General features: G+C 35.3%; 3 protein-coding genes and 2 long non-coding RNA genes across 8 annotated transcripts; 3 read left to right on the top strand and 2 right to left on the bottom strand.

Moving 5' to 3' along the window:
- Window positions 1-5,232: 5,232 nt before the first annotated feature.
- LOC134260868 (uncharacterized) lies at window positions 5,233-9,383 on the bottom strand. The gene is made up of 3 exons (XM_062743395.1): window positions 9,281-9,383; window positions 6,401-6,622; window positions 5,233-5,513 (listed from the first exon to the last, which is right to left on the bottom strand). The coding sequence occupies exons 1-3, from the start codon at window positions 9,339-9,341 to the stop codon at window positions 5,248-5,250; spliced, it is 549 nt and encodes a 182-aa protein (XP_062599379.1). The 5' UTR covers window positions 9,342-9,383; the 3' UTR covers window positions 5,233-5,247.
- Window positions 9,384-29,450: 20,067 nt separating this feature from the next.
- Window positions 29,451-32,318, bottom strand: LOC134260873 (uncharacterized). Its single transcript, XM_062743397.1, has 4 exons — window positions 31,747-32,318; window positions 30,691-30,881; window positions 30,143-30,247; window positions 29,451-29,708 (listed from the first exon to the last, which is right to left on the bottom strand). Exons 1-4 carry the CDS (start codon window positions 32,032-32,034, stop codon window positions 29,621-29,623), a joined length of 672 nt encoding a protein of 223 aa, XP_062599381.1. The 5' UTR covers window positions 32,035-32,318; the 3' UTR covers window positions 29,451-29,620.
- Window positions 32,319-33,409: 1,091 nt separating this feature from the next.
- LOC134260872 (uncharacterized) lies at window positions 33,410-37,373 on the top strand. The gene is made up of 4 exons (XM_062743396.1): window positions 33,410-35,092; window positions 35,373-35,570; window positions 35,765-35,926; window positions 36,292-37,373. Exons 1-4 carry the CDS (start codon window positions 33,617-33,619, stop codon window positions 36,895-36,897), a joined length of 2,442 nt encoding a protein of 813 aa, XP_062599380.1. The 5' UTR covers window positions 33,410-33,616; the 3' UTR covers window positions 36,898-37,373.
- A 9,045-nt stretch (window positions 37,374-46,418) lies between these two features.
- Window positions 46,419-60,337, top strand: LOC134260870 (uncharacterized). Of its 4 annotated transcripts, none has more exons than XR_009990658.1 (3): window positions 46,419-46,676; window positions 56,242-59,090; window positions 60,075-60,337. It is a non-coding gene; the product is annotated as an uncharacterized LOC134260870 (long non-coding RNA). The 4 variants fall into 4 exon arrangements; XR_009990657.1 differs by lacking the exon at window positions 46,419-46,676 and having other exon boundaries at window positions 55,730-56,472; window positions 57,009-59,090; XR_009990655.1 differs by lacking the exon at window positions 46,419-46,676 and having other exon boundaries at window positions 55,730-57,127; window positions 58,327-59,090.
- Window positions 60,338-60,540: 203 nt separating this feature from the next.
- Window positions 60,541-78,665, top strand: LOC134260869 (uncharacterized). Its single transcript, XR_009990654.1, has 4 exons — window positions 60,541-60,932; window positions 61,235-61,294; window positions 73,316-73,462; window positions 78,221-78,665. It is a non-coding gene; the product is annotated as an uncharacterized LOC134260869 (long non-coding RNA).
- The last annotated feature ends 24,068 nt before the right edge of the window (window positions 78,666-102,733 follow it).

Raw genomic sequence — 102,733 nt, 5'->3', positions numbered from 1 at the left:
CTAATTTTTTACCCTTTGACCTTGAAGTTTGACCTGCTTTTCAAAAACATTAACAATACTCATACCTTTTGACTGAGAAGAGATAGGGCTTTTATTTTATCCCTATGAATTACCTATGACAACTCTTTTCTAAATACACTGACTTTTGACAACTTGACCTTGAGGCTTGATCATAACTTCTTAATGAGGAGAGATAGGGCTTTCATATTACACAAACATCACAATGTCATGTACGTAACCTGTGAAAAAATCATATCAAATACTAGTATATCATGAACTTTGACCTTGAAGTTTATCCGGCTTTTCCAAAATTTAAACATTGCTTAAAATTGACCATAACTTTTTACACATGTATATTAGCTGTGACAAGGCCTATCTAAACAAGAATAGATATGGGTTACCCCATATCCAAAGATATTCGACTTTTAGATTTAATATGTTTAACAGTGTTTATAATGACGTTAATAAAAAAAAACTGCACTGTCTAATTATGGAACTGTTGTAAATTTTGTGAGTCCATAGCATTACGGTCACCCAGTCTCCTAACAAACAGTACACAGAGGCCTACATGTACCTGTGTCCGCAAGACCAACATTAGCCTTGGTCTACACACATGCGATGGAGCTGTCAAACGCATCCAGCGAGCTCGGAGAAACACGTTTTGTTTTGCCGAGAAGTTACGATGGCAGACAAAATTTTTCTTTTCTTAATTAGATCATATGAATACGAATTCTGATTAATAAAAATTATACAATCCCTGTTGAACTAAATATAGTTTGTTCTAACATTTGCATCTGCAACAACTTGTGTTTAATATGGCCGGGTTAGGAAAATCAGGACCGGGTCGGAAAATTCTAAACTGAAAACCTTTTTTGTTTTGAAAATTACTGAAATATACTAATGTATTCGTCGCAGAAATTACTTATATTATTCAAGTTCTATATAAAATGGTATGCTGAACTTCAACACGAACCCGAATCTCCGACCCAGTTCTCGTTTTGCCACACATACGCTACAGTTTACAAAGTGTACACACGAGCAGAATCCGGCCAGGGATTGAAAATTCCGTCATTTAATAAAACACACACACAGAATGATTATTTTTTTCTTTAAGAAGAAATTGTATGATAATTAACGGACTATAAACATGTACTTAATACAATTGTTGATATAGTATTATCAATTCATCGGTGAAAAGATATGAATCGAAGAATGACCTAAATATTCTCTGATATCAAACATGTAAAAAAAAAAAGGCTGAGGAGGGAGCGAGCGTAGGAATATTGATATTTTTTATTTGCATTTCGGGGGGAAAGTGATTTTCTAATAATATTTTGAAGTTATTTTTGATTTCTTTAACGTATGACATACACAAATTTACTCTTATCATGAACAATAATGTTGTATCTACTTATCATGATGGAACTATTTTGGTCGGACCAATTTGTGTGAGCTGCCGCTGAATACAGTAATATATCTTGCATTAATAGTATGCACTGATCGAATATATTAAAAAAAGGTATGGCTTAAATCATGGAGAGTGTGTTATGGCCTTGAATCAAGGTCATTTAAGATAAGATATTTTGACTGGATGCATTGTTTGAAAAAAACATGTGTGAATTTGTCAATACAGTAGCACACAAATGGGGAATGCTCATCACCATCTTGTGTCATGGTGTGACCCAAGGTCATTTTGACAAGGTCAAGGTCGCAAACATTCCTTTACTATCACTTTTTTAATAGTAAAACATAATAAGATGATATCTACCCTTAAAAGATTGCTTTATCATTAGAACGTGGCATGACCTTGACTCAAGGTCATTTCTCTCGTCCGTAGCTCCGACGGAAGACCTACTCGTTGCTTTGCAACAAGCTCGGCTCTAGTTAGATTTATATTTGTGCATCTTTTGGTATATTGTTTTTGATAATATGACGCCAAATATAAAAGATATCGACACTGTGACATTACTTTTGGATCAACCCTCTTTTGTAGAATGGTTTGTATATACCAATTATTTGCCTATGACTGCGGGATCAATGGTTCACCGCGGTGTGTCGCTTTAGAATTTCTCGGCCGCGTGTAATCGAAAGATAGATTACGTAATGGTAAACACACTTCTAGAATCTAGGTTCCAGGTGAATGTGAGAATCGCGCAGTAAATAATTGTGTATTATTTGACTCTTAAAAGTTTTTTTTATGAAATCCGGGCGTATATTGTTTCCGTTCAAATTGTTTGTGTTTATATTTAAAACGAATAAAAGATACTCGTACTTTTTTTCTATAACTCTTTCTCTTGGAAAGATCTTTATTAATAAAAGGAAAATGATACCATCGAATACTCTGAACGGGAAACAAAGAACACGTTTGAAACCTAATTTAAAAAAGAGATATGATACAGCGTGGTAAAATATTTATTACTAATGGCAAGTTTATTTCAATTATTCTTCAATATCAAAATGAGAACGGAGCCTTGTTTACGGTGAATACGGATCTAGCTTTCTTTCCTACCATACGTAAGACTCGAACAAAATAATATTTTCATGGGACAGAGATAGTATAAGAAGGAACAATTTTATCAAGAATTATTTTAACCATTCTGTGGTGTTTTTTTTGTGTATGACTGTAGGTCGCTGGATCACACGCCGATTGATTCCCGGTGACCGACTTTGCCCCGCCGCTATCGAGGGAGGCGCGTTATATAATAAAAATTATTGTAAACAAACAAGGTGAATGTTAAAGCCGTGTACTTAATGGCTGTGAATAGTATATGTGCTTTTTAGTTATGTTTTATTTTCTCACTATATTGTTTGCTTTTATGTGATAAGAAGAAAAGATTATATTTTCTTCCCTTTTTAGTAGACTTGGTTTATACGATTTTTAAAAAATGAAATAAAAGAGAAAGTTGTCAGTGAATAAACATGATAATTTGTAAGAAAAAAGCACAAACACTTCGAGAACTTTATTCTGAAGAATATTTTCATCCAATGTAGCCATATTTATTATTTATAGTAAGCTTGCTTTAATTACACGCATGAGAAGCTCTCGTTTACCTGCTGAGAGAAAAGAATTACCTGTGCATATATAGGTCATGTACCAGCTCATTTAAAAGAAGACTCGAACACAATAACAATTTCATGAGATCAGTAAGATGTTAAAGCACAACTTTATAATCAATAGTCATTTCGAAATATTTACCGTTTTTGAGTTATAAAGCAAAAACTTTCAAGGTCCCTTGATCCCTAATTATAGGGGCCAGCCCCTTTTGAATATTATCATATGAAAGCCCTTGCAATTATACACAACTTTTGTTCATTATGTCTTAACAAAATATTTTTAGTTTTCAAGATAAAAAGGAAAATATGTGTAAATTTTCGCTCTTTTAGGCGTTCTAATTTTTGACCCCTATATAGCGCCATTGTGAATACAGAAATCGAAAAACAAAAACCGATGTGCACAACTTCAATCCTTCTGTTACCTAAAATCAGTAAAAATTCTGCTCCAGATTTTGTGGTCTCTGAGCCTTTATCCGGAAACGAAAGCCTATAAATTTTCGTTTAAAGGGGAATAACTCAAAAGCGGAAGTGAATTTTTGAAATGTTGGATACCACTCTGATAGAGTTTAATAATGTCTATAAAGTCTGAAAATTTGAGCGAAATCCGTTGATAAATGAGTGAGATATGAGGCCTCAAAGTTGGCGTCTAGGAAGTAGAAGAAAAAAAAAGAATAATAATCTTTACCAACAGAATCAGTAGAAGGTCTTCCGTTGGAAACGGAAGACCTTAATGACTCAGAAGACGCTTCAAGTGTAAAGATTTTGTACTGGTAAGTCGCTCGACACGGTCTTATGTGATGTTTTTCTTTCAATGTTAGACGGTTTTTACTTAATATTTATACTGGTCATTTAGTAAACAATGCTAAAGAAAACGATGATAACAGCTTTACTACCAAAACATATTTATATTTTATTAAGATTTTAATTGTGTTATATACATAAAAATCATTCTGAGCAAAACACTTTGATTAAAAGTTAATACACATGTAGCATTTTCACCCTGGACAGTGCGCACTTTCGGTGACCTTTAATATAATGACCGTGATTTTACAAAAGTATTTTAGTTCAAACAATATAAACTAAATTATTTCTTACTTGAATTTTCACAGCTAAAGTTATGGTATAAAATAAAGAAATCTTGGACCATTCCTTTTTACAAAAAAAAAAAACCCTCATTGTCCTTGAGCTCATTGAACAACCCTCGTATAATTCCAATGATTTGTAAAATAATTTCAAATCAATATAATAAAAATCATAATTTCTTTTCATGATAGCAAAACAGAAAATATTTTTTTAGCTGCACTTGGCAATAAATTCTTTATTATGCTTGCTCCCTGGCTTAAAGGTCGTTTGTTCGAATCTTGGTCAAGACAAACCTAAGGCGACAATAAAATAGGAAGAAACTGTTATTGCTCAAAGCAATTGGCATTTTGTTAAAGTTGCGGGTCCTTCGAATGAGGCCTTGAAAACCGATTTTCCGTGTGATGGTAGGCGTTAGCACGAAGCAATCTCGCTGCTCATTGAGCTGAATAAAGGTCTACATTCTAGGCCCTTCACTGGTTAATGGTGACTATTCAATATTAGTAAAACTAGAAGTACTGTGAGCAATGAGCTCACTAAATGATACCCCCCCGCCTCCCTTATGAATAAAATGGCAGTGTCAATGTTTTGCTCTGGAAAATCCAAAATATATGTCAGATCAAAAAGTAAAATAGGAGGTGCACAATGGCAATATGTAAACAAGGTTCTGTGAAAGTTTCATTAAATTTCCTTCATTGGTATGAGAGGAGTTGCGGATAAGAGAAGGCTACCCCAAAGCGTAACAGACGGACGGACGGACGGACGGAAATACCGATTACTATATACCCTCCCGCTTTTCAAGCGGGGGGTATAAAAAATCCTGAAAGGTACGTTTAACAATATATAATTATTTTTGTGACAGAGCGCATTTCGATATGTTTCCCAGAAACAATAATGAAATGCTGATATCTTTTTGATTAAAACCGATTAGTGTGGGGTAAAATATTTTTTAAGCGAAATGTACAGTCATAAATGTAATAATAATTCTACAGATTAAATCACATCTAGCTTCAGTATATCCTTATTTGAAACGTCATACATTACCAGGATGATACAGACAAGTGATGATATAACCGATTTTAAACTTTGCTAGCATAATGTTATGTTGATTTGTTATGGGTCGTAAACTATAAATTTACCTTTTACTATTACTTCACAAAGGAAATTAAAGGACTGTGTTTCGTATCCATCTGGATAGGTTTCATCATCGATTCTTTCATTGTAGTAGATGACATAACGGCCATGTCCAATACAGTTTGTACTGAAGTTTAATGGCGGTAACTCTGGTCCGTCTTTGTAACACATCCATCCGTTTTCTTTACTCGTAGAGTTTGACAGAAAAAGTGAAAATCCAGCAACTCGTCCCCTTTGCCTTTTTTCTAGAGATATTTGATGTGAAAATTAAGTAATTCAGAAACTAACATTTTCAAATGTCTTTGTAATCTAAAAGTTTTGTAGAGAAAATGTATCCGTACAATGTAACCTTTTGATCAATAAGATTATAATTTATGCTAAGTTTAAAAACACTAGATTCCTCTGAAAGTGAAGGAACAGTTGAAAAATTCCAAAACATTAAAACAGTTAGCTTTCCAAGACCTGCTGTAATTCAAATTTGCAAAAAAAAAAAAAAATTAAATAATTGAAAATTAATTTTAATTGTCGAAGAGCACATACGTTACATACCATAATAAGATTGTGCTACTTAGATGATACATTGAAGTTTAACTAATATGATACAATGATAAAGTGTAAAAATGAGATGAAGTTTTAAAATGTACATGTAACAAATAGACATAAACTGAAAAGAACATTTAGCTTTTGTTGCCCTTTTATCTATTCTTTTCGGCTTTTACCTTACAGACAAAAGTGATATGTTATTTCACCTCAGAAAACCAAATTTTGCATTTTTTTTTTCTAAAATTAAAAATGCAACTTGTTTTAAAAAGATCGCTATCTGCATAGTGAGAGATTTGCCAGAAATTTAAGTTACATGTAGCAAAACATGAAATTTAACACGTCTAGTATACTTACCCTGTGTAATAACTGACGTACATGTACATGTAGCTAGTCTGCAATTTTCTTAGAATTTTTTTCATGTTTTTCATTTAATTGACTCCACGCAGATGGCTTTATACTAGTGAATGTTGAAGTTCGGGATAACAGCAAGATGTTTCAATGAATCACAATCAGGACAAAGACCTAGTTTCTTGTTCATTTATTTAAATGTAATAATAAAAAGAATAAATAGATTAATAATGATGATTACCTCGCCCATCAACTGATTTAAACGCAATGCTGATGCTGTAAATACTGTAGATATCGCCAAGGTCAACGTGCCACCACATGGTTTTGTATATCATAGTTCTTCCAATGTCCATTGTTTCCATGCAAGTTGATACATTTCTATCAACTGCAACACCAGCTGAACAGTCATAAGGACATGGTCGATTTGTACTTTGTTGTGCTGTTTTCTCTCTTGATAAATCATCTGAAGAAATTTCGAGAAATGTTAGAATTAAAAACGCAGTTGGCATAAAATTTGATCGCTGAAAAATGCGAGGATTTGAACTATTTTTAAATTTCATTGTAAATTGAGGTTAATATTAATGTAGTATTATGCATTTTTTATATGTACATGTAAAAAGGGGTGGAGGGGGGGGGGGTGTCGCGAGTTTTCATTAAAGACATCTCTGCCAGAAAAGATGACACTTATATGGAAGCATTCTCAGTTCAAATCATGAGCCGCCTGGGGTAGGGTGGGGCCATAATAAACAATCAAAGTTTTACGAAAACATACATAGCAAAATTCTTTAAAAAATTCTTTTCACAAGAACAGCAAAGCCATAATTGGTCATATTTATAGTGTAGTTAGTGTATATGTTATAGGTAGTGTAGATTCATGTTTCTTCAAATTATGAATCGCCCCCCTCTTGGGAAAGAGTGTAGCCACAATGGACGATTAAAGTTTTACATAAGAATATTCAGCACAATTCTTAAAAAAATCTTCTTCTCAAGAACAGCAAAAGCCAAAATTGGTCATATTTATATAGAAACATTCTCAGGTAGTGTAGATTCAAGTTTGTTCAGATTACTGCCCCCCGGGGATAAGGTGGAGCCACAACGGGAAATAAATATTAACATAGAAATATATAGGAAAATATGGTTAAAATATTCTTTTAAAGAACAGCTAAGCCATGCTTAGTCATGTTTATATGGAAGCAACCTCAGTTGGTCTAAACAAACTTTGTTCACATCATGCATGGTGGGGCCACAATGAACAATTTGTTTTACAAAGGAATACATTGGGAAATTCTTTAATTTGTTCTTTCTGAGATCAGCAAAACCATGATTGGTCATATTTGAATGGACACATCCTCAGATGATTGTTCAAATCATGACCCTGGGTTAGTGTGTGACCAAAATTGAGGTCAAAGTCTTCCATAAACATATATAGGAAATATCATTTAAAATCTTTAATTTTTTTAAACATAGAAAAGGCACTATTGGTCATATATATTAATATGTGACAACAGTTGTTGTAGATTGAGGTTTGTTAAAATCATGACCCTTGGGGGTGGATTTGGATCACAAGTGGTGATCTATGATAAAGGAAAACAAAGGAAATATTTTTTAATCTCTCATTTCTAAGAACAGCAAAACCATGATTGGTCATATCATAATGGAAGCATTTTTAGATTAAGTTAACTCAAGTTTGTTCAAGTCATAATTCTGGGGACACAATCACGACTTAACGTTTTACATAGGAATATATAAGGAACAGAAAAGCTATGATTAGTCATAATAATATGAAGGCATCCTAAGGTAGTACAAAATCAAATGTGTTCAAATTAGGGCAAATGAATACATAGGAAAAATGCTCAAGAACAGCAAAGTCATCTGTTACATGTATATTGATATAAATAAATAAATAAATAAATACATCAATTGAACTTCCCTCGTCCGTCGGAAGACCTGCTCATAGCTTTGCGTCGAGCTTTGGTCCAGTTTCACCTAATATTGTTCTTTTAAAGTACAAGTGATACTTTCTTGAAATAAAAACACGAGCACATATAATTGTTACTTTTTATTTATTCAAAGCCTTGGTATATTATTTATGATGTTTTGTTCCATGATAATTTATATAACAAGTATTTAACAATCAAATACAGAATGCAGTCTTCCGAAAAAGTATTATTATACAAATCAAAGTGCTAGCAAATTAAACTTCTGTTAAGTTTTAATAATATTAGAGAACTAATAATAATATTAGAAAATAAAATTGATGCATAGTAATTTTATGTATAGTTTTTTTAACATACACTCTCTCTGTATGTTTTTTGTTCTTCTTATTATCATATATAACTACTTCGATGTGCAAGTTGGCATGGAAAAATAAAGAAACTTTAAACTTGAAAATAAAATACCTACACTTTCACCTCTAATTTCCTTATGATTTTTATTTTCAATAAAACACAATTCTGTTTAATTCATATTACGGTACAGCTGTAGTTGTTAGCGGTCATGGGAAGATTCTTACTCATCCTATATACCTGATCTTATCTTTGTTGAGTCCTGAATCTCCAAGGGTCTCTTATTATGACCTGTTTAGAGTCTTGTTTTAATTATATTTTCTTTTCCTTTCCTTTTTTTTAATTGAAGATTTTATAGTCATATTTCATTAAACAATATACTGAACAGAATTTCGTGAAGTCTTTGAATAGGCGAACATAATGCCTACATGTAGTGCGAAAAAGTCGTTAATATTGTTCAAAATCTGAATTAACTAATTATATTAAAGTAATAATGAGATGCCCTTGTTAAAGACAGCTTGATGCCCTTCCACGTGCTCTAGATAAAATTTAACTTTTAATTAAAAATAACTTGTATTGAAAAAAAATGAGGAATGAGAAGTAAAATAGGCAACAGCATTATTATAATTTTCTTTTATCTTATTCCATTAAGAGATATATGTGCCGATTTAAAATGATTTTTACAGTGTTGGTATTTCGTAACATTACTTACGAAATTAATACATATGCAGATAACTGTAAGCCCTAAAAAGAGAGAAAGGACAACTATTTAAATAGATGTAGGTTTGCTAAAAATGATGTTAGATTTTGACAAATTGACAAATTGATGTACATACCGTATCCAGATGAGAGAGTAATCCCTATCAATAGCATGGAATGCAACACAAGGGACAACATTCCTTTATATATAAACACCTAGTTTTCTAACAAGGAGGTTCAAAACATCTCATGAATATATTTGACTATTGTTGCTCATTCAATCAATGCGAACCACCGTCAAAATACAAAGATATTGTATAAGTGCATTTTGTATGCATATCATATATTATATAACATAAATGAAAGCAATGTATCTAACATCATAAGGATTGACTTGCGTATTTTGATTCACAATCGTTGTTTATATCTTCTACAAAAATAAGTTGAATTCGAATCTCGGGAACAGTCACTTCCTTGTGAAGAAGAACATTCACTTATAGTGTCCCCATGAACCATCTTCCGTAACGGTTAGAGTGTGTACTTTTAATGTATAAATGAAAAAACCGTACTTCCTCTGGCTTCTTTTTAAATAAAAAAAAAATATTTGTACTTATTTTAAGAATATTTTTCATCTACATTTCCGTTGACATCAGATCTTTTCTATTCATTTTTTTTAAATATTTTTTTTTTACATTGAAAATAAACAGCTTCCTTTTCTTTTTTCTAGTAAAACTCTTTGAAAGCGAGTCTGATAAAATGTTTTTGATAAAGACTTCAAGGACGATTTTGATGATATACTGTGGATCATCAACATTTGCTAAAGCATCTTTTCGTGGACTGTTTAAATTTAGCAGGTTAATGGTGTGCAATTTCGTATATACACTTATACCTACAAAAGGAACATGATTTAAATACCCTGTAGATATCAAGTTAAGGAGGATAGATTTTTGTGGATAAGAGGTACCAACAAAAATTGAGCCACAAAAAATATAAATATAAATAAAAAATATAAACCAGCACAGTTAAGGTTAAAGTAAGGAGGCGAGGCCTAATTTAAATACGGGAAATGTTTACTATGACGTCACACATAATATAAGGTCTTTAAAATACAACAAAATGAAATTATTTGCAATTTCAAACAGCTGGATAGCTGTATACTACTTACAAACTTAATATTACATGCAGTTTTGTCGTTTGTTTAATCCCACTCAACAGTATATAAACGATGCATCGATTGCAATGCACTTGTCAATGTGACGTCATCTCGCAAAAATGACGCAGTTTATACACAGTGAGAGGCTGATCAAGTCACATTTTGTACAATGAAAAATGTCTTTTGTTCTCAAATAAAATATTATTTGCAATTAAATAAATATAGGTCCATTAACTTGGATGCGATGTCTATTTTAGTATTTTATTTATAAACTGTCCGTACATTCTCCAGACAAGTGATACTGTCGTGTGTTTGAATGCAGATTCACTGAAAAAGTAATGGAAGGGTCCTTATAAATAGATTTATTGCAAGGGCATACCTTCAATGTATCTTGTCAAGTTTTTACACATAAACTCAAGAAGCATTAGGATATTTGAAAAGTGCTGCGAACTTCATGAAATCTTGCAAATGAATCAATTATAACTATATTTAATGTAATTAACCAGCAAAATATTCAACCTGCCGTCCAACAAATAAAATTTTTGCAATTAAAAAAGGGAATCTATATAGGTTTGCAGCACTTTTTACAAACAACATATAATTTTGAAAAGGATTATAAATTAAACTAAGATTTTTAACTTGGTTATGCCCTTGCAATATTGGAATTTATAGATGACCTCTAAACTGCAAGTATAATTGCTAAAATCATGTGACGTCGACATCACGTGACAAGTCTAAATAAAAAAATCTAAATGTCCGAAATATGTAGATTTAAACCACATTACATTTTTTTTATATTAATGAAGTCCTAAAAAGAATCGCCCCTCCTAATAAAGTATGTATTTTTTATCTTAAAAAATCGCCGATATTTCCATTTGTAACCTTAACTGTGCTGCAATGATTCCAGAGTTATGTTTTGACCGAGTCGTATCTTTGTCAATATTAGTAAAAGCCAAATAATATGAATCCTAAGCAAGAAAGTTACAAAACTCTATTTTTAGTTATAAAAATCGAAGATGGCTCTATTTTTTTTCAATTAGGTAGTGTATTTAAAGGAGCGGAAGGAAAATCAACAAATTCTTAAAGTCTGCGTGCAGTGACATTTTTTTTTTTTAATTTTGGTACAGATGAGTGTGCAACTTATTGTTTTCCTGTTTCCCTTTGCCCGATACAGTTTATGATCTAAATGGAGAATATTTTTATGCAAAGAGTTGGAAAATACAATTGACAATTAGTACTTTTGCTTATTTTGATTTTAAAAAAGATTGTTTTCTCCCTTTTCATTATGCACCAGTTATGTCAAACGAAAATACAAACGTTATTCAGATTTTCATATTTTGATTAATTGTGCATCTTTACTAATGTATAAGACTGAACTTTAATGCCTAGGTCACATTTAAGCCGATGGTCGGGCTACAAAATTTTTCTGGTCTTGTCGGCTGAGAGAACATGATCGGGCGACACGGAGCAGTCACATTAATTCCTAGGAACACCGACGAAATCTTTTTTCTTTAGAAATCAGCAATATTTTTTTCATATATCTATATTCAGATAGGTGACGTGAGTAATGTTTGCAGGCAAAGTGGCGGAATTCTGTAAGATTGCGACTCAATGTTGAAAATGTGTGCAAAATTTTGTATAGACCCTAACAAAATATATAGTAACATATAATAACAAAAAATACTATAGTTAACTATAGTTAACCATAGTATTTTTTGTTAGGGGAATTGCATAAAAGCGATAAATGGCGCATACATGTATCTAAGCAGCAAAGAATACTTAAGATTTCTTTATATCTTACGGATCAATTATTTATGATATTTCCGTTCAAAATATAAAAATCAATCCATGCATCGAAATTTTATTTCTGTTATGTATCCTTAATATGTTAAATATTCACAAGTCAGCCAATCGTCGCCCGATCATCGAACTCTGAGCTACAGTTTGATTTTAACCGTCGGCCGAACTTTTGGACACCCTTATTGTCGAACGACGGACGACCGACTTAATAAACTGACCGCCGATGGTCGGACGATGATCGAAGGTTGGTCGACGGATAACTTCAATTGAAGAAACCTACGCAGAAAAAAGAATAACTTGGACCGATGGACACAAAATTGGTTGGCCGACCAAAAAAAGAGGTCAAACTCGGGCAAGACAACGGTCGATGAACTGCCGACTTTCACCCGAAGAATCCCATTTTTGCTTCAAAAACCATCGGCCGTTGGTCGTTCTGGGAAATGTGACTGGGGTTTAACCCCCATATGGTAGCTTATCGCTGGGGTTAAAGTTTTTGTAATGCAAAAAAAAAAACCTCCTAGGTCAAATTTAGTGATACATTGAAATCATCCGTAAAATAAAAAAAAGTCTTAACCCTCACCCATTCAAAAGTTATGGATAAGGTTTAAGTTTTTGCGGAAAAACAGATAGACGGATGGACAGAACAAAAACTATACATGTAAATAATTGAATCTCATACGAGGTGGTGATCAACAAGTTCGCAAACCATTTGAAGAACTCCAAAAAAGAAACAATATTTGGTTTCAGTGTTGATTATATTTTTAAAGAAATTCTTTACAGTATAATGCACATCTGCCATTGTTCTGCTCATGAGTAAATCACATAATATTGGCGGTCATGTGCCCCCTCTCCAGTATTCTGTCATAAATGCTGAGACGTTTTTCTGAGATTTATATTTCTTTCCATGTAAACTAATTTTATAACAAGAAAAGTCCATTTGTCAGAAATGGTCAATTCTCGGCAACAGAACGGGTTGCTAAGAATATCCTTTCCACAAATAAGCATGGCGACCATCAAAACCCAAATCTTTTGTCTGGGGAGAGACGCTAACTCAAGTTAGGATAGAGAATGTGCGCCTCTTAATTATATCTAATATGTTTAAAATCTAAAGTAAATCTTATGTATTTAATCATTATATTATTGTTAAGATATTCAACTATTTTTCGAACTGTAAATTGGAGGTCATTGATAACAAATTGCTTTAAATAATAAAAAAAAAACATTTCTCTTTTCAAAATTACTTTCCCTGGGCAACATAATAATTATCATTTTTAACTATCTGTCTTCCTTCAATAAAATGACAAATCTAATAATTCATTGAATTTATAGAAAGTTTGTTGTTTAAATAAACCTTGTACAAATTATAATACGCTACTGCATAAGGATTTCTGACATAAAACATAAATTGTACAGTCGCAGACCTGCCTACCCTTTTTATTGCAAGAGTGTAATTTCAGTACTTTTTTGGTGGAATTTCAAAGGTAAAGGCGTAATCATTTGTGCTTTCGTATTTTCGTGTTTTGCTATGGTACTATATATTCTCTAAAAACAACCGAAATTATACATCATTGTACAAAACAAGCGTAACGGTAAATGTATGCTTTTCAAAGTCCATGTGTTGTGGAATACCTGTACATCTATACTACATCAAAACTAACTCAACCTTACACTTTTAATAAAGCTGTTGATAAATTTGTATCAGATCACTTTATTGAAGGTTTGCATTTGCAAATCGTGCTTAATGTGTTTTGTATTATCATACCCCCGCTTGAAAACTGGGGCGGGGAGTATAATAATCGGGATGTCAGCAACTACTCTCATATCACTGAGTGAAGTTTGATATAACTTTCAAAGTTTATTTTACATATTGCCATTGTGCACCTCCTATTTTACTTTTTCATCCGACATATATTTTGCGTTTCCCATAGCAAACATGGACACACTGCCATTATGTTCATATGGGATGCAAGGGTTATAATTTATAAGCTCATTGCTCACAGTATTTATAGTTTTACCCTCCTTTTTCTCAAAGTAGTTCTTAGCAATGTGAGAATTCAATAAACTGAATGAAAAGCTGAACTGGTTGTACATATTGCACATGTCATTTAATAGATAACGTATGTAGTGCCCTCTCGTTTTCTTTTTTTGGCTTGCCAGTTTAACTACTAGGTATATTACGTATGTTATCTGTACATATATTTATAGCATAAATAATAATTGATCGTGAAAAACATGTTCTCTATTACACTGTATTTACTATCTTTTAAGCTCTCATTTCATTTCAGTAGGTCGTACTTTATACAGTGACCCTGTCAGCAGATACACTTTATCATTGAGTCTAAAGCAGACTGGCGTTTTTCATACCAATTGTTAGTCCATTACTTATACACTAAATTGACGACGGATTTTTCCGTTATTTAACGATCATGACAATGAGCACACGGCGGGTGTGACCGGCCAGCAGGGGATGCTCACTCTTCCATGGAACCTGATCTCACCTCTGATGTTTCGGAGGTCCGTGTTTTCTCTGCTCCTATTTTGTATTGTTTTATGGACTTTGATATTGAATACTGTTCATTATCTCTATATCCATCTCAAAAATTAGCTGCTGTTAAAGAAAGTTTTTAAACAAATTTTCAAAAGCGTAAAATTTAAATAAACGGCGTAATAGCGTAATTATGTTGTAAAACGCGGATCGAAGAATTACGCCAAAAGCGGAAGGGTAGGCAGGTCTGCTGTCGTTCCTTGAACGAGTACGACTGAGACAACCATTTTTTGTCACAAGTGATCTACTCAGCGACGTCATTTTCACATTGTGTCGTCACAGAAAAGGAACAAAACTTTATTCAGCATATGCTATTTCTAGAAATTGTGTATGGCTATGTGTGTTCAAAATTTCTAAACTGAATTGTGGTTTTATAGATATAAAGATAGTTCGTGAACTTTTTGATCACCCCTCGTATGTCTGGTACATGTATTTGTTTCATTATTTCAAATACATTCATTTACAGTAGTTGCAAGCTTTTCCACCATCGATCTCTTATCGAAAATCACCCGCGGTGGTGTTTATGTTTCCCAGTTAAACAAGAGTATAATCCTCGATTGAACAATTTATAAACGTCAGCTGGCTACTGACAAACAAGTTGAAGCAAAAATAAAAGGTAAAAGTCATCATGTCGCAAATTCTATGGTTGACACAAGGACTGCAGATTTCTGTAATAACAATGAATGATGACTGACGCTAACATGCTTATTTTTACATCAAACATAACTAGGATATTGCCGACTCGGCATTAAACAATTTTAAGATCATTAGGTACAGATTTTCCGTTTTTCAAATCATGACAAACAACACATGGAGGGCGTTTAGGGTCAAAAGGGGCTGCATACCCCTTGGCGTCTGATCACACTTTTGATGTTCGTAGAAGTTACTGTTTTTCTTTGCTTTTCTCGAAAGAAAAGTGCAATTTCAATAATGAAAAATAAAATGATAACGAAATGTTTTATATCTCTTAAGGACAATCAACGCAAAGTTTAAGCTATAAACTAACATAATATATCAGTCAGAAAGGCAAAGAGACAACAAATCTTTTGTTATAAAAAAGTGACTCCCATCTTTTTAATAAAAAAATGTTTACGCAAAAACTTGTAAAGATTTCAACTCTAAAAAAAACAACAAAAAAAACATAGGGGTAAAATGAAATTTAATTCGCATAAAATAATAAAATAAGGAAGAGATCAGTAATAAGATTCCGTATGTTTCTGTTTGTATGTTGTTCAACGTCCCTCTCGAGAACTTTATCATTCATATGAAGACGTTACCATTTGCAGGTTGAATGATGCAGGAACTTTTTCCTTAATCACTTACGGCCCGGGAAGGATCTACTGCAAATCGGGACTTCGGTTTAAACGCTCTCATCCGGAGGACCGTTTGTCACACCGAGATTCGTACCAGCAACGTAAAGATCAACTCCTTACTTCGCGACTCGAGAGAAGACGCTCTCACCACTGCGCCACGCAGCTTACCAATGCCTTTTGTAAATCTTGTAAAATGGTTCATATAGAAGTATATCTTTAATACATACATAACGTTCATTTGTGCTATGAATAAAATACATTTAAAACCTTGAAAAAAAATTGAAAGTACTGTTTTTCGTTTTTTGAGGGTAGCAAATAATTGCAATAGACAAAATATAAGGCACTCATAATTTTAGTGCAATATTACAAACTTCATTTAAAATAGTAATTTCCACTTCCTGGTGAATACGAATACAAGTACTTTTTCCGTTTTCCATTTTTGCATACATTTACGCTTAGGTGCACTACTGGAAGTCACATTAATTTTCTTGTAGATTTTTTACAAAAAAGAATACAATATACACTAGTGTACATATACCTAATATCAAAAATATTGAAATTAATATCAATGTCAAAATCAGAGAAATTTTCAGTTTGAATCACTTCCGCCTGCCCTATCGACAGCAACAACAACAGCAACAAACTATGGCTAAAAAGTTTTTTTTTTTAAGATTAAAAAAATTACTTACGATACTGTCCCAAAGGATAAGAAATTTGCTATTTTTGGCAATGCATCTTATATTTTTCTTTTTATATTTTCGCCAATACGAGTTTAATGCAAGTTTTCTAATTCATTTTTAGGTACCGTTTAAATATTCACAAAAAAGTAAAATCAACATAAAGTGAAATGCGAGGAATTAATATACACGAAATGATAATTTTCTCATGTGGTTCTAACCATTACAAAAAATATTATAGTTAACAAAAGTTTAGTATAGGTAACTATAGTTAACACTTTGACACTATGAAAACTTTGATTTACTATAATGAACACTTTGACAGTTTGATTTACTGTATTTAACACTTTAAAATTTGATTTACTATAGTGATAACTATGAAAACTTTGATTCAGTATGGTGATCAATATGGAAACTTTGATTTACTATCGAAAAGCTTTGATTAACTATAGTAAAAACTTTGACACTTAAGGTAGGTCGCGGGTTTTCTTTTGTCATCGATTTTGGTACACAATTTTGACGATCCGAGGGATTGTTTTGTGCACATTTGATTATGACGTCAATTACGTCACAAAGGCGACGTTGCGTTGTTTCCCGTTTAATTATCTGAAAATGATTTTATGAAGTCATGTACGAATCAAGTAGGTTATACATGTACAAAGTACTTAATTATTGTAGGTAAACTTCGTATATACATGTATGAACCAAGATCTGTTAAAATTAAATAACAGACTGAAATTCTGATTTGATTATGAGTAATGTCTTTAGAAAATTAAATAAAATACCAAATGAAAAGAATAATTAATATCGTAAGTAAAAGCTTTACTAAACTGCTAAATCAAAGTCAATCAAAGTGAATCAAGCGTAAAAGCTGTTGTATATACAAAAAAAAAATAATCGTTAATATTAAAATTGGTAAGCCCAAAACTTGAAGGATTGTGTCGAATAAAATGATCAAATTCATGTGTTAAGCTTGAAATCTTACTGAACATAAACATTCTAAATACTCATTAAAATAATATTTTATCATTCGCCATATGTTGTCGCTGCATGCTAGTTCTCATGCACGACGAATGTTTATACAGTTCATTCTGACTTTTAAAATATGAATTTCACAATATTAAAAAGGGTTAATAAGTTACTAGTTATCCTAATATGTATCGGCAATAAGTTGAAGGATGAATAAAATAACATTTTACATATATGTCACCTTTAGATCTTGCAAATTCCAAATGTTAAGATATTTATACTTTACGTACTGTTAACGTAATTACGGTCAACATATGACGTTGCGGAGATAAATAACGCCATAAACGCAACATTTTGGCATTATAACAGCAAACTTTGAAATTATTTAGCAAAAAATCTAGCGAAAAGACACATTGATTTTTTTTATATCAATAATTTTGATTTTACGTCATCTCGACATTTTGAAATTCCTGACTAATTCGTCTACGTCTTTTTAAATTTATCCAACCTCTTTAAAAGAAACTCTATCCGCAAAAGTGGCTTAAAATTGTCATTTTTACATATATTTTAATAGTAAAGCGTAAAAAAGTACTAAAAACTATACCGCATTTACAGTAATGTAGAATTAAAACTACGCAGGCAAATTTGATAAAAATTGCAGATAATACACTATAAATTCTAAGGAACATTATTTTAAATTTTCAGGATATGTTTTCTCGTAAGAATTTTTATGCAGTAAACCCGCGACCTACCTTAAGGTAGGACAAAACAGTATCCGAAATGATATCTTTTCGGAAGCCCTCGCGCAAGGCAAACGTTTATGTGGTTTAACTTTAAAGTGTTTCAGAGAGGCGTCCAGAGATACAGACAACTTCATGTTTAAAAGAGATAAACGCGGAAAGTTCTTAAGCTCGAATTATAAAAGTAAAAAGTCCTCAAATCGAGGTGCACATCTGCGTAAAACCAAACTGCAAGCCATAACCAGGGATCACTTTGGGCTGCGCCTTTGCGCCATTGGCGCTCAATATTTGTAAATGGCGCACTAAAAAATTAGAAAGGGGTCAGTCTGGCGCATGTCTTACAGATATGGCGCTATAAGATGCAAAACTGTGGGTCGAAACTCTTATCTTGGTGCATTTTAGGACCGTTTTCAAGCTGACCGATTGTATTCATGACGTATCTGAGCATATGTTACTTCGTGCAATCAGACTCTTTGTAGTCGCGTATATGTTCTTTACAGCAGCAGAGCGTCTGGTTGATCAAGACTTAAATCGGAATTGTACATGGAATATTTCCTTCGTTTACATTACGCTACTAGAATTTTTTTTACCGAATACTGAGTCAATTACATTTATTAAAATTATATGTAATGATTTAAATAATAAACATATGAAAGTGATACTCCAGTATGTAATATGTTCTAATATTAACATTTGTGAAATTTCTATAATTGAACAATTTCAAATGAAGTTTATCAAGGAAATTTTAAATGTACATTGTAAGACTTCTATTGTTCTTTTCAGAGCAGATTTAGGTAGACAACCCTTGTGAACAAGAATACTTTTGTGGTGGTCCTGGAGGTACTGGGCACGAATTGCCCTGCTACCTCCGATCACTTGATATACGTCACAGCACCTGTCGTGACGTATACCTTTCCTCGCTCTCTTTTCTGTTACATGATGCAGAGTACAGACGTGTCTCTGTCAGCTCCGCCATTATTAAGGTCTTCCGTTTCCAACGGAAGACCTTATTGTTTTCGTTCGGTTTCTTTTACCCTATTATTATTATTTTTTCTTACCGATTTTTGTGCACGCGAGTTCTCGGAAATGCCTCGATCGATTCTCATGAAACTTTTAGATCTGGTAGATATTGATCTGAACTAGGGATGTCAACGAGTACCCGGTTAACCGGGTACTCGATCGAACGTCCGAGTACCGAATACTAAAATCGGTACTCGGTTACTCGGATGTATATTTCTTAGCTTATTTATAAATGCATTAAACAGTATGTTTAAAAACGTAAAATGCTCATTGCACTTGTTCATACAGTAATTAATTAATTAGGGTTTCCTATGCCTCTGAATGACCGTTGTCGCCTGTGGCAGTGTTTATACTGTAATTATCGTGACCATGCACCTGTTACCTGGCTTTTCTCACCTTCAGCTGTCTTCTACCCTTATTTTTGGTTTGCTTTAATTATTTGTTTTCACTGAACATCGTTTAAGGTCTATTATGTTTAAATAAATTAGATAATTTTGTCAATTCTCTGAGAAGCGTAAATTCTCGGGAAAAGAGACAGATGATATTAAACGTGCGATTGTTGATGTGGTTGTGTTTGATTACATGCCAATACAAATGGTTAAACATGTTAACGGCAAAGGCTTTAAAAAACTGATGTCCATCGTTGCACTAAACTACAAAATGCCGTCCCGTAATACTATCAAATCTCGGATTGAACAAGTGAACGAAAATCGCAAATCCGCTCTGTTAGGCCGGAGAACTTGATCAAGTTCAAATTGATACTGTACGAAGCTCTGACAACTGATGCCTGGATATCAAACCCAACAAACAGTTACATTACAATTACGGAGAGTATTGTTTTTTTTTTTAACAATAACACTGTGAACCACTTATGAAATTTTATTTCTTGTGTTTATCTGATAAATAAATTGAACTTAAAAAAATTATATTAAATTTCGTCGGGCATGAAGTGCTCATCATTGTTACAACAGAAATACATTTACGGGTAAACCTCCTGTAAGAGCATGTAGTTTTATTTCTACAAGGGTTAACAATGTTTTACAGTCATCAATTTATACTTGTTCAAATTTATTTACACTTTTACCGAGTACCCGGGTACTCGATCGGAAAAACGTCCGAGTAACCGAGTATTAAAAATTGACCGATTTGACATCCCTAATCTGAACCTTGTTAGAAATTTTTTTATAGGTACTTCGTCACTTCCGGTCGTGAGATATGGACGATTTACTGATTTTAAGAGGGTCGGCTTGTCCTAGTAACTCCTCCTAAACGACTTAAGATATTGAGTCAAGATTTTCAGTGAGAGAAAAAAAAGCTTTGCTGAGTTGCATATGAGCTGCAAACTTTCCTAGCGTTAAAGGCACCGGAGCTCCGTAGGACCCAAAAATGTCTCGGAAACATCTCACGAAATTTGACACCTTTTGTTTCATATCTTCTTACCTGTTCATAATTTGTTAAAACATATTGAAGAGAAGTTGTGCAGAATGTTAAGAGCATTTATATAAATCGAAGAAAAAGGGGCTGGTCCCTCAAATTAGGGTCTTAGAAGGGCCAGAAATCCTTTATTGATATCTCTTCAATGAACAATATTTTCTTATAAGTTACTGAAACAAAAATGTTTATCTTTACAATTTGAAATGTTTTAACAAAAATCATAGTCAAAATCATATCTCATCTTATCGAAAAATCGGACGGAAGACCTACTCGTTGCTCGCAACGAGATCGTATCTAGTTGTAATCTATATTGTATATTATAACTGCGGGCACTAATAAACAGCGGATTATTTTAACATAGTGTTTTCTCTGTTCCGCCATCACCGTAATAGTAGTTAATATAGAGAAACGCTATATTGGCGAGGCGTACCAGGGTATTTAAGTTTGACTGCGGGGTAAAACCTTACCTGCACGTGTTAGTGCCCGTCGCCATCTTGGATATTTTTCCGAGATGTAAGGTAGCAGTATTTATTTTATCTTGTATATACGTTTATACTTGCATTTCTTGTTTAGCGGATTTACCGCTTACTTCATGTAAGTTTGTATTTTTGCCGTTTTGAGGATACCGGGCGAGATGGACCATGTGTTCAGTTCCTTTGGTAGGGGTAGGGGGACTTTGAAGCCTAGTGGGGACTGGGACGTTCGTGTTGGGGGAAATGACCAAGCGGGTCTAGGGAGTACCCCGGGAGAACGCAGTCCGCGGAAAGTTCCGCCTCCCGAAAGCGTGAGATTTGCACCGGGTGTGTGTAGCACACCGATGCTCCAGGGAGAGGGTGCCCCGGATAATGTCACCCAGTATGAGGGCGGAGATATGTCGCTTACACAGGGAGCTGATGGGTCTTTGGAAACGCCCGGTTTCCAGCAGTTTTATTCCCTGCTCCAGGAACGACAGACTATTCTGGAGGGGGTCGTTGATCGAATGCAAGGGGAAACAGGTCAGATTCGGGGAAATATTTCCGAAGTTCAGGGTGACCTTGGTGCAGTAAATAGCAGGGTAAATAGCCTTGGTCAAGACGTAGTAAGCCCTGCCGGGAGATGTAGGCTCATTAGAAGCCAACATGACGTCACAGATGGGGACTCTGAAAACCGACATGACGTCTCAGGTGGGGTCTATGGAAACAAACATGGGGACCCGGTTAAGTGAAATAACCCAAATACTTGCGGGAATGATGAAATCTGAGAAACCGCAGTCAGTAACTGAGCCACAGGAGCTCAAAGTCACTGCCAGTCCGTCTGTAATGACTAGTAGCCAGGGGAGTCCCTGGGTTCCTAGCTCATTGCCAGTGCAGTGTCCTGCAGTGCAGCCCGTCGCTAGTTTACCTAGTACAGAATCTGTTCCTAACCAAAACTCTAAGGTCACTTCTGTTTCCGCATCTCAAGGTCAGCCATTTTCTTCAGTAGACTACAGTAGTCTTGGCTCGGGTGTGCCGAGTACTATTACATTTGGCTCGTTCTTATCAGGGAACGGGGGGTATCCTATACATCCTAGCATGGGCCCTTCTGTTCCGGGTCATGTTGCTGGTGGCATGGGTGTGCCAGTGACGGCACCAACTGCATCTGTGTCTTCTAGTGCAGCTAACTTGGGTAGTCAGGGTTCTTGCTACTATGGTGGGTTGGTAGGACAGTCAGCGGCACTAGGGGGAGCACCATCATTTGCACCTGGAATAGGGGGTTGGTCTTGGGTACCTCAAGGTCACACATTAATGACTACGGCAGATACATCCCAATTTCCGAGTTTAATACCTCCTGGTACTCGGGAGTAGCGTGAGCAGGAATATTCCAGCTGAAATAAAGTGGATGAATTACAATGGGGATGTAGAGTGGGGACCATTCTATTCAAAGTTCTCTACAATCGCTGAATACCATCAGTGGGGGACCCCGGTCGTTTGTTTGCCCTACGTTTAACATTGGAGGGGGCAGCACTCAAGTACTTTTATATTTTGCGTCGCAGGGGGGCCCTTTTAAGTTATCAAGAAGTTGTACTGCGAATGGAGGAGAGGTTCGGGAAGAGTTCCTTAAGGGCAGCCTCACAGCTAGAATTTAGCTCGATAGCCCAAAAGCCAGAAGAAACAATGGAGCAATGGGCAGATAGAGTCATGGACACTGCCCAGAAGGCCTTTGGTGGCGGAACTTTGCCAGACATATTCCAGGAGCAGCTTATTGTTAGATTTGCTCTTGGTTGCAGTGATGGTGAGGCTGGTCAGCAGTTGATTAACAATCCCCCGTGTACTCTGGCGGAGGCAATAAAAAGGGTAAAAACTTACCAGTTAAGCCGCCGAGCAGTGGTTCGTCGTCCACGTGCTGTAAGGTCCGTTTCCTCAGAGCGGGACCTTGAAGGTCGGAGAGATTCCCGCTCGCCGCCTGCTCACCGACGTAAGTTCTCGGACTCCGGGAGCCGAGATATGTCAGTAGAGCGGAAGACCGGTTCCACATGCGACTCTAGGGAGAGTAGTAGGGGACGTAGCCCTACACGTAAATCTATAGGGGGGATATCAGCGAGTCAAGGGCGCTCTAAGAGTTCAGGGACAATTGTTTGTTATGAGTGCCGGGAAGGAAGGCGGAATTGTCCGCGTAGGAGCAACCCGGAGTCCCTGTGCCCGTGTCTGAAAAAATGTGCAGAGACTAGGACTAGGGAGCGCTCGACTAGTGGTAATAGGGTGACCTTTGCTGACACTCCAACTATCAAGGCCACTTATGTTATTCCCTCAGTTAGGTCAGGTAGTCAAAGCATAGGCTCAGGTGCGTGGCGCATCCCCATATGCATAGGAGGTCAGCATATTAAAGCGACCATAGATACAGCAGCCGATATCACAATAATCTCAACTGAAGTGTATAAGTCCTTGAGGCCGCAGCCCGAAGTTGTTAGGGACACTAATGTTAGGCTAGCTGGCAAGGGGGCTGGTATGACCGCCCAGTACCTCGGAAATTTCAACTTACGCATTGGGGATTATGATTTTTATCACCCGATCTATGTTGGTCCTTTGCAAGATCAAATGCTTCTGGGGATTGATTTCCTGCACACACATGGTGCAGAAGTTTCATGAAGCAGGTACTCTAAGGGTCAAGGGCATAGACACGCATTTTGCCCTAAGTTCTGAAGAAACAGTGCCAGTACTCGATGCGGTTTCAGTCCGCAGAGTGCGGGTCCCTCCGCACACTGCCCAAGTTATCGAGTGCACCCTTAGTTCCGAGATGCCAGAGTTTATGCTGGAACCAGCTAACATTTTTCCGCCTGGTATAGTAGCCTCGCGGACATATAATGCTGCAGGAAATTGAGCCAAACTGTGCATACTAAACTTGACTGACAGAAGCCACATTATAAAGACTGGTGCCAAGTTAGGGGAAGCCGTCCCTGCGGTGTCAGGTGAGGAGGGGAAGCCGTCCCTGCGGTGTCAGTTGAGGGTACCGATCCCACAGTGCGTCGTGTGTCAGCCGAGGGGGGGAAACAGTAATAAGCATATTGCCCCACTGCTAGAACAATAAGGCAAGACCGCGCCTGTGGAAGTCAGGTCTCAGGCTGCAGAGCTAGTTAAAGAATTTGCCAACGTCTTTGCTGTAGATGACATTGATCTCGGAAACTTCTCCGAGATCGAGCACCGAATCGACACCGGTAACGCGTCTCCTGTCAAACAACGGATGCGACGCACTCCCGCTGTATTTCAGGGGGAGGAAGAGGGTCATCTTGATAAGTTGTTAAAAGCCGGAGTCATCCAGCCGTCTTCCTAGGACTGGGCGTCCGCCCCAGTTCTGGTCAGGAAGAAGGATGGCAGCGTCCGTTGGTGCGTGGATTATAAAGCCCTGAATAAGGTGACAGTCAAGGACACGTACCCTCTGCCACTCATCGAGGAGTGCATGGACACGCTAGCGGGAAACCGCTGGTTTTCCCAAGCTTGACGCTAACGCGGCTTATTGGCAAGTCAAAATAGTTCCGAAAGACCGGAAAAAGACTGCCTTTATAACAAAGTATGGCTTATTCGAATTTACTAGAATGGGGTTCGGTCTGTGTAGTGCCCCCGCGACCTTCGCTAGGGCCATAAATTTGGTGTTACACAGACTTAACTGGAAGATAGCTTTAGCCTTCTTAGACGATATCCTAGTCCTAGGATCTTCGGCGCAAGCTCACCTTGATAACCTGCGACAAGTGTTTGAGCGATTCCGAGCGTATGGTCTCAAATTCAAGCCTCGGAAATGCGAGCTGTTTAAGACTAAGGTTGAGTTCCTTGGTAGAACCGTAAGCGAGCACGGAGTTGAGATGGGGTATCAGTACATTGAGTCAGTGCGCGACTGGCCTGTTCCGCGTGATATTAAGGGCGTAGAGCTTTTTCTCGGCTCCGCCAATTATCACCGCAGTTTTATCCCTCACTTCTCCAGAATTGCGGCACCGCTGTATGCGGTTACCGGGAAAAGCGGTTTCCTGTGGGGTGACGAGCAGCATAATGCTTGCGAGGAACTTATTCAGTTAATGACTCAGTTCTAGCGATACCGAACAGTACAGGTCATTTCATCCTAGATACTGATGCCTCGGATTATGCCGTAGGCGGGGAATTAAGCCAAGTCCAGGGTCGGAAAGAAAGAACAATAGGGTATGGGAGTGCTGTGCTCTCCGCAGAACAGCGCAGGTATTGTACTACTCGCAAAGAGCTATTGGCGGTTAATAAGTTTACAAGAAAATTCCGCCACTACCTGCTGGGTCGCGAGTTCACGGTCAGGACCGATCACCATAGCCTGGTCTGGCTGATGAACTTCAAGCATCCGCAGAACCAGATCGCTCGATAGCTCGAAGAACTGAGCCAGTACAATATGCGGATCGTACACCGCCCGAGGACGAAACCTGTCAATGCTGACGCGCTGTTCCGGGACGTACCCGATTCATGCCAGGGGTACTCGACGAGAATTAGGGTTGAAGATTTGCCGTGCGGCGGATGCCGTTATTGCCGCCGAGCCCACGAGCGCTGGCATGACTTTAACACCGAAATAGACGATGTAATTCCTTTGTCCCAACTCTTTTACGAAACGCCTGTGCCAGCGGAAAGCCCGTCCCTGGGGGGGGGGGGGTAACTTTGATTCGTTAGATCCCACTCTCCGTCAGGCCATTGTTTCTAGTTCTTGGGAAGATACTCCCTTGACTGCAGGTGCGTCCTCGCTACCCAGTTTTCAGATTAATGTCAGTGGGGTGTCGAGTCTAGATCCCAAGATTGAGACAGTTAGTCCTCAAGTCTGTCAGTTAACAGGTGGTACTACGGGAATTTCCCTATCTTCATGCAGTTCCGCAGATATAGCTCAGAAACAGAGAAATGATGAAGCTATAGTATACCTGAGACATTACTTAGAGTCTGGAGCTTTGCCTACCGAAAACGACTTAATCATTTGCAGTCCGGAAGAGAAGTGCTATCTTCTGGAACGAGACTGTTTCTATCTCGATGAGTCAGGTGTTGTTTGGCGAGAACCCGATGACTCGGATGCGCCCCGTCGGCTACTCGTGCCACGGAGTCTCCTATCCGAGGTCATGCACATATGTCATGACATTCCGTCCTCTGGTCACCAGGGAATCCAGAGAACTAAAGAACGACTTAAGCAACAGTTGTGGTGGCGCATGACTAAGGACATTCAGTTATATGTCAAGACTTGCGATGTATGTGCGAAATCTTCACAGATCAGGGCCGTAACTTCGAGAGCGAGCTGTTCTAGATCTGTAAGATTTGCGCCATGTTAGGGATACATAAAGCCAGGACCACACCCTACCGTCCGTCAGGGGATGGCCAGGTAGAGCGCTATAACCGCACCCTAATGGACGCGGTTCGCTGCTACGTAGATGGCCAGCCCAAGTCATGGGATAAGTACCTAGGCCCATTGGCGGGAGCGTTGCGGTCCGCGGTAAACCGCCATACCGGGTATACTCCAAATCGTCTCATGCTGGGTCGTGAAGTAAATATACCAGCAACCTTGATGTTCGCCCCACCGCCTTCCACGTCTTTTCAAAATGGGGAGGAGGGTGAGGTGGACAGATATGTACGTGACCTAGAAGAAAATGTTCAAAGCGCGCATGAAATTGCCCGCGGGAAACTAAAAGTCGCGCAAAAGGCAATGAAAAGGTCGCATGACATTAAGGTCCGCACCAGCAAGTTCAAGGTTGGAGATTTGGTTTACTGGCGCCGCAATGAGGGAAAAAGGTAGAGTCAGTTTGGAGGGGTCCTGGGATTATAATCGAAGTCAAATCGGACACAATATTCGTAGTCAAATCTCGGCGTGAGGTCAAAGTTATGCACCATGACAAGCTTAAGAGGTGCGAGTCCAGGCAACTACCTAAATGGTTAAATAATTATCAGAAGAATTTGCCCGGACAGTCAGTAGCCCGAGATGGGAACAGTTCTCCTGTTCATGACATGGTTGCACCGCTGGGAACCGCGGATTCAGGAACAAGTCCTGAGAGCCCGGGGAGTGGGGGTCACCCGAAAGTAAGCCCCAAGCCAGCGGAGTCAGTAGGTCCGTATATGGGTACTCGTACACGGGTTAGGAAAAGACAAGATCAGCCCGTACAGCCCACGTCGCCCCAAAGACCTAGAGCCACTAGCACTATTGTATTAAAAAGACCCTGAGAATCCAACAAAACCCTGAGGAAGTACTGAGTTGTACTGAGAAAACCCTGAGTGGTACTGAGGCTACTACTGAGATTCTGTGGTAGTCCTGAGATGCACTGAGGTTTTGACTGTGCATTCTGTTGTGCTACTGAGAAGCACTGAGGTTTGGACTGTTGATACTGTTGAAGTACTGAGGGGCACTGAGGTGCTTCTGAGGGAACTGAGCTGATACTGAGTGATACTGAGGTTTTTTCTGAGGCTATGAGGACATACTGAGAGGCACTGAGGTTATTTTTTTCTATAAACAATGTCGAACTTGCATTATGAAGAACATTTATACCTCTATATTTAATCAGTAGATTATTTTACTTGAAAGTTTAGCATTGTCGTAGTTTTGTTGAAATGACGTCCTCCAACTTTTGTAAAATGATGCCTTTTATTACCTGCAGGTTGTCAAAAGATTGCTAGCATGTATATACATTCATTTTTTTCTCTCTTTTCTTTGCAAAACCACTTTTTCTCTAATAATTGTTTTCTATTTGTTTATATATAATTTATTTATATTTAACTAATAAGTTATTTATTTATTTCGTTCATTTACTTACTAGTAATACATTGATAATAAAAAATAATTATTAATATATTAATCCAATTATCTGTCTGTTCATTTTTATTTATTTATTTATTTTTATTTTTATTTATTTTTTTTTTTTTTGTTATTATTTTTTTTTTGACATTTATCTGTTTGGTGGCTTATTATATTATAATTTAATAAATTGTTAAATTGTTTAGAGAGAGAGAGAGAGTGTGTGTGTGTGTGTGTATGCTTCTAAATCCCCACCCTTGAAACACAAGCACGAAACTGTGCATGTAGTGTTACCATATCAAATGTTATCTAATTTCTTTTCCATACTCTTCTTCATTGGATTGATAGATAATGCATTTCTTTTCTCTTTTTTCCGATTTATAAAAAAAACTTTTTTCTGTTTTTTTTTTTCAATGTCAGCCATTCATGGTCTGCATTTGCATTTGATCTATTTTTATGCAACTTGAAAATCAAGTTTCTCACGTGTTTTTAAAAATATGGATTGCATTTATTTTTTTTCCCCCTTTTATTCATTCAAGCACGCATCCCAAATAATGCAGTGATCTAAAGTCAGTGAGGATTGGAGGGCAAAACCAATTTAAAAAAATATTCCTGTCGTTTCATCTCGCAAATACCATAACTTCAAGAAAGCTATTTTATTTTTTCTCATTTTTTTAGACATCAATATAATTATAACAATTTTTGCCCACAAAATGTTTTTTTTTTAATTTATAATACACAAATACCTTACTTCTGGAACCCTTACGACTCAGACCTAGTTTGCCTAGTTTGTTTATAAATAATTTTTTTTTCGTTCAAGGAAACAATCATATGTGTGGACAGATGATTATGAATAATAATTATAAATGACTTCAAAAATAACTAACACTCGGGATGGTTGGGGCCAACTTGGGGGACAGCTATTCACATACATTCAAATTGTACAGTACGTATTTGTAATAGTTTATCTTCTCTCTATATCTCTCTCACTCTTGAAATGAGTAGTGGATTCGATTAAAATACATTAGACTATGGGGAAATATTTCAAAATAAATATATTTATAGATATTCTTTCAGAATAATCTCCGCGTGTTTACACCTTTTTAGGTATTTAGACTTCACCTTTAACAACTCCTTTCGTGTTTTTAGATATCGGAAATACTTTACAGTTATTTCCCTTTCCCACGTTAGTTTGTGCACATGGCATGGCTAGGATATATTGAACTCTGAGCTCAAATTTAACAATTACAACCCATATATTGAAAATGGATCTTAACTGCACACACGCTAAAGGAGATTTGCGGGGAAGAATATACCGGATATACAAATTTAGATGGAAGAACATCCAACGGTGGAAATTGTCTCTTTTCAGTCACTGAGTCAGTCAACACACAACACCTGAATTTGGTAAGATTGATTTATTGTTTTCATTTTTAAAAATAGCTACTATTTTATTACATTAATATTGATAAAATACATATGAAAGAATGCTGCAAAACACACAAACATCATACCGAGAATCAAATGTTTATAGAGTTAATAATAGTTTATGCACTACGGATTCACAGTCAATTGTTCATGGGAACGCACGTGTTGACATAACTACAAGGACTTCTTCTTGGTCAGCTTGGCCAGGGGAATGTCACTGTCCGAGTCGCTGTCAGGCTCAAAACCTCTGTTGTCTACTCCACTGAAATTAAGGGAAAAACAAAATTAAAATAGGGCATCATTTTCACAAATTCAATCAGTAGCTAGGTGTTTTCTTTTTAAAATAAATTTAGTTTTATTTTGATATTTCCTGTGTAAATTTTAAAATTTGTATTCAAGTTTGAGTGTCTGTTTTTTGATGTTTTTTTTTTTTAAGAGGATCCAGTAGTTTTAAGCATGTTAAGTACATGTACATATTTATTTTTTAAGTGCACATATAATGACAATTCAGATTTTCTTACAAGCAAGCAAAAGCCATTTATATTTTTGATTTCATAAAATTAATCCTTTTATGTTCATAATTTAAAAACACTTATAATCTAATGATTGAAAGTTCATATCTCAAGACAAATGTTGTTCATGTCAGTTGCAGCTAAGTAAACTGGTAAAGAAAATAGTGGAAGAATTTTTACATACATTTCCTCTGTATCTTGGAGAAGCAGCACATTTTCCTTGTTGGAATGTTGTCGCTTCCGTTTCATGAGTTTCCAAGCAGATTCATGATTCTTTTGGGCTTCTTCTCTATAAATAATATAACAGTTTTAGGAAAAAACAGAAACACCAAAAAAATGAATGCTTTTAACATATATTTACATGTAAGGGCTACAGAGAGAAAGAGTATATATAAAGTAATTAATATAATTAAGGACCATCTCTACACTGCACGCTAATTTCAGGGTACTTGCGTGTAGTTAGACTGACCCCACCCTTTGACGAAAAAAAGAATAAATTGTAATCCGCATTTTTTTTAAATAAGTCTATCTATTCTAAATATTATGTATATATGAACACACTGAGTAATTAATATAATTAATTAATATTACATTGACATTTGTTCAATTCTGAAAACAAACTTATAAATGTAGTATTTAATCAGTGGTATATTGCGTAGTTCTATTTAGAGAATGACCGGTAAAATGTTACTTGTTTAAAAGCCTTTATTTTAATTTAAAGATAAAAGCTACCTCTTTTTCGCATAATATCTCTGCCACTGCATCGCCTTTTGAATTCTTCTCTTTAATTTCTGGCAATCAACGGTGTAGTTGGGGAATTTCTGGGATATGATGACCTTGACTTCATCCAGGACAGAAGAGAAGGAGGTGGTGTATTTTCCACTGGTTGGCAGAAGTCTCTCCAAAGTTGCATTGATGAGTCTCTACAAATATCATGAATATTACAAACATTGACCCATTTAATTAAAAGTGCTAAACAGGTCATATTTTTAAAAATATATATATTTCTTTATTTCTTATAATGAGAATGATAATTTATGGCAGGGACAAAGCAACTAAACTCAGGAAACCTAGATAAAAACTGTCTGCATATAGAAAAAGAATGCCAGTTATTCATTTTTGAAAGTTAACTTTTAAATTTGAGAACTTAATTTTAAGAGGCAGTGGATAGACAGACAGTGTTGAAAAATACGTTGACTTTATATAATTACATTTCTAACAATATTTCTATTTATTTATTTTCTCTGTGATAACTCTTTGAAAGTTATTTGAGTTCTTGATTATTCTACTGGAATACATATATTTCACCAAACAAAGCTAATGAGCCCTAGCTAATATGCAGGTAAATCTTAATTGTGCAGCTGCATGTCTTTGTGCCTGATGTCACTCGACTGAGCGAGGACTTTAATTGACATGCAGGCCTCATATAATTTAGATCTTTTCATAGTCTACATTTTTAAAATCTAAATTTACAATTCTATTTCTCCATGAAATGGAAATATAAGGAACCACTGTCTAGTTAGTAGAGTATGCCAGAGACAATAATGAAAATTGGAAACATGGGATAATTTATAAGCATAATCATGATTATATGTTTGATTTCCATTAACAGAACTCTTCAGAATTAAAGGAGCGCTTAATTATCATCTAAGTGCACATGCCTCGAAAATGTAATCTTATTCTTCTCAGTATACAGTGATTCCTTAAGACCTAAACTATACTTGAACATGTTTACACCATTTCTGTCATTTTGTTTATCACTATGAAGTATAACTGGTTTATAATTACCTGTACCACACCATGCTCAAATGTCCCCTTCTTCCACATGTTGTCTGCATCTAATGTCTCCTGTGGAAACTCAAAGTTGTTGGTTTGGGTAGATGCATTGGATTTAGGTTGGTTACAGGAACACACGGTTCCCATACTTAAACGAGCACAACACACACACTGAAATGTACATTTTTGCACAGGTTGGTTGCCTTGATGCACAGAGACACCTTGTATACTAGGTCCAAGATACTGATAAGTATAGTCAGAGTCACTAAAAGTAAGGGTGTTGAAACTTGAAGAACTCATCTTGGCGTCACACGTGAAGGCTCCTTTTTACAATTTGGTTTGGATTAAAAGTGAAATATAGGACTTCACAATTAACTACTTGCAGTACTTCACTGTGTTTTCATAGAACAAATTATCATCTCAATGTCAGAGGTTGTTGTGATAACCAGGTACCCCTTTTGTTTTTTTAGCAATCAACAGATCATTCTGATAATCTTTGATACAGGATAATTAAAATACTAAAATGCTTATCATCATGATCATTGTAATCATAATTAATATGTTGTCTAGTAATTTTAAACAAGCTTGCTTTCATTTCTTTTCCAACACATTTTTAAGTACAAATCAAAGAAACCAACATTTAAATTAAGAGATTTTTTTCATTAATTAAAAATTGAATCTTATTTAATGAATTGACCCTGGTATTTTGTTGTTCAGTATTACATATAATTATTAAAAACCACGTATAAACTAAGCATATATATTTTAAATAATTTTAATTTTGAATACCAGTAATTATTGGTAGTGTAGAATTTTTCAACATACATCTGTACATGTATAATCTAAGAAAACATTCAAGATACCTTCACATTTTAATGCTGTTTTTAATATATATATGATACAAATGATTAAATTATCAAATAATAAAGAAAAATCACATAATAAAGAAAAAAAAATTGGAGCAGCATTTATTGAATTAATTCCTGTTTCAAAAATGTCAAATGAGAAAAAATATTCAGGAGACTTTCTTCTTTTCTTTTTTTTTTTTAAATTAATTCACATGATGAAGCTCCCATGTTTTAGCTGTCATTTTACTATGTTTTTTAATCATCAATGTAAAATAACAAATCTAGACACTGACTGTGAGTTTCACAACAGAGGGTGGCTGAAACAGTCCCTTTGATCAGCTGCCCTTTGATGTGTATACACAGAGCTACTGTGTTAGTTGGAAGTTTCACACAGAGCAACTGTGTTAGTTGGAAGTTTCACATCACAAGCTTTTTGTGTAAGTCCAATTCACAGAGTGATTAACAGTCATCTCTCATAACTACTGAATCAGTGATAGAGAGAAGATGGGTTAACTTTTGTTTTGAGCAGACATGATCTGTTTCTATATCTGTATTTTATACTTCATTTGTTTTATCCCCAGTGAAGTAATGCAGAAATCAGATGGTAATTTTGGATTTTTTTTTCTCAAAATTTAATTATATGTAAATAAAACATGCAGATCAATCCTCAAACATTGAAATTAATTAAAACTTGCAATTTCTTTTTCAATTTTATTTCTTTCAATTAGTGAAATGTGTTAATTTTAATGTTTGTTTTTTGATTTTTTTGTAAGTTGTGCATATCAATTGAACAGCAGAAATAATTGATTTTTTTTTTTACAGAACAGCAGAAATTTTGCCTGTGTCAGAAGTGTGAGGGAAAATGGATTCCCAGATCAACTTTCTACCACCATGAAAGACAGTATGTGAAAAGTATTAGTGCCCCGATAGTACCAAAATTCCCATATGATGAGGCTATTTTCACAGATTGCAGATTCCAGCAGCCATTATTTGAAGGATCAACAACTAGCGTTTTAGATGCAGTGACAAAACACATGTACATATTTAGTATGAACCATGGCATGTCAAAATCAGCAGTGTCGGATTCCTTGGCCTGTGAAAAGTCATCACTTCCACAACCTAATTGCCTGCCACAGTCATTCCGAGAAGCCAAAGATTTCATATCGCCACTCCTGATGCCTCTTGAGAAGTATGATGCCTGCGTCAATGACTGCATACTTTACAGAGACTTAAAAGACAAAGAATATTCCAGTTTGCAGAATTGCCCTATCTGTGGTGAACCAAGGAAAAAGAGAGGAGTTGTGCAGAAGAAATACACTTACATGCCTTTAGGACCAAGACTGAGTCGCTGGTTTGGGACTTCTAACTTGTGTAAATTGCTTTATTCAAATAGAGGAGTCTCTGCAAATGGAAATCTAAGAGACTTTACCGATGGCAAAGTGTACAAGTCCTGGTTCGAAACTGGAGGGGTCTTCCAAGGACAGCAGGAATGGCATACAGTTCCATTGTCCCTATTCACAGATGGAGTCAATCCTAATAAACACATGACCAGTCAGAAATCCATGTGGCCTCTCATTCTGACGTGGATCAACCTACCATTTGAAATTCGCCAACTTTTAGGACCTATGCTGTTGGTAGGAGTAATTCCCAGTGGAATTAACGGCAGTGAGCCAAAGTCCCTGGAGCCATATCTAGAACTTCTAATTGATGAACTTCTATCACTTTCGGAATTCACACTGTACAATGCGTATGAAATGGCACCGATGAATGTGAAAGTGGCATTACTTCAGTACCTGTGTGATATTCCAGCATATTCCAAAGTGTTTCATCTGTCTGGACATGGTGCACTGAGATCTTGTCCGTACTGCCGAGATGTAGGAGAGTATTGTAAACATCTGCACAAGACTATCCATCTCTCAAATCGTAGGTTTCTAGATTCGAATCATCCCCTGAGGTCTGAGGATGGCTTTGGTAAACGTGGTTGTGAAAGGGAGCAGAAACCAACATCTTATACATGTGAAGAGGAAGCTGAGCTGCGCAAAGAATTTGAGCTGAAAAGAAATAAATCCCAGAAAGCTAAACACCAGAAAGAAACCGGTCTAAAAGGAGAATACTCCCTTCAGAAACTTCCGTACCACAATAGGATGCAGCAGATGCAACCAGACGGGATGCACACCTTTGCAGACTTTGTGAATCATGTTTTAGAAATGTTGACTGGAAAACTGAGTTCAGAGAAAGTCTTACATTGTGAACATTCATATGCACGATTTACAGACATCGTAGCGGACGACGAGCAGCTGGAAAGTAGGCCAAAGAAAAAGAAGACTGACAAGACTCAAACTTCACGCCAAGACAGTTCACGAACAATTCCATGGGAACTTACAAAGAAGCAGATTAAGGAAGCTGACAAGAGGGCCTGTGAAATAGTATACAGCCAAGCTAATGGGATTACACCTGGGCCACATTTCTCCAAGCCCTGGACATTGAGAACTATGAGTTCCAAGTTACAGGTAATAATTTACAGCTTGTAATTGTGAAGTTACTTATTATCTAAGCCGATGTTTTTTAAATATTATGAAATATATGCATGGTCGTTAAAGTATCAAGGACGTCATTTTCAGTTTTTATCCTTTTTTTATGTAAATAATGTAATGAACATTCAATATTAGTTTATATATATTAATCATTGTTTTATGGAATTTTTTTTTTTATAGAAATGCAAAATGCAGATTAATATTCTGTATGTTCATTTACAGATCCTTTGATTAAAACAATGGTGTCTTTTTTCAGTTTGTGACTACTGGTGGGCTTCAGTGGTGTATCAGAGGATTTTTACCTCCAAAGCAAGAAGAAACTCTTTTCTTTGTATTTGATACCTTGAAGAGAGTTATCTCCCCATCCATTCATCAAGCAGCCATTGAACAGTTGCAGATTGATGTTCATCATGCTCTGTGTCTAGTGGAGAGGGATTTCCCACTGTCACTCCAGGTAACATTTGCAAATTGAATTTTAAACTTGGATATTTTTTTTTTGTTCACTGTAATCCATCAAATAATTTTTTTTGGTGGAAATCTTATAGACAGTCTTAAATAGTGCAGGTACTTAAAAAAAAATTATGGAGAGTCAACTTATATGGAAATTATTTATGTATCAGCTTGATGAAAATTTTCTTATTATTTCAGAATTTGACTACACATCTTATACATCACATCGTGGATGGTCTAGAAGAATTTGGCCCAGTTTATGGTCGTTGGCTGTTTCCCTACGAAAGGGCTAATGGATGGATTAGCCGTCAATGCTTGAGAAAAGGTGTCGAGGAATCAACTGTGATGGAAACATATGTAGTAAGTTTAATTAAGTATTATTACTATTTTTCCAAAGAAAATTACTATTAAATGTAATCATGGTAATAGTGTTTCTTTGTTGATCAATTCACAGGATGTTTCTCATTTTTTTTAGCTCTTTTTCAGAAATATTTTTAAATTTTTAGTAATGAAATACAGATTCCTTAATGTCATGATAGAATAATAAAGAGTCAAATGGACTGTGTATTATTATGAAAATATTGTGAGAAAATGTTTAATTTCTTACTTCTCGTAGCTACTGTATCTCACCTGTAATGTTTTTGTTTTAATCTTTTGAAAACTCATAATTTGCATTGTATTATGAAAGGTTTCTTTTTCTTCACAATTTTCATTCTTTATTTCAGATTTATGACTGGTGTGTTCACATGGTGTTGTCTCAACGCTTCAAGCCTTCCGAGATATTCAACTGTGACAACAAACTCACTCACCTTTCAGAGAAAATTGCATCTGAGTACAGCGAGTCCCCAACATTGGAGCCGCAACCGTTGTCGCCGCCGCCACCAATCAGCAACAAAACTCGGCAATTGACTCCACAGATGAGCCAACACATGATGACATTCTACAAGTGCGCCCTGAACATCAACATCTTGAACTTTGATGAATTTGTGGTAGAAAATGACAAAAGCTGTGACTTTGTGGACATTAATGGACGGTGTCATAAATTCATTGCTAAGGGTTGTAAAAGAAGAAAGACTTCTATTGTGAAAGTTCCTTGCTCAAATGGGACCCAGTTCGGAGAAATCCATTCCTTTCTTCTGCATCGTGTGAACAGAGCTACTCATCATTGGGTTGTGTTGGACATATTTCCCCTTGCTGACAACGATAAAGGACATTTTCATTTCGATTCAATCACCGTGTGTCAGAGACTTGTCCACCTTAGTGCTGTAAGCAGACCTTTAGCACATGTAAAGACAGCAGAGGGTGTCCTGTGGGTGTTGGAAGAAGGCTGACTTTGTGTGTTATATGACTGTCAAGATCTGAGTTGATACATCATATATGTATGTGTTATTAACAACTTAAGCTTCAAGTGTCTAATGATATACTATTGAAATATCTGTCATGTTGTAGCAAGTATGTGTTTGGACCTCACAGTCATCTATTTCCCTTTATTTGTGTATATGAACATATAAACGTCCTGCAAGGCTATTTTTGTACACTACAATTTATACACTAATGTACCTATTCTATGAGCATACAGCAATATGTCATCAAAGAGTCCTTCCATAAAGTCTATTAAGGTGTTACTTTGTATTATTTATTTCTACTTGGTTTGTATTCTGTGAAAAAAAATTCTTTCCGTCATTCAATATATCAGTATTTTACCTTAAATTAACATGATGTGAAGGATGTTCATTGATTAGCTACCCGGTAAATATTTATGAAGCATGTAACATAATTTATATAAATGAACATGACTTTACTATGATATCTGCGTTGTTTTATGTTCATCAATTCAAATGGTTGTGTAACTTTGATAATATTGATTACACAAAAAGAATAAAGAGGTGAAAAAAATGTTTTGTTAAAAAAAAAAAAGATTTACCTTGCAGTAAATAAGGTATTTGGAAAATTATTTAGGCAAGCTCCCAAATAAAATATGAAACAATGACATCATAGCAAAGAGTAAATTTAGGGTTACAGGTTCTCCTTGTACCAGTTTTTGTATAGGAGATGGAAAGCTATTGCAATATGCCTATGAATTATGAGAAAAAGGTATATACGTATGAAAGATGGGGATTTAATCCCTGCTTCTTGATATGACTACATGTTTGATAAGCTTATTAAAGGTTTCGCATATAAATAATACTATATTAGTATTTAGTTGTGTACGAGCTTGAATCAACCAGAGCTTGGGTCTCTTAAGGAGGGATGGAGGAGTCAATATATTAAATATCCATCTAGAATAAATTTAAAAATAAATTAAAGGAGACTTGAAAAGTTTTAGTTGAAAAAAGGGGGGCGGTATGTGAAAACTTCCTATTAGAAAGGTACCGTGCATGTCAGTGTAATAAAGCAGAGCGGTCAATCAACAGCTACATGTAGCAGAAAAGATATTTGGGAATGTGTCAACCTTTCCTTGTTTTGAAGATAATCTGCAGTTACTATTTTCTAAGCTGGGTTTGCATTTCAATTGACAATTGAATTGAATTGAAAATGCATGTACGTATGATATAGAATACACTGAACAACAAGGAAAGAATACAAATGAATATGTAATGCTACCATTATCTGAGCTCGGCTATTATTATCAGGTCAGCTTTAAAATGATGAAAAAAAAATTGGGTCAATGGGTGAAAAATTAATTTTTATAAAAAACAGAAACGTTGATCCATGTATAAAAAATAAACAATGAAAATTCAGGGATCCGGGTATTATATATACTGTACTGTGTTTAAAGACCTTAACATATTTATTTATAATATTTTTCAATATTGATATCCCGAATAAAAAAGTAATAGAGGAATACTGTATTTCGTAATTTTCAAATCTTTTTTAATTTGTGCCGTTTATAATAAATGGGCATCTAAGTGAATTATTTCAATCTACTAGTATTTTTCTAAAGTAATTATTGTAACTTCGGGTACGCCAATTGTTTTTAATTTTTGGCTTTTTTATTATCCCTGAACAGGAAATTCTTGAAATTCAGCCATTTGCATGTTGAGTAAGGAATCGAAATATCTAATCTGCAACAAGGACGTCTTTCCTAGCTTTATGGGGCCCATTTACTAAAGGAGTAACGGGTTCAAACTACCACTAGCTTTTCTTTAGAAATATTTATCTGCTAATGTAAAAGAAACAGGGACGTAGCAACAGGGGGGTGGGCAGGGGGTCTGCCCGCCCCACTTTTCCCCCCAACATTATCTTTACTATTGAAAATGTCTATTGAAAGGTTGGTTGGCCCCCCTACTTCTTACCATATTATTATGATATCAAGGATATGAAGTATTGTATAGAAAAAAAAATAGCAAAAATAGTAAAAAAAAAAAAAAAAATAGAATTTTCGAGTTAACTTTTTCAGGTAACTAAAAAAAAATTCTCTTTTTCCCCCCCCCCCCCCCCCCCCCCCCCCCACTTCCAAAAACGATGCTACGTGCCTGAAAAAAAATTAATTATTTTTTTCTTTATTTTAATAATTTTGGTTTGTGTACCGGAATGTATATAGGGCGACTATTCACACGGTGCAGAAAAAGTAATTGGACGCGTGGCCAGATATTTGTTTTGAAAACAATCAAGTAGCACAAGTACAGGTTGCGGTACGCATGCATGTAATTGGTCCGTCAATCAAATCAAAAGCTTTTATTTTAAAAATGATTGGCAGGCGGTACATTAATGAATGGTCTTAACTTGGGTATAGATTTTTGTGGCGTTGACATAAGTTCGCCGAACACTAAAAACTGTGCCAACGTGAAAGCATTACAGTCACATAAATTATCGAATTCATGAAATATATTTAATTAAAAAAAAAATTAAATTGGGATTTAAGTTTATAAAAAAATGTAAAAATATTCTTTAACAGGAGGGGGTTTAGCAGGTTGTATAATCGGTAGATGGAAATTTTGTTATTTATATGCACCAAGACATTCTAGTTAGTATGTTTTGAAAATGTAAACATTAACGTAGATTTCCTTATTCAGTATATATATATCTGTGTAAAAAATAATACCCCCCCCCAAAAAAAGATAATCTTTTTAATTTAAGGAAATTTCGTACAAGGATACTATATTCAAATACTACATGTACTTCAGACAAAATTGAAACACTGATTGCCATGGAAATTTTAGATTTTACAATTTAAGAACACTTCAGATTTTTTTTTTATAATTGAAGAATTAGAAATAGAATTGATATTCAAATTATAAACAAAACTTAAACAGAGGCTTGTAGATTTTATTTTACATAAAATATTAGTAATTTGGTAGTTAGTGTAATTTATATCGATCGGTAGCCATTCTCATGAGCAAAGTGCAATTTCAAAGAGTAACTAAATATTATACCTGTCATTCTTTTTTAGGCTTGCATAACTGAGGTTTACAACGGACATACGTCAAACATTGCATGAAGACCCCCGAAAGACTTTTTTTCTTCCATTTACATGTACATGTATATTCACTTTCCATTTTAAGAAATAAATAAATAAATAAAATAAATAAAAATGAACAAATGTTAAATAAAAAATAAATAAATAAAAGAGGAATAATATTTTTTGACACAGATAAAAATGCTTTAATTTTTCAAGGTAAAGAAATTAAATCAGTATTGCTCACAAAAGCCAAAATAAATAAATAAATAAATATATTTTCATAATTTTATCAATATGTTGTGTCTAGTTATTAAATGTTTTTAATCAGCCTTTATTAATAAGAACAGCAATTTTTTGCACGGAAGTTTCGCCAGTGGTGTGTATACACAGTTAAACACAGCCAACTGTCAAGCCTGAGCTGAAAAACCTCCCAAATCACATAGAATATACAAAAAATACACAAACACAGTAGCAGGTGTCTTCGCGGCACGTGTCTCTACTTGTGACACGTGCGGACAGGTGCCCGTGACTACGAGGCTCATCGTAATGATTGAGACCTACCTGAGTAATTTGCGATGATTTTAAATTTATAATTCTATAAAACAAACTACTCTCTATCAATTCCTATCTAATTTTCAGTTAATTTAATGTAACTTTACGTTCAGCAGAAAACAAAAGAATTACATTAGATCACAAATTAAAGTCCTTGGGGAATTTAAGTCAAATCTTTTGATACGTTTTTTTTCAATTTAAAATGTGCATTGTCAAGAAAATGCTTCTAAATCAATTATAACATAATACATGTTTCTGAAAATGGAAACTTGAAGGCATAACTGCATAGTTCTGATCATTTAAAAAAAAAAAGTACCACACATTGAGAATTAGTCATTTTAACAAATATTAAATAAATTTCTCGGACCAGCTTAGCTTAAAAAAAGGAACTAGAGAAACTCTATTTCTATTTTTTTTTCCAGAAAATAAATTACCAGCGAAATTGGGAGAAATGTTGATTATAATGTTGTTATTATAAATACACTCTCAATTGACTTCAAAATACATTTTTAACACTTAATAAAATGATATGAATTTAACTTTTGTTCTCAATTTCAGTCAAATAAGGACGACCCACATCATATCAAATAGATGAAAATATTAATTAGTTTTCAATTCACGCGTGAGTAATCCTTACATAGATATCATGTCTAGTATATATATATTTAAAATTCTGTTTTCGTTTAAGAAAGAATACCTAGATTAAAAATATTTATTGTTACTGACAATAATTACAAACACAGCAAATGCACGCAGAGGATTCTTGCGTGATTATTAAACTTGAATAAGAGAAAAAAAAAAGATATACACTATAATTATATACTTGGTCATTGAATATTAACTAGGGTCCTGGTTCCGTAAATCAAAGAAAAGAAATACTATAAGGAAGAGAAGGTTATGTACAAGAAGAATTATCTGTCTATTCACTTTCAATCTTATTTTATTCTCATATAATTGGATTTTGAACACCTCAGTGCCTCTCAGTATGTCCTCAGTAGCCTCAGAAAAAACCTCAGTATCACTCAGTATCAGCTCAGTTCCCTCAGAAGCACCTCAGTGCCCCTCAGTACTTCAACAGTATCAACAGTCCAAACCTCAGTGCTCCTCAGTAGCACAACAGAATGCACAGTCAAAACCTCAGTGCATCTCAGGACTACCACAGAATCTCAGTAGTAGCCTCAGTACCACTCAGGGTTTTCTCAGTACAACTCAGTACTTCCTCAGGGTTTTGTTGGATTCTCAGGGTCTTTTTAATACAGTAGTGTAAGTCGTCAACACTGGAATGGTTGATCTCCTGATTCAAAGGTCTCCTCGCGACAGCATGCTGCTCAACCATTATTCTCCTCAGGTAATCCATCACAACAAGAGGTAGGGCGAAGAATGGAAAGTTGTCAACAATCTAAAAAAAAATGTCTTTTACAAGATGTGCGCTGCCATGTGAATCCAGAATGTTGTTCTATAATGTGTCTGTTTATGGAGTATTTTAATTCTGACTGTAGATCACATATTTTGCAGTTATATGTGGTGATCTGTAAAATGAAAATTGTCATATATAATTATCCCTAACGCTTTAAATCATTTCATAATCTATAAAAATGTTTGGCAATTTTCTTGGTCTTTTACTGCCAATGAGTTAAATTAGTCATTTATATAATTATTGAAACATGCAATTTGTATATTCAGAACAACCCCTCCCCATAATCTTCAGTTTCACATTCTTGATAATTCACAACATCTGGATTTTCATATTGTCTTTCAAGCAAAGCAACACCATCTGTAATTTCGAAATTAATTTTTTATGTTTGTTTTTCTTTAACATTAAACTTTGGATGATTTTCTCCGAAATATGGGTTGACTCTGTTAGAATGAACAACTTTTCGCTTCGACTTTGGTGTTTCTTGAATTCTGTACAAAACATCCTTGTTATTTCTTGAAGTTTTTCAAATAGTCCATTGTCTCTATTCAAAGTTGTGTTAGCTGTTCTAGAAAAGATCAAAAGGAACAGTCCAAATACTAGTAATTTCATCTACAAAAGACAACAATGTTTCATTAACATTACATGTACTTATCCCTATATAAAATTAAGCGGTTCGTACGATTGCGTAGTCTCATCCTATACAACCAGTTCTAGTTCAAAATCGTATTACTCAGGACAACACTAACATTTGTACTGTGACATTAAGAGATAACTTGTCTAGATCTGTTTCAATTGTAAAAGTGCGACTGTAGATGATCATGGGCAGTGACCACGGGATTGAAAGGATGTTCTAAGTATACTTCCGATTTAAGCGGTCTTGATTTGTGAAATTCTATTTATTTATCACTAAAAGACACAGTTCACACTATTCCTTTAATTTGAAAGGAGTTTTGGTACATTTCCCTTCATTTCCATTGTTTCTGAAATAAAAGAAAGACGTGATTTTTTTATTAAGTTTTTATGAAGGAAAACAATTGAACAATTTATTTCAGCAAAAGAAAATAAAAAAGTTATGTTTTTAGACATTGTCCATAAACTTTTACCTATTGATGTCAATTTCGAAGTCTTCCTCTACATCCGTCTGTAAATCGGCAAACTCTCGAACGACTCGAAATCGCTGTCAGCCGAATCTGAACTGAAACCGGTATCAAGGGAGGCATGTCCATTGATAATTGACCTGTCTGATACACAAAAGGCTAGGCCAATGGCGTATTCCTCGAAGTTGTGTCCTTGTTGCTCTAAATGTCAAGACAGTCACCCGACTGCAACGTAGATCCTGCTTCTTTCTTTGACAAAGAAAGGAGTGGAACTTCTTTAAGGAATTTATGATAGTTTTTTTAAAATACTATATTAGGATAAGGTTTCAAATCTATTTTGTTGAATCTGTTTCATGAAAGGTAGGGAATCTGCTGGATATCTAATGAGGCTTCATCAGTGGTGATCTGGGTAATGTAAGTAGGCTCTGGGTCACTTTGGCACTCATGGCAGATTTCCTCTGTGGCCAAGTCCTCCCAACCAATGCAATGGGCTGGTCCATCATTAAGGTGGCAGTACACTTCCTGGGATGATCCGGACACTTGGTTCCTTGGCTTCGCTTATGACTGAGTTGTTTTTAGTGACCACTCCAATAATTTTTTTTTGCTTGGTGTAACATATTCTGAAATGGTATATGTACTTTGTGTTGCAGGTTGAAATGGGTTCCTGTCTCTGAACCAGTAGAGGGGATTGTTGTAGCGTCCGTCGCCTTCCACAGGAATAGGAGTTTGACGTGGAAATTCGCAGTTCTCCAGTACATCTTTAAAGTGATTCTTTTGCCTTTGTAGATCTTCTCTGACCATGTTTACAATCATTGGTCCTACCTTGTTAGCATTGTACTGCAAACCACTATAGGATGGTGCTGGGCAGTTGAGGGCCAGGAACACTTCCTGTAGTGTATTTCCCATAATAGGGTTGTCCATCAGGGCTGTCCATAGAGTAATGTTTGGTTTAGCTGCACTAGGTCCTCTCAGGCTAGTTTCTAACTCCTCGTACATTTTCGTGCTCTCGATGCGGAATTTACAGTACATGCACCTCAAGGTCTCCTCCCAGCATACCCCTTTCTGTTTTTCGGCCGGTAGTCAAACTGTAGGTAGGTAGGGCAGTTTGGGCTAACTTCATTATGAAGATGAAATGCTTTGTTAAACATGTCGCATGTCTTCCCTGCATTTAAAAGTCTATACGTGTTGTATTCTGGGCCAGGAGTAGAATTTACATGAAGCATGTTGCATGTGGCCTTCGGTCGGAGTTGCATGATAGGCTTTTCAGGGTTTAGTTGGTCAGGATTGTCTCTTAGAATGCACTCTCCAGTCTTGCTGATGTTAGCAGATACAAGCCTCCACATAAAGTTAGGCTTTGGGTTTCGTTTTTTCCATCCACTGAGGGGGGACCCCCTTTTACGGCCATCTTGGACTTTGAAAAGACCTCTTTTATTCTTAATTTTTCCTTTCGGTCTGACTGCTCTAATATTGTTTTGCTTGCACTCTGTCTTTACTCAATAAATTAACGATGATGTTTTAAGGCAAGTGAGTGCCAACTTCTTCGGAAGTAGACATGACTAATTCTTATTGCTTCAGCCACTAACGGCAGTCAGAGCTGGCAGCACCATAGCCAATTGGGCTGTCATAGCTGATAAATCTAGCAGATCCTTAAGTGCTTGAAGTGTAGTGACAGACCACAGGTACCTGTGGACAGGACACCCCCCCCCGATATTCAACCCCGGGGCTTACTGGACATTTTTTATACGCCCGTCTTAAGACGGGACGTATTATGTTATAGGCTTCGTGTCCGTCCGTCTGTCTGTTAGCTTTTTCGTTTCCGGCTCATAACTTAAGTACTACTAGGCCTAGGATTATCAAACTTTGTCATCTGATGCATCTTGGGTAGAAGGTGTGTCGCGCATAAAAAGTAGGTCGCTCTGACCTTTAATTAAGAAGTTATAGCCAAATATGGAAATATCCTTTCCGGCCCATAACTAGAAAACCATAAGACCTACAATCATCAAACTTGGCCAGTTTATGTATCTTAGGTAGAAGGTGTGTCGCGACCTATTTCAAGGTCACTGTGACCTTTAATTTAAGTGAATTTAAAAAAAAAATGTGTCTTTTTACTATTCAATTACACATCCCAAATAATGTAAGAGTATTGCACTGTTCTTATTAAAAAAGTGTTAAATCAAGAAAATACTTATTTTTTTAAGCATATACTTGACAGCAATCTAAAACAAATATAATGTATGTTAGAGAAATCCCATGTCTCCCATGAATGTAATTATCAAGCACTGGTCAAGAAGAATTTTGATAACAGAAAATTGCATGTCAAATTAGAGAGAAATTAATGGGTTTTGAGTGCAAGGAGCTAAATGTCAGAGCATTGGCATCATCTATATCCCTTGAGAATTGGGCAAATGGGTAAGCCTGTTTGATTAAAAATAGCTCTTGTTGACTAGCTTAAGTTTTGAAATGAATTTGATGAAAAGTAATTTAAACTAATTTGATATTGCAAAATAGACTAATCTGATATTATGTACGGTAATATTATTAATTTAAAAACTCATTTTATGGGGTGGGGTTGAATCAGCATGTCCATATGAATAACATACTAGAACCTGTCGGACATTAAATCTCAACCAAAAAAAAAAAATCAAAAATCTGAGAGTATTTTAAATGTTTTTAAAAAAAAATTATAGTAGATAGTGCAGACCCATTCATCTCTTGGTAGTAATGAGTAGACAAGCATCCAGTTAAAGATTAATTAATGAGTTCAATGTAGGAAGGCTAGCTGTCTCAGTCGCTCTGATTAAGCAGCCCTTTGGGGATTAGACAGAAGAACTGCTGGTCAGTTTATAACATATGTCATTTGATGGCCAGCCTTTTTTTTCAAAATTAATTTGGTATAGATTAAGTTGTTAAGACTAATTTGATGATGGGCATTTGACAACGTCTAACACAACCAGCACAGAAATCTATCAGTGATGTAATATTTATTATAATTGATGCCTACATCACAGGGGATGGATAAATATTTTAGGGAATGGAAAAATCATTGAAATCTTAAAATCAAGGTTGATGTGATTTTTTGGCACCTAAACTGTTCAAGAAAATTGCTAATTTTTTGACGGGCGTATCATGTCGTGGCGCGGCACTTTATTTCAGAAATTACATTTATTATACTTATTCATCATGTGTACAATATGAAAAAATTGTCAAAACCCATAATCAATCGCTCTACAAAAAAAAAAATACCCCACTATACATTATAAGGGAGAAAGGTATGCCACTTCGGTTTGTTTACGTTGTACCCCCACTGGTCTCTCTGAGTTTATTTATTTCAACCTAAATGTCGATTCACATCATCTGTACATATATTTCTGTCTTGGTGCATTCTATCGGATTAACTCTACATCTCGTAAGAATCCCACAATATCTGATTATCTCCTTAAACAGTTTTCCAGTCACAACGTTGAAATTTCCCTAGGTAATCGCAACGGAAGAGTTTTGTTCTTTTTCTTCATTAGAAAGGTCTCTATTTTCTGGAAATGGGATTCTTGACTTAGTGATCAGTCGCCAACGCTGGAATTGGTTGATCTCCGGATTTAGGGGCCTTCTCTCGGCAGCATGCTGCTCGATCACCATTTTCCTCAGGTAATCCATCACCACAAGAAGTAAGGCGAAGAACGAAAAGTTGTCAGCCATTTTAAAACAAAGCTAAAGCATACAGTTATCGTCAATATATATTTTCATTTTTTTCGTGTTTTTCTTTTTGTTTTTACAACTTTGATCGTTTAAGGTTCTCCAAGAATGGAATTGTTCATCGTAGTAAAAGGCATCTTTGTCACCGACAGCATTGCTTCGTTTTCGAATTGTTGCCATATACTTCAGTAGGCATGGGGATTGTGATGGGAATTTAACACAATACGCTACAAAAACATGAAAGCCATTCATCCACTGTTAGAGGGATTTGAAAAAAATACTTATGCTCCTTTTGAAGAATGATTAATGAATTATCCTTCCCTTGGACAGCCTCAAGCTTGGCAGTTGTTTGCTTGAAAATCTGTGAACCTAGTTAAATATCGATTACCTTTTGTGTCAGCTCTCAACTGTGCCTCTGACATCTTTGAGATCTTCGAAGAAATTCAAAGTTTATTTGTCTCTGTATCACTATTTAAATGCGAAATGACGTTACCAACCAGCTTGAGATCTCATCTTTCCATTTAGCCTGCTTAGGAAGATTCCGACTGACCAATACACAGATCTTTACCATTGCAACCTTTGTCATGAATCTGGAAGGTATAAAACATAAAAAAGGATTGATGTCATAAATATTTTAGTTGGTTTAGATGCAATTTCATATATTTTTTTCCAAAAACTTTTGGGTACAATTCTACAGATATTTGCAATGAACTGTATGTAAAGGAGGAACGCATTCCAAAATCAAAACAGAAAGGAATCTTTTAAAAATATATATCTTTTTTACAGAGTAAAGTAAATTGTAGGATATTAACTATTTTCTTCAGTTACAACTTGCACAACTTCAAAGCTTGAAATATCCTTATTTAAATAATTATTTATTATATCCTTATTTTAAACATATTTAGTTTTTAATCACTGAAAAGAGCTAACATATCTGCTAAGTAACCACAATAAGAATGCAATTATAAGAAATAATATAATTTTGACAGAAGGGAGATCCAATGTTTTACAATCATATTCTGATATTTTTTTTCACGGCCTCCTTCACTACAGTCACGGTTACATCGTTCATACCATTTCCTTTGGTATCGATTCATCCTTCTTGATGCAGAACAATATTCTCTTCGTTAACTGTCTGACAGTCCCTCATGTTTATTTCACGGGTCTTTGCTCTATCATAATTTACAGTAAAACAATAATTTTTCTGACGTTCGAAAGTTTCAAAGTAGAACTTTCCATCATACTGTACCAATCCACAATCCACCTGTGGACAAAATTTAAAATACTTCATCAGCAAATCGGGTTTAAATTATCATTTGATGTTTTTCCTCGGAATATTTTGCGATTAAATACTTTCCCCTCCTTAAAGCCCTTTGATCGAACGAAACAACATAACGAGCTTCATTTAGAAATATAAACAAGAAACCCATGGGCCACAGTGTTCTTGATTTGTATATTTGCAGCATAATCTTTTAAAACTCTCATTTTATGAAATTGTTAACGTCTGTTAATTTACTTTTTTACATTTATAAATATGATTAATAATATAAATAAAATTTTAAAATAAAATTTTGAGGGGATAAAACGAGTATTTTGTTAGAATCTATAAATAAATACATAGATAAAACAAGTTTGGCTTTCCAGAAAGCCTGAAATGTCATCTCTTTGGTATCAATAATGTCAAAGAAATAAAACAGAAAGGAAAATATTTTAATGCAATGAATATATGGATCATTACACCTGAAGTTCCCAAATGACTAAATTATTCAGCAAACTCCACAGTAAAGTAGCCACTTTCTTTTGGCCGCAGTATATATATATGAAAAGCATAAACGTCTGCGAGAGAACCCAAGGCGATTTTTGAGTTCAATTTCCATTCTAGCGGTCTGATTGTGCCCTTTGGGTGTTTACAATTTACTGCTAAATTCAAATACTTTCCTTTGAACCTTTTTTCTTAACACAATTTGGAATTATCATCAATAATAATTATTCATTTAAAAGCAACTAATCATTAAAGTTTGACAGGAATTAATTTTATAAATCCAATTACAGACTAAAAATTTACATAAAATTAAATCTTAAAATCAAGCGATGTGATTTTTTTGACTAATTTGAAAGCTTGTAATTTTTTTACGAGAACCAGTTTTCCCTTTATTTCGCGTCAACAAATCTATATATAGTGTAAATCACGTCAAAAAATTGTCAATTCTCCTTGTGTGGCTTACCAAAAAAATAAGGCATAGATTATAAGGGAGAAAGGTATGTATATACGACACACCGAAACTATCTCTCTGAGATTAATTTATAAGCATCGTATTCTAATCTTTTCTAATATTTTCCTTGGCTTTCAAATAGGCCTAAACCGACAAGTATCACACACTCCTAAGCTAGTTCTTCTAAAAGAAAACCAGTTTACAGGCTACTTGGAACTCTGTAAAACATCGAGGACTCCCGAATGATTAATGGAAGCTTACACTAGGACTTCACTTCCGGCATACAATCTTAATGTGTCATCTCCTGTTTTCTCCCGAGGGAGATGACAATAATCTTACAGATTAAAATTGAATACAATCGTATTCATCCATTTTCCTTGTTTCTTTGACAGTTGTCAAGGAGATTGATTTGGCCTCCAGGAATTCTGTTGCCTGTCTAATTATGATCAGCAGCTCACAGTTGTTTTTGAGTTGAGATGTTATCCAACCTGTACAAAATGCAACCAAGACATTCACGATTCAGCTTTCCAGTGAAATTGTGTCTGTCGGCCGCCCGATTTAGGACTGAAGTGGTTCATGTCCATATTTGTTAGCCCTTAATAATTTGCAAAAAAATATTGCATGGTCGTCCAAATGAAAGGGGAAAGCATCAAGTATTTTTTGCCAGATAAATCATGAATATTTGACCATTTATAAGTCATTTGTATAAAACACAACACAACATTATTTTATTGGTTTAATAAATTTATAATTTTTTTCCAAAAACTTTAATGGGATTGGACATATTAAAACAAAATGTCCTACCTGTCCTATTTTCAAAGTCTTTAAAACAAAAATATCTTTTGAAAAAATATATCTTTTTTAGCGTATAAAGTAAGGTAGGATATTAACTATTTTCTTCAGCATCCCGCACAGTTCCAAATGGTTACATTATTTAAATAAATTTATTATATCCTTATTTTAAAATATCTTATTTTGTTACTGAAAAGAGCTGATTTTTTTCACAAAATTTTTAAGAAATAATATAATTTTGACCTTGCTGTCGTTTGTATACAATTATTTGAATAAATGCTATTGAAAGAACATCTGAGTTTAGGATCAGTAAATTTAACAGTTAATGTTGTGTAATACACTGCAAGTCGTCCATATTTACCACTGTGTAATATCAATGTTCACAGCGCATGTATTCCTCTGCAGAGGGCATGACAGAAACACCATTAAGTTCTTCTGTATACTCAGGCTCATATGCACATGGTATCATTTCAAATGGACAGTATGGAGCGAATTTTGTCGAAGTGGTTTGCTGACGTCACCGAGATGCTATCATGGCGGCCTCCATGCATATCCAGGAGTAAAAACACTGGCCGGATAAATGATCTTGATTTATGGCTTTTGATAACAGTATTAGATAAGATTTTTGGTAGGTGTTTTAAGCATGCTATAATCTATTAAATCTATAAAGTATGAATATAACAAGTCAAAAAAACTATTTTTATCATTGGTTTGAGTTTACTATCACTCCCACATATGCCCCATGTATGACTGATCATTGAAACAAGGTAGCCAATGTCTCATTATGCTCAAAACTCATTTTGGCATGAGATCTTTCTTGTGGTTAATGTGATTTTTTTTTCTGCGTGAATCCTGTCGTAGGGTATTTTATTTTCGCTGGTTATATTTCACTTCTTCGTAAAGCTTTTCTCGCTGACTGGTATAGTGGCGTTTCTTACATCGGATGGAAAGGATCTATGCCAGGCTTCGTCTTTCTTCCCACTCCGAATTCAGTCCAGTGGACCATCACAGTCTGGAAACTTATGTTAGTGTTCTTTAAATACAGTGTTCTCTAATTAAGCAGTCTTTTCTTGGTGAAGTACTTTGTATCACTTTGAATTTGGGTCATCTGACACACAATTCCATGTAGGTCTCTACTGGCTGAAAGTAAAAACTTCACCTCACTGCTTTGGCTCTTGGTACTTGAGAAATACAACAGTTCATTTCCAAAATATATTGAACAAGTTATTCTTAAATGTAAAACAACATTTATATAATATATTTAACCTCCAAGGATTTATATCTAGTTCTAATTACTGTAAACGAACTATATTTGGCTGTGTTAGGGAGCCCCTATTTCCCGACAATTGAAAAAGACCAAGAATGTGCTTATAGGGGGAGGGGCGGTATTAAAATATTTGATCCCATATCATGCGCCTGTCTGTTTACCCCCCTACATGTTGATACACTACTTGTCACAGTGTTTTGATAAAAAAAGAATGCAAACCTTCATAAGAATCCAATGTTAACAAGCTTTTCCCTGCAGTTTCCATGAACATTACAGCTGGTGGGCACTGGTTAATATTTTCATTGAAAAATTTTGAATGGCCGAAGTGTTTCTTTATAAAAAAAAATCCCGTTCTTCAGGAGATACATCCAGGGATTCATAATATGTTGCCACGTAATGCCTCATATCAGTTTCAGTAATATTTTTTTATTTCAGCATTTTTACAAACTTTAAAAACACTCTGCCATCCATTGACATAACCCAACGAGTTTTCAGAATTTGCAAAAACAAATTTGTTTTTGGGATGGACACCTGCCAGCTTTCTGTTTTCAACATCCTTAAGCATTACCAGTCCTTTCTAACAGTCATCTGGTATTATTACCAATACAAGTTCCAATTTTTTGGATGAATGAAGATAAGCACATACTATTTTGCACATTAGTTTTTCTATGTATCTATCAATTTTCTGGAAAATGTTTTGTCTGCCCATTTATGACTAAAAGCATCTTCTAAATCTGATATTGTTAACCTCGTTGCCTCTCCTCCTCTCCTTGCATTAAATAATGTAAGTCTACAGGATATCAAATTCCTTAGTTTATATATAATCCCCGGATTTACTGGTGTATAAATGTCCTCTACCATTTTTGTGATTTCTTACTTTGTAAAGTCTAGCTATTGTTGGTATTTTTCAAAAGTAGGAAGGCCAGTAGGAGCCCTGGAGTTGATCACTCAGCCCGCTCAAACACTCGTAACCCCATTCAAGGCAAATATGACACCATTTCATAGTGCAGGTTCTAGCGTAATGCCCTTGTCTTCTACATCGAAAACAAACAAATGTAGGACACTCTCTACATAGATGATGGCTTGAATAGCACAAACTACACACAATAATACCAACAGTTTGACTGCTTGATGTCCAGGAATAAAGAAGAGTTTTCAAAGATTGCACTAGTTTTATTGGTTTTTGCCCAAACCCCCAGGCCCCAGGAAATTCATAATTTTTGTTCCAAGTTTTGAAATTGGTTCAGTGGTTTCAGAGAAGAAGCTGAAAATGCTCAAATGTTAACCCACGACGACGGTCAAAAACGGATAGCAATTTACTCAGGTGACCTAAAAAAATACTTACCGGTAACAACGAATTTTTCAATCAGTAAGAGAAATTCATAATAAATAGAAATTAATTGGAACGACTCAGAACATTACAATTTATGTATAACTTCTATATTTTTTTTCTCAAGAAGGAACTTAAGGACAGATGATACAAACAAATTTTTTCCTTGGAATAGATTGAAGCGTTGTTAATTTCCGAGCATGTAAATACCATAAATAATTAATATTCCATCCGCAAACACTTATATATTCCTTTCCTCTTAAATGAAAACGCAGCGTAAAGTTCACAATAATTATTATTATTGTACTTTCATGTTAAATACTAAAATCTGATTGGTTTAGACGCAGTTAACAATCCGTTCGATTACCCTCAGCCTTAGCAACACACGTGACAACGGGTAACACAACGGTAATGCCACATGTGTGGAAATTATGCCACATGTGTGGAAATTATGCTCGTACGGTTCACCGTAGAATTCTCAAAATGTCAGTTGCGCGTTTGAAAGAACTGGAATAAACTTGACATCAATAAAAGCTTGCGTCCTACGTAGCTTACTTAAAAACTTAAAAACAACAAACGACAGACAAAACATGCTTGCGAGTGCCGAAATAAAGAAAATTTAGGATTTTTCGAGAATCAAACAAACAAATAATAGGTCGGTAATCTTTTACGAAGCTTTCTTATGAATAAAATAGAAGAGGGAAGTTTGAAGCCTTCTGTGACACCCCTCGGAAAACCATTGTCAACCTCCGCTGACGCGTCGATTGACAATGGTTTTCCTTGGAGTGTCAATTTCAACTGTTACCCTCCAAAACAGGCATCATTTATATAATGGCGATAAATCCAAACCATAGCATATAAAAAAAACGAACGAGTCACATGGTCAAAACTTTCCTAACTACTCCTGTGTTTCTACATTTTTTCCCCTTTTATACCGAAAAACTTGCTCTTCCCATGACGCAATAATCCTCTTTCCAAAATAAATCTTTTCCGGGAATACAAATACAAAATCTAGGTCAGTGCAGAGGACAAAATGAAAGTAAAGAGGTTACTGAATTATTTGTTAGCCCAAATAATAAAATACTTTAGTTAACTTTATATTATTATACAGCTTACACAAAATAAATAGACACAGGTGTGATTGACTGTAAATCTGCTACTACTGTAAGTTAATAATGCGAAATCAGTTTAATGTACATTCTTTTTATATGACTTCAGTTAGGAAATATTTCTTTGTGTAAATTTAACTTTAAACTTGCAAAATACAGTGTCAATGTCTGTGATGTGTATTTAGTCTTGTTTTGTTCTTTTTATGTGTAGCCTTTATCGTAAGATCATCTATATGTCAACTGAATAAAATCTGAAACGATGATTGACGCTACACTTCCCCCATGCAAGTTTTGACCCCGTCAAAATAATATATTCAAAATTAAGTCAATGATAACAAAAGGTTTAAAAATGTCAATTATGCACAATATTTACAGACAATATTTCGCAAATTTAAACTTCTGTCCGTATTCAGTCTTTTTAGGCACCCAGGAATACATGAATCTGCTGTAGGGCTTCCTCGGTCACTTTAGATATATAGACTCCTTTCGGATCAAGTCCCTCTGAGAAATAAATGTCCAGAGATCGGTTTTCAGTTGACACTTTTCGTCATTATGTCGTCCCGAACTGTCGGGACGACGTATTGCGATTGTACGCATGTTTTTTTTTTTGTCCAGGCGTTTTCTCGGAGATGGCTGGGACAATCTTCCTGAAACTTTCCTTAAAGGAGTATAACTGGTTGTTGTTGTGCCATGTGGTTATTCAGATTAAAAATGGCTAAGGTTACCATGGAAACCTGCAAAAAGCGACGAATTTTGTCCGCGAGTGTTCTCTCTGGTCCCTTGAACATTCTTCATAAAACTTTTTTTATTTTATTGACGGTTACTACATGGTCATCCTCACGCTGTTCGTTTGCGATTCTAATTTTCGAATTCGTCACTTGATATTACGAACAGATCGCTTTCACAGTATTCCAAAGTGTCACTGTCACTCACTGTGTCCTGTCGCACTTTCACATTAATACTGTCCTCAAAACCTTTAGGTTTTCGAATGGCCCTTCCCCGTCTTGTTTTTAGCTCTACTGGTCAGAGACCAGAAGAGCTTATGCGATAGTAATGCGTCCGTCGTCCGTCCAGCTGTCTGTCTGTCCGTCTGTAAACAATTTTTTCAAAATGCTACTCCTCCTACAGTTTTGGTCCGATTTCAATATAACTTGGCACACAAGTAGACTACACTAAGATACATAATTCTGTGCATCGGTTTTTGATTTCGATAAACGGTGTTGCCGTGGTTACTTAAAATAGAAATTTCTGTGAAATTCTTTCGAAATGCTACTCCTCCTACAGTTTTGGTCAGATTTCAATATAACTTGGCACACAAGTAGACTACACTAAGATACATAATTCTGTGCATCGGTTTTTGATTTCAATGAACGGTGTGCCGTGGTTACTAAAAATAGAAATTTCTGTGAAATTCCTTTCGAAATGCTACTCCTCCTACAGTTTTAGTCAGATTTCAATATAATTTGGCACACAAGTTGACTACACTAAGATACATAATTCTGTGCATCGGTTTTTGATTTCGATGAACGGTGTTGCCGTGGTTACTAAAAATAGAAATTTCTGTGAAATTCTTTCAAAATGCTACTCCTCCTACAGTTTTGGTCCGATTTCAATATAACTTGGCACACAAGTAGACTACACTAAGATACATAATTCTGTGCTTCGGTTTTTGATTTCGATGAACGGTGTTGCCGTGGTTACTAAAAATAGAAATTTCTGTGAAATTCTTTCGAAATGCTACTCCTCCTATAGCTTTGGTCCTATTTCAATATAATTTGCAAACAAGCTGACTACACTAAGATACATAATTCTGTGCATCGGTTTTTGATTTCAATGAACGGTATTGCCGTGGTTATTAAAAATAGAAATTTCTGTGAAATTCTTTCAAAATGCTACTCCTCCTACAGTTTTGGTCCGATTTCAATATAACTTGGCACACAAGTAGACTACACTAAGATACATAATTCTGTGCATCGGTTTTTGATTTCAATGAACGGTGTTGCCTTGATTACTAAAAATAGAAATTTCTGTGAAATTCTTTCGAAATGCTACTCCTCCTATAGTTTTGGTCCTATTTCAATATAACTTGGCACACAAGTTGACTACACTAAGATACATAATTCTGTGCATCGGTTTTTGATTTCAATGAACGGTATTGCCGTGGTTACTAAAAATAGAAATTTCTGTGAAATTCTTTCAAAATGCTACTCCTCCTACAGTTTTGGTCCGATTTCAATATAACTTGGCACACAAGTCGACTACACTAAGATACATAATGCTGCTTCGGTTTTTGATTTCGATGAATGGTGTTGCCATGGTAACTAAAAATAGAAGTTTCTGAGAAATTCTTTTAAAATGCTACTCCTACAGTTTTGGTCCGATTTCAATATAACTTGGCACACAAGTAGACTATACTAAGACACATAATTCTGTGCATCGGTTTTTATTTTGATAAGTGGCAAGGATCATTTTTCTATTTATTGTTGCTGTTTTAAAGTCTCAAGTCCCAACTGCTACTTTTCTCTTCCTTTGTTTTAAGTATAAACCAGTAGAGCTACAGTCTCGACAGAGACTTCTGGTTTGTAGATGTAACCAGTTTTCGTATATCACGTGACTGGTCGGTGGGAGGAGGCTCTACAACTGGAACACACAGAATGAAATGCATATGGACATCCATATATTTTAATCTATCCCCTGAAAAAGACAGTTGCTATTGTTTTTGCTTCCATGTTCGGTATAGGAAAAATCTCCGCAAATTTTGTAAAGTAGTCCGATATAACCAAAGTATATATATTGTCATTTGCAGTTTTAGGAAATGGTCCGGCTATATCTGCTGCGACTCTTTCAAATCTTCCACCAGCAATATACGTTTCCATATAATTTCTCCATCTTCCTGGATTTTTCCTTTCTTCACATACATCACGAGCACAGGACAAAATTTGTAGCCCTCCACCGGCAAGTGGTGTCGTCTCCATATGAGTGAAAAATTCTCGAGAGGGACGTTAAACATCATACAATCAATCAATCTTCTAAGAAGGTAATGCAAGTGTTTCACAAAGAAAACGACTGCTAACATTTCTTTTCTAGTAACACAGTAATTTTTCTCATTAGATGTTAAAGTTCGGCTAGCATACTGCATCACTTTTTAGGCGGAAGCCGCCTATTACATTTGCTTTGTTGACCTTTCGACCTCTCAAGATGTTTGCCCCGTTTCATGGTACTCCAAATGGATGTATCCTAAATTAAGGGCAGACAACCCGCTAAATCATATTCGATCCCTTCCCAATCTTTATTGTTATTATCATATCAAAAAGTGTGCATTATGGCGAATTTATTTTAACAATTTATTTTGATTAATGTAAAAAAAGTCCAATAAAAAGTAATAGCCTAATAATAGAACGAATAGTTATTTTAGTACTCCCGATACGTTTCACGCTTGAGAGAAGAACGAACGACAACACATAAATAAATCGGGTTCAACATTTGATTAGCAAGGGGTCCTGACGCAATCTGTAGAAATACTACGAGGGACAAATAGTCCAAGTAGTAATTATGTTTAAGAATTAATTACAGGTACAGAGCTATTGAGGAACTAATCTTCAATTGCCATGGCTTCATCTGCATTCTCTAGGATATGCTCATGTCATTCGTGGTCTCCTTGGTCCTGATCAGGCCTCTCCATGCTTATTCAGGTAAATTCTCACGAGGATATAACATTTGGTTTGTATGAGTCCAATGAAACATAAAAATCCTACTTTTGATAATAGAAAACCTCTGCAGAAAATCTGGAGTTAGATTATCCAACCACTACCAATATTTTTATAAGTATTTCAGACTCTGGCTTGTATCATCTAATCTTGATTCTGAACAGTCTATCTTGTTCGTCACACAATTTATTTTCTTCACCTCTTTTCATAAAAAATATTGAAATGGTTCGCTTTTTGCTTGTTAAAAGTTTTCAAGACACCTGGGAAACATTCTCTGGTCTTGACCAGAAAAGGTTAATGTTTTTGTATTCCTCAAAATTGCAATCCAGTTGTTGCTCTTCCTTGGATTAAGTTACTCCCTTACTGTCCAAAGTATATCATACAAGTTTAGAGGGTGATGCTATATGTACCAAACATGTATAAATGCAACCAGAAGGAGACTAAATCCAGCTTACCACTCTTTATTTGAATTAAACAATCCATTTGGAATGTGTAAAATAACAATAACTGAATGATTTTCTTTTAACAAGATTTGAACTCTTTATGAAAAGAATGGTTGCTTAATTATCAGCATTTTCATCGCATTCTAGATAAAAGAAGACCACGCAAACTCATATCGAGATTGATTTTATCCAGATTAAACAGGTACGCCGTCTGGAAGAATTTTATGGCTATTCGCCTTGTAATTCGGCGATGAGAACATTTTGCTTCCAGAAAGAAGGGAATTTGAAGTCTCGAAAAGAGGACTTAATCAGCACATTTACTTCATCTACAATACCGTTGTAATTAAACCTTTGCTTAAAACGTGGCCATAATTTGCACACATAAATTTGGGAAACTCCAAATCTCCATGGAGTACCGAGACAATGGATTCTAAATTCCCAGCTGTTTCTTTGGGTTAACTGATGCCTCGGATGTCATTTCCTCCAACCAGAAGAATTATTTTGTCAGGTTTCACCCGTTCAATGAAATGCGCATTCTCGAGGAGAATGCCTGATACTGTGCAGCCTCCAATGCCTCTAAAATATTTCGTGTGTTTAAGGAATTGATGTAAGGAACGGACACTATAATAACCGAAAATGAGTATTTTGTTAGAATCCATAAATAAATACAAAGATAAAATAACATTAACGTTTGAAATCGAATAAAATCGTATTCATACATCCTCTTTGATTCTCTTACAGATGTCAAGGAGAGTAATTTGGCCTCCAAGAATTCTGTCGTCTGTCTGATTATGATCAGCAGCAACACTTTTCTTACTTTTGAAACGCTAGCGAAAAATTGTGTTGCGTAAGCGATTCCAGTTGCCTTTTGATCCGCTTCCTTCTCGTCGTGCCCACGCTGGATCAGGAGCTTCGTACATGTAGGCGTCGGAAGGTTGGCTGAGGGCTCCTCATCTTTCCAACCATTAATTTATCATGACTGACTCAGGTGACGTAATTAAAAAAAAAGAAAAACTACTTCGCTTCGGTTTTGCGGTTGGTCATTTTCGTCCACAACAGGATGCAGTGAACACCACATGTTGCACGGAAGTATTTTAATTCTGTGCAATGCCTACAGCGTATATGGAAAAGAAAAGCTTTCTATAAGGTATTTATTAGTTATTACAGTTGCAAGGAATGAAAGCACAACTAAGGCACAATAAAACATTTAGACATTTTACATATGAAAACAACTAGTAAACAATGCAACTATAGCATATGAAAAATATTTTTCTTTAAAGGGAAACGTTATAATAATTAAAAAATATAAATACCAGTGCTCCTCTCTCTTCGGATTCCCTTGTGTAGCAGTGCCTGCAGTATGTATCTAGATCATCTGTAATATGTAGAGTACATAATAAGTATAGTGGCACTTCTTACATCGGATGGAAAGGATCCATGCCAGACCTTGTTTTTCCTCCCAAGCTGATTCCAGTCCAGTGGACCATCACAGTCTGGAAACTTATGTGAGTGTTCTTTAAATGCATTGTTCTACAATTTCGCAGTCTTTTCTTGGTGAAGTACCTTGTATAATTTTGAATTCGGGTCATCTGACACAGATTCCATGTAGGTGTCTACTGGCTGGACCTCACTTGGCTGGGTCGTAAAAACTTCATCTCACTGCTTTGGCTCTTGGTATTTGGGAAATACAACAGTATGACAATATAATATATATATCCTCCAAAGATTATATCTAGTTACGATTAGTAGTACAGTATCTGTAATACCTACCCTCATCGGAATCAAATGTGAATAAAACTTTCACCGCAGTTTCCAGTAATTTAGGAGCTGTTGGACACTGGTATATATTTTCAATAATATACTTGGAATGTCCTAAATATTTTCGAAGAATCCAATGTTAAAAAGCTTTTTACTGCAGTTTCCATTAACCTTACAGCTGGTGGGCACTGGTAAATATTTTCATTGATATATTTTGAATGGCCCGAGTGTTTCCGTATAAAAAAGTCCAGATCTTCAGGAGATACATCCAGGGGTTCATAATATGTAGCCACGTAATGCCTTATATCAGTTACAGTAAAAAAAAATTCATTTCAGCATTTTTACAAACTTGGTGAACACTCTGCCATCCATTGACATAATCCAATGAGTTTGCAAAAACAAATTTGTTTTTGAAATGAATACCTGCCAACTTTCTGTTTTCAACACCCTTAAGCATTTCCAGCAGTCATCTGGTGTAATTATTACCGATACAAGTTCAATGAGATAAGCACATACTATTTTGCATATTAGTTTTTCTGTGTATTCATCAATTGTTTGGAAAAATGTTTTGTCTGTCCATTTATTTTGCAAAATTTTGCAAAAGTTTGGTTTTTTCTGCCTTTGTTCATTTTGGCATGACCTCTAAGAGTTTTTAATCTTTTTTTGATTGACTTCCTAATATTCTCAGACAAATGACGGGTGTCAATATAATGTACTGGTTTATTTTGTAGCAGACCGTCCTTGTAGAGGGAATCTGCAGCTCGACCAGCGGAGCTGTCCGGGTCAGTGGTTACCTCCCTTGCCTCGAGGCCATCTTTGCAGAGGAGTTCCGCCATCCCTTCCCGAGCCCATGTGAACTCACCCCCTATTGTATGCTGCATGGGTAGGTTTGCCCCTCAAACCCCAGGACTACATTGGTGGTTAGCAGTGCCCTACTCCAGTTAGTGACCATGTTTGGAACAGATTTTATTTTTTGAAACCATTTTAACAATTTGCTGTTTTGATGTGACATTTTCAGCAAATGAGTACACTGTCTGTGGGTGTCTCACCCACCCCCGAGTACATGGGGGTTATTGTACAAGCCATCACACTGTACGGGGATGGCATGTGGGGAGACAATTCCCCTTAGAGTGTTGACATCCACCAACTGGCAACACCGGTTACTCATGTCAGCCTCATTAATGGTTATCTATTATGGGCATAATTTTAATTGATGTTTTTTTGTAAGGACCTACGAGAAGGAGGGGGAGTGTTAGTAGAAAGAAGAATTTTCCTCATCCCATCATTGCCTATGGGGGTGTGACTTATGCCCACCTGAAGCCCATAATTAACAGTGGTAGCATTTCTATCCCGGGGTTTGGACTCTACCTCCTCATACAGATTTTACCGCCCCGATACGTATCCGCACTTGGTACAGCAGAGGCCCATTCTGCTTCCCAGGCCTCGCCTTTCTTCGGTAGCCAAGTCCCATGTTAGTGGTCCATCACAGCCTGGTTTCTCATGCCAGTGGACTCGCATGACCTCATTCCACATCTCGGCTGTTTTTCTTGGATGTAGAAGTCTGTGGGAATTCTGTTAAGCCAGCCTAGGTAAATGTTCAATGTTGCTTTAAACAGTTGGCAGTGTTCAGAGCATGTGAATAGAATTTACAGTTACTTCCATCTAACAAGACATAGAGAAATTTAACATTGTGTATTTTTTTCCCCTGGGAGTATTACTTATAAATTTTTGTGAAGTACTGTTAAGAGTTTTAACGGCATGTATAAATTTGATCCTGCATATATTTACATGTAATTGTGTGTAATATGTATCCCACCCTTATTTAGACTCTTTTTTTCAGTATGTAGATAATATTCAGATTTATTATACTTAATTTCCTGACTTTCGGCAGCTGAGGGAGTCACCGTCACCATCTGATGCATGTCCTCTGACAGTCTCCTGTACGGTGCAGGTAAACTTTCCTTCCGCTTACTTTCCGTCCCCTTATTGTGAGGCACATTTTGGGGTTTGAAACCGCACTTGTTATCTTTTTGGAATTTTGGCATATCTTCAAGTTCTCCTTTTCCAGTTTAAATTTGAGAATTTTGGCAAATATACAGGGCTGTTTAAGGCTACACAGAGGATTTTCTCTTGTCTCATTGACAGATTAATACTGTGCATAATAAGACGATTATTTTGATATCCATCATGAACTTAAAGTAATAAAAAGTCGTTTTAATATGCTAATAAAATACTTTATAGCATATTTCAGCAAATAAACAAAATAAAACTAATAAATCAAATTTTGGGGATATAAATGGATGATATATTAAAAAATAAATGAATAAATTTATTTGTGTCATTATTTCAAATAATGAAAAGTCGTTTTAATACGCTATTAAAATACTTTGTAGCATATTACAGCAAATAAATAAAATAAAACTAATAAATCAAATTTTGGGGAGATAAATGAGTGATAAATTAAACAAGAGGCCCATGGGCCACAGCGCTCACCTGAGCACATCGGGCTTGAATTTACTCCCCCCCCCCCACTCCAGGCATTCATCATTTGAACAAACTAGAATCTACACTACCTGAGGATGATTCCATATAAATATCACTAATCATAGCTTTGAAGTACTTGAAAAGAAGATTTTAAAAGGTTTCCCTATATATCCCTATGTAAAACTTGGGTCGGCCATTTTGGCCCCACCCTAACCCCGGGGGTCATGATTGGAACAAACTTGAATCTACACTACCTGAGGATGATTCCACATGAGTTTCATCTTTCCTGGCCCAGTGGTTCTTGAGAAGGATTTTTAAAGACATTTCTGATATATTCCTATGTAAAACTTGGGTCGGCCATTTTTGGCCCTTCCCTTCCCCGGGGGGTCATGATTTGAACAAACCTAAATCTACACTACCTGAGGATGATTCCACATGAGTTTCCTCTTTCCTGGCCCAGTGGTTCTGTGAAGAAGATTTTTAAAGATTTTTAGCTCTACTGGTCAGAGACCAGAAGAGCTTATGCGATAGTAATGCGTCCGTCCGTCTGTCTGTCTGTCTGTAAACAATTTTTCGAAATGCTACTCCTCCTACAATTTTAGTATGATTTCAATATAACTTGGCACACAAGTAGACTACACTAAGATACATAAAGTAGTGCATCGGTTTTTTATTTCGATGAACTGTGTTGCCATGGTTACTAAAAATAGAATTTTCTGAGAAATTCCTTTAAAATGCTACTCCTTCTACAGTTTTGGTCTGATTTCAATATAACTTGGCACACAAGTAGACTACACTAAGATACATAAAATAGGTCATCGGTTTTTCGATGAGCTGTGTTGCCGTGGTTACTAAAAATAGAATTTTCTGAGAAATTCCTTTAAAATGCTACTCCTTCTACAGTTTTGGTCTGATTTCAATATAACTTGGCACACAAGTAGACTACACTAAGATACATAAAATAGTGCATCGGTTTTTGATTTCGATGAGCATTGTTGCCATGGTTACTAAAAATAGAATTTTCTGAGAAATTCCTTTAAAACGCTACTCCTTCTACAGTTTTAGTCTCATTTCAATATCACATGGCACACAAGTAGACTACACTAAGATACATAAAATAGTGCATCGGTTTTTGATTTCGATGAACAATGTTGCCATGGTTACTAAAAATAGAATTTTCTGTGAAATTCCTTTAAAACGCTACTCCTTCTACAGTTTTAGTCTCATTTCAATATCACTTGGCACACAAGTAGACTACACTAAGATACATATAATAGTGCATCTGTTTTTGATTTCGATGAACTGTGTTGCAATGGTTACTAAAAATAGAATTTTCTGAGAAATTCCTTTAAAACGCTACTCCTTCTAAAGTTTTGGTCTGATTTCAATATTTTTTGGTACACAAGTAGACTACGCTAAGATACATAAAACAGTGCATCGGTTTTTGATTTCGATGAACGATGTTGCCATGGTTACTAAAAATAGAATTTTCTGAGAAATTCCTGTAAAACGCTACTCCTTCTACAGTTTTAGTCTCATTTCAATATCACTTGGCACACAAGTAGACTACACTAAGATACATAAAATAGTGAATCGGTTTTTTGATTTCAATGAGCAGTGTTGCAATGGTTACTAAAAATAGAATTTTCTGAGAAATTCCTTTAAAACGCTACTCCTTCTACAGTTTTGGTCTGATTTCATTATCACTTGGCACACAAGTAAACTACACTAATTTACATATAATAGTGCATCGGTTTTTTATTTCAATGAACGGTGTTGGCATGGTTATAAAAGTAGAATTTTCTGTGGAATTCCTTTAAAATGCTACTCCTTCTACAGTTTTGGTCTGATTTCAATATAACTTATCGGACAAGTAGACTACACTAAGATACATAATTCTGTGCATCGGTTTTTGATCAGTACAAACCAGTAGAGCTACAGTCTCGACAGAGACTTCTGGTTCCTATATATTCCTATGTAAAACTTGGCCGAATGTAAAACTTGGGTCGGTCATTTTGGCCCCACCCTAGCCCCGGGGATCATGATTTGTATAAACTTGAATCTACACTACCTGAGGATGATTCCACGCGAGTTTCATCTTTCCTGGCCCAGTGGTTCTTGAGAAGAAGATTTTTAAAGATATTTCCTATATATTCCTATGTAAAACTTGGCTCGGCCATTTTGGCCCCACCCTAGCCCCGGGGGTCATGATTTGAATAAACTTGAATCTACACTACCTGAGGATAATTCCACATGAGTTTCATCTTTCCTAGCCCAGTGGTTCTGGAGAGGAAGATTTTTAAAGATTTTTCCGATATATTCCTATGTAAAACTTGGCTCGGCCATTTTTGCCCCACCCTTGCCCGGGGGTCATAATTTGAACAAATTTGAATCTACACTACCTGAGGACGATTCCACACGAGTTTCATCTTTCCTGGCCCAGTGGTTCTGGAGAAGAATATTTTAAAAGATATTTCCTATATATGCCTATGTTAAAACTTTGGTCGGCCATTTTGGCCCCACCCTTGCCCCGGGAGTCATGATTAGAACAAATTTGAATCTACACTACCTGAGGATGATTCCACATGAGATTTATCTTTCCTGGCCCAGTGGTTCTGGAGAAGATTTTTTAAAGATTTCTCTGTTATATTCCCAAGTAAAACTAGGGTCGGCCATTTTGGCCCTACCCTTGCCCCGGGGGTCATGATTTGAACAAACTTGAATCTACACTACCTGAGGATGATTCCACATGAATTTTATCTTTCCTGGCCCAGTGGTTCTGGAGAAGATTTTTAAAGATTTTTCCTGTATATTCCTATGTAAAACTTGGGTCGGCCATTTTGGCCCCACCCTTGCCCCGGGGGTCATGATTTGAACAAACTTGAATTTACACTACCTGAGGATGATTCCACATGAGTTTCATCTTTCCTGACCCAGCTGTGGTTCTGGAGAAGATTTTTTAAAAATGCTTAATTTTTAACAAATTCATGATTATCTCCCCTTGGAAAAGGGCGTGGCCCTTCATTTGAACAAACTTGAATCCCCTTCACCCAAGGATACTTTGTGCCAAGTTTGGTTGAAATTGGCCCAGTGGTTCTTGAGAAGAAGATGAAAATGTGAAAAGTTTACGACGACAACAACGACGACAGAAAACGGACAAAGAGGAAAAGTCAAAAAGTACACAAATTGGCCTGATTTCAAAATAGGACAATTTTGCCCCTGGATATATCTATAGACTACATATTTTTTCAGAACAACTTTCTTTTTTCAATATCTCTTTCATATTTTCTGTAAGAGGTCTTCAAAATAGCATATGTATATGGCCGAATTTCGTACATTTTACGGAACGTCATAATGACGTTGTGAATTTTTACACTTCTCAGTTCTCATAAATAAAGAGGTTAATATTTATTAATTAATAAAATTTTAACAAAAAAGTGTTTTACAATATATTCAAATAGTACTTCAATATTTTGTTAATAAAAGAAAACTTAATTAGAAATGTTAACGTTAGGTATAAACAAACTTAGGTACATGTACAAGTGAAAATGACAGCGTGTCCGTTTAGTGCCTGTGTGTTTATCGCGGTACACGGTACATTGTAACGTTTCATTATGGACATTGATAATGTTTTAAAATAATAAATTTATTAATAATTTACACAAACTTTATGCATTTGATATTTTAATCAACCTGTGTATAGCCAAATCGAGGAACGTGGCAACCGGAGGGGGGGGGGGTTAAATGTTAAAATAAAAATAGGTACCACATATAACGTAGAGAACAAGTGCTGCGTTTAATGTTTGTTCCTCATATATACATGTACGAGGGGTGTAAGAAAAATTCGCGGACAAGTTCTATTGTGAGCGTGCTATTTCCACGAAACAGGTCAAACTTTCCAGATAAAATCTTAACCCTTTTCCAATTGATATACAAGAATTTGCTTGGTGCTCTCCGTTGATTATTGAAAAATATACAGCTTTTTTATTTTGATAAAACTTGCTTCACGGAGCATGCCACATTTTGTCAAGTTTACATTACAAAGACTCTTTATTAAAATTAAAAATTGCACAATTGTAGCGCAAAGACATGTATGATATTTTACCTGCCGCTAAAGCATGCAGGGAACGTCACGTGGAGAAATTTTGAACTAAATTGGAGGGTATATGACTGTTTTATAGCCGTTTATAAATGATCAATGCGTAAAAACACAGCCAAAAATCGGAACGTCATTGAGCGTCATGGAGCACTGCACTACGTAAAAATTATGTGTGCAGACAGGAAAATGTCTAAAAAGAGATTAAAATGTTCAAGATGCTGCCGGAAATTTCCTACATATGCAAAGAAGAAGTTTTCAAATGGTTGTAGCTTCACAAGAATGGAAAGAGTACATTTTGAATGATTAACTCAATCGATACTTCAAAACCCCCCTTATCGCATGGACGTTGCGTTGCGCCTATATAGTTTTGCATAGTTTCCATACCTGATTAACTGCATAAACTTTTTCTTATTTTTATAAAATCTCAATTATATCCGAATCACAATCAATACAAAATATATTATAGTAGAAAACTAATATGTCTTGATAATATTCAATTTTAAAGTAGAAAAAAGATAAGAACCAGAAGTCTCTGTCAAGACTGTAGCTCTACTGGTTTGTACTTATAACAAAGGATGAGAAAAGAAGCCATTGCCATCAGACCAAAACTGTAGGAGGAGTAGCGTTTTAAAGGAATTTCAAAGAAAATTCTATTTTTAGTAACCATGGCAACACCGTTCGTCGAAATCAAAAACCGATGCACTATTTTATGTATCTTAGTGTAGTCTACTTGTGTGCCAAGTTATATTGAAATCAGACCAAAACTGTAGGAGGAGTAGCGTTTTGAAAAATTATTTACAGACAGACAGACAGACGGACGGACGACGGACACCTTACTATCGCATAAGCTCTTCTGGTCTCTGACCAGTAGAGCTAAAAATCTGAAGAAATGAAAGAATAGAACTGCGACAAACCTGAACGGGTTGAAATCTGGTTGTCACGTCGCTTTCGTCAAGTGATTGCTTCGTGAATCCCATGACCCCATAGTTGTAAAATTTCAAGATTTTATCATATGGACTTGATTTTTTACATACCAATAAACAAAATGTAGGAATTTGTTTAGACATAAGTCATACTTCACAATACACAATAGATTTTCGGTAATTCGATGTGTCTGAGAACTTTTCTAACAACCCTCGTATGTAAGACAGTCCCGGTGTTCCATACACATTCACCAACAAAGAAAGACTGGTACCGCGTGATATTTTACGCATGGACTTGTGAAGATATTCTTTTTCTCAAAGTAATCATCTTCATGTTTTAGCAAAATGTTATCACAATCATCAATTCATAGTTTTTAGGAAAAAATAATAAATGGATTTATTTTAAATAATCAATACAGTGTGTTTATTGACAATCACAAGACAGGGTTATGAAGTTTCATTTTTCCCTGTCATCTTTCCGCTTTTCAACATTTTCAACTACCGGGTATTTTCGACACTTGTGCATTTTCGAGCAATACATAAATACTTCCGAGAGCAGCATTTAATAGCAAACTTCTAATGCAAGAACCTCGGGTAATCAGAGGCAGATCCAGGGCCGGTGCCTCGGGTGTGTGACCCCCTCCCCCCTTTCAAATGTTCAAAAATAAGATATTCTATACAAAAAACACATTATTAAAATCAGGTTTCCTTATTATGTGTGTGGGTGTGTGTGTTCGTGATTTTAACCCTAAGGCAGGGTGCCCTGATTTTTTTTTTTATCTTGAATTATCTTGAATTATTCATTACATCCCGATCTATCGAAATATCACAATTTTTAGCTCTACTGGTCAAAGACCAGAAGAGCTTATGCGATAGTAATGCGTCCGGCGTCTGTCCGTCTGTCTGTCTGTAAACAATTTTTCAAAATGCTACTCCTCCTACAGTTTTGACCTGATTTCAATATAACTTTGCATATAAGTAGACTACACTAAAATACATAATTCTGTGTATCGGATTTTGATTTCGACGAACGGTGTTGGCGTTGTTACTAAAATAGAAATTTCTGTGAAATTCTTTCGAAATGCTACTCCTCCTGCAGATTTGGTCTGATTTCAATATAACTTGGCACACAAGTAGACTACACTAAGATACATAATTCTGTGTATCGGATTTTGATTTCGACGAACGGTGTTGGCGTGGTTACTAAAAATAGAAATTTCTGTGAAATTCTTTCGAAATGCTACTCCTCTTGCAGATTTGGTCTGATTTCAATATAACTTGGCACACAAGTAGACTACACTAAGATACATAATTCTGTGTATCGGTTTTTGATTTCGACGAACGGTGTTGGCGTGGTTACTAAAAATAGAAATTTCTGTGAAAGTCTTTCAAAATGCTACTCCTCCTACAGTTTTGGTATGATTTCAATATAACTTGGCACACAAGTAGACTACACTAAGATACATAAATCTGTTTATCGGTTTTTGATTTCGACGAACGGTGTTGGCGTTGTTACTAAAAATAGAAATTTCTGTGAAAGTCTTTCAAAATGCTACTCCTCCTACAGTTTTGGTATGATTTCAATATAACTTGGCACACAAGTATACTACACTAAGATACATAATTCTGTGCATTGGTTTTCGATTTCGACGAACGGTGTTGGCGTTGTTACTAAAAATAGAAATTTCTGTAAAATTCTTTCAAAATGCTAATCCTCCTACAGTTTTGGTCTGTGGTCTAGACTTTAACACTAAGGTACATAATTCTTTATATCCGTTTTTGACTTCAATGAACATTACCCCGGTATTACCTTGGTTAATAAAGATAGCAATTTCCGTTACTCTCAAAAGGCTACTTCAAATAAGTTTTACCTTGGTTAATAAAGATAGCAATTTCCGTTTTAGTCTGATTATAATATAATGTGGCATGCAAGTAGACTACACTAAGAACATAAATAGACTTATTCAAGGATCATTATTCTCTTTTTTGCTAGTGTAAATTCCCAGCTGCTTAAGTACGTTCCTCTTCCTTTGTTATAAGTACAAACCAGTAGAGCTTCAGTCTCGACAGAGACTTCTGGTTTACATATACATCTGACCTGTATTTAGCTATGTTATTGTATACTTTTACAAGTTAATCGCTCGCCATCTACCCGATGGGTGATAATGATTATATGTAACACTCAGTCTCACAGAATATATTGAATACAGGTAAGTCTACGTATGTACTAACTTTTAATAGTAATAATGTTATTTATTTAAATTTTAAACATTTTTTAATATCTAGAGTTATTGATCTACAATCATCACGAGTATGAAAAATATTGAAGTTCCCTAAAAAGTTTGACGTCATTTTCTGCATATTGTGACGTCACGACAAAAAAAAATTGACGACTTGTCAAATGTTGAAACAAAAAACCAAAACAAATAGACCTATTCTGGTTATAACCTGGCTACTTTGGAGGTCTTCTGTTCAACAATGGTCCAGAACAGACATTCAGATATGAAAAGCATAGACTAACGCGAATACATATCTATTTTTTAATGTTTTTATTTAAACTAAGAACTGGGGTATTAAAATCTGTTTAGCCTACGCTATTTACCTTGCATAAATAATGTATTTATGCTAAAATGGATTTATGGTCGTCTTTATATAATTTACAGTAATTTTTCTTATGAAAAACTTAATTCTTGCAATGTAAGGTTTTGATAACATGAAATTATATAATGTAAAATTGCTTCTGCATGCGCCAGCTGACCAAACGACATTCATAAATATTAATTTTAAACATGGGGCGCATTCCTCTCGGAGAAAAAAACTTGTTCAAAAATATGCGTTAGATACCAATGATTGATTTTATACTTGAATTTTTTTCCGAGAGGAATGCGCCCCACTTGAAATTTTAAAATGAATCTGTAAAATCGTTGAAAAATTCCGGAAAAGTCAAAACCATTATAGGTTTTAGCCCTTACGATTAAAAAGCCAACATCCGGTTTGGCTAAAACTACCCACCCCTGCATTGACGAAGTCGAGTAGATACGGAAACCACAAATATTTTTCAAGAAAACGATGATTAATTTTTTTAGAAATTCACAGGCCGTATATTGTACTTTCTGACTTTTGTTCTTTTGATCAGAAAAGCTCACTTGAGCCTTCGGCTCAGGTGAGCTAAAAAAAACAAATAAATGAATAAATTTAGATAATTCTCATTATTTGTTTATATATTTATTCAATCATTTTTAATTCAGTTGATTTGTAGATTTATTCACATACGAAAATAAGTTAATAAAATAAATTTATAGTTTATTTCATAATTTTTATTCATTAATTAGACATTTATTTTCTTAATGCATTTATCATTCCTTTCAATTCGTTTTTTATTCATTTAATTCTTTGGGAAAATAAATATCCCATGCATAGATTTGTTAATGTATTCCCAAATGTTTAATCTAGTTCTTTTACAAAGACAGTTATTACGCTAAAAGATGTTTCAAAGTATATGAAACAAGAGGCCCATGGGCCACATCGCTCACCTGAGAATCTTTTGTCATATTGTTCTTTACCAGATTTCCCCCTTGTAATACATATTGTGGCCCTGCCCTACCCCCTGGGGTCATGATTAAATATACTACCCCAGGGTGCATCCACATCAGTTTCAGCTTTTCTGGCCCAGTGGTTCTTGAGAAGAAGATTTTCAAAGATTTTTCCTATATATTTCTTTGTAAAACTTTGGTCGTCCATTTTGGCCCCGCCCTACCCCCTGGGGTCATGATTTGAACAATTTAGAATCTACACTACCCCAGGGTGCTTCCACATCAGTTTCAGCTTTTCTGGCCCAGTGGTTCTTGAGAAGAAGATTTTCAAAAATTTTTCCTATATATTTCTATGTAAAACTTTGATTCCCCATTGTGGCCCCACCCAACCCCCGGGGATCATGATTTGAATAATTTAGAATCTACACTACCCAACAATGCTTCCGCATGAGTTTCAGCTTTTCTGGCCCAGTGGTTCTTGAGAAGAAGATTTTCAAAGATTTTTCCTATATATTTCTATGTAAAACATTGATGCCCTATTGTGGAACCGCCCTACCCCCAGGCCGGGGGTCATGATTTGAACAATTTAGAATCTATACTACCCCAGGGTGCCTCCACATCAGTTTCAGCTTTTCTGGCCCAGTGGTTCTTGAGAAGAAGATTTTCAAAGATTTTTCCTATATATTTCTATGCAAAACTTTGATTCCCCATTGTGGCCCCACCCAAAAGTAAGGGAGATCATGATTTGAATAATTTAGAATCTACACTACCCAACAATTCTTGCCTGCATGCGTTTGAGTTTCAGCTTTTCTGGCCCAGTGGTTCTTGAAAAGAAGATTTTCAAAGATTTTTCCTATATATTTCTACGTAAAACTTTTATTCCCCATTGTGGCCCCGCCCTACCCTCGGGGGTCATGATTTGAACAATATACTAGAATCTACAGTACCCACACACTTCCACTTGAGTTTCAGCTTTTCTGGCCCAGTTGCTCTTGAGAAGAAGATTTTCATAGATTTTTCCTATATATTTCTATGTAAAACATTGATGCCCCATTGTGGCCCCACCCTACCCCCTGGGGTCATGATTTGAACAATTTAGAATCTACACTACCCCAGGGTACTTCCACATCAGCTTCAGCCTTATTGGCCCAGTGGTTCTTGAGAATAAGATTTTCAAAGATTTTTCCTATATATTTCTATGTAAAACTTTGATTCACCATTGTGGCCCCGCCCAACCCCCGGGGGTCATGATTTGAACAATTTAGAATCTACACTACCCCACAATGCTTCCACATGAGTTTCAGCTTTTCTGGCCCAGTGGTTCTTGAGAAGAAGATTTTCAAAAATTTTTCCTATATATTTCTATGTAAATCTTTGATTCCCAATTGTGGCCCCGCCCTACCCCCGGGGGTCATGATTTGAAGAATTCAGAATCTACACTACCCCAGGGTGCTTCCACATCAGTTTCAGCTTTTCTGGCCCAGTGGTTCTTGAGAAGAATATTTTTAAAGATTTTTCCTATATATTTCTATGTAAAACTTTGATTCCCCATTTTTTTAGCCCAACCCCCGGGGGTCATGATTTGAACAATTTAGAATCTACACTATCCCAGGGTGCCTCCACATAAGTTTCAGCCTTATTGGCCCAGTGGTTCTTGAGAAGAAGATTTTTAAATTTAGACCCCACCCTATTTTTGTCTATATATTTATTATCTCCCCTTTAAGGGGACTTGTCCCTTCATTTTAACAATTTAAATTCCCCTTCACCCAATTTATAGCTTATTTACCAATTTTTATTCAAAATTGGCCATTGGTTTTCTTGAAAGAAGTCAAAATGTGAAAAGTTTTTTATTCATTTAATTCTTTGGGAAAATAACATCAGACAGACAGACAGACGATTTGTTACGATGTATTCAAAATGTTTAATCTAGTTCTTTTAAAAGACAGTTATTAGCCTTCGATGTTTCTAGGTAGCTAATAAAAAATGAAAAAAAAATTATAAAAATATATATAAAAAGTTCATAAAGTACAATGTTTATGCCGTCTAGCATCACAAAATGCACTAAATTGATAATTTATTCTTTAGAATCGATGCAATTCTCTGCTGTTCTCCCCCCAAAATGCTACCAACTGAAACTTAAAAAAAATCACATTGATACAAGTAATAGAAACTAAATTACAGGGGATTTGGTTAAGGCATTTAAAAATATGTCAACTTTTTTAATAAGTCTATATTTTCAAAAAAATACTTCAAGTTTTCAAGACTATATCATTTTTCACTCTTAAATGCCACAAAATAACTCCTTTTCTTGGCCAAAATAATTGTCAGGGGACGACAGGGGCAAGTCAGTAAAGGCAGGGACAACGACAGGGACTGTACAGGGAGATCAGAGAATGTCAGAGGACGACAGGGAGTGGTTAGGGAAGTCAGGGACAAAGACAGGGACTGGACAGGGAGAGCAGGGACAACGACAGGGGATCATAGGAGAAAGTCAGGGAGAGACAGAAAAATGTCAGGGACTGACAGGGGGACAACAGGGGATTTTTTGGGATCTAAGGGGATATTTAATTCAGTAGTGTTAATTGTAAACAAAGTAGATGGGGGCACGTGCTATTTCTCCAAGATATATTAGATAGAGGGGTGGTGAAGCTTTTTGCAAATACTTAATCAGCAGGGAGGACCAGATAAGAATCATTAGTTTAACTAGAGTCTTGATTGATTTACTTCTCATAATCACCAAAATGTCTGCGAATTAATCTTTTTTATATATCCATATTTTGCATTATTTGCTATGTTTTCATTAAATTTGGGAACTTTTCTTATTTTCTGGGTAGAATCCACCCTTATGAAAGAAATGACACAGATTGCAGTTAATATCATTCTATTTACATTTAAAAACAAAATCATGTCAACAAACATTTTATACATTACAGTTACCAATATATCCAAATATGAACACGGATCTGACAGTCATTCGACAAGTTCAACTCGGCTAATACCAGTAAGGTGTCATCTATTAAAATGGTCACAGTATCCAAAACACTGAAGTCACAGAACTCAAATTCCATACATGTACACAGGTAAGTGTTAAGTCTTTGAAATTTACTAAATTGACTTATTCCGAGGTAGGTAAAAATGTACGTATAAGAAAAAGAGTACCAAAGACCCAGATTTTTACATCATTTCCTGGGTGAACAAGATGAAGCAGAGTAATAAATGGGTAGGCTTTACCTGATTGGCTGAATTCAGGTATGTATTTTTTTTTTCATTTTAAAGTAAAAATATTGATGTTTGAGATAAATGATGGAATGAGGAAATATTCTAGCAAGTATATAAATACCAGGGGACAAATAAAGGAGTGGGGCTGATTTTGAAAGTAGAATGCCATTTACTGCCGATCACTGGAAGTTGAAAATAAATGCAAATTTGACCTATAAACGCCACGGCCTGGTATGTATTTTCAGTGTTTTTAAAACGCGCGTAGACTGTAGTTTCAAATGATTTCAGGGATTTGTTGGAAAGCGAAATAGTATAGCACTGGGAGAGCAAGAGATTTGTATAGAGTTCTATGGGAAAATAATTGGTACTCTTTTTCCTCAAGTTATCAACCAAAAGCATATAAAAATTCTACCACTTATTATGTGTGAATTATGTTTAAAGTAATGGGATATGATCAAAATTAAGTCATAAATCATTTTCAAAATATATTTTGTTGTCACATTACACAATTTTTGCATTATAACAATATGACTTTAATTTGTGCGAAAAACAAAGTGAGTTTAAAAAGTGTGTTAAGCTCTAACCTCTGACCCTGGGGCCCTGACTTTCACAATTTTTGTTTAGGACTCGTATGCTCAATACAATTATACCAACAGTTTGACTGCTTGATGTCCAGGAATAAAGATTTTGAAAGATTGACCTAATTTTATTGGTTTTTGCCCCAACCCCCAGGCCTTGGAGGGGGGGGGGGGGGCAGAGACCTTGAAATTCATAATATTTGTTCCCCTTCACGAATAGATGCTATATGCCAAAATTGGTTGAAATTGGTTTAGTGGTGTCAGAGAAGAATTAAGCTGAAAATGTTTAAATGTTAACGAACGACGCACGACGACGAACGAAAACGGATAGCAATTGGCCACCTGAGTTTTACTCAGGTGACCTAAAAAAGTTACTTAGCAACGAATTTTTCAATCAGCAGGAAAAATCCTTAATAAATAGAAATTTATTGGAACGACTCGAACATTCCAAATACTTTATAACTTCTAGATTTTTTTCTCAAGAAGGAATTTAATTCCGGAAAAAATATATTTTAAAAAATGTTAATTTAAAAAAAAATTATTGATTAACAAAAAAGCAAATTGATTACAAAAGATAATGTTTATGAAGATGTAAGTGGGTTTAATTATAGTAAAAATGTTTGTTTAAAATAATAAAAATAAACTAATTTTTTTTTATTTAAAAAAAAACGAGTTTCCTTTTCAGAGCCCCGTTCTCTGTCTTGTACACCTGTCATTTTGATTAATTAACCTACGTAATAAAATTCTTGTGTTATAAAAACATTTCCTCATTGTCTTCTTGTCAGTCGAGATAAATCGCCACGTAATATCAAATCTGACTTCACCATAGCTAAACGAACGAAAGAGAAAACGGCTGTTTAATTTTTTTCACCATGTTGAATTTCGAGAGAGACACATAAGGTTGGGGCGGAAGGGGATATGGGGGATAGGGCAAATACGAGCGGTGTTTTAGTTATGAGGAAAACGGACATCGAGTGTTTGTAGATTGTTCAACTTTTCGTATAATTATCCTGGACATGAAGAAAATTAAAACATGTCCTCCGTTATTTTCAGTGTTCATGGTACAGATTAGGGTAGGATTAATTTGTATGAAAATGTATAACGAACCTCACTATTTCAATTTTCTAAGTCAAAACTAAATTGACAATACGGCTATCAATTAAATTTTATCTGGAATCAAACTTGTGATTTTTTTAAGGGAGGGACACCTTTTTCTGATTATAATGTATATTGACAGTTTTTCTGTTACTGTAAGAATCGATTTTTAATGTTCTACAAATTGATTTTTGTAGGTTTTATATACTACACTAGAGTAGATTAGAGATTAATGAAACTGACTTTTATGTAAATGACTGCGAAGAACGCAGAAGACGGTAACGACATGATCTTGATCGAAGCAATTGTACATGTATCTATATTATACGTTGGTAACTTTCAAATTATCACAATGAATGTACTAAACATTAATTGAAACAATTAAGCGGATATAAGTACATGTAACATGCGTTCTGTTACTCGGTTCAATCTCAGGGGACTCAGAAATGGGCATAACTTTCCTTCTGTATGATTGACAGAATAATAAAGTTAATTGGGGTTAAATACGGGATTCTTATGAAATTCTTTACTGTCACATTTGTTTGAGGAAGAAATACACATGAAGTTCTGATTAAGTTCATGATTAACACCCCCCCCCCCCCACCCACCCCTAATTCCAGTTGTATGAAAATCTTTTCCTTTTAAATTTCATGCAATCCCTTTTGAAGAATGTTCTAGTATTTGAATTAAATGTACTTAATTCTGTTAATTATATGCAATATTCAGGAGATTTTTAACTTCCTATTTTCAATAATTTAATTTCATTTTTTGATTCTCTTCTTGGCAAACTCATATATCCCTTTCCTGGCCAAGGTTTACATAATTCACTATTTTTTTAAGTGAAAGATTATCGCAATCGTTTTCTTTAAACTATTTTTTTTAGATTGATTAAAGAAATAATACTGATGTTTTTAAATTATCAATATTTAAGAGAAAAAAGCCTAAAAGCAATATTTAAGGAAAAATTAAGGATGAAATAAAATCCATAACACTTTTTGAAAGTTGAATAACAGAAAAACCTGCGTTGATGTCTTTATGGGTATGTCCAACATATGAGAGCGACAAGTGTATCTCGCAAAAACTGTCAATCTTTAATAAAACACTGACAATGCAAAAGCATTAATCAGTACTGTTATATAAGTCTTGTTACATTTTAAAGAAACTGAGCATTTATTTCTTGTTTATACGTGCTTTGTCTATTAACCCCAAATTGGAAAAAATGTAACTTTAAGGATTATGTAAAGGTTTAGTATCTTGAACGTACCTCTTGAAAAACTCTTAATTTCACTAACAGCTCACAGAATGCAAGAACAAATTCATTTTTGTTTTCGCGCGCACAGCTGTCTGCCTGAATGTATAATATTTCTGGTAATCAACCATGCTAAAATGAAAATCATATATTGTCAGATATGTTTTTTTCTTGTACTAAATAATTTAGGCTTAGCAAAATATGTTTTCTTTAAAATTTAAAACTTAATTGTACTCATTCTCACCTTTTCCGTTGATGCATATACCGATTGTAGTAGGATATTCATGACTAGATTCGCATCGTGGGAGTACTCGTTGATGTCAACATAGTATGTATATGTTCCTTTACCGTGATTCATGACTCCTTGAATATGAATTTTCAAAAGTGCCGTTGGATCTACTAGTATTTCTTATTTTTTAAGTTAGCAAAGAATTTGTTAACTTGGAATTCTATTATTTTTTACATATAATTGTTATATAATTATTTATAAGCATAATTGAAATACATTTTTAGACAGAAATACTGCCCTCTTCTTTCTGTACGTAATATAGCACAAGGTTATAACAATCTAGATCTACGACAAGTAATACTTTATCTTCAGTTGGTGATAAATATGGATTCATTTTAAAAAGTTAATTTTAAGTACAAAGTGGCAGCAAAATTGTCAATAAATTTCACTTCATAATATATATATATATAACCTATATCTTTAATTAGTAATTATTTTGAAGCGGAGGAATAAACTTGAGACTTCATTGGACAAATTTAGAAAAACATATTTAACAAAAAAACCTGCATATTTTTGTCTTATGATTGGATTGCAAGAATGGCATCATTTCAGACAGCCAGTGAGTACAAAAAATGATACAAATTTATTCAATATATTCAATATATATATATATATATATTCAGATATTTTCAATATAAACTCTACTACAAAATAAAAAGAAAAAAAAAATATTATGTGTAAAACTAATGATGTTTAAACTTTATAACTTTGTCTCATGTTGACGACATTGTTCATATTTCGGATTACATGTCACATTGTTTTCCTGACATTGTTCTGCGGGTTTGAGCCTAGGTGTACCTGCCTAGTTTAGAATTCTTAAATAATGTTCATTTGAACATCCGAGTTCCTTGAAGTTTCCAGCTCGTTTAACTTTTTTCACATTCTCAGCTCCAGCTAAATGAAAACATTAATTGAACCACCATCTATAAAATACCCCTCGTCTTCTAAATGAATCTTTAAGACCACTTCTCCGTTAACCACCCATACGGACGGAGTTAACCTTCTCTTTCAATCTTTACATCCCAGTCTTTTGTTTCGGGAATATGACGTATTGTGGTTGTCTGCTGGCCATCTCGTCTGTTTCAATGTCTGAAAATCAAATTATTTACTAATTGCATATTGTGAAATTTGTAAATATAACGAATACATATTTTATCTCAATATACTTTTTAACATGCATACACCTTTGAAATTGAAGATTTCTTTCTTCCTTTTTTTTTTGAGGGGCTAATAATAAATTTAAGATTATGATTCAGATTCTTTTCTTGGTATTTAATATAATTTGACACGATAAATTACTCTGCTGAACATTCTTAAAGAGAGTTTTTATAATTTCAAAAGCAATGTCCAATCACGTGAATTATTGGTAAAGATTTTGCTTATAAAAGATCCATTTAAACTTATTTAGATTAGTGTTCCCATACACAAGCGGAAGATTATCGAGGAAAAAAGCTCTCTGCGAAAGCGCTGTTCTGCGCTTCGAACCAGTGGAAGTCTTGGAATACTGGCAGCTTCATGTATAATTGTGACTGTGACAAAAATTTCCAGTTTATCTACAAGATCATCTGTAGTGGAATCACCGCATCATAATGAATCCTTTATTGACATCAAAGCGAATGACACTCTGTGTGAATTCATGCAATCTTTTTCAATCTCTTCAATCTCTGGAAATGTATTTGTGACCGTATGCTTATATGGAAATACTATACGTGTGGACCTGAGGGTTTTCGTAAATTTGAAAGCCACTATAAAAGGATTGTACCTGACTACGACACAATATGGAAAAGACTTTTACAGATCATTCCTTTACTTAATGACACAATGAAGAAGTTTCAGTAATTCTGCATAAAAGAAAACAAGAGGCCCACGGGCCTTATAGGTCACCTGAGCATTATGCAACAACTTTCCAGTTACAGTGTATTGAATTTGATTCAATAACATGTTTTAAGCCAGATGCTATATGGCATTCACAATTTTGAAATAGCACCATTGATCATCATAACAATAAACTTAGCAGTCGCTTAGCTTGGTTACTGAATACCCATATGCAGGGTAGGGGAACAAAAATGCACTCCAACTAATTAGTAATATTCATCAATAATCAGTAGTGCCCCTAACACTCTGACATAAACACCTGACCCTAGGTTGCACAAATTTTTAAAAGGCACCCTTAAAATTGCCTATCAAAAAGTAAATAAATGTTTTATAAATACAAAGGACCAGATTTCAAACAATTAATTCATTTCCAGTATATAAGTAGAGCCCCCCCCCCCCACCCCTGACCCTGGGGCCTTGAAATTCCCAATTCTGCAAGATTAGGGCCCTTGCTCATCATAACTATATAGGTAGTTCATCTGCTTCATACCCAGAGACAGAGAAGAAAATTTTCAAAGATTTAATGTATTTCACTATATAATCAATAGAGCCCCACCCTAACACCAGAACCCCTGACCCTGGGGCCATAAAATTCACAATTTTTGTAGAGGCACTCTTGCTCATCATAACTATGCACTTAGTTGGTTTATTTAATACCTAGGAGCAGAGAAGAAGATTTTCAAAGAATTCATGTAATTTCACTATATAATCAATAGAGCCCCCCCAAACACCAGAAACCTTGACCCTGGGGCCATAAAATTCACAAATTTGGTAGAGGCACTCTTGCTCATCATAACTATTTACTTACTTGGTTTATTTAATACCCAGGGGCAGAGAAGAAGATTTTCAAAGAAATCATGTATTTTTATTAAATAATCAATCGAGCCCCACCCTAACACCAGAACCCCTGACCCTGGGGCCATAAAATTCACAAATTTGGTAGAGGCACTCTTGCTCATCATAACTATGTACTTAGTTGGTTTATTTAATACCCAGGAGCAGAGAAGAAGATTTTCAAAGAAATAATGCATTTTCACTATTTACTTATTTAGCCCCGCCCTAGCACTAGAACCCCTGACCCCAGGGCCATGAATTTCACAATTTTGGTAGAGGACTCAATGCTGATTACAACCATGCAAACAGTTTGACTGCTTGATGTCCAGGAGTAAAGAAGAAGATTTTTAAAGATTGTATTAATTTTAGTGGTTTTGGCCCCACCCCTCAGGTCCCATGGGGGCAGGGATCATGAAATACACAATTTTTGTTCCCCTTCACCTATAGATGCTTTGTGCCAAATTTGGTTGAAATTGGTTCAGTGGTTGCAGAGAAGAAGCTGAAAATGTTCAAATGTTAACACACGACACACGACACACGACGCACGACGCACGACGCACGACGACGGACGAAAACGGATAGCAATAGGTCACCTGAGTTTACTCAGGTGACCTAAAAAAACAATAACATTTAATACTCTTTATTTCTTTAATTTCATATCAGAACAAAAACAATATAAAAAATGTTGCCGCTTTTACTGTGGTGGTGGCATTTGGGATGGAGGAATGACGTTCTCCTCTCGTTCCCCTTCCTCACTGAATTCCAGGGGAATGATATCCAATTCTGAACAAGAACATTATAAATGTTGCCGCTTTTACTGTGGTGGTGGCATTTGGTATCTATGAAAAAAAATAAATGAAGAATGAATGGAATTAAAGTAAAACTTTATTTTTTCGGAGATAATAAAACGAAATTCCAGTTTACTCCGGGGAAATCAAATACGACATCTTTGAAAAAGAGGAAAATTCTATCGTTTGTCTAAAGAATTTATTTAAAGAATTTATTTGAATAAAATGCCATAATCTGATGATGAGATCTTCGTCGCTTTCATCTAATAGAATAACTCTTTTCTTTAATCCTACCTTTCTTTTCTAAGGCGGTGTAATTGTGATCTATAACATATTGTATGCAACTTAAGTTATTCATTTTCAATATAACATAATATCCCCTATTTAAAACTAAATAATAATTGTAAAGTAAGTAATTACCAAGCATGGTGGGCTTGGCGGGCATGCTAGATTTTTGAATACGTCAGAGCTTGCCGTTATCCCTTCTCTACTCCCCCAAATTGCTTCAAAACCAACCATAGGGAGAGAAACTTGATTTCCCTTTTTATTGTCTTTAAAAAAAATTAGATTTATGAGGTCCATCAATTTATTTTATGATTTCTTTTTGGTAAACAGATTTATTTATTTAGAGAGAAAGGAAGTTTAATTTTATCCGGTGTGTGAATATAAACCTTTCTAAAGAACAGGCAAAACTTAATATTATGTAATCAGTAATTTTTTATCTTTTAAACTATAGAGATTCAACAATACATAATTAAATTGTTGGAGAGAGATTTTAAATATTACATTGTATGTGCATATACACCTCCCCCCTAAAGAACGACAGCTGAACAGCGTAATGCCCTCCTCTGTAGATGTAACTGGTCGAGTGGGTGGGGGTATATAGCGGCTATGTCGATGTAGAGTTCAGATCGTTCAACTATTTCGACCAGAGTGGTGTTTCTCGTCCTCACATTAACAGTTGTATGTGTTTTGGAGATTGAAAACAAACCCTTCACGTGAAGATCTTGATGCTATTTTGTGAAATTATGATTTCCCATTACATTTTATCTTGGTGATCCAAGGGCAAAATGTATAAGTTATATATTATTTGGTTGTTTACATTTCATACATTGATATTCATGCTACATGTACCAAATTATGTTCTGTATATTGAATTTTCAAAATTTGGCAGAAGAAATTGCATTGTACTGAACGGCGAAAGCATTCCAGCAAGACCCATGAAAATTGATGTAGGAGTGAATGAGAACCACGTCACATCATTTTAAAATCTATTTGAAGTAGGTGAGAAATTGAACAAACACGCCGGACTAGACATATAACGCACACCATGCTTAGCGAGGGATATGCAGCTTACACATTTAATCTCGCTCCTAGTGATCTAGAAGAGTTTATAAATTTAGTTTGGCAGGGAAGTGTTAGATTAGAAGTGAAATTTGCCGCGAATATTTCAGAAACAATAAATTGTTTGACTTATTCAGAATCTCCCCCTTAACTTGAAATTGATCAAGCCAGAGACAACAAGTACACCTCAGTATGAATTCCCGTGTGTTATTATCGCAAATTAATAATAACAGAAACACTGCTGCTGTATTAAGAGGTGTCTTTTCTTCAAACAATCTGCCTCAAACAAGATCCAAATTACCCATCTGCATACATTTGCAACACCGATCCTTAATATCTGCCAGGAAGTCAATTGTTAGTGTTCTTGATGCACAGTCCGAATCATGCCGAATTTAACGACAGTTTGGGAAATGTTCCGGGATATTATAATGCTGCCTTTGGTATGGTTTTAGAAAATAACTATGAAAGTTGTTTATACAAAAATGTTCAGATCCAAAACAAAGGGAGTATTTCATTTATTGCTGTATATATGGATGAAATGTTATAATTATTTAATGTCACAAAAAGTGTTGTTTTATATATGGATGAAATGTTATAAATAATAGAAATATTACTCCGCTGTACTAATCCCGATTCTATATCAAAGAGTTTGTAAATAAATATCTGAAGAGGGGGACAAAAAGTGCTGTGTATCAATAGTTTCAACACAGTACAAATGTTGATTATTTGAAGTCTGATACTAGAAAAAGGAAGTATCATAGTATGTAATGGTGGGAAATCGAATATCCGTTTACGATTTCAATCACCATATTCCTAGCTCTGATGCATCGGTCTTCATCAGGGCAAGTACAACACAGTTGTCTCTCTTGTTCTGCACAATTCCTACAAAAAACAAACATGCACTAGTTTGTTGTTTATTCTTTAGGTAGATTGATTGATTGTATATTGTTTAACTTCCCTCTCGAGAATTTTTCACTCATATGGAGACGCCACCACTTGCCGGTGGAGAGCTGCAAATTTTGTTCTATGCTCAGCACTCAGGGCAATTGAGCAGGGAGGGATCTTTTCGTGCCAACACCTACTGCGACATGGGACTTCGGTTTATACGGTCTCATCCAAAGGACCGATCTCCACGTCCCACGGTGGGATTCGAACCCGCGACGTAAGGATTGACTTCTTATTTCGCGACTCTAAAGCAGACGCTCTAACCATTGCGCCACGTGGGCGACTTTGAGGTAGAAAGGGAAAGTAAAGATTTCTAGGAGGCAGTACTTTTACTTTTGCTGACCCAAAAAAATTTTCAATGCTGTGAATATCCTTAAGGACGGATAAAGAGAACAAAAATCAAAATAATATTTTTTTTCATCATCTCCGACTTTCTGGTACAACTTAACGGCGTTAGGTCTTCCTCCAAAAACGCATCTCGGAGGTTCAGTCTTTTCTGCAAGTCTTGATGGGCCACAAAGTCGGACACCTCAGTATTGTCTGTCATCAACTATGCAAAGTCGTGCTCTAAAAAAGTTACAACAGTCATACCTAGAGATTCGAGATATTTTTCTTTCTTTCCTATAGTGAATGCAATCAGTCCTTGTAATGTGTGATTAGTTTGCGGCACGCAGAGACTACGTTTTTCTCATGCCATACTAGACATGCATTAATTCAGCGATATTTGTTTCCCTACAATATCCATCGAATTCATATTTTGAATTGGGAACTTAATATTCTCCATCTTTAAAAGTACATTTTCTTCTCTTTTGTCTTTTTTTCCATTACCCATTCTTATCACTCGATTGAAGATTTACTATAATGATCACAATGGCATTCCGATGATGGAACTTGAACAAGGGGACTATCGATATATTGCCCCTCTACTAATTAATCGTCGTCTTGTAAGGTCTCTGTTTTACCCCCCCCCCCCCCCCCCCCTTCCCGGAATACTTGCGCAAACCTCCCATCCAATCGCCTGGCCTCTGCCCGTAAGATTTCATCCTCGTGTCTAAAATAAACTTTTAATAAAGTCCTCGTGCAGAAATTTAGGCTTAAAAATTGTCATACAAACTCTAGCAATAGTCTAGAGACTCTAATTTCTTTGGCAAAATCATATTGTTTATTGTTACCGATTTTCGCCTGATGCCATGCTAAAAAAATCGCTGCGATCTGTATTACCCATAGTATCACATCCGTAATGAGTAGGATCGGGGTATGGCCCAACGTTACTTTAGATTATCAGTTGTATATTGAAGAAATGAGGGAATAACCTTTTTTAATTCGATTAAACCAAAATCTTTTGGTGAATCTGAGAGTTTTGAAGGCAAAAACTGTACGAGTCATAAATGCGGATATTTAATCGATTCACGACACACATATGCACATATATAGGTTTTGATCCCGAATAGATAACTTCCGGCTGGTATGATATTGTTCTCATCTAGATATTCAAATAAATAAAATAACCATCATAATCCTTAATCTTTTGAGCTAGCGCCGTAAAATTTCTATGATGTTCTAAAAAAAAATATTGACAAAACACGTGGTTCATAACTGAATCGTTTTCAGGATCAAGAGGACCACATTCAGGATATCTCGTTCCGAAGAATTTACACTTAACGTCGATTTGTTGTTGTAAATCTATAGGGTTTAGCACAGATATATTGTATGAACATTTTAAACTTAGACAATATTAATCATAATTATTTTATTTTTAGTTATAAGCAGTGAAAATGATATAAATGTTGATTAAATCAGAATGTATTTTATTAGTGACGCAAATTCGGTGACTTTATATTTGGAAAAAGGACTTTAATTTTGTAAACAATTATTATCTTGTCAAAACAAATTGGATTTTGTTTTTGTTTAAATACACTATAATTTGGTAGATCATTTTGTAATGAAATTGATCCGTATAGACCAATGAAGCCCATCGATAGTAAGTAATAAAATTTGAACGGAAATACAATGGTATTATTAAGAGTTTTGACTAAGGGTAATAAAATTTTGGGAACTTTGAAGTAAATAAGTAAAAGAGCCTAGGGCTAGAACCCCTGTGGTGCAGAGATGGGGACCGAGCCAGTAAATATTAGTAACATGTATTTACCTGCATTTGAGGGTGGTGCCATGTTGGGGTTCATTGGTCAACGGACAGAGCGTAGGTGGTTGGCGATGGTAAATTATCCAATGAAATGCATTTTTATATCCGGGACCATGGATACCCACTGAGCACAAATACCCTGTTTTAGTCAGAAAAGAGTATTCCCGGTTTTATTCTCAAATCATTACATCTCTTTGGCATTTATTATTGAGGTCTTCCGTTTCCAACGGAAGACCTTCAACTGATTCTGATGAATAAGATTATTCTTATTATTCTTTTTTTTTCCTTTTCCTAGACGCCAACTTTGAGGCCTCATATTTCGCGATGGATTTTGCTCAAATTTTCAGAGTTGATAGACGTTACTAAATGCTATCAGAATGTTATTTAAAATTTCAAAAAGTCACTTCCGGTTTTGAGTTATTTCCCTTTAAACGAAAATTTATAGGCTTTCGTTTCCAGACAAAGGCTCAGAGATGGCTAAAGCTGGAGCAAAAATTCTGATTTTAGATAATAGAAGGATTGAAGTTGTGCATAGTGGTTTTTGTTTTTCAATTTCTCTATTCAAAATGGTGCTATATAGGGGTCAAAAATTAGAACGCCTAAAAGAGCGAAAATTTACACATATTTTGCTTTTTATCTTCTAAACTAAAAATATTTTGTTAAAACATATAGAACAAAATTTGTGCAGAATTACAAGATCTTTTGAATGATATCTCGAAAAAAGGGCTGATCCCTAAATTAAGGGATCTAGAGGGGCCAAATTTTTTTCCAGATATCTCAAAAAGTATTGAGAATTTGTAATACATCCAAGAAGCAATGTTGTTCAAAATGTCAAGCTTAATCTAATGAAGTCGTCAAAATGCGTCCGGCGACGTCACTTCCGGAAGTAGTCAGAAAATGCATATTTTTGCTGTTCTTGACAAGTTTTTGGGTAACATATATCACAAGAAGCACAAAACTTAATTTTCTGTCCATCGACATCACTTCCAGTCAAACCGGAAGTAGCCAAAATAGCTTGTTATTTAAGGTTTTGATTCAAAATTGAAATTATAAAGTGACTGGAGACGACTAAGCTCATTGCTTTCTTTTTGCTGACATCACTTCCGGTCAGAACAGGACGGAAGACCTTCTCGTTGCTTTGCAACGAGCTTTGCTCTAGTTTTTGGAATCATTCTTTTGGACTTTTGTTTATCTATTTATTTGGAGTTCGGTCTTAAACTCTATATTTTTGACGGACCCTTTGGACAGTTATTTAAAAAGTGTATTGATCTTCTCTGATCATATTTCAGGAACGAATATTTCTAAAACTATACGATCACGGAAAAATTGTAAATAACATATATAATAAATTTGGAGATGAATTTCTTGCTTTTCTTTTGGCGTATGAAACAAAGGTTGTCAGTTGGGGCATATTTACCTCGAATCTTACACATCCACTCGCCACAAACGTGTTTTGAGGGTTCAAGCACCTTTCGATCTATCACTTTCTGACATGTTGGACAGTAATAGGAGTGTTCAGAGAGTTTGAGTGACGGGTGACACGAATATAGTCAGTTTTGGTCCTTTGATCTTAATTGCAAAGCGTCTTGTAATGTGGCACGAAACATCTTTGAAAGTTTAACTTAACATCTCAACTTCTTTTTTTGCCGGACAGTGTCCGAATTTCATTTCATGACGTAATGCCGATCAATAGCGTTGTTTATTCCAACATTTTTTGAAACACATTTACGAAAGGTATAAAAAAAAAACCTTCTTCTGTTGAAGGCCTGCCCCTGTTTAATGAAGTTCTTCGTGAAATCGAAAAAAAAATCATGATTGTCGTGCAATACGGCACCACCTCATTTACATGTTTGAATTAATAAAACCTCTTCTTATCGTCTTCTTCTTCAACAATTCGCCGCAGCTGTAATGAGGATATTGAATTCTTCCTTCTCTCGTGGGTATATTTATGGAATTGGAAAATTTCCTCATTTTTAAACTTCCTTTGACATTGAAAAACCATATCGTATTTAAGACAAGAGTAGTAAGGGGTATAGTCTGTAGGCTCTAAGGGAAGTGTCGTCATTGATATAGGTCAAGGTCAAGAAAGGCCAGACCTAAGGCACTAGGTCAAGGACAAGGTCATAAAGTAGGTCATGTACTCAATACAAGGTCACAAACATCTGAGGTCAAACCCGTTCGAGGTCAAAGCAGTCTGAGGGCTAATCGTCCAAAGAAGTCAAGGTTAAAATCAGTGACAGGATCCTGACCTATATCGCGACGAAGTACCAGGTCACAGAAGGAAGAAATCGACCCAAAGACAGAAAAGATCTAGGGTAAATAAGGTCATAAACATTTGAAGGTAAGACACACTCAAAACAGTCAGAGGTCAAACCATCTGCGGGCACATACATATATAATCGAGGTAAGGGACATATGAGATCTAGAGGATATACTTATCACATAGAGGAGCGTGTACAGTGAGACTTGAAGAAAGTCATGGTTCTTATTTCATACTATTAAGGTATGTGTTTTACTATCTTTAAATTATTATATGTAAAAGATAACTTCGTTCAGAAATAAGTCTTAAAGAGACACTACAGCTCATTTTCCGCCAAAATAATGAAACGGTTTTGACGGTCCTGTAAAAACAAAGCTGATCTGCAATACGAGGTGTAGAGATCATTAATGAACTTATATGCTTCAAATTTTCGGCATCGATATCATTTTCACCATTTAATCCATTAGTGTTTAAATAAACACTCTCCATAAATGTGGAAACCGAGCTGCAATGTCTTTTTAAAACACAGAGGTTGGACAACAATGTAACAGTTCAATATTTGACCATAAACAACATAGAAAGGTATTGATTTCCTTTATTATATAGTCTATTTATAGTCCCTATTTATTCTATACAAACGCAAACAGTTCATAACACTACATATTCACCGGATATTCGGCCGTATTCACAGGAGGGTCAATGCGCGTGCAACAGCATTGTGAAATCACAATCAAAACATCGAACAACGTTGTAAACAATGGTTGCAACGTCCGCAGCGAGCTTCGCATCTGGAAAACAATTATTAAAACCTATTTCAGGATTAATTTTTTTTAACATTTGGACGTCTTACACATATCGGAACTCGGAAAGGAAAACATGAAGGTTACAAACAGTAATCTGGAGATTTTTTTTTCATTTTCAAAAATGGAATATCGCAAACGAAAATGGTGTCGTCATACAGCCTTGTATATTATTATAAAACATTCTTTACTCAACAACCTATGGAAAGTCTGTAGATAGTTTTCGACTGGTCAGAACTTAGCAAGAGTTATTTCCCGTTATAACCTCTAGTTTTTTTTTAAGTTTTAAAGTCAAATGAAAATTTTTGTAAAGTAGAGAGCTTTACTCGCCCCTTGAGGTTGTTCCAGATCCCCATATTTATCTGTGAGATAATTTACTATTATTTCACATTGTTGCATGTCCAAGGATATCCTCTTCTGCAACGTTTGCAGAACTTCAAACTCCTTGCACGCTGTTACATGTATATGAGGGTCCGTAAAGCTCCTCTCTAAGGCCTCCATTTTTCTCTTTTTATTTTGTCTGTAAAATATAGAAGCAAAATGTAATTAAAAAAAAGAATGGTTTGTTATTAACATATATATAACCTGACTCGTATAAACCAAATGATTAAACGGTCTACCTAAACGAAGAGAGGAGATAGTCCTCAGCTTTCCTCAGGCCCAGTCCAAAGACTATTTCTACCTACGTAGGTATTAATAGCTACATAGGTATTTAAAGCTACCCAAAGTAGCTATTTTTACCTACTTTCTGCTTTACTTGCATTTTGTGGCCAAATGCAGGAACGGCGCAACATGGTGAGCACACAATTTCTTGATACAATCACACTGATGATGAATATGAAAAAAAATTGGCAAAAATATGAAAACTTCGTTTATTATCAATTTTGCATAAAAACTAACGTAAAATTGCCGATTCAGGAAGTAATCATTTTTTGGCAAAAATTTTGTCGAATTTATCATTAGTGTGACCATATCAAAAAAATGGTATTTACCATGTTGCGCCGTTTGGTCTTTTGGTTGCAAAATGCAGAAATTATATAAAGTAGGTAAAAATAGCTACTTTTGGTAGCTTTAAATACCTAGGTAGCTATTAATAGCTACGTAGGTAGAAATAGTCTTTGGACTGGACCTGTTCCTTGTCGAAATGAAACCAGAACATATTCCTGTCATCGTTGGTGGCAAGTTTTCGTCCTGTGTTGATACATTATCTGATTTGGTTAGCAGTGATTTTAGCAGCTGGGAAGTCTGCGTTTTCCTCGAGGTCTCTGCATTGGATGTGGTGGTCATCTGGAGGGTATTGGGTGTGGTGGTCATCTGGGGACATTGGGTATTATGGTCACCTGTGGGGAATGTGGTGTGATGGTCATCCAGGGGGCATTGAGTGTGATGGTCACCGGGGAAGGAGGAAGTTTTTTCAGCCGAATTGGAGCCCCGGGTTGGAATTCTTTTGGTGAAAAAAATATAGAATAAATAAAATTAATAAAATAAAAAACCACCCTTTTTATTTCTTATAAGCATGAAAGAAGAATAAGACAGCCTTTTAGTGTAAAATGTACTTCATCGCAACTTAATATATATATGACTTCAGAAAAGGGGGGGGGGTGTTAACACAAAGAATAAAAGTCGTTATTTATCATAATCGGCCATGTAAAAGTCTGAAATAATAAAGTGGAGTAATTTTTTAATTTATGGTCTATAACATATGTCCAGTGCACTAAATATAGAAAATTTTGATATTAGTGTGGCAGAAAGCGCACGCGATTGGTAACAGTCAAAGTCGAAACCGGGAAAGTAATCCGGATATCTACAGTTTTTTGCATATTTTGTATATCAACGCATTTTTATTGTGTCCGCATTCGAGTATGAATTCCAAACTTTAACAAATGCAAAATTATATCATAATCATTATTTTAAACCGTTAATTTTGACCTTATAAAGATGTGGACATGACGAATTTTTATAATTTGTATTTCGCAGATAAAGATAAATCATGACGTTTTTTCTTCATCATGCTTATTTCACAAATATATAATGACATTTTTCTTCAAGATAAATTGTATTTACATGTAGAACTTTTTTTACAAGAAACTACAACGACTACTTTTTCATAAAAATAAATGTGTATATGTTTTTTTAAAAGTCTAGGTAAATTAATTGTTTTATCTGTACATGACAAGTCGTAAATTACATTGAAATATCATAAGGAAACTTGTGTTTATTGAATCCAAAATAATCTCTCTGATAATGAAATATTTAGTTGGTTTTTTTTTTTTGTAATTTTTTTTATAATCAACATTTAATAGGACGAAAAATAATAAATTGCGGCATTGCCAATGAATACCTTTAAAATTACTTTAACGGCGTGTTGATGACGTCAAATACATGAAGGATATGGAGATAACGAACAGTATTCAATCTCAACGTCCATTAAACAATATACAAATTAAGAGCAGAGCAAACACGGACCTCTGAAACATCAGAGTAGGATCAGGTGCCATGGAGGAGTGAGCATCCCCTGCCGAAAGCCGTGTGCTCGTTGTCATGATCAGGAAATAACGGAAAAAAATCCGTCGTTAATTCAGTGTATAAATAATGGACTAACAGTTGGTATGAAAAACGTCAGTCAGCATTTGACTCAATAATAAATTGTATTTGCTGACAAGTTCATTGTATCGACCATAGAATTTACGAAATTATGACTTTAAACGAGACTGTTGATATTCTTGTTTTATCAACTTGCTTGTCATTAATTTACCTCGTTTAAGAAATTGTTCATACGTAGAGCACGCTCTTGCGTATCGAATAAACTGAGATATACACTGTATATACTCCATATGCAGGTGATGAAGGTATATTGCTGCATGAGTACATGTACTTGAACAAAATGACGTCATAATATACCCTGAGATAAGCAACTTATTGCTAGTACCTGTGCTGGATTGATGGGTGTAAACAGAAGGAAAAAAGATTTGATTAAACAGCCTGTGATGTTTTGTGGTCGATTGGTTGAGAGAGAGAGATGTATGTGCTGATCTGTGATTTTATTCCAGGATAAGATAAAAATATATTTGTACATGTTGTAAGACTGTGGTATTAACATCTATGCATTCTACTCTGTTATAAATGTTTTTAGTTATCAGGTACTAGTATATAAGCCTATATTATTATTCTGCGTATCAAGAAAGAATACTATAGTATCTCATATGCATATAACAATTTTTGGAAATATTCACACACACCTACGCACACCTTAAGGAATCATTTGAGTACAATTGAGCATCGTAAGGCCAAGTACAGGAATGATTTAATATTATTGCACACTAATCTTTATAACGAACTTCTTCCGATACACGAAATAATACAAGAAATGTGGAAACAGACATGAAAGTATAAAATTCTATAAACAATAAATCCTTTGTTTTGCTGTCTGCGTACGTATCATTTCAATAAAAAAGATATCTTTTACCTAGTATTACCGTTACATGTACATTTAGATTAGTTCGTTATGTATGTTCCATTTAAAATTACTGACAAATAGAAACATAAAAAAATAATACATTAATTCAGTTTTAGTTATTGGTATTACATGTAGTACATGCAATTTTATGTGTTCAAATGCGCCAGAAATCTGTTTGACTATAAAATACGTTCAATTCAGTCAGGGACGTACATGTAGCATCGTTTTTGAAAGGGGAGGGGCGGCCAGAGAAAAAAAAATCAACTTACCTCAATAATATTAAAAAGTAAAAAAAAAAATTTTCAAACTTCCAAATTCCTTCAGTATATTTTATTACTCACATATATTACTGTCTGGGAAAGGTTTATGACCCCTTCCCTTAACTAACCCTGATGGTACATGCCTGGAGTTGAATACTTTTGAGGTAAATAAAAAAAAAATTAAAGATTTATAAGTTCGATATATAAGGGGGGTGCTTTGAGATGGAAAGGGACTGTTGCAATTCCTAATGGCAAATCACCGATTAATAAAAATAATTATGTCGTGCATTTAGCGGATTAGCATGTTCACTATTATAATGCAATGAATTGTGACATGAAGCGTTTCATAGCAATGCTAAATGATATTTGTATTATTAAGCGGCATTTTATACCGTATAAGTGAAATATTTTACCGGGAGGCAAATTTAGCGATTCGTCCTTAAAACTGTTTTTTTTACTTTTAGCGAGATGTAATTTTAACGATCTCAGCACCCTCGCTTATAATCCACTAATTAAATCATCGCTTAAAATTCTGCTTAAACGGTAATTAGCGGTTGCAACAAGGCCCCCGGGGAGGGGGGGGGGCGTGTGCTTAATTCTCCCGGGAATATTTTGACACCCGAATGGCTGTTAGTTTTCTTCATCTCACCAACAGCAGCAGGGTAAGTGGTATGTGTGTGCATTTCACGAGTGTGTGTGTGTTGTTTTTTTTTTTTTTTGTTTTTTTTGCATTTTTGCGACACGAGGATGTTCCTAGATCATGGGGTGCAGAACTGGGAAAACTCGATGCGTTGTCTCTCAAGAAGTTTGTAAACGACTCTGACAGCGACGTCAATGAAGAAGTGAGCTATTTTATTTAGTTAGTAAATACAAGCAAATTTCAAACGGGGGTATTTCTAGAATTCATGCGAGACTTGTTATTCAGTGGAAAAAAATATAAATTCATCATCATACATGTAGGTGCTAAAACATCCATCTTATTCAAAAGTTTACTGTTTTATTTTCACGACAGTCAAAAATATCATGTTTTAAATGTATGTGTACTACTACAAACCCATTTCAACGGTCGTCATGGCAATATACATGCGACCAGGAAAATGTAATTCCTTGTTCTTTTTTGCTGGCAGTGCAGTTTCACGGTACCTGCGAATATTATTCATTAAAAATAAGAAACATTACTTTTCATTCATGTTAAAAATAAAGTAATGTACCAACATTTACCAAGAACGTTTTGTTTTTATTGATGTACTGAAGAAAAAACAAGAGAAACGGCCGTGTTTATGAGCCCCGGGAACATGCACCTGATACGAACATGACATGACTGCTGCCAGTTCTGGAACATACATGTATCGTATTTAAAGTTCATTATACAGATTACCCACTCTCACAAATTAATAAGGTATTGCATAGGTCTACTAAATACTTGGTTCAATATGTACCCATTTTTGCCCGTTTCTACAGCTGTTCTATATTTCTTGAAAACATTTCATATTTTCGGCTTTACATTTGAGAAAGTGGGTGGGCCTATTAAAAAAGCACTAATCAGTGGCGTAGCTAGCGAATAACTAACTGTATTCAGAATGGCAAGGGGTCTGGGGCCGCTTTTAGGCCCCCTGCGGGTACAGGGCAGGGCCCTGATGGGGGCCATGGTGGCGAAGCCCCCGGAAGTTCAGGCATTTTAAGGGTTTTATATATTAGAAAACTACCTTAAAATAGTTCCAATTTTTACAATTATCGTAGTTATAATATATTTAATATTAACAAAAACTTGCCGAGTTTTTATAATACTTACAACTCCCCAAATTTTCCTTTTTCTAAAAGCATTTTTTGTTTTCATGAAATAAGTCAATAAAATTTCAGCAGTAAAAATCTTGTAATGTGTGGTGCTCCGAAGCCTTGACTTTGAGAGGATGCTATAACTCATATTTTCACAATATTTTTTTTACAAAAACATTTCGCTTTTTTCGTAAAGTTTGCTAATTTTTCGATTTTTTTTTCCTTATTTGTAGCAACTTTTTTATTGTATTACAAAAACTATATTGAAATTTACTGACGAAAGAGAATTTATTATGGACTTCAGGGAAACCTTTGAACAATTTAAGACGAAAAATTCATTGTTGTAGTGATTGCTATAAAATTTATTTCTCAATTAACCCTGTTTTTTTTATGATAAACGCAAAATGAATTCTATATACAGGTATATCAACACAAAAAACTTGAATATTCTCAATTTGTTACATGGTACAAAATTATTTGATTTGATATAACATGTAAAGTGCATATACAACGCAAGTACTTTTGGTTTAAAGAGATCATTAGGGGAGTTAGTAAATAACATACATGTAGTTTGGATTATTATTATTTGCTTTTGCTTGAATTGATACAATTTAGATATTCGTCCTCGAAATTCAAAAAAAAAAAAAAATTAAACTATGTACATGTATTCTCTGTATCAAAGATCTTAGATAGAAGCTGAATATATCCTTTTAATCTATTTAGCAGGTACTAGTAATATTGGATTAAAAATATCTTTTAATATAACTTATTTTATTTCTATCTTTTATTGAACTTACGACAATTTTTCTTTATTTTTTGGTGAAAAATCTGTATCCTTTCTTTACATATTTCATTAGATATTAATATGATAAAATCATTTACCTTTTGCGTAAAGGGCGCTACGCCACTGCTACCCATCCAACAACTCAGCATGATGTACCTACCCATCCAACAACTCAGCATGATGTACCTACCCATCCAACAACTCAGCATGATGTACCTACCCATCCAACAACTCGGCATGATGTGCCTACCCATCCAACAACTCGGCGTGATGTGTCTACCCATCCAACAACTCAGCATAATGTACCTATCCATCAATCAACTCAGCATGATGTACCTACCCATCCAACAACTCAGCATGATGTACCTACCCATCCAACAACTCAGCATGATGTACCTACCCATCCAACAACTCAGCATGATGTGTCTACCCATCCAACAACTCAGCATGATGTACGTACCCATCCAACAACTCAGCATGATGTACCTACCCATCCAACAACTCAGCATGATGTGACTACCCATCCAACAACTCAGCATGATGTACCTACCCATCCAACAACTCACAATGATGTGACTACCCATCCAACAACTCAGCATAATGTACCTACCCATCCAACAACTCAGCATGATGTGACTACTCATCCAACAACTCAGCATGATGTGACTACCAGTCCCTCAAGTTAAAAAATTAAGCACACAGCTCTCTGTAAGATATCATACTTCTGTTATTTTATTCTGGTCCGATTTATAGAAAAAATACTTCTAACGGCAAATGATTATTATTTGGTACAGCATAGTCTTTATACCTATTTCGAGTATGCTGAATCCTGAAAAATAGGCTGGCCTTCATGAAAATGGCTTTAAAGAGGTCAAAATGGCGGACATTCATTTTTTTCTAATTTTCTCTTAATATCGTTCAAATAGGAGAAATAATGTCTGAATATCTCACTGAGTGTAAAACAAGTGTAAAAATGATAATAGAATGCTAACATTATTAGTTAAACTCAGAAAATTTAGTCGTTTCTACAGTTAATTCGAATTTTCTCTGATTTCTTTGTCTACTGTTCTATATTCCGCTTTGCTCAGGATTTTACATTTGCAAATATCCATACACTGGAGATTTGTATTTTTCCTCTGCATCTCACTTTTCTACAACTGAATGATTGCGCAGCTGTAAGTTAAAAGTCAAAATGGCGATTCAACATGGCGGATATTCATCTTTTTCAAAAATTATTTTTGAAATTAAATCTTAATGGCGTTTACATAGGACAGAGGAATTGTGAATATCTTACTGGTCGTAGTACAACTATGTAAAATGCCAACAGAAGACTGATTTGATCACTTTAAATCGGAAAATTTAGTCGTTTAAATTGGAAATGTATTAATAAGCTCAAAATGGCGATTCAAAATGACGTTCGATACATTTTAATTTCGTAGAAACTGCTTATTTCTGGTTCGTTTTGCAGAAAATAATTTACAGTTTGTTTTTTTATGTAGTATATTGATTACTCCATTAAATATGAACTAAAAAGACTTAAAAAGATTTATATTTTTATGGAAATGGTTAAACCAAAATCGACTTAAAAGTTTCCAAATGTCCCCCTTCGTATTTGACCGTATGTGTTCCAAAGCCATTGAGCCCCGTCCACCTAAAATCACTCCCGAATCCTGTCATTATCATCTCGTACTTCTACCTCAACATCCCTCTGCGCACCATCAAATATAACTGAAGAAATTCTTGTCCGATTTTATCGAACACTTTGTTCTAGCTTTTTAGCACTTATAAATGCAAGTTAAGCAGAAAGTAGGAAAAATAGCTACCTTGGGTAGGTTTAAATACCTGCGTAGCTATTAATAGCTACGTAGGTAGAAATAGTTTTTGAGCTGGACCTGTTAATGGGTATATTGAATTCATCCCATCTCTAGTGAGTATAATTATGAAATCGGGAAGTTTCCTCATTTTCAAACCTCCTTGGACATTGAAAAACCATATCTTATTTAAAGAAAAAAGGAAGAACGGGAGTCACGTAAATTAAGTGTTCAGGTTCTTGTGAATGCATTGATTTCTCTGGGGACAGACTGTCGTAATTTGAAATTGGGACAAGGGAGATCGTCTTTGATTCTCGGTACCTGACCATAGTTATCCCTGGTCAGGTACACCCTCGACAAGGTAAGAAGACTCTTTCTTTCTTTTGTATATAATTATTTTATTTTTTGTACTGGATATTTCAAAGCGAGAGGATCAGGGATTGATAGTAAGATCTCTCTCTTTTGTGTGTGTGTTGGGGGGGGGGGGGGGGTCTATCGTAAATATTTAAGTAACAATTTTCTATCTCACCTTTTGGAAAAAAATTATTCAGCCTCAGGTCTCTACAAGTGGTAAGTAATATCATTTTATTATTATTTACAACATTATTTAACACACCCTATTTTTTAACGTATGAATTTAATTTAATTTTTTTTTTGAAACCAGAATACAACAGCACAACTCGTGTGGTCGTGACATCCCATAGGATGATTTCCTCTACCGAGTTAAAACCCTAGCATTTGCCAATGGCTTTGCAGGAGGAAGGTGCGATTCGTTGTTAGCCGCTGGAATTGGTTTTTGAAAGAGAAAAGTCTGAGTAACCCCCCTTTATTCTTCTTGTAATGTAAACGTTTTCATACATATATCTTGTCTTCATCGTGTACGTAAAATGTTTTTTAAATTATTTCTTAATGCCATTTGAATGTGTTTTCTTTTATAAATATATTTTTTCTATATGTGTATCATTAATAGTTTTTGTTCATGTCCTCCACCTTTTTACATCTGTATGTCCAGTAATTACGATTTTCTCCTCTTTTTTTATGTATATGTGCTTTCTTCTTTAATAGTTCTTGCCCAGTTCATGTCCTTGTTTTTTAAGTTTTGTGTTCGTGAGGAGGAGGAGGAAGTCGAACTGGTGGAGGAGATGGTGGAAGAAGAGGAGAGAAGAAACAGCAGAAATCCACCAATGGCGACCTGTGCCAGCATCCGTGTACTGCGCTTGGCCAGTGATCAATAGGCTTTATCTGATTAAAATACATTAACATTCATTTTGAAAATGTTCTTACGTTGTAAGAAAAAATGCACAAATAAATTAACTGCTAAAAATATATATAGCAATATAAATAAAGTGGGTGTGTTTTTAAATGGGGGTAACCAATAAGAGAGGGGGTTTTCGGTTTACATAAGTAAACTACAAAAGGAAACACAGACAAAAGTTGTTTTTATTTTGCATTGTATTAAAAGGGAGGAACGTGGAACGTGCTCGTCATTTCACATGTGTTTGATTTATTAAATAGCCTCCAAAATTATTCATTTTTATATAACGTTTAAGAATTGTAAATATTAAAAATTGTAATTTTGCAAACTTAATATTTTAAACGGTGCAATAAAAATTAAAGGTAGCTGTGGGAACATTCCGATTATATTATCTTTGTGCAATTTGAGCTATAGTATAACTTTAATATAAATCAACCTGCTCGTTCCAGAGAGGGGGAAGGGTCTAGAGGCTGGGCCCATGATGCAAACTGGGGCTGGAACCTTCATTTAAAAACTATAGCCCCCAACCCCTGAAAATCAACAAAAGTGGTTAATTAAACCTCCTTAAAATACCATGGGACCACCAAGTATAGAATCACTCCAAATGCACACAAACATATACAAAACGACAATGAAACATATATTATAAATGTACGGAAAACATCCTCCGTGTACATTAGTTATGGTTCCTTTTGTGAGAATGTCCACGAATCAGATTAAACACACCTGTAGCCGTCTACAGACAACAGCAAATGCCCACAAGTTATTATAATTTAGGCCGGAATTAAAAATATCTTTGTTTCCCCTAACCCGACCCTAAATTCTCAAGCTGGGTCGGTAGGTAGGTAAACAATTTTATTTTCTGACAGCAGCTTTGAAAATACATTCTAAAATTTAATGGAAAATTACATCTATAAATAAGAAAAGTACAAATGAAAGTGATTTGTGAACAAAATGATTAGTATCATGCATATGCCGTTTAAAAGCAAAAAATCCTGTAATTTAGATGAACTTATGAAATATTTCATGCCAAAGTACATTTAAATACATCGAATAAAAAACATGATTCATAAATACGCAAAGACTGGACATCCGAGTATTTTTTTCAACCTTCAATCAGCTTCCAGTGCTTATAGACAATCGATGTACTTTTGAGGGCCATTAGATTTGCAATGGTTCTAGAGCATTTTGCTTTAGTGTTAAGACGCAAGTTGCTAATTTTAAGTCGCAGGTTTAAATACCAATGCGGAACATTGAAAACGGTCCTTCAAAAGGGACCATAAAAACTTGTATCCAGTGTCGCAGAAGATGCTGGCTCAAAAAAGATTCCCCACTGCTTAATTACAAAAAAGTGAGTAGTACGTCTAAATTTGGAGCAATGGGGAAATGTTCAAATGTCGTCCCAACAATTCTCGAAGGGATTAAAAGCAAAGAAACCACCAATCCTCAAGGGCCTAATTGAAGAAACCAGAAGTCTCTGTCGAGACTGAAGCTCTACTGGTTTGTACTTATAGCAAAGGAAGAGAAAAGTACTTGAGCAGTTGGAAAATGAAACTTTTCAACAGCAATAAATAGAATAATGATCCTTGATTAAGTCTCTTTATGTTCTTAGTGCAGTCTACTTGCATGCCACATTTATATTATAATCAGACTAAAACTGTAGGAGGAGTAGCATTTTGAAAGAATTTCACAGAAATTTCTATTTTTAGTAACCATGGCAACACCGTTCATCGAAATCAAAAACCGATAAACAGAATTATGTTTTTTATTGTAGTCTACTTGTGTGCCAAGTTATATTGAAATCAGACTAAAACTGTAGAAGGAGTAGCATTTTGAAAGAATTTCACAGAAATTTCTATTTTTAGTAACCACGGCAACATCGTTCATCGAAATCAAAAACCGATACACAGAATTGTGTATCTTAGTGTAGTCTACTTGTGTGCCAAGTTATATTGAAATCAGACTAAAACTGTAGGAGGAGTATTATTTTGAAAGAATTTCACAGAAATTTCTATTTTTAGTAACCACGGCAACACCGTTCATCGAAATCAAAAACCGATATACAGAACTATGTATTTTAGTGTAGTCTACTTGTGTGCCAAGTTATACTGAAATCAGACCAAAACTGTAGGAGGAGTAGCATTTTGAAAAATTGTTTACAGACAGACAGACAGACGGACGGACGACGGACGCATTACTATCGCATAAGCTCTTCTGGTCTCTGACCAGTAGAGCTAAAAACACACAGGACGTCTCAGAAAGCTGAAATATGATTTTAAAACTATTTGGAAAGAGTATTTAAACAATATTTAAATGAAGCAACCCGAATCTACAAATGATTAAAATGCTAAATATAAAACAATGTCATAGTCACGAGGTTTAACCCTTAAATAAAGGCATGAAAAAGTACAACTAAATAATATTTTGCAGGATGAATATGCAAACGTATTTACAACACCTCCTATGATTCCATAATTGCATATAGTTAACATAGGATTGATTGATTGATTGTATACTGTTTAACGTCCCTCTCCAGAATATTTCACTGATATGGAGACGTCACCATTGCCGGTGAAGGGCTGCAAATTTTGGCCTATGCTCGGCGCTCAGGGCCATTGAGCAGGGAGGGATCTTTATCGTGCCACACCTGCTGTGACACGGGGCCTCGGTTTATACGGTCTCATCCGAAGGACCGCCCCATTTAGTCGCCTTTTACGACAAGCAAGGGGGTACTGAGGACCTACTCTAACCCGGATCCCCACGGGATGTAAACATAGGAACATATATAGATAAATTGTTATTAGATCAAAACTCAAATTAAATAAAATGCAGTGAAATTGAATGATTGATTGATTGTATATTGTTTAACGTCCCTCTCGAGAATTTTTCACTCATATGAAGACGCCACCACTTGCCGGTGGAGAGCTGCAAATTTTGTCCTATACTCGGCACTCGGGGCCATTGAGCAGTGAGGGGTCTTTTTCGTGCCAGAAGCTTCTGCGACACGGGGCCTCGGTTTATACGGTCTCATTCGAAGGACCGGCCTCCACGTCCCACAGTGGGATTCGAACCCGCGACGTAAGGATTGACTCCTTACTTCGCGACTCTAGAGCAGACGCTCTAACCACTGCACCACGCGGGCGACGTGAAATTGAATGATGTGTTCACTAAGTTGGCCTCTCCTCATGAGGCTGGCCTTACCATGTATTATGTACCTGAAATTCAACAGAATTCGACAGATTTGTTTGTTCGTTGTTTACCGTCCCTTTCGAAAATTTATTCACTCACATGGAGATGCCAAGACACCCCCGAAACACTCTTAATTAGGCATGGTGAATTTTATTATCAAATTGTTTCAAGAGTGAAGAATTCTAGTTAGCTAAAGGCATAAGACTGAGGCATTGCCGTTGTTTTAAGTCTGTAATCACATCTGGGCGCTATTTTGTTTCCATCAAATTCTTGAAAATCACAGTAGAACAATGTCGGCCGTTCTGATAAAAACTGATTTTGATGAAATAGTATTTTATAAAACTTGGTTGACAATGTAAAAAAAAAATTGAATCTTCTTAATTAAAAAATCTTTTCAGTCGGTGCGATTTAATTGGGTCGGTCGCGTTAGGGGAAACAAAGGTATTTTTTATTTTGGCCTTATGTATGTATTTTTATTCAATCGATCACTGTAAAACAAATTTTGAGACGTCAAATTGTTGTACGAGTCCAAGATACAAATCTCACACAAGATCCATAAAATGGTGCATACCCACTGTAATTTGCTGTTAGACCAATAATGCAGTCCTTTCTAAATTTTCACAGGGGAGAGGTGGGTGGTTAGAAAGTAGAGCAACTGCAGCTCTCACTTGCTCACTATCAAAACATGTGGATGTACATGCAATTTTGTAACTTCATTTCATTTCAGAAGGGTGTAAGTGTAACTTCCATGCAGAATCGGACCTCCAGAGCCCACCCCCCACCCAACTTCAACTCGTGCAAGTAATAAACTTGCCTCATATTTGTCTTTCATTAAAAAGTATTTAGCATACGCTATTCAGTGCATTGTTTACAATCTCCTTAAATTGGGAACATCAAATATCCGTAGGACTCGCTTTATCATTATTAAAAATATGTAACGTAATATCAACAGGGTGATATTGTAATCTCTACGCAGATTCTATCCTCCACAGTCGATGCCTCCCCTTCTCCAGCTCACTTACCTACTCCATCTTATGTAAGTGATGAACCAATTATCACAAAGTAGTAATTTGCATAAGACATTCAATGCATTGTTTACAGCATGCTTAAAATGTTGACACAATGTTTCAAATTTCACTTTCATTTTTATTCTGATCTGACAATACTGTCATCAACAGATGATAAGAGCAATTTAAGTATAAGCACCATCTTAATCAGTAAGTATATTTATTCCAATCTTTCTTAATACATGTTATGTGAATTATTTTTGGGCTCATCAATCTTTTATTAATCTTTCAAAATATTGGATTCTGTATATTTGAAAATCTAACAACAATAAGAATATCTGCATGAGCAATTCAAAAGTGACTCACATTTTTTTAAATTTTAATTTCTTGAATGTCTTTGTCTAACTGGAGCTTAAATTTACTGTTTATTAAACGTCAACGAAATTTTGACTTAATAGGTTATTCAAAGTAATTTCATTTCTTGCATATAGCATGCACACTTTGATTTGAAAAACAACTATTTTATCTCAGTCTCCCCCTGGGTGCATTTAAATTTTTCATTCATTACGCACATGTATATATCTATAAATTTAGACTGCTAATTTTATCAATCTGATTCTCATCTAAAAGAGAAGTAAAAGAATATATTGTTTTCAGGGAATGCAGAAAAAAGAAGAAAAACAAAGAGCCGACACGGCAATTAAGATGCTGAGGAAATTTTTAATTGCATGCCAACTTCCAACGCTACAAGTTACAACACTGTAGCGACTGTAACTAATCAATGCTCACCTCTGTTCCCACCACCATACATATACTTAACTCTTACTAACCTTTAAATACACTTCCATATACTAATTCAGTGCCTCATCAACCATTATTTCTCCTCCTCTTGTATGTCCTCTACACTTTCTTTTTGTTTCCTGCTTGTGTCAAACCCTTAAGCGCCTGCGACGGCACTTTCTGTTATTTCTACTCTTTGCTCAAACCCTATTGCAATCTCCTGTTGCAAGCTTGTTTTTTTTTTCGGTTGGGGATAACACTGCAACTTTTAAGTCCGGACACGACAGAGTCTGTACTTTTTGGTAACCTTTCGAAAAAACATGCAATAAAATTTTCATTTTCACCGGATTTTAAATTTTGATCTCATCATGTCAATCTTACTGGGATAATTTTTTAAATATGGGAAAAAATGTTTTGTTGTTACCTGATGGGATTCGTTTCTCCCATACATGACAAAAAAATCCCACTTATCGAAGAAGCTATGATTTATCCCATTCTTTTGCATGTGATGGGAGTAATGATCTCACAATCATAAAACATATTAATTAATCTTATAAAAGTTTTATTTCTTGGATAAGCAGGGGAAAATACTACAAGCACTCCAAAAAAGCAG

Source organism: Saccostrea cucullata, unplaced genomic scaffold, assembly GCF_032062105.1.
Source record: "Saccostrea cucullata isolate Sc308-1 unplaced genomic scaffold, CSIRO_AGI_Scuc_v1 ctg8631, whole genome shotgun sequence".
In the NCBI taxonomy this organism is placed as follows: domain Eukaryota; kingdom Metazoa; phylum Mollusca; class Bivalvia; order Ostreida; family Ostreidae; genus Saccostrea; species Saccostrea cuccullata.
Note: the sequence above shows the minus strand (reverse complement) of the source record. Positions and strands in the feature narration are given on the sequence as shown.

Coding starts and splice junctions, on each gene's coding strand:
- LOC134260873 (XM_062743397.1), bottom strand. CDS start 32,034: ATGAGTTCTTCAAGTTTCAACACCCTTACTTTTAGTGACTCTGACTAT. Junction 30,882..31,746: donor TTGAGCATGGTGTGGTACAG/GTAATTATAAAC, acceptor TGATATTTGTAG/AGACTCATCAATGCAACTTT. Junction 30,248..30,690: donor AGATATTATGCGAAAAAGAG/GTAGCTTTTATC, acceptor TATTATTTATAG/AGAAGAAGCCCAAAAGAATC.
- LOC134260868 (XM_062743395.1), bottom strand. CDS start 9,341: ATGTTGTCCCTTGTGTTGCATTCCATGCTATTGATAGGGATTACTCTC. Junction 6,623..9,280: donor TACTCTCTCATCTGGATACG/GTATGTACATCA, acceptor AAATTTCTTCAG/ATGATTTATCAAGAGAGAAA. Junction 5,514..6,400: donor TAAATCAGTTGATGGGCGAG/GTAATCATCATT, acceptor AAATATCTCTAG/AAAAAAGGCAAAGGGGACGA.
- LOC134260872 (XM_062743396.1), top strand. CDS start 33,617: ATGTACATATTTAGTATGAACCATGGCATGTCAAAATCAGCAGTGTCG. Junction 35,093..35,372: donor CTATGAGTTCCAAGTTACAG/GTAATAATTTAC, acceptor GTCTTTTTTCAG/TTTGTGACTACTGGTGGGCT. Junction 35,927..36,291: donor CTGTGATGGAAACATATGTA/GTAAGTTTAATT, acceptor TCTTTATTTCAG/ATTTATGACTGGTGTGTTCA.